This window comes from Lathamus discolor, chromosome 4 (genome assembly GCF_037157495.1).
Source record: "Lathamus discolor isolate bLatDis1 chromosome 4, bLatDis1.hap1, whole genome shotgun sequence".
Classification (NCBI taxonomy): Eukaryota; Metazoa; Chordata; class Aves; order Psittaciformes; family Psittacidae; genus Lathamus; species Lathamus discolor.
This window is the reverse complement of record NC_088887.1, coordinates 125,434,824-125,579,002: the sequence shown is the minus strand read 5'-3', so window position 1 is coordinate 125,579,002 and position 144,179 is coordinate 125,434,824. Positions and strand designations below refer to the sequence as shown.

General features: G+C 47.2%; 1 protein-coding gene and 1 long non-coding RNA gene across 3 annotated transcripts; one reads left to right on the top strand and one right to left on the bottom strand.

Annotated features, from left to right (window-relative positions):
• Positions 1 to 99,830: 99,830 nt before the first annotated feature.
• On the bottom strand, positions 99,831 to 129,288 carry WNT11 (Wnt family member 11). 2 transcript variants are annotated; one of them, XM_065675898.1, is made up of 6 exons: positions 129,186 to 129,288; positions 125,806 to 126,030; positions 116,454 to 116,689; positions 115,481 to 115,758; positions 113,727 to 114,019; positions 99,831 to 101,172 (listed from the first exon to the last, which is right to left on the bottom strand). In XM_065675898.1, the coding sequence occupies exons 2-6, from the start codon at positions 125,886 to 125,888 to the stop codon at positions 100,998 to 101,000; spliced, it is 1,065 nt and encodes a 354-aa protein (XP_065531970.1). In that variant the 5' UTR covers positions 125,889 to 126,030; positions 129,186 to 129,288; the 3' UTR covers positions 99,831 to 100,997. The 2 variants fall into 2 exon arrangements, with proteins under 2 accessions (XP_065531970.1, XP_065531969.1); XM_065675897.1 differs by lacking the exon at positions 129,186 to 129,288 and adding an exon at positions 126,558 to 126,709.
• Positions 102,411 to 112,098, top strand: LOC136012860 (uncharacterized). Its single transcript, XR_010611994.1, has 2 exons — positions 102,411 to 102,564; positions 111,488 to 112,098. It is a non-coding gene; the product is annotated as an uncharacterized LOC136012860 (long non-coding RNA).
• Positions 129,289 to 144,179: the final 14,891 nt, after the last annotated feature.

Below are 144,179 nucleotides of genomic sequence, written 5' to 3'. Positions count from 1 at the left end.
TTTGTACTTAGTGTTAGGCAGGTTATGGCCCCCAAACCATGCGTTGGGGTATCAGAAAGTGTGGAATAGAATGGGATTGCTATGAGTTGGGGGTGCAATTGTATATTTGCCTTATTCTCTGCTTTGGCCACTGCTGCATACCAAGTTAGATGGATCTTTGACCCAGACCAACATGGCTCTGCTTGATTTCTTAGGACAGACTGAGCTGGTTGAGATGCTGTTACTCCTCTTGTTTTCACATCTTTTCTCATGGGAAAGATCAAAAACCGTCATTTTCAGAGGTGACGATTTGGAGTTTTTGTCTCGAAGGCCTTATAAGGATGCATTTTTTAACGACGTTTATGCTGGGTTGGTTTAAGAATCATAGAATCCCAGACTGGTTTGGTTTGAAGGGACCCTAAAGCTCATGCAGTTCCAACCCGCTGCCACAGGCAGAGACACCTTCCACTAGAGCAGCTTGCTCAAAGTCCCATCCATGCTGGTTAAGCATCCATCTAACTTGGTACCCACAGTACTTTCCAAGATGCAACATGTGGAGATGCTTTGCTGCTTACAAATATCTCTACCAGTAGTGATCTTTCCAGTTGGAAAAGGACTCGACTGATCCAGCATAGTCAATGTAAGGCATTCAAATGTGAAGTGCAATCAGCTGGCATTCAGAACCACTGCGTTGCTCACTTTGCTACCTGGTACAATGCAATCCCCTGCCTTGATGCTGCTTATTACATTCTCAGAGCATTATTTCAAATGATGTGTGAAACAGGTTGCTCCAGACACCAGGGCTGCTGCTTGCCTTGGTGTTATCAGCCCCGCATTTCATTTGGGAGGGGAATCACCTTTGTGGTGATCTATGCATGGTTCTGCAAAGCTTTTTTAATGTCCTTCAGTTGCAGTTTGAGGCAGAGACTTGACCTTCTGTAATGTGCTCTATATTATTTTGTGGGCTGCCACCACGTGAGAGGGTTTTTTTTCCAGTGCAGGGCATTTGCACCACCCCTTGCGGTTTTTGCTTGCCTGTCGATGTGCTTATCTTTCCATTCTATGTAATTAGAAACACTGGTTTTGACCATGCCCCTCCTCAGAGACTGAACACACCAGGCCAGTCTCCATACAGCTCAGGTGGTAGAAGTACATTGGCTGCCCTGAAATCACCTGATGGAGGGGAAACAAAGAAGAGGAAAAGCTCGCTATCTCCCTATGATGGATTACTAACCCATCCCTGCGATATTCCAGAGAGAGCAGACACACAGCCCATGCTGAGGATGAATTGCTGGATCCTATTATAACAGGAGGAATTAAAGAAAGAAGGAGAACTTCTCCAGATAATCAGCACCAGCTGCCATGTGCGGGGTACCCCCATCCTCCAGGCGAGCCGCAGCTGTGATTCATGCCACATCCCACGTTGCTGCCTGCCCTTAACATCTAAACAATAAGACATGTTCTGCTTTAGGACATGCATATTTCTTCCTTACGTGCGCGTTTCCGGCTGCTCACCAAAGAAGGCAGGCAGGGAAGATGTAACTCATCCGTGAGGAGGACAATGGATGAGGGCATAGAGAGGGGGAAGAGTCCCATGAGTCTCTGGATGGGAGACATGGATCTGCTTCAGCTCCGTGTCAGGGTAATTGGAAGCAACAAGGCAGAGCTGGAAAACGCCTTTGTGGGAGTCACTTCTCACAATATATGAAGTGCTCACAAGAAGCTGTGACAACCCCAGTGCACGGCTGAGAGGCTGAGTTCTTCACCTAAGGCAGGAAAAGAAGCTTCATGCAGTTCTAGGGTTGCTTTAGAGGAGAAGAGGGCACAGGGGTAACGGAGTCACAGCAGTTTCTATCTGGGGAGGCCGAAATTCGTTCATGAAACTTAGCTTTTGCTGGCTAAGATAGCTGCAGATGGACCGTAGAGGTCTTTAGGAGGTCCTGTGTGCCTGAGGCACTCTCCATAGGATGCCTCATATCCTCACAGGCTGCCTCTGTTTCCTCTGCAACATCCCACAGCTCAATGCTAACCTTACCAGGTATTGGTGTTTTCCTTCCTTTTTGGAAGTTTTCCTCCTTGGAAGGGAAGTCCCTTTTCCTTCTTGGCTGCTGCATGGTTTTCCTATGTTTCTGGCACTAGCCATCAGCCCAGACTCTACTGCAGCCTGCTCCACACGCAGAAATCTCATGAAACCCCAGATGTGTAATCGTCACCTTTCAGGACAAGATGGACCTATGAAAAGTGGGTTTTTTTTCTGCTGAGAAACCTCATTTTCAGACTCAGAGCCTTAGAACCAGTCTATGGATTCACCTCTTTACACTCAGTACAGGGACAGCAAAGGAGGACCAGTGCCTGGCACTCAGGACCACCTGACAAGAATAAGATCATAGAATCCCAGCCTGGTTTGGGTTGAAGGGACCTTAAAGCTCCTCCAGCTCCAACCCGTGCCACGGGCAGGGACCCCTTCCACTGGAGCAGCTTGCTCCAAGCCCCTGTGTCCAACCTGGCCTTGAGCACTGCCAGGGATGGGGCAGCCACAGCTTCTTTGTGCTTGTGTTAATCACTCTCCATGGAATCTTTCTGCTTTAAACCTTATTTAGAGTTTATCACCTTAACATTTCGTCTGATGTATGTTTGTTCCTGTGTAGCTGCTGCAGAGGGTGAGCCCTAAGTACCACCAGCTTACTACAGGCTTTTGGGCTGGAAGTTGCATTGTGTCTTCATCCAAAACCATCCTTACTGCACCTCCTATGAGTTCTGGTTGCTGAGTACAGCAGGAGGGGAGTTAAAATGAATCCACTCCAAAGGGATGAAAAGGGGGATCTCTCGGTGTCGCATGCTCTGGCTGGGCTGTAATCCCATCCAGGAAAGCTTATGCCGTTCCCAATTTCACCCTTTGATCACTCCTGGAGAGGCAGTGGATCTGGGGCCTCCACTGATGACCTGCCGCCAGGGCTCAGCAGGGTGGATGGACAGTGATGGATTGGTCTGAGGTAAGATGTCCTACAGCAAAACACATGTGTTACACATCTTCCCTCCCTCCCGCTCACTGAAAGCCCATGCAGGAACTGGGGTTTGTCTCTTTTTTGGCTTGGAACCAGTAAAGAAATACTTCTTCAGGGAAGGGTGTGATTGTGCTGGTGTGCGGAGCGGTGCGCAGCAGACCTGGTCCCCTTATGGGTGTGCAGCAGTTAAGTTGTGTTTGGGAATTGCAGCTTCACTCCTGTCCAGGACTAACTCTTGGCCACTGCCATAAAAGGGGATTTCTTTCCCACTGCTGCTAAATGCCTTCATTTTTTGCAAGGGAAAAGGAGTATTTGCAGCTTTGCTCTTTTACCTCCTTGCTATGGTACCCAAATACTCCAAGGAGTTCAACTCATGGTCAGAGGTAGAGATGTGAGAAGTCCATACCTCAAGGCTCTGTGTAAACCTGCTTCTTTCTGACTGGAGTGACTCTATTTTACTGCAATGAAGCCTGTAATGTATAAACAAGGTCTGTGTGTCACTGTATTAAGCATTAGACATGTAGGCTGAGACCTACCAAACCTGTTATTTAGGTAGATATGACAGACAACAGTGAGGAAAGGAGGTATTACCATGGGAAAATGATGCCCAGAGAAACTGGAGTTCTTGAAGAAAAGCTTCAAGATTTAAGCAGTTTAAGTCTCCAGTGCCATGATCCCAGCACTTCTCTCTGGTACTCATTGTCCTGAAATGATTTCTTTGTATTGATGGGTTTCCATAATCCCACGTGTTATTGAAGATCTCCGTGCCTGCAGAAGACTCCAGCAAGACCTTATTGATGCACTTCAGTTCTTAAAAAGAGCCTATAAGGAAGACTGGGAGAGACATAAAAGTCTGTTGTGATAGGATGAGGGGTGATGGGTTTAAACTAAAAGAGGGAGATTCCGGCTGGATGTGAGGAAGGAATTCTTTGCAATGAGGGTGGTAAAACCCTGGCACAGGTTGCTCAGAGAGGTGGGGGATGCCCCGTCCCTGGAGACATTGAAGGCCAGGCTGGATGCGGTTCTGGGCATCCTGCTCTAGTTGAGGATGTCCCTGCTCATTACAGGGTTGGAACTGGATGAGCTTTGGAGGTCTCTTCCTACCCAAACCATTGTATAATTCTATGATTCAGTTCTCCCACCGTGGTGCACGGAAGCTTTTGAGCCATGAAAATGAGAAAGGGAGACAGGAAACAGAGAGAGGAGATAAAGAAATGCTCCCACGTGTGAAGATTGGGCTGATGCCAACCTTATGAAGTTCAACCATGCCAAGTGCAAGGTCCTACACCTGGGTCGGAGCAATCCCAGGCACAGCTACAGGTTGGGCAGAGAAGAGATTCAGAGCAGCCCTGCGGAGAAGGACTTGGGGGTGCTGGTCGATGAGAAAATGAACATGAGCCGGCTGCAGTGTGCGCTCGCAGCCCAGAAACCAACCGTATCCTGGGCTGCATCCAAAGGAGCGTGACCAGCAGGGCGAAGGAGGTGATCCTGCCCCTCTGCTCTGCTCTGGTGAGACCTCACCTGGAGCACTGTGTGCAGTTCTGGGGTCCTCAACATAAAAAGGACATGGAACTGCTGGAACAAGTCCAGAGGAGGCCACGAGGATGAGCAGGGGCTGGAGCAGCTCCTGTATGGAGCCAGGCTGAGAACATTGGGGCTGTTCAGCCTGGAGAAGAGAAGCTGCGTGGGGGCCTCAGAGCAGCTTCCAGTGTCTGAAGGAGGCCTATAGGGATGCTGGGGAGGGACTCTTCATCAGGGACTGCAGTGACAGGACAAGGGGTAACGGGTTAAAACTTAAACAGGGGAAGTTTAGATTGGATATAAGGAGGAAATTCTTTCCTGTTAGGGTGCTGAGGCACTGGAATGGGTTGCCCAGGGAGGTTGTGAGTGCTCCATCCCCGGTGGTGTTCAAGCCCAGGTTGGACGAAGCCTTGTGTGGGATGGTTTAGTGTGAGGTGTCCCTGCCTATGGCAGGGGGGTTGGAACTGGATGATCCTGAGGTCCTTTCCAACCCAAACTGTTCTATGATTCTAAGATCTATGATTCTAAGATGTGGGCTCCGTCCGAGGTTACGCAGGAGTCTGGAAACAATGGGAAAGTGCTGTGGCCATGGAGGACTGTGCAGACCTTGGGTCTGCAGATGAAGGAGTGAGCAGCGAGGAGCTGGGCACCCCTTCCAAGCCCCAAGGGCTGCCAGCTCTCATGGAGCAGAAGCAGCAGCAGACCCCACGCAGGTGCCTTTCTGGCAGGCAGATGTTCCTATCGCGTGTTTGGCAACCATCGAGCGCGCTGATTCTGGCACAGGGATGAGTGGAGAGAAAGAGGCTGAGTCAGAGCAGAAGATGCAGCCAAAGCCTGGTGAGGCTCAAGTGTCCGTGTGCACTTCGGAGACGTGAATCCCACCTTGGATTCACGCAACTGGCATGCAGACGCACACATAGACACACACACCAGCTCCCATGGCATCTTCAGAAGAGTTGCCCTAAAGTGATGGGTAATGCAACTAATAATAGTGTTAGGCAATTATTCCCTTCCACATATCCTCCACCAGCTTCAAAACCTTTGCAAAACCTCTTCAGGGTAAGGGCTGTCACTGTATTATGTGCCTGTGCCTTGTCAAGTATGGTGGGAGCTTCAGTCATGACCTGGGACATTTACATCATGGGATTTGAACAAAAATCCTTTGAAAAAGCAGGGATAAGCCAGAAAATCCCAGCCATTGATGTGGTTTGTGCTCTCATGGAAGGAAACTCACAACTCCGGCTCAAAATGGAGATAAGGTTGGCATCAGAAGAGCAATGTTTCAGGTTTTGGGAGGTATATTTAATCACCTAAAGGTTACTAGACAGCTGCATTGATACAAACGGGAAGGCAGACACCAGGTTTACTATTATGCATTCAAAGCAAAGCTAAATAGCATTAACTTATACGCTGATGTTAAGCTTAAAGTGAGAATCGAAAGTAAGAAGCCGGATTGGACAGGGCTTGGAGCAAGCTGCTCTATGGAAGGTGTCCCTGCCCGTGGCAGGGGTTGGAACTGGATGAGCTTTATGGTCTTTCCAAACCAAGTCATTCTATGATTCCATGAGTGTAAGAAGATCTGCATTGAAGTTTTTTGTGATCCCTTCCCTCTGTAACTGTTCCTTATGGTTTTGCTTCTTCACACACTAATTCTTTTCTAGCAAAAGACTCAGGACTGATAAGGAGTTCACAGAGGTCCTTACAAGTCAACCCCTCTCTTTATGGAAGCATTGGGCTCTTGAGCTCAATGTATTTCTAAGGAAGACTGCATGAAATGGTGCCTGAAACAGCAAGGTCTCAACTCAATGGTTGTGTCTGTGCAAATAAATCAAACGTGCCCAAGACTGTCCTGTGACTCTGAGGCCATCTGGCATGGAAGAGCTTGCACCCATGCTTTTAAATCTGAGTAGGTACCTTCGTCTGGACTGCTCACTGGGAATGGCTCTTGGCCTCTACTAGATCCCAAACCACAAATGAATGTGTTTCCATGTCCATAAATCATAGAATCATAGAATCATAGAATCATAGAATCATAGAATCATAGAATCATAGAATCATAGAATCATAGAATCATAGAATCATCGAATCATAGAATCATCGAATCATAGAATCATAGAATCATAGAATGGTTTGAGCTGGAAAGGACCTTAAGATCATCCAGTTCCAATGCAGGCACCTCACTCTAGACCATGTCACCCAAGACTCTGTCCAACCTGGCCTTGAAATGTCTCCAGCACTCTTCATGAACTGATATAGAAAACAGTGTTGATTCCAGAAGCCCCTTAATGATTCACATTCTCTTTAAGGTCCAGTGTGGTTGAACCCTTGGACATCGCTCACTAGCATGGTGACCAGTTTTTTGGCTGGGTAGAGTTCCTGCTGCTTATAGCACAAGGCACCACATGTGCCATGTCTTGGTGCACAGGGTGGTGTGTCAACCCAGCACAAAGCATCAGTGGTAACATTTATTAACCCAGCTCTATGGAGTGGGCACCATGGGGATTCCATGGGGTTTCAGTAAGAGCAAGGACAAAAACCTTCACCCACTACAAACCAGAAGGAAGCATGAGAAAGCTAATGGCAGTGGGAAAGTGGCTGTAATGGAATGGAGCAATGACTTCACTTCCCTTCTCATTACAGTTTGTTTTGACAAAATCAGCTGTGGCACCTCTGTTCTTCCCCACAAGTTAATGCTGGACCTGTTAAACGAATCCCAGTGGCACCAGCTGGACTATAAAAGCAGGCAATCAGAAAGCACTGCCTCCCTCAGCTCTGAGCTCAAGAAGCACAGATGCCTGACAGACAGCACGGCCTTTGTCCTTGCATGAGAGGCAGAAAGCTTTGGTACCTTCATTGCATGTTATTCATAGTGATCCTTCTTGAATTGCTGTGAATAAAGCAATGTGGTTCCAGCTCCATTGACTGAGCTGCGATCACACTGGATTTTATTAGAGGAGTCTCAGAAACTAGAACAGGCTGCCCAAAGAAGTGGTAAATGCCCCATCAATGGCAGTGTTCAAGGCCAGGTTGGACAGAGCCTTGGGTGCCATGGTTTAGTGTGAGGTCTCCCTGCCCATGGCAGGGGTTGGAACTGGGTGATCTTGAGGTCCTTTCCAACCCAAACCACTCTATGATGCTGCAGTTATCCGAGGGGTGCCTTTTTGTCCCGGGTTTGCATTTTGGTCTCATATCAGAGCCTTTTGAATTCCCCATTCCCAGCACTTAGCAAGAACACTAGCTTTTGTTCTCTCGTTCCACGCGCAGTGATGAGTTGCAGTACAAACGTAAGGGTAAATGGCACAGGCTTTTAACTCGTACTAGAGAAGCAAGCTAAAGCCTACATCACTTAGGAGGTGATGCTGACCTTTCCTGGGTACAAGCTCTTGTTTTCTCTTCTGGAGTCACTTTATATGCCCAAGTGCAAGATGAGGTCTTGGAGGGGGCTGCGAGTACCCCTGGCAGGGAAAACAGAGTGTGGCAACCTGGCTGCAAGGCAAATAGATAGCAGGAATGTGGCCTCTGCTGTGCTTCCTACTCCCTGCTGGCCTTTGAAGTGAAGAAGCAGTCTGAGAGCAGGAGGGAAGCCTCCTGCCTGGCAGCGTGAGCTGATAGCAAAAGGCTACCAACCTCTTGAGAGGAGAGGAGCAGGGGAGGAAGGGGATTATATTCACTGTGGGGCAATACTCTATGGCTGCTCTGAAAGACGAGAGCCACAGCAAGTCATTTATAATGTGTCGGAAATGTCTCCTTCTGAGTGCCATCGCAGAGAGAAGGAACAGGAGCAGCTGTTGGCCTCAATCCATCTCATGTATTATTGTCTGTCTTTGGGACCTGATAGCAAGGCTTGGTTGCTTTTTCCAGCATGAAATGTAATGGGATTCCTCAAGGTCTTGCTAACTCAGCCTTTCATCACAGAAGGACATGTGGCTACGGGCACATGCGCTGCAGTGTCGTCTAGGGAATATGGAGGTGCTCATAGAGACAGATCACGAGGATGCTCAGGGGCTGCAGCACCTCCCATATGGAGCCAGGCTGAGAACATTGGGGCTGTTGAGCCTGGAGAAGAGAAGCTGCGTGGAGACCTCAGAGCAGCTCCCAGTGCCTGAAGGGGGCTACAAGGGTGCTGGGACTTGTAGGTCTCTGGGGAGGATATAGGCGATGTTAGCACTCTCGGGACACGTAGGGCTAAGAGCAAACATCACCACCCCAAGGGGCCCACTGCCTGTACACTTGCCGAGCCTTTCACAGCGCCGCATTGTCACAAGCCATCAGGCAGCAAAGCTTCCCTGCCACCCTCATGCTGCTGAGCAGAGACCCGACAGCTTTTGTGGCACTGTTACTGGCCAGGAGTGGGACAGCAGAAGAACTGAACTTAGCCATCCCATAAGGGAGCATAAACCCCACAGGAATGCATGAGCTCCCCTGAGGCTGGTCAACAACGTGTACATCAAATACACAGTAGGAGGGGGTTACTCAGGGGTCCCCTCAGCAACCTTTGACTATATAAAAAGGGCTGTAAAGAGGAAGGGAATAAGGTCTTCTCTGTATCCTCAGGGAACAAGACATGAAGTCATGGTCTTAAATGGAGCCCTGGGAGTGTTCTGTTAAACTTGAGAGGCAAGTTGCTAACAGTAAAGCCAGTTAAGCACCAGCATAGATTGTCTGGGGAGGCTGTGATTCTTGAACCAATTGAGGTCTTTAAAAACAGATTAGACAAACATCTGTCAGGAATGGCTTAGGAACAAACTGATCCTGCCCTGAGGCAAAGAAAAGGCCTTGATGACCTCTCCTCATCCTTCCAGCCCTCTTTGTTTTATGGTTCTGTGACTCGGCTTTCCTGCTAATCCGCACAATATTTCATGCTCAAGAAGTACAACCCTCTCTTAGGACTGAAGAGATGAGCGTTGTACAGCACAGGTGGGCAGCAGAGGCATCCAGCAAAAACCTTCTACAGAAACTTCTTCACCACTAACAGGCTCTTCTTAGCATAGTCCACAAGAAGCATCTTCATACTTCGGCATTGCTGGCATGATGTTTTGATAAAGCCAGTTGTGTGCTATCAGCATCCATTTATGAAGGCAAGATTATGGCCCAAACTGATCCACTTCTTTCCAGTTCCATGGGACCACATCCTCCTTAGTAGGAACAGTTAAAGATGAACCCAAATGCTCCTCACTGAACAGTAGCTTGAGGTTAGAGACACTACACCCCCTTTTCAGTCACTGTTGGGTCAAACCAACTTCGTGATTTGAACCTGGATGAAGGCAGGCCAAGGTGTCGATATGAATCATAAGGCATGGCTTCCACCGTCGTTGGTTTTGGAGAGAAATGGACTTAGAGGAGAAGCTGGTAACCTGAATGAAGGTTAAGGCTGTGGTATACAAGGAACTATATCTGAATAAAACCAGAATCTCTAGCACTGATCGACAGGGCAAGCATGGAAGGGGAGAAGTGTTACCAGCCTTATTTTACAAATGGGGTTCTCCTGCACAACAGGTTTTCTTGTTACTTGGCCTTCTTTTGGGATATCAGGAAGAGCTTGGGCAGGGACTAAATAAGGGTAATATTACTGACATCCACGTTTCAATGTGTAGAGGATGTGTTTGAGGTCTGAACTACTCACAGTAAACTCCCTTCATTGTCCATGTTGACAAAGAGGCAATTCCAGAGTTCAAGTTGTCTGACTGGTTTCATACACTTATATTAGCAAACTGATGGTAGACCATTTTAATCATCTACCTGAAGACGATATAGTCTTCAAGCACCTATTTGTGACAATGGACATCCACAGGTCAGCTACATACGCAAAGAGATTATATATACTATTAAGGCATAGGTTGTTTCCCCCATAGTTTCTATTTCTCCAGACTGAGGAACCCTTTATATTACTTATGTAGGGATGCTTGGTGTGTAAAATCTGAAGGGAATAGAAGAGGGAAGATCATGTGCTGAAACATGGTTGCTATCAGTCATTTTACTGCTGGTGGGTCCCACAAATGGGGAATTCATGGTTCTCCTGTAGACAGTCAAGCAGAGGTTGTTCCCAGCTATCCAAAGCCCACTGACGAAGCAAAAACCTGTCCTTTCTTTTCCTTCTTTCTCTTCCTGGTGAAACTTTTCAGGTTAGGAATTAGAAGAAAACCCAGATGTTTTCAGGAACAGAATTGGTACCAAAGGACACTGCAAGCAGAAGGTCTCTAGTTCCAGACCACCCCACAACAGAGCTGTACTCCAGCAAGTCTGTTGTATCTCTGCCCATGATCAGTACCAGATGCCATGAAAATAGCTACAAGAAGCCAGGATATGATGAAAGTAGGAGACATCTGAAGGAAGTTACTGAACCACCCTGCTATGGAGGTATTAAAAGAAAAGGAAACTGAAACAAGGTGAAACAGAGATAGAATCTATGGGATCTTCAAGTGCCCAACCTGAGACGTAACACAGCAATGGCGTTAATAATGTGGAGGTTAAACCACCTTCAAGTTAGTCAGGATGGGCACCCCAAAACTCTGAGGTACCCAAAATTGACCCGCACTCTTACCAACTGTGGCCAGTGCTTTTTAACCCCCAATGTCTCATTTTCTTTCTGCTTCTTTTACACATACTTACAGTTCAACAAAGGGAGGAAGAGCTAGGCAGGCGCATCAGACCAAAAGCCGATCTCCAGCTTGGGAAGGCAACCTAATTTTTGGTGTATTCAGCTCTGTCTGCTAGGTAATTTTTTCCCTGTTTTACTTTCTTCTTTTCTTTTAATTGGGTTGGGCCAATATGAAAGAAAATGTTACTACCCCCCCCCCCCCCACTGATCTATGTCTCCGTGAATTCGAAATGGCAGCTCCCATTTCCTATGTTTACTGGTGCTTTTGATGTTACCTAATGAATGTAGATCCTCTAAAAGATTCTCTTTAGGGGCTTTAAATCTGGAAACCATTTGACAATGAAGCCAGAAGACACAAAGGAATGTGTTTTATGGGCCCCATTATTATGTGCCTTGGAGGGGGTGTGCTGAGGTGTGGCCTCTGCCTTCACCCACCTATGCTGTGCATTAATGGCCTGATAAAACTCACTCCAGAATGCTTTATTGCTGTGTTATTGTTAAAGTAATTAAATAAATGGGAAGGGGAAATTGTTCTAAGGGAAAGCCTGGCCAAGATTAGAAGAGAAAACCAAATTACAACAAATAGGCTTCCATCTGATCACTCCCCTAACATGCATTGGGAATATCAAGCCTGCCACTTTTGGATGGACACCATGTTTGACAGCATGAGCTATCTGCAAGGTGGCAGCAAGGATGTGTAAGTTAGATATAAGGAAGAAGTTCTTTACTGTGAAGGTGCTGAGGCACTGGAATGGATTGCCCAAAGAAGTGGTAAATGCTCCATCCCTTGCAGTATTCAAGGCCAGGTTGGACAGAGCCTTGGGTGACATGGTCTATTATGAGGTGTCCTTGCCCGTGGCAGGGGATCGGAACTGGATGATCTTAAGGTCCTTTCCAACCCTAACTATTCTATGGTACAATGATTGTATGTCTCTGCTTGCACTGCAGGTAAAACATGTTCAAAATCCATCAGCGTCAAGGGTATGCTCAATGTCCCTGAGTATTTGCATTGTGTTTTCTCTGTGTGTCACTTCAATCTGACATGGACCACGGCAGGAAAGTGTTTTCAAGGGCTTCAGATTGGTGGGCTTAGGACTAATCTGCTGCAAGGTCTTGAGTAGTCTGTTTCTGCTTCAGCCATGTGCTGAGGACATGAGCACCAAAAAGACCTGAGGTCTGTTGCCATGGACCATGGCCATGCCATGCCACTTGATGCCATGGACCAAAGGACACATCGACCAGCAGCAGCCCACATAGGAAACCTGTGAAGGTCATGCAGTGTTTCTAAGAGCTGTCCTAATGATAAGGACAAGGTGGGTGATGTGAGCAGGTCCAGCACTTGTTGCTATACTACCCTCTTCTTTAGGGAGCCTAGCTCTCCAGGTCAAATCAATGTACTGGTCCTGCATACATTGTGGACCCAGCTCCTGATGTGGGCAGTGAGGTGGTAACAAAAATAACAAGATCAGGCTTAAACTGCTAAATTTGGAGATGTGGGGACTTGGCTCTCCAGGGCCTTTCTGCTGGCATCGCTTTCAAGCCCTCTTTTCCTCCAGAATATCATTCCCATGAAGAAAAAACGCAGTGGAAAGGGGTACATGAGCTTTTCCAATCTCTTCCACTCTGCTTTATGGCTCCTAAGGTACATGGCTGCAGACTGTTACTCATCTCAGAGCTGAGGACATGAATGAGCTTTCTGTTTGGAAAGCTTTCAGAGACGTGCTGAAGCTGGTTCTTATATATATAGCCAGCAAAGGGAACCATCAGGGCAAAACATGCCTGAAAGGAGAAATTGAAAACAGCCTTGGAAGCAAATGTGTATACATGTGGCATGACATTTATTTATTATCCCGTGCTGCAGAGCTCTTGCCCAAGCAGAGTTGAAAGCTTAGTGAAAACGGTGGATTTTTCTAAGCTCTACCAGGATTTAGACCCTCCAGCAAATGTATAAACAAGGAACATGTTCAAAGTCTTCTCCTACTAATGGTTATTCATAACTATTTCAGGGACCTGCTGTTTCATCTGACTGACAGCACTGAAAAGCAAAAAAGATCCCAAATGTGGTCTTTTCTATTCCATGATTTGCCTAACAGCTGGACATAATGCAAAGCCCATTTTCAGCTCCTACCGCAGCTGGTTTGACATCTGTGTAATGGAGAAGCAATGGGGATTGATTGGGCTTGGGAGATTAAAAGCAATTGCTTTTGTTTCCCATGGTTTTGAGGAAGAGGGTGATGGAGCGGGTCTTGCTATAGGAGACAAACCCATTTCAGTGCTCCCGTCGGCATGAATGAAACTAGGAGACTGACTTGAGAGAAGAACAGATGTAAGGAGACACCGAATGCAGGACCTGGCATCCAAACACTTGGATAAGTGAATGTCTCTGGGGAAAACCTCTTACTTTTCCTGATTTCCCTACATCTCCATCTGCCCCATCACCTACAGATGATCATTCTTCATCACCCTCAGAGGAAGGCTGTACTTCCTAGGTCATTGGTATCAGCAGCCTGGCATGAGTCTTGCTGGTCTTGCTTCCATACAGTGGGATGGACTGGACAAAACTTGATGTTTCCTCCATCTTTATCTTTTGTGATACCTTGAAAATATCTGGAAGTGGAAGGTTTTCAAGATGTGGCCTTCTAGGGCAGCCCTAAGACACACTGAAAGGCACCCATGGGTTTTCTTTTCACTCTCTGTGGGCACTTCAGCCTCCCAAACTCAAAGCCCGTCATGTTCTGAGTTGTTCAGTAGTTACTCAGAGCCAAGAGCTGAATTTTGTAAGCATAATGAGTCTGGTTTAGAGAATGGCCTCTAAACAGCTCTCCAAAGCAGCCTTCCGTGGTACAGCTGGGTGATGTACCATGACGTCTAACCAAGGTGCTAGGACCTAGCTGCTCACCTGTGTATAATCAGAACCTCAGCATACTGGTTCCAGCAGTCTCTTTGTGAGAACCTTGTTCCCTACCAGTTTTTGCTTTCCCCAGCCAAACCCAATGGCAGGAACATGAAGGCAGGATCTGCAGGTAGCTCTTAAGGCATCACACCCAATATTATCAGACTATGGTAGGCCCGTGAGCAATGACTGTTTTGTGCCCTGATGTTCAGCCATCTCTGCTCCATTGCACTTGTATGTGGTTAATGCCTTCTAGTTAATTCCTGCAGCATGTGTGAAGTCTGTGATACAGAAGATCCATGCCCTTTTCTTTACATGGCTCCTTACTAACAGCAAGAAGCTCGGGTAGCCACCTTGCTGGCCTTATATTTGCAGCTGAGGAACTTCTGCTATGACCAAGGGTTTAACATTGACTGGCAAGATGAACCATCCTCATGTGATGTACCCCAAATGCCTACAAACAAACCTGATTTCAGACCCCTTAAAGTCCCCAAAGCCCCCTTTTTTCCACATCCTTTTCCCCATTCTCTCCCAGTTGTTGTCCCACCCACTATTCCAAATATTATCACCACTGAGGAGGAAGAAGTTGATCCTTCTAGTGATCTTAAACCATCTTTGGATCCCAAATGTACACGCTGGCACCCGTTACCAGCTCTCAGTATGGGTACCACTGCGCGCCAAGCACATCCCAGGGCGACAGCGCTGAGAACAAGGAAAACCAATGCAAGCATTTATTAGCCTCTTGCCTGCCGGTCTTTTTGTCAAAAGCAGTTAATGGGCATCTTGCATTTACTTATTTATTGATTTATAAGAGGGAAAAAAGAGAAATAAAACCCCTGCACGAGGGAGGGAGTACATTCGAAATGCATTTCGCAGAGGTTTCCTTCCTTGCCCTCGGCTCCTCCCCAGGAGAATGCTTGGCTGAGAGGATGTGAATGCAAGATTGTATTAAAAGTAAACCAGCATTATAGGAAAGGAAGCCACGAGTTGTTGTTAATGCCAACCAAACAAACCTGAGCATTAGGCAATATAAATATAATCTACATGATGATTCACATATGTTTTCTGTCTCTCTGCTATAAACTGCGACACCCCACTCGGCGTATAAAACAAAGCAACTTTTTCTGTTTATATGCAGCAAACGTTTGGGTTTTTTTAGTTCTTTTTCCTTATTTTTTTGTGATTATTATTGCCAAATCAGATGTGCTCAATTGGCTTTCAGTGGATATTTCCATGACCCAATCAAACCTGCTGGCTTGTCAGGCCTAATCCATCAGCCCCATGAATTGTGAGGTTTTAGATCAGCACAGCCTTTCCTCTGGTTTTCCGTTAGAAAGGTATGAATATGAAATAATGCAGCCATGGCTTAAGAAGGAATGTCCTGTGGCCTATGACTTTGTGCTGAAACAGCTCCAATCTGATCTTCAAACCTCTGGCATCTGTGTCTTGGAGATATACACGCTCCGTGCCGGGCTCCCCATCAAATGTGCTTTCAGATGGGACTTCACAGAGTGTCTGGAAGTGGAAAAAACACGTTCAGCTCGATCCAGCTGTCTGACCACAGCTGTTTCAAGTGACTCAGGAGCATGTGCCTGCCCAGCCGGTGGCTGTGGAGGTGATGGAGCCAGAAGTAGGAGTGATGCTATCGTAACGCCTTGCTTGATTCAAGTTCTGGATGTCCAAGAACCTTCAGTCATGAGATCCAGCCATGGCTGTGTGTGCTGCTTGCCCTTCCCAGCACAAAGTAGAAGTGGCTTGAGTCACAGCAGTCCAAAATGAAGCTTGTAATTTCATAATTCACCCCCCTGAAACAAGCATTTACCATGTCTTAGCTAAGGCCGTGCTAATTAATACAGTAAAGATGCTCTGAAGCCATTGTCTGGCCATCAGGACTGTTGCCAAAGCCTGTGGACTTTCTAAACATCCCTTACTCTTCTGGGGCCAGATTTTCTGACATCAGCCTTAGTACATCAAATCTCTAAGGAAATCTGAAACTCCATAAGAACTTGGATCTATTTCCCATCAGCTGCATCCCAGTGTGATGCTCCGGGGGTTCGTACTGTGAGAGATGCCAGTTTTACCTCCTCTGAGTTAGGAGGTAAAAACAGTGCGTGGACCAAGCTTGATCATTAAAACGTGGTATAGGATGTAGTAAATGTTTGTGTGCCCTAAGGGAAAAACACCATCTCATTGTGGGAATCCATCTCACCTAACTTCAGCAATGGGATTAATCTTAAATAACTGCAAATGTTTTCAGTGTAGGTATTCATCCCTCCATTGAACATGCAGGCTTCTATGACAGTGAATGGAGATCTAGTCAGTACTGAGAATAAAGAGCAATAAGAGACTAAGTAAATTAAGTAAATGATAAACAATATGTACAAAATCCGTATCTGCTTGGCTGGGTTGCCCCCTAAAACTCTATTGACTCAAAATGCAGCTCAAAACTCCATTGGACCCCTAAAAGTCCATCGATGCAAAAAAACAGATTTTGCACCATTGACTTGACTGGAGACCTAGATTTCTGTCTCAGAAGAAAACATGTACTTTGTATATGTAAAATACATGTTATAAATCCCACCCTATATATTTCTGGAGCAGTAATTACATGTTTGGACTCTTTGCAGCCAATGGAGGGAAGCAGGCACTTGAAGGATATGACTCAAGTAGATATCTACAACAGATTAAACGATCTCTGTGCTATACATGGCCATGTCTCTCCTTCAGCTAGAATGAGAGCTCAGGACTTACAGCTGGGATGGAGACTTCTCCACTGCAGACACTGAATGAGATGAATCCCATCTAATCTGCCTCCTCAAGGTTGGGTTGATTTCATTCTGTACTTGCATTCCTTCCTGAAAACTGCTGTGTTACAGACAGGGCTTGGCTACTGCCCTCTTCCCCAGCTGCATTGTGAGAGCAAATCAGCAACCACAGTCTGAGCCTGAAAGCACTTCAGGATGTATAACTCTGCATGAATTTATGCTATTTGACGGCATTTCCAGGAGCCACCTTACTTTGACTTGACGCATCTTTCTGCCTTTCAACATTGACATTTCTTGGATTGTGTCTCCTCAACCCCATGATCCAAAGGAATTTTCCAGCTTCCTTTACTCATTCTTTTGGCATTGGGGGAGACTCATAAAGTACTGTTAAAATAGGCATTCCTGTGTGGGTGTGGGTGTTTGTATGTGAAATACTTAATAATCCATTGAAAGACATGGTAAGTGAAGATGGTTTGCGTGCCAGATTTGACTTCTTTAGAGTTGTTTGGGCTTGGTGGTAGTAATTACAGAAACCTTTGCTTTCACCTTAGAGAGGGTGCGAACAGGAAGGAAGGAAACGGAACTGTTACGATTATACTAATAAGAAAATGAGCTACTTTTATATGACATTATGTTAATGTCAGTTTTGTCAACAATGACCTGTTGTCTTATCTATTTTATTGGGTTTTTTCAGTTTTAGGCACCAAACCTGAGTTTTTCAAATAATATGACAACTAAAGTCCTTGTAAGGGATGAATGGGAGAGGGAAGCTTTGGATGCTGCGCATGATGCAAGAGGGAGAAAGTGGTATTTAAATTGCAGGTCTCTGTTGGCACAAATACAAATGAATGTAAATTGGGCCACGGCTAGTTTTGAAGTGGAAAAATTAGCAATTGGCTTTGAAACATCGGAGGAATTCAATTCTGGAAAAGCTTTTTAGTAGCATTAAAGATGTGGATGGGAATATGTGGCAGAGTACCTGAGACAGCAACATTTTGACCAGATGACTCAAGAGGTCCTTCAGTCTCCATGGTCTTCACTCATGCATTGAGTGGGATGATTTTCTTTCCCTCCTGGCTCCTCCATTAACAATTCCAAAAGGGCATAATGTTGGAACCTCAGTTCTTTCCCTCTGCTGGGATTTGAGGCTAAAGACCCTTAGCATTGGAAGGCAGAATTTGGCTGTTGGAGTAGTACAGTGCAACCATTGGCACACTAAGCTTTTGAGCATCATTGCCCTTGAGCTCAACACTGAGGCCTCTGCACACACAAAGGTTGTTCTTGCACCATGGCCATCTCTACGGCTCACACATCTGGTCTTGAAGATGGCCTAGAGATGCTCTTCAGAAAACAAGATATACAGTTCCCATTTTCTCAAGTTCATCCAGACTTCCCAAAAGAGCAGCATATGTTCATGCACTATTTGATGGAAGAAGCCAAGGCCATGTGCTAGCCCCTAAGGCAATTTGTGAAACTATACAGGAATAAAACCGAAAAGCATCTCGAAACATTACTTGGCTTGTCTTTCTGGACCAAGAAAGGATCAACTATAACCGTGCCACTCCCAACAGAGACTTGCCTTAAATATCTAGTTAAAGAGATGGTGCTTAACAGCCTGCAGTCTTGAAGACCACAGAGACCTCATAATCCAGAGTCCTGCTCTCTGCTAGCAAGTTTTTCTTTGTATCTAAACTAAATTATACTTGCTCATGAACCTCATGATTTCTTGCCAGATCTGCTCAGTATCTTCACTATACAATGCTAAATGGAAGATATTGTTCTTTTTTGCAATAAAAAAAGCCTTTATTGGTTTATTTGGGCCAGAGTAGAACATAATAGAAACCCTGGGCCAAGATTTCATGTTGAGAAGTCATTATAAACAACCATGAATAATCAGGGAACAAATTACAGCTGTGTGGAAGACAGAGCAGGGAAAAGAAGAGTGTCAGTGTAGGGTACCAAGGATCTGACTGTGGTGGCCTTATTCCTATAGATGGGCCGCAGCTCTTGCCCTCTACAGATGACACAGATAACGCTGTTGATAAACCCAGCAGCCCATGATGGATGTTTTCCCTGGAATTGCTTCTCTTTATGCCTCAGCTAGGAGGAAACTAGGGAGTCATTTTTGAGCACCCATTTACTCTGTGGTCATTCCAGAGGTCCTGAGATGTATAAGTCAAGCCAAGGATGGCTGGTTAAAGAAAGAGACACCCCATTTTTTTCCTACTTACTGGTATTTGTGAATGCTGAAACTCACCCAACCAGGGCTCGAGTAAATTGTAAAGTATTTTTAAAAGCAATGTATCTGTTCTCAGATTGATCATTTGAATGTGTTAAAAAACATCATGGAGGGGAAAATGGGGCAGATTTGCACTGGGGTTTGTGCAGAATTTAGGCCCATCTTCTTCATGAATAGATGCAGACTGGGTGTCAGACCTACCATTCCTTCCTGCTGGGCCAGAACTTTTGTTCACTTGTTACTGAGGAAGAGGTCTTAGAAAGAAACCTGCTTCACCTTCAGAGAAGGATTGGGTTTCAATAGCAACCTATTGACCTCACTGTGCTCTGCACTAATCCTCAGGGTCTAGTGAAACTGCAGATAGGATGGATGCAAATGCTGAATCCCAGCCCTTGGTCACAGTGAACAAGGTACAACAGCAAGAATGTGCTGGGACTTCATACACAGCTTTTGAGCTGGCCTTCTTCTGTCTCCCTCCCACCCTGAGTTCCTTCACCATCCCCTGTAGAAGCAGGGTCCTTTTCATGATCCTTTTCTTTCCTCCCCTTCTTGCTTCACTTGCTTTGGAGCTTTGGAGAGTGCCTCTCCTCACTCCAATGACACGGAGGAGTATGTCCTTAATCAAGCCCAAACCTGTCTGCTCGGATGAAAGCATAGCACGATGAGCATGCAAATCCTTCTTCTTGGCTGGTGCAAATCCATACTTCTGGTTTCCCAGAAAGTGCCCAGAGAGGCTGTGTATGCGTGAAAGAAAAGCCAAAAGTCGACACTAGGAGCTTGCTGAGGAATTTCTGGATGGAGTGCAAACAATCTGGCTCACATCAGTCCTCAAGCTTATTCATTCCCCTATCAACAACCAGATGTTCAATGTGCAAAGGCTGGTGAGTGACTCCGTCTTCCTGGCTTACAGGAGCTGCTGTCTGTTTGTCCTGTGGTAGTGAGTGAAGTGGTGTAGGTCAATGGGGAGGCAACCAGCGTAATGGTGTTTTCAGGGACCCCTTTGCAAAAGCTAGCTTGGCAGGTATCTTATGGGCTGTATCTATCATGCATCACTGAAGAGTTCAGTTGCATTCCAGAAGGGCCATGTCCATGTGAGAGAAGGGAGTTTCAAGCTCCAGGGCAGTCTAATCAGTAGATTTGTAAGGATATGGAAGAAATCTTGGCCATAACTCCCAAGCCAATAAGAAGTTTCAGGCTCTGGAGACTGGCCCAGCAAGTTGGGACCCAACACCAAGCTACCTGGGAAGGAAGGTAAGGAAGTTCAGCTCTATGGACATGAAACACATTGTGCCAATGGTGTTCAGGGCTGGAAAACTGTCCCTAGCTTACTTCATGGAGCCAAACAGCTGTAGCTATTGGATTGTTCAGTGTGGAGCTGTAAATCCCGCAGCATGTAGGCTGTGGAAATGGGAAGTTGCTATGGAGCATCTATCCCATAGCCAGCACTTTGGGTTATGACACTCCCCAGGGAACATTCAGAAGCAGGTTTCCTCATTTTATTTGGTTTAACTTTCAATCCCCTCTTCCTCCTCTCCCCCCAGAGGTCTTTTGAGTGATCTATTTAACCCCTTATCTCCAATTCTCTTCTGTCTCCTTCTTATCCCTATTACTGCCTTCCAAATTCAGGACCTGTGCTTCATGTTTCCTTGTCTTCTTCCCTTCACCACTCTTCCAAATCCTTGCATATGCTGGCTCCGGCATGGGTATTTGTGCATTGTCTTAGCTCAAAGTTGGAACTGGATGATCTTGAGGTCCTTTCCAACCCAAACCATTCTGTGATTCTATGATTATATGACTTAGTCATGCTCCAGCATGGTCATCCCTGTAGGTCTCATCACTAGGACTTCAGGAATGCAGAACAGCCTACCTGCATTAAACAAGCTTCTGAAATAGGGACTCGCCCTAAAATACAGAAAAGGAATAATATTCCTAAGGACGGGGAGGTAAACCTGTATCTTGGTGACTTTTTGGAGAGCATCAGATGATAGCTTATGTCATGATACCTATTTTACCGTTTCCTCAGCTCTCTAGCCAGCACTGTACAATCTCAGCATAGTGTCTTGGCCCAGGCTTTGAAAGCTTCATCTCAGCTTTCTGGGCTTGTCAGCAGCCATATATTGTGGCAATGATGCACTTGGCACTGGGCTTCTTGCTCCACTGCTGGAGTAGCCAAATATGAAGGTGGCTTTCTCAAGGTACAGTGGAAGCACCAAGTCTGTTTGTGTTGTCCAAACTCCTGTGATCAATAATCACAGATTCTTACTTGGGTTTACGTGTGGTGAACATGAACAAAAGGAAGGGACACCCAGGAAGTGAGAGACACAAATCTTGTTTCCAGATAAGCTGGAGAAACCTTACCTTAGTGGAAAGTCTGAATACATTGAGGCTTCTCCTTGTCATGCACAGTAGCCCTGAAGACACCTTAAGAAGACACCCAAGCGCCATTGTGTCAGTCCTATTCTCAGGTGCTTTGGAAAGGCTTTCAGCTACCAGGGCCATGCAAATTGCCCCACTAGTCAGAGACTTTGCTTTCACAGCCTCAGGGCCTGTTGGCTTCCCACAGTTGAAGGGATGTGAAGAGCAGCTTTTGAAGTTTCATGGTAACACGTTGTCTAGAAAACCCAAATCCAGATGCTAAAGGATTCTCATTGCATTGAAGGATACTAAGACTCCAGGATGACTGGCCCGAGACAGGTCTTGGGAATTGCTGTCAAGGGCCTTCCAACCTCCCTTCCGTGCATCTACAAATAGAAGACTTATCCCATCTTACCTCAGTATGAAGGCCATCAGCTTTTACAAAGTCCCTTTTACACGGTTCTTGAAGCCTGGAGGAATCAGAAACCTTGACATGCAGGACAGCAATGAGCTAACTTTAGCTGTGGTTTTCTTTGTCCCACAGAAGTCATGCTGTGGATCAGCTCCAGAGCCTGGAAATGAAACTGCTTGTCTTCAGGCAGCCTGTATGGGTGTATTACCTCAAAGCAAAACGATGACATTGAGCAGTTCATATGGTAGGGTTTGGAAACCCTACCTCTCAAGCAACATTGGCAAATGCAGGAAAGCAAAATAAACCCAAAACTAAAATTATCAAAGCTCAGAAGAATGAAACTGTAGTGCAGAAAGAGATGAAGCACATGCAGCACTAAGAAGGTGAGTCACCAAACGCACCGTCCCTGCTCTTTCCTGCAGTGGGGCACTTGGTGCATGTGCTAACCATGGACAGCATTGTCTCTTTTCTCTTCCCCATTCTCTAATTATAAACTGGGAACACTTGTGAAAAAGAGTCAATCTGCTGGCTGAAGCTAAGGGATAGGTCTGAAAAGCAAGATGTTGCATGGCTGAAATGAGAAGGAAACAGCACTGGAAAGCAAGACGGACCACTGTGCTGTGCAGCTTGGAAATGAGCACATTTACTAATGTTCTTGCTTCCCCCAGTCTTGTAAGGCAAGGATTTTATGTGTTTGTCATCAGAGCTTGACTGCAGTTAAACTGAGTGCAGCTGAGGCTGGATAGCTCTAACAAAAGCAAGCAGGATGATCAAAGGGTACACATGTATGTGCTATGTCTGTAACCCCTGCAGTTATATATAAATGCATACATAGGGAGAAGTTGCGTGTGTGTCTGTGCATTACCTACTACAGTGGCTCCCCAGTTCTGTCTTGCACCTTTAAGCACGGCTGCAGTGCAATTATTTATGATTCAGGAAGCAGTCTCCCATGGAAATCTTGGTCTGAGTCTCTCATCTCTGCATGTTGTGATTTAACCCCACACCCTCCACAGCCTGCAGTAGGAAGTGGAGGTTCAATTATCTAGTGGCTCAAACATCCCGGAAGAGCTAGATGGTCATAGAATAACAGAAACACAGAATCATTCAGGTTGGAAAAGACTCTTAAGATCATTGAGTCCAACCATTAATCCAGCGCTGCCAAGTCTACCACTAAACCGTGTCCCCAGGCGTCACATCTACATGTCTTAAATGCTACCATGGACGGTGACTCCATCACTTCCCTGGGCAGCCTGTTCCAATGCCTGAAAACCTTTTCTGTGGAGGCGTTTTTCCTAATTTCCAATCTAAACATCCCCTTGAGGCAATTTCTTCTATTGCTTGCTCCTTGGGAGCAGAGACCAGTCACCTACTATCTCCATCCTCCATTCAGCTAGCTGTAGAGAGTGATGTCCTTCCTGAGCCTTCTCCAGACTAAACCCCCCCAGTTCCTAGTACAGACATACACATCCAAATACAGGGGAACAAATCCCCATCTTTTAATTTCTACCCAAAAGCTGCTCATGCCTATAGCTGAGATATTTTACAATTGCCATTGTTCTTCTTAATGTCCTCAACATAAAAAGGACATGCAGCTGTTGGAACAAGTCCAGAGGAGGCCACGAGGATGAGCAGGGGCTGGAGCAGCTCCTGTATGGAGCCAGGCTGAGAAAGTTGGGGCTGTTGAGCCTGGAGAAGAGAAGCTGCGTGGAGACCTCAGAGCAGCTGCCAGTGTCTGAAGGGGTCTACAATGATGCTGGAGAGAGACTCTTCATCTGGAGTGATAGGACAAGGGGTGATGGGCTCAAACTGAAAAAGGGGAAGTTTAGGTTGGATGTAAAGAAGAAGTTCTTTACTGTGAGGGTGCTGAGGCGCTGGAATGGGTTGCTCAAGGCTCCGTCCCTGACAGTGTTCAAGGACAGGTTGGACAGAGCCTTGTGTGGGATGGTTTAGTGTGAGGTGTCCCTGCCCATGGCAGGGGGTTGGAACTGGATGATCTTAAGGTCCTTTCCAACCCAAACTATTCTATGATTCTGTGAGTCTTAAGGTCACTGTGGTCAGACAAATTCAGTTCCTTTTTCCTCTATTGTTACCTCAAACCAACAAGCTTCCACCTCAGTCTCTAAGTGCAATCTCTTACCATTTCTTACTGTTAAAAATTCACCCATTTCTCTCACTCAGCCTTCCTTCAATGTCACCCAGCTCTTCCCATATGATGCTTTTCTGCAACAGCAACACAGTCGCTCAAGTCTGTGTCACCAGCAGATCTCATGACCAGACACCTCCTGTTTTCTGCCAAGTTCATTAAGGAAAATATTTAAAAAGATTGGTCCCAGGACTGATTATTAAGGAACACGATGGAGTTTCTCTGGATTTACTCAGAAGTAACAGACAGCAAATGCTGGCCCCAGATGGTATTTTGTTCAAAACCAAATAATGACTTCCATCTGCCTCATCGCTTTCCAAGCTGAGGTGTGTGGAGCACTTGCTGGTGGTCTGTGCAGTGCTGGCTCTTTGCAAGGTGCTGGCTCCTCCTTGTTATTTCCAGCTGCTAAATTCTGCTAAATTAAGCTAAAGCTTTCAGTAAATGTTTTCCTAATATTATATTCACGTGGAAATAACACTGGGACTTGTTGGCAGGACCATATGTGATTGGAAGGGGAGCTCACCTGTGAGATAATTCCTCAACCGGGATATAGTGCAAGCAAATGAAGACCGAGGGAACTTCTTATCTGCCTATCAATAAAGAGTGTATTATGCATGTCACAGTAGTACCAAATAGTCCAGAGCAGGGATATGACTACAAATAGGCTGAACCTTGCACAGACTCCTGCTAAAGGCAGTGCTCATCTCAGAAGGATTACAAGCTGGTTTACCAAAGTGAAGAAAAGCAGACGACAGGTGAACAGAGGAGGAAGATGCATCCATCCAGGCACAGTTTTCTTGTCACCATGAGAATTGTTGTTTATTCTACACTCAGCTATCATGCCATCAAAATGCAGGTTGTCCAAATACGCTTGTCACAGTGCCACAGTAACAAGCATCAGAGATTTCACATTGTTCACAGCCACTTTGAGAGTTCAGTTTGCCAACGCCCATGAATTCACTCACTAGAGCTCATCCAAGCACGTGCTGCTGTGAGGATAACAACTGGCTTGCATGAAGTAGATGTAATCTCTTGATCAGAACTTGTAATACCAGGTTTAAATGCAAGTGACAGGATACAAGTAATGCAGCTGAGTTTAGGGCAAAGAACTGTGATGAAGTCTTCTGTCCCTTTTGCTTCTTTGACTGTGAGGCTGTAGATTAAGCACTGAGTTAGTACATTATCTATCACAGTGCTTGTAAGGTGAAAAAGGAGTCCAACCTCATGGCTGGGATGAAAGGATTGACTTCAGTAGCTGAACCATCTCAACAACGCAGTGAGAAGCTCCATTTGTGTGGATCTGGCCCTAATCTACACGTGCAATAGCATTTCTTGAACTAGATTCTCTCACAGTGGTTGTTCCAGTGGAACCTGGTGTAAGATCAGCACTAGGATAGCCCGCTTCTTGTTGCAATATGGATTTCTTCGGTAGTGTCAATGAGTATTCAGCTAATGGGTCAGGACTTAAACTCAGCTTACTGCCACCACATCCACTGTGAGAACAGCACAGTGACAAAGGAAATACGTTGTCATTACTACTAGTCCACCTTGCAACTCCAGCAATGTCATCCATAATGTCAAAATAATGGGAAGAGAGATGTAATAGCCAGCAAATCTTCTCTATCCATCCTGAAGGATTTAATCTGGAGTCCTCAAACAGACTGATCAAATTGCTGTCAGTGGATTTGAATGGATGAAAGGTCTGTCTGTCCCACGGCTTCGTTGGCAGCAAAAGACTTTCTGCTACAGAAAAAGGAGGTCAACTGTTATCTGAGCTGCCATGGAGTGGTTTTGTCAGGACCACTTTAATGCAGACTGGTTCTGCGATGTCTTTAGCTGATGTCTTTGTCTGTAACACTTCAGACTATGATCCATGCAGGACAGTCAGCATCACACTAGGGCATACTCCATGGTTAAACTTGGATAAGCAAGCATGCTTAATTTTGGGTGGCTGAGCCGAAGTGACAGTGCACCCCACCAGTTCTACATGACCTGCACCACAGTTCATGAAGATGTGCATGCATCAGAGATCTAGGTCAGAATGGTGTATATCACAGAGGCTGGAACACCTTTTCTGTGGAGCCAGGCTGAGAGAGCTGGGCTGAGGCAGCCTGGACAAGAGAAGGCTCCTGAAGGGGAGACCTGAGAGCAGCTCCAGTGCCTGAAGGGGCTGCAGGAAAGCTGGAGAGGGGCTTGGGACAAGGGCCTGTAGGGCCAGGCCAAGGGGAATGGCTTGAACCTGCCCGAGGGGAGACTGAGCTGAGCTCTTAGGCAGAAGCTCTTCCCTGTGAGGGTGCTGAGGCGCTGGCACAGGGTGCCCAGAGAAGCTGTGGCTGCCCCATCCCTGGCAGTGCTCAAGGCCAGGTTGGACACAGGGGCTTGGAGCAAGCTGCTCCAGTGGAAGGGGTCCCTGCCCGTGGCAGGGATTGGAACTGGATGAGCTTTGAGGTCCCTTCCAACACAAACCACTCTGTGATTCAATAATATGCATTAAATACCCTTTCATGTTCATTTCACCACCAGAAGGAGATGAGATGCTTTACTACACCAGTCAGACCTGCTGGATGAGCAGCACAGTGAATACCGGTGTCCTCCATAGCTACCCAGTGACTGTGAGTCCCTCATTTTGTGAATATCAACCAAGTTCAAAAGAGCTGGATGTCATCCACATTCCCACTCATTCCCTGGACATATTTGAAGCTAGACTTCCTCGCTTAATTTCCGCGAGCCAAATTGTTTGCACTGAACTGGCAAAAGATGAATCCCAGAGCTCACACTTTGTTTTGACATCTGCATTAGCAGCGTGGTGGTGCTTTGGTTTAGAGCTGTGTGTCTGTGGATTTCATGCTGCCTGCGTCTTCTCATCATTCTTCCGTTTGGTTTGTGCAGGCCACTGGAGCTACATTAAGGCACTCAGAGCTTTGTGTCAAGGTTGCCAGCATTTGCATCTTGTCATTATCAAACTGATGATGGGTCATGCTCAGCAAAGGACATTGAGTCGCCAGCATGTATGTACTCAAAGCAGAGTCTGCCCATGGCCTGCTCTTTGCTTGATCTACGTGGCATCTTTCTGCAACAAAGCTTTTCCTTGACCCAACAGGGCTCCCACACTTGCTGCAAGTCATAGAAACATAGAGTAGGCTGGTTTGGGTTGGGAGGGATCTTTAGATGTCCAAGAAGGATGTTCCAACCTTCTTGTAATGAGCAGGGACATCTCCAACTGGATCACATTGCTCAGGGCCCCATTCAGCCTGGCTGTGAATGTTTCCAGGGATGGGGCAAAGTTCCCAGGCTGAGTTGCCAAAGAAGATATCAACAGGGTCTGATGCTATGAAGACAGGCTGAGGAAGTTGGGGCTTTTCAGCCTGGAGAAGAGAAGCTGCGTGGAGACCTCAGAGCAGCTTCCAGTGTCTGAAGGGGGCCTATAGGGATGCTGGGGAGGGACTCTTCATCAGGGACTGTAGTGACAGGACAAGGGGTAACGGGTTAAAACTTAAACAGGGGAAGTTTAAATTGGATCTAAGGAGGAAATTCTTTCCTGTGAGGGTGCTGAGGCACTGGAATGGGTTGCCCAGGGAGGTTGTGAGTGCTCCATCCCTGGCAGTGTTCAAGGCCAGGTTGGATGAAGCCTTGTGTGGGATGGTTTAGTGAGAGGTGTCCCTGTCCATGGCAGGGGGGTTGGAACTGGATGATCTTGAGGTCTTTTCCAACCCTAGCTATTCTATGATTCTATGATTCTATGATTCTATCCAGGTTTGTCAAAACTACAGCAGGTTGATCAACCTCTATCAGAGCCCTTCTGCAGGTGATGCGAGAGAGGGACAAAGAAGTAGGTTTGCAAGTAATGCTCCAAAATCAAAGCTCTGACATAAAACTGGGTGCTGTACTTCCATACAAACAAAGACCTAATCTCACCTAACATAGGCATCTACGAAAGAGGCCTCCATGCAAGCTAGTCACCCCAGGCTCCCTTTATAGTCAGTGAAGAGAAACAGAGCATGGTTCTGACCTCATAGAAATGTCTACACGAGGCTGAGATGAATTGTACCACAGAAGTGCCTGTTTTCCTCTCTTGACTCTAACATCTGAGGAGCGTGGGATATGCAGCTCAGATGGAGATGTCTTCAGGTGCGGGACTGGAAAACCAAGTAAGATGGATTTCACCACCAGGAATCCCACTGGAGTGACAGTGCGAAGCATGCCAGGTCATAGCTCTAACGGGAGTTAAGTGCGTTCTGTGCACTGAATGGGAAGGAAAGACTGAGCAGAGAGGGGGAAGCACACAGAAAACCAAACTCACTGTACTCAGAAGCAAAGGAAGGCAAATACTGTCCACACATAAAGTACTTCTATGATGTATACATCTATTCTATTCTGTTCTATTCTATTCACTTCTACACATCTATTCTATGATTCTACTTTGGGTTAACCCAGCCTGACCTTTCTGGGGACAGAGGCTGGAGAAGCATTGCTCCCCCCAACTCAGGGCATATAGAACCTGGGACATTCAATGAACTGGAGGAAGGAGATGCTTTAATGGGGTAGTCTGGTCACGCGGTGTCTTGCGATAACTCACTAACACGGTGTATTGCCAACGGCATTTAGAAGAATGAAACTCTTCCCATTTGCAGCTCCCCTTGGACATTTTTAATCAGTTAATTTCTCCCCAGGCTACCCCAGGCAGGCCAGAGTTCAGGCAGGATTCCCATTAGAAATAGGAAAGACCTGTCTGATCATTGAGTTTATCCAGCTGTGTAGTTTTCAGTGAGTAATGACCACTGGGGCTTCAGCAAATTGTGGGGGCAGTAGGGCAAGGGAGGGAATTGATGGCTTTTAATCATCACAGACCTGATGGCTGCAGAGATTTGTTATGCTGCTTCTTATTGACGTGGTTTCTCTCTATATATGTTTATGCACATGTACATGATTGTGGCATCTTTCTGCTCAATTCCCTTGGTATACTTTTCCTTCATGTAATAAGCCCATGATCTGGGGGGGGGGAGAAGATACTTTTTAGGACCAAAGTGCAACTCTTTTTAGGATAATTGTTTTGTGTCTGGGCTTAAACCAGGTTAATTTCTCCTTTTCATGGAGTCTTGGCCAGTTGTCCCAGTCAAGGCCCTTTCAAAGGATCTCTTTTCTCAGCAGCTCCATAAGAAGCCTCAAGTAGGTACCTACCTTCCTCAAACAACCCTGTGAAGATGGATGAATCCCATATGAGAAGTTCTGGTTCATGTCTCACTTCAGGGCTGCCCTGTGAATTCACATTTAAAGCTCTGCATGGTGTAACCATCACCTTATCCTTTCTCTTATGCTGTCCTGCAGAACAAGGATAATAGAGTCCTTCATATCCTGGAAGGTTTTAAGGCCACATTTCAATGAACATGATGAGCTGTCAGAAGCTGTCACCACTGTGGGGTGTCACCTCACCACCTCCTGCCCCACAACAGGCAGTTCTGGGTGTTGCACCAGGTCAGGCAACCAGGCTCTGTTTAAATGGAGACTTCCTAAGCTGTTTTGCAGGAATATCAATCCCTGTCATGACATAAATGGTTGTGGTGGCCCCAGAGAGCCGATGGGGAAGGAGTAAGGGGAAAGATCCATGGCAAGAGGAGCAAAGGACTGCTGCTCTCTAGGGCAGTGCCGGCAAAATGTGTTCACTGAATGGCTATCCACACCATATAAAGTCACTATAGCCCTAGGAAACTCAGGCATGTATAATTTTGCTATTATTTTTTCCTGTATCTCAGTGGTTCTTTCTTCACTTGCAATTTCAGGGGTTATTTTGTGGCCTCGCTTAAACCAGCCTATGAGAAACCATAGAAAACATGGAAATTGAATATAACTGAAAGTGAAGGCAACTGGAAACCAGCCAGCAGAAAAGTAGTGGTGATCAGCCTCCATTCCCCTTGTGAGCTGAAAACGAGTGCTGCAAAGTGACACAGGGAATATTCCCCTTTAAACACTCATTATTTCTGTGCTGTAATTGATAGTTTAGGATAGTTTAGGAGGTATCTGCTTAAAAAACACTTTTGTCAAGAGATTTGCCCTTTGAAAAGATTCAAAACTCGGCTAAATTAGTCTCAAAACTGCTAATGAAAGAGCACCCCAGGTGCAGAGGAGCAAAAGCCGAGTGCAGAAACAAAGCGCAGTCAATCGTCCCAGAACAAATGCATCTGCTATAGATGGGAACAGGATCTTAAAAGCCAAATAATAGGCTCATGTCACTTCTCTTGTCATGTTGTAATTAAAGAATGAGGTATTCGGTGTGAGGGGGGTCCTTGTGTCGCCTTTAATAGCCTGTGAGCGCTCGCCGCTGGTTCTCATGTGTTACGTTGCTGTATCGCAGGGCACAGCTCAGGCTGCTGAGTGTAAATCAGTGGCCCTGGCTGGTTGCTCACAGTTAATCCCCTGCCATCCTCCGGCTCTCCTGGTACTTGTGTGGTCTGTTCACATGTTGTTTGAAAGCAAAAGAACACAGCATCGGGTGGGACAGACCCTCGGCTAACATCAAGGAGCCTGTCTCTGCCAACCTTGCTTTGTTCCAACTAAGCTATTTATAAGGGTCAACGCCGATTTAGCTGGTGTCTTTTGAACTTGTTTGCTCAGTGTGGCTTCCAGGCCAAATGAAATCATTTGGGTCCATCAATTACATTCCAAAGGATTTCTGTGGGGCTTTTTTTTTTTTTTTGTTTGTTTGCTTGCTAGTGTTTGCCTCCAAAATAAAACATGAAAGGAACAGAAAAAGGTGTAAAAGGAAGAAATTGCCATTAGACATGAACGGGGCTGGAAGAATGCCTGATATTACAAGCAAAGATAGAAAAAAACCCCTATCCTTGAAGGCCAAACCCAGCTGCCAGAGAATTTATTGGATTTCCCCTTCCAAACAAAAGGATTGACTTCAATGACATTCCTCCAGCCCTGATTTGTGTCAGCAACGTTACATGTGAAGTGCATTTGACAGAGGATAGTTTGATGGGAAACCTCCACACATCCACCTTTTCTGTGTTACAGCCTGAGAAAGGAGGGGCATAAAGGAAACGCTGGGATGGATTCTCCAAGGGCAGCTTAATGTAGGTCTGGAAGAAAGGCTCAGCTATGGGAGACCAAGGGCAGGGTGAGACAGCACCTTTAATTGCAAGATAAGGGCATGAAAAAGAAACTTGGAGGGGTTCTCCAGGGAGATTTCAGTTTTCATCAGCCATCCTGCTCTGGACAATGTTATTCCTGTGGGACAGGTTTGCCTTTGGTGGAAGCAGGTTTATGGCCTAGCCAGGCTGAACTTGGTTCCTCCTTTCCTTTGTGCTTGTTTGGAGCAAGGGGAAATTGTCGGCAGATCAATTGCAAATACGGGAAGTCATCAGTAATTCTGGGGGATGCAGAGGTCCGGTGGGTGATGGGGAAGGTTTGAGCACAAGCCTTGCAGGGGCAGTGTCAGCAGCAGATAACCTCCTGGCACGGACCTCGTGCTGCGTCTCTTCAATCAACGCCTCTGGCCATCACTTGTAAGATGTGACCCCCATAGCAGCAACCCTGTTAGACAAAAATGCCCCTTTGGCAGGCAGTGGATGCGTAGATAAGACAAAGAAAAGTTCAAAGTCAAGTGGGATATCCTCAGTGTTCAATCAATTAATCAGTTGTGAATACGGACAGAAGGTGATGCACCCTTCTCCCCACACTGAGATATTTTGGGTCTCAGTTTCCCTGCATGAACTTATAGCTGGAAATGGCTCCTTCCATTCCCTACAACTTGTTATTGACTAAAGACTTCCTGATGTAATGATTTTCAACCCAGGCTTTAACCTGAGTCTATCATGACCCTACCCAAGCAAGCTGGTAAAATGCAGTGCCCAAGGGCACTGAGGCATCCTCTGCTCTGCACGTAATACAGTCATTCCCCATCTGCAGCTTGAACTGGTCTGGATGGCTGCTTCTTGGAAGTGTAGGACTGGTCCTAGTGAACCTCCTCTTTTTCACAATGCCATACCCCCCCCCCCAACCCAAGTGATTGCATGGCTAGGGTGCTCCCTGTACTTTAACCAGAACTCCAGAGCTTCCAAAGATGGCACGCATCATAGAATCACTGCATCATATAATTGTATGGGTTGGAAGGGACCTTGAAGCTCATCCAGCTCCAACCCCCTGCCATGGGCAAGGCCACCTTCCACTAGAGCAGGTTTCTAACATCCAATCTAAATCTCCCCTGTTTAAGTTTAAAGCCATTCCCCTTGGCCTGGCCCTACAGGCCCTTGTCCAAAGCCCCTCTCCAGGTTCCCTGCAGCCCCTTTAGGCACTGGAGCTGCTCTCAGGTCTCCCCTTCAGGAGCCTTCTCTTGTCCAGGCTGCCCCAGCCCAGCTCTCTCAGCCTGGCTCCAGAGCAGAGCTGCTCCAGCCCTCGCAGCAGCTCCATGGCCTCCTCTGGCCTCGCTCCAACAGCTCCACGTCCCTCTTGTGCTGCTGCCCCAGGGCTGGATCCGGACTGCAGGGGGGGTCTCCCTATAGGGCAGCAAAGGGGCAGGATCCCCTCCCTAAGCTGCTGGCTAAATCCCAAAGATCGCACTCTTTGGGGAGAGGAAAGATATTTCCCTCCCTCTTTATATTAGGATGGTTTGGACCAGAGAATGGTACCAAGACTTTTGAAATCAGGCTTGAAAGCATGAGGCAAAGCACAAGGTTTGAGATGACTGGAGACACCGCAGACCCAGGTGACGGGATGCCAGGCTGCCCAGCTTCAACTAGGAAACTCCTAGCATCTCAGCATCTACTGCCAAGGGACCAGAGCCCAGTGACCTAGCTGGGCATGATAACAAGATGGTCTAAGAGGCTGCATATGTGATGCGCTTCATTAAATGCTATCCTTACGCCTGCTTCGGTCTGCATGAAAAGTTGATTGCATGAATATCCCTGCCGAAAGCGAGGTGTGAGGTCACACGTGTCTTCCGGGTGTTTTGCTGTATGAAAAGAAATCTTTGCTGTGGTGTGAGATGTTTATGAGGTGATATCTATGCCTGGGAGACATGAAGAGAGGAAGAAAGCCAAAGTTCAAGAGCACAGGTAAATAGCCTTCAAAAACTCGCCAAATTCACCTTAAAGACATTAAGTCACTAATGTAACACCCCAAATGCCCCATGTATTTGCTATGTAAGTTTCTAAACTCACTTCTGTATTTTAATCATGGTGGTTGCAGGGGCAAGAGCATCATTATTGCCACAATGGTATAAGGAGATCAGAAAATGCAGTAGCCAAAGTGCAAGCAAGAAGGAGGAGAGGGAAAAGGTGAGGATGGAAATACACATTTTCTGTCTGAAGCCAGGTAACTGGCTTCTATCTAAGAGAAAACAGGGATAAGACATGGTTATTGATCTACAGGGAAAAAGAAGGAAAGGAGAAGAACACCGGAGCATCACCAACAAATAAAAGCTACTGGCTGTGAGATGAGATAATATCATCTGGGGGATTTGGTTATGAACAGCATCTGCTTTGTATTGAGTTTCACTTTCACCGGTGTCCTCACTGGACATGGTTAGGAAAGCTGTCTTTCCAGCCGTAAGAGTGTGTGTTGGAGTCAGCACTCCAGTTCGATGGGTGTCAGGCCAAATGCAAGGCTCAGATTTACAAGCGATTCCCATTGCCTTGCAGCGGGTGGACAGCTGGGAAGGAGGTGCTGCTTTGGCTGCAGAATGGATGCAGGATGCTCTGATCTGCACACCATGATGTGGGAGTCAGGAGCTCCTGCTTGCTCTGACAGTTCCCCGTTCGGCCATGGATGTGTCAATGAAGCAAGAATGTTCAAAGCTGGCAGCTTAAGAGGTAGGACCCCCCCAAAGACATAGCTTAAACTTCAAAGGAGCTGAGTAACCAGCAGGTTTCATTTGTATTGGCACCTCTCTAATGAAATAAAAGGAACCAAGTACCCCAGAGCGTTTCCAGGGATTTGTTTATCTTTCTTTGCCTTTTCTGCCTTAGTTTCACAGAATTCCAGACTGGTTTGGGCTGGAAGGGACCTTGAAGCTTCCATTAGAGCAGGTTGCTCCAAGCCCCTGTGTCCAACCTGGCCTTGAGCACTGCCAGGGATGGGGCAGCCACAGCTTCTCTGGGCACCCTGTGCCAGCGCCTCAGCACCCTCACAGGGAAGAGCTTCTGCCTAAGAGCTCAGCTCAGTCTCCCCTCGGGCAGGTTCAAGCCATTCCCCTTGGCCTGGCCCTACAGGCCCTTGTCCCAAGCCCCTCTCCAGGTTCCCTGCAGCCCCTTTAGGCACTGGAGCTGCTCTCAGGTCTCCCCTTCAGGAGCCTTCTCTTGTCCAGGCTGCCCCAGCCCAGCTCTCTCAGCCTGGCTCCAGAGCAGAGCTGCTCCAGCCCTTGCAGCATCTCCGTGGCCTCGTCTGGCCTTGCTCCAACAGCTCCACGTCCTTCTTCTGTTTGGGGCCCCAGAGCTGAATGCAGGACAATTACGCTTGTCTCTCTATGGGGTCACAGTGAGGAGTTACTGAGGAGATCTTAAGAAAGGGACAAGTCACATTTTTGGCTTGGATTTATGGACCAAAAGGGAAACTTCTAGTTCAGGCAGTGATGACCTAAAGCTCATGACTGCAAAGATAAGCAATCCTGCCTGGAGTGATGCAAGCCATGATGAGAAGGAGCTCCCAAAGGGGTGTCTCATGCAGGGTGAGGGCCATGAAGGTTTGTGGCTTGAAACACATGATTTGTCACACTTCATTTTGCAGCTGGGACAGATGAAAAGTGACATGAACACTTCAGAAAGATGAAAGGTAACTTGGTTTGCTGCCGCAAACTCAGAGTGTAATTCAGTAGAAGTAGTAGTAGTAATAGTAGTAGCAGTAGTAGTAGCAGTAGTAGTAGCAGTAGTAGTAGTAGCAGTGGTAGTAGTAGTAGTAGTATGGAAGGGCTAACCCTGAGACATGGATGGCCACTACCTTAAGACTCTTGGGTCCTGATGTATTAGGGCTTTGAGGTGTTTAACAATGTCTAAGGTTAACCTATGGCTCTTGCTGTACTAAGAGCCTTTCCAGCAGTGGAAGAAGCAGCCCTTTGGCTGACTGTCAGCTTGAGAAGCCCTGCGTTTCGTCTGCCGCTGACTGGAGGGAGAAAATGAAGGCATAGCAAGACAGTAGCTGTGCTGCATCCTCTGGGGCTGTTGACGCCCAGCCAGCCCGACAGAACACTGCAGAGGTTTGTCCATTGATCATCTCTGGCTTTTCCTGCCGAGAAATGGAGAGGAATGATTTTTCTCCCTGACTTTTGCCTCTCCAGAAAGCCATTTGCAAAGAGCTCAGTGGGCAAAATGCCACAAACAATCACTCAGGCCCCAGAATAAGCCACCAGGTTAAGTGAGAAATCCCCTTGCAGATGAATGGCTGAGGAGCAATGCAATTAACCAAAGTCCCTTCTTCAGTTTAAGGACTGAGCTATTTGGTCGTGGGTCGGGTTAAAATCTCCCTCTGCCTGCTTCTAGCTCTCGGTACCTTTATGGGATGGTGTTTGATGGGAGGGTGAAAGGTTTTGCTCACAAAAAATGGCATGAAGGAGTGGCTTTCCCATGTTAGAAAACCTGGTTGTGTGAAGTGGGAGAGAGGCTACACCATGTCCCCTTTGGCCTCCTGCTGTGTGACATGGAGAGCTGAGTTGAGAGGTTGATGGACATGTTCCTTTCCCTTTCCTTCTTGGGAAGGAATTCCCTTCTGCCGTGTGTTCCTATATCCTAAAACTCCATGTCCAGCATGTAGCGATAGGACAAGAGGGAATGGGTTCAAACTGAAACAGGGGAAGTTCAGGTTGGAGATAAGGAAGAAGTTGTTCCCTGATGATGCCAAGGCTCTGGCACAGGGTGCCCAAAGAAGTGGTGAATGCTGCATCCCTGGCATTGTTCAAGGCCAAGTTGGACAGAGCCTTGGGTGCCATGGTTTAGTGTGAGGTGTCCCTGCCCATGACAGGGGGTTGGAACTGGATGATCTTCAGGTCCTTCCCAACCCAAACTATTCTATGATTCTATGTGAGACAGAAATGTCTCAGGCTGTGGGTTGGGAAACATGGTGGGACAGCATCTTCTTACTGGGGGATACAGTATGTCTGGACGGGGACCCTCAAGGCAGCACATCAGTGTCACTGTTCTTCACGCAGCCCAGGTCTTTGGTGGTCTATACAAGAACTGGATACCTCTGGGCTCAGCTTTTCTGTGATTTCAACTTCACCCTGACAGCAGAGTGTTGAGTGTTTGGGGTACCTTTAGGGTAAGAGAGGACAGGGCCCTGTCTGAATGTCTGCTGTTACTTTCACCACCCAGAGAAAGCTCTGCGTTATGGTAGGGAGAAGGCCAAGTCTCCTTCAAATCACAAGAGGGAAAATTTGGCAGCCTCTTCCCTTCGTGCTCTCCCAGATGTTTGTCATCATCACAGAGACACCATCCTGGTTTGGCAGCTCTTGCTCAGGGAATTCCCTGTGGAGCTGGGAAAAGCGGGGTGGAAGGATGTGAAGTAGTATAGGGTAGAGCTCAAAAAGGCTTAGGGGGAAGGAGTATGGCTTACAAATGCACTGCAACTCCTGCGTAGTGATCTGAGCCTTCCTGCTCTGAGCAATGAATATGAGTCCTGGAGTTCACCAGCTGCATGGCTCACCTTGTACTGACTCTGTGGGAGCTTTGGGGTAAATGGGCAAAGACAATAGAATAGCACCCACTTGTCCAAACAGGGACACGCATCCTTCTGGGTGACACTTGAGGTGTTCATTCCTGGGAAAACAGAGGGTAAGAGTTGCTTCCAGGATGGACTGTAGTGATAGGAAAAGGGGTAACGGGTTAAAACTGAAACAGGGGTAGTTTAGATTGGATATAAGGAAGAAGTTCTTTACTGTGAGGGTGCTGAGGCACTGGAATGGGTTGCCCAGGGAGGTTGTGAGTGCTCCATCCCTGGCAGTGTTCAAGGCCAGGTTGGACAGAGCCTTGGGTGCCATGGTTTAGTGTGATGTGTCCCTGCCCCATGGCAGGGGGTTAGAACTGGATGATCTTAAGGTCCTTTCCAACCCAAACTATTCTATGATTCTATGACTCTATGGGTGAAAGCAGGTCCTGTTATGGGACCTTATAGATTGTATAGGGGGACCTGTATGTCCAACAAGGAGATGGTCAGCAGATGGCAGAGTGGGCTGGGAGCGGGGTTTGAAACCTGGGATCACCATGAATGAGAAGCGCGGATGCCATTCTCCCAGTGCATCAGAAGAGGACACAGGTGTGGAGGGAGGAAGATGGGAGTCAATGCCAGATTTAGAGCCTGGCTGTACTCTAGGAGGTGCAGAGGTGCTTTGTGAAGACAGCTTTGGGTGACGACCTTATGTCCATTGTGGGAAGGGACTGGTAATGTCCTGTTCAAAGATCGTGCTTTTGAAAGTGGGGACCGCTAATACAGGAAACTTCTTTTTTCCCATTTAACTCTCATCTGCACAAAGAATCACTTTCCAGAGCAATGATGCTGAAGAACCTACCACAAGAAGGGAGGCAGAGCTTTAATTTATTTCTTTGTCTAATGTTGGAAATCCATTTGGTCTGCATCTGAGGGCTCTCAGCTGACCACACTTCCATGATCACAACACTGGGCTCAAAACAGGTCACAGGCATTTGGGCCGTGTTGAGAAAACATTTAGCCATGCGCTATGGTCCTTCCTTGGTCAAGGGCATGCTCTAATATAGGTTTATGTACATCTCTGTCTCAGATTGGTGCTTTATGTACTATGTGTTGGTAAATGCAAGTGGGGAGCAGAGTTAATGCCAGAATCTATTAGACCTTTCCTTTTTATTTCCTTTGCAATGCTGTTTCTCTCTTTCATAAAAGCCCATTTTGCTTTGCTCTATGTGATTAAATTCACCCAGGTCAAGAAAATGGTGACTACCAAGATGACAGTTGCTGAAACCATCCATCCTATCGCACCTCATCCCATCCCATCCTATCCCATCCCATCCCATCCCATCCCATCCCATCCCATCCCATCCCATCCCATCCCATCCCATCCCATCCCACCCCACCTCATCCCAAATATACATGCACAAGCTGACATAAGGCCACCCCAGTCCATCTGGGAGATTTAGTAATGTAACAAGGGGATGGAATGCAATCACCCCCTCATCCAAACAAGCAGCAAGAAGGGAGATGGGGCTTTGGGGGGTGTGTGTTGGGTTTGGAGGGTTTTAATGATCTTTTCCTCCTTACTGCAACAATTCAAAAGCTGGGACAAAGATTTCAAGCAAACCACCAAACCAAACCCAACCCAACAACTGAACCCACCGGTTTCAAGGTGGGTTAACAACGTGCAAAGCTCCAGCCAGAACATGTGTTATTAGCAATAAAAAAGTCCTTTATTTGTCTCTCTGGGGAATTTCTTTCACACTCGCTTTTAAAAAAAACCTATCTTTATTTGTTTCCCTTCTCTCTCTCTCTCTCTCACAACCAGATCACTTAAATAAAACAAGGTTTTATATTCATTCCAGGCAGGGATTCCTGCCAAAGTCTGTGCCTCCTTTTTCTCCCCCCGTTCCTTTTCTTATATACAGACCAGCGCTGAAAACACAGCAAAACCTGAAGCCTATGAGGTGACAGATGAACAAGATGTAGAGGCAAATTATCCAAATGGTGCTGCAAAGGAATGGCTTTTACTGGCAAAAGGGAACATATTTTTGCAAAGGTTAAAGGAATTTTTCTGTTTCTGTTGGATTTTTCCGAGGTTGGAAATTTCAGTTTCAGGACAAAGCTGAGATCCTGCTTTTTTGCTGTTCCAGAAAATTCTTTCCCTTGATTTGTTGCTTTATTTGTTTGGGGGGTTTATCAAGAGAGAGAATCTCTGGCTGGCTTGGTTTATTTTATGTGCAGAAACCTCATTTGTGTGACTGTGGTTGCCAGACTTGAGATAGAGATTGGCACCACTGACAGGAGGGTGAGGGCACTGTTGGCTGCAAAGTCTACCCAGAGCTCTGCTTCCCAGGGCCACCTTGCAGCCCTGGTTGTTTTAAACTGTCCCACTTAGAATCATGGAATGGTTTGGGGTGGAAAGGACCTTGCGATCATCCAGTTCCAACTCCCTGCCATGGGCAGGGACACCTCACACTAGACCATAGGTAGGTTTTCCTGCTTCTGTCCACATACGTGAATTTCTCTATGGTCCAACAGTGACCAACATGCCTGCCACATCCATTTCTTAGGCTGTACAATTAAAAGCTCATCTTTTCAGGCTCAGAGAAGCAGATGAACCATCACAGGGGGAGGAGATGCAGGACCACCTTTGTTACTGCTATAAAGAGGAGGATCAGCCCATGCTCCTTCTGCGACACTCATGATCCTGATGTGAAACCCATAGTCTTTATGTGAAACCATCCAAGAAAGGAGACACGAGGTCTTCTGGCAGACTGAGGGGGATCACAGCCTACAGTGTGTGAGACTCATGAGATGCTGAGGAAAAAAGCCTTTGGGGTTGTGCAAGTTTAACATTATGTTTAAGGGAAAAGACCAAAGGTGGAGAGAGGGAGGAGAAGCTTGGAAGCCAAGTATTAGAGTGGCCATAATGCTGGACCGGATACTGGAGAGACCAAGGCAAGTTGGGAATCCAAGCCAACTACAGGGCAGACCGTCAGATCTGGTGGTCAGCTGCTGGTCAGACCATAGGTTTTACTGAGCCCAGGTAGACAACCTCTTCCTCTCATCTACTAAGTGGGTCACCTTGGATGGAGATCAGGTTAGTCAAGCAGGACCCATCTTCCATAAACTCATGGTGACTGGGCTTGATCACCTGGTTGTCTTGTACATGCCACATGATGGCACTCAAGATGTTCTGCTCCATAACTTCAAGGTCAACTGTGAGGGCTGTAGTTCCCAAGGGAAAGACAGAAATGTGTATGTAGGTACACCCATACGTACTGTGTATATATGGCACTGGTGGATGTGGGGACCGTGGGGACCATGGGGACATGGAGTTACAGCAGTCTCACCCCTATCAGGCTACCAGATTCAGCAGCTCTTACTCTAAACCAGTACTGCAATGTTCATAGCTGAATGAAGGCTTAAGACTGGCAACTTTGAAGAGCAAAGTACCATGTTGGGTGAGATGCTATTAGCCATAAGTTTGTTCTCTTGTGTAAATGAAAGGGACCGGTGAATGAAAAGGCACCTATACCTGTGCATATCTCCCCCCCCCCCGGATCTGTTATTGTGCTTTTTAACATCTGTGGAACTGGCACTGGATGTCACTGGAAGACTCTGATTTCAACACGCTTCATATCAGCTCAAGTTTGCAAAACATCCGTATGGATGGGTCTTAGCAGGGACTTCAGGCCAATGCAGCGATATAAATATTAAATGGTACAGATAACTTCTGCCAGCTCCTGTCACAGCATGTAGGATTGAAATATCCACAGCAGAAAGGTAGTTCATGTTGCAGCAAACTCTATTTGATGTAAGTGGACTAGACATTCATGCTGAAGCTTGAATTATATTGTTTGCCAAGGACTTGGACCGAAGGAAGTACCAAAGTGCCAAAAATGACGGTTTATGGGCTATTTCTGGTCTCCGCTGAGACTGTAGTCGTAAAAGAAAATGGCACTCAGATGACAGGAAGTATAAGAGAAGACTGAAAGTTGAATGACTTAAATCCGTTTAAACTCAGAGGAGAGCAAGAGAGGGCGCTGATTGCTAGCAAGGGTGTGTTGACGTAGAAGCAGTTGTGCGTGGTGCCCCTTGGGTAATAGCCAAGGTCTGGTCTAAAGCCATAGATAAGAGCAAAAGGGATGATCTGAAGGCAGACCATCTCAGACAAAGAATCACAACTCTGCTGGATTCGCAAAGCATGGGAGGAATGAAACGCTGGAAGAGGCAATACTAAATGCTCTTGACCTCTGCTCAGCTGACTCGGAGGGAATGTAAAACGCCCAAAGGAATCGTGATTGTGATCTTAAAATGCATGGAGAATTTTACTGCAGAAAACTAGGAAGAGTTGGAAGAGTTTGCAATTTCAATTCATCGTTGTTAAGCCTCAGTAGGCTTAAAGGGCAGCACAGGCCAGCGTGGGGCCTGAAAGGAAGGTGAAGATTAGCATAGGAAGAATAATTTGGAGGTCTCTGAAAAGAAGCAGAAGCAAGTTCAAACAATAATTCAATAAACAAATAAAGGGATACACCAGGGAAGGAGCAGAAACACACGAAGAAGGAAGTAATACTGTGTTACACAGACCACGAAGGCAAACACATTGCTTAAGAGTACTTTAAGATGAGTGAAGGCAGATGGATAGGTCCTCTCAGTGTAGGGGGAACCTGAGCTGCTTTCAGGGGTCTCCTTACAAAGGGCTGAGTTTGCAAAGGAAAGACTGAAGAATGATACCCCTTCAGGGTCGTGTACTAGGGATACCCCAGAAGGCATGTTTGTCAGGATCATGAGTTTGGGAAGCCCCATCTCTTCCCATTGCTTATATATAGGCTGTTAGATGTCAGCAGGTGACCTTTGTGGATGCACCAAAACCACTGGGTAGCTCTCAGCACACAGTGTTAGGGCCATAAGTACTGCAGAAGGCCACTGGGAGCTGTGGTGCTCCAATGCTTCCCTTCACAAAGCCTTCCCTGTCAAGAAGTCACCACTTTATGCTTATGTCAGGTGTCCGCAATAGCTACTCTATCACTCCCCTTCTCAACTGGACAGGGGAGAGAAGAGACAACGAAAGGCCTGTGGGTCAAAATAAAGGTCAGGGAGAGATCATTCACTAATTTCCATCATGGAAAATTGGGGAATTTAGGGGAAATGAGTTTTGTTTGCTGCTAATCAAATCAGAATAGGATAACGACAAGTAAAGCTTTTAACCAAAGCTTTAAATGCTTTCCTCCACCCCTCCCTTCTTCCCGGGCTCAGCTTCACTCCTGAATTCTACACCTCCTCCCACCCAATAGCAATGGGGATTGTGGTCAGTTCATCACACATCTCTGCTGCTCCTTCCTCCTCAAGGGAGGACTCCTCACACTCTTCCTCTGCTTCAGTGTGGGGTCATTCCCACAGGAGACAGTCCTCCACTTTCTTCCCTTCCTAAACATGTTCTCCCATGGGCGCTGCCTTGGCATTGGCCAGTTGTAGGTCCATCTTGCATTGGCTCTATTGGACATGGGGAAAGCTTCTAGCAGCTTCTTACAGAACCAACCCTTGTAACCCCTTCCTACCAAAAGCTCACTACACAAACCCAACACAACTTGTCCTCAGACAATACCTCATCTCAAAGCTGCCTTGTTCATGAGGAAAGATCTGCCTAGGCAAGAGTGAGGCACTTCTGGGGCTTGCAGTTCTGATTATATTCTGTTCAGGACTGATTTTGGTTGTCTGAAGATCTGGGGTTTTCAACAAAGGCAGTGTGAAGCCTTTGTGATAGTGTCTGTCAAATCTGTTGTCTGTCAAGCAAATCGGAAAAGGGTGCAGAGAAGAAAGAGGATGTGAAGGGTAGGTGTCAGGATGATGGAGCTAGGCTTTTTTCAGTGATATCCAGTGATAGGACAAGGGGCAATGGGTGTAAACTGGAACATAGGAAGTTCCGCGTTAACATCAGGAAGAACTTCTTTACTGTAAGAGTGACAGAGCACTGGAACAGGCTGCCCAGGGGGGTTGTGGAGTCTCCTACACTGGAGATATTCAAGGCCCGCCTGGACAAGTTCCTGTGTGATGTACTGTAGGTTACCCTGCTCTTGCAGGGGGGTTGGACTAGATGATCTTTTGAGGTCCCTTCCAACCCTTGGGATTCTGTGATTCTGTGATTCTGTGAGTGAAGAACTGGAAGAGAGGAGAAATTATTTCCTCTTTCTTCGGGCATTATTCTGATAATCACTTTTGAAGTAGCTCAAACTGGAAGAGAAAGGTTTCATATCTCGTTCAGCTTTCCTCCTTTTCATCTGAGGAACAGGAAAAGTGCTGGTGAGCAAGAATGGGGAGATGATTTGTTTGAGCTGTGCAGGCTTTTCTTTACTGAACAGCAAATATGTAGGATCATCACGAGACCAGGTTTAAACCTCTCACTACAAAGCATTTTCTTCATTACCTGTTCTTTTCAGGCCTGCAGGGCATTTCTCCAAGCCTCAGGAGTGAGGTTTTATATCCCAACAGACTTTAGTCATATAGCAGGCAAATGTGTTGACTTGCACTACTAAACATAGCCACAGCAGACAAAAATCATCCCATTTGGAGATGACCCCATCACCCGAAAAGGACCTGGAAAACTTATGTAGTGTAGATGTCCAACTTCTAGAGGTGGTTGGAGTTAGCAGAGAGTTTATGTTTATGATGCTGAAAAACCAAGAGAAAATGGAAATATCATATAGTGAGAAATTCAGCTACTCAATCTGCTTAGCCATCAGGAGACTAACTGAAGTGTGACTTGATTTCCATGTAAGGCATCTTATAGAGTAGAACAGAAGTGGGCTCTCATGCAGTGGAGAAAGAGCAAAGCTAATGTGAGCACATGTCTCATAGACAAGGCATGACAGATTGAGATTTTAAAGCATGGACGTGTGGAAGTAAGTGCAATCAGTGCCGGAAAAAGACACCAAAGGAAGTGGAGGATGTCTCTTGTGTCTTTGAAAACAGACAGGTTTCTTTACTCAGGATGAGCTGCAGTCAAACACAAATTGCTGGGCTTAATACACAGATAACTGGGTACCATTAAAAAGCCTACAATACACAGGTCAGATGAGCTAATATTCCCTCCTGGAGTTACACAATGATCTAAAACTGTTTATTAATTGAAAACTGGTTTGTCTGCAGGCTTTTGGGCATGTTTCTGGATTCAGATTGTAGTCAAAAGCGTGTGGATTTGATTACAACTGCTGAAAGGATCCAGAACCAGAGATAGAAGCTTCTTTTTTTAATTTCTAAGAGCATGCATCACACAACAGAAAAGCCTTCTCCTTTTGGTCCAAAATATAGAATATCCTACACCCTCCAAACATTCTTTTTTGTTTTCAAATCTACCAAGCACAGTGCTCAACCTGGAAAATGATTTTAGCTGTTCTCAGTATGTTTTTATGTGTGAATTCAGTGCTATTCTGTAGTATTCCAAAAGCCCATGATGTGCAAGTGGAGAGATGTCCTGAAATGCAATCTTGCATTTAAAGAGAATAAAGAGCTTAATTTCTGGAGAAATGAGCCTTAAATGAGAAGCAAGGAGTGATTTAAAAGATTCTCTGTCAATAGTAGTATCTCCTGGAGGCATCATCAATGCAACCAGTTGTAGGAATCACTCATCACAAATGGAAATGGATGTCTAAGCAGTTCAAATGCCAGAGGTACAAAATCAGTCTGGAGTCAGTTGGTGCTCCGTAGAAACCAGAAGACAAAGCAAAAGCAAGATGTGTCTTGTCCCAGAAACACCTCCTGCATCTCGTGTTGATTTCATTACTTCCTAGGGTGGGCTCATGGTTTTTTGGATGGCTGTGCTGGACAGTACTGGCAGGTGATGACACACACAAGCACCTTAAAATACAGGAGGAACGAGAAGAGGAAGGAAATGTGTGCTGTCCCTGGATACAAAACATTGTCTTTTGTCTCAAGTCTTCAAAAGCTCTAGGATGTTGGTCCTTGATGTACATGAGTGCTATAGCAGTTACTTGTGGATGTTAAGGAAATATATTAGCTGTAAAGACGGTTTGGACTAAGAGTGGTGAAGGGAGAGGCATCTTTTCAAACATTTAGGAGTGTGTAGATCCCTAATGCTTTCAAGTTCAGTCCCTCACTTCCCATCACTTCAGAGCCACAGATGAAAGAGCAGTGCTTGGCTGTATGTGAGATTTGCTTTACAAAAACAGAGAAAAAGGGCTTCAAACTGAATTTTGACTGGTGGAGGGGGCAGGCAATGAGTGATCTTCTTCTAACATGGGTTATTCAATACCTACCGAAACAAGGTCCCCAGAAAGGCTTCTGATCTAGATACCCAGAGCCAGCTTGATGCTTTGCAAATATGAGATTTGCAGGGTAAAAATCAGTCCTCAGCTCTACCTGTTGACATGGTGTTGCTTTAACGCTTTAATGAACACTTGGAGGACACCAGCTGTAGATGAATTGAGGGGGATTTAGCAACTCCTGTCATGTCCCTCAACATCCATCCAGCTAACCCCATCCTTTCAAGTAAAAGGAATCATTTTCACTCCATCAGGCTAGCAACAAGAAAAACAAGGTAACAAAAGAGAACAGCTCCATCCATCCTTTGGCAGCATCAGTAGTTTAGGACACTTCCAAAGCTGTTTTGATGCAGCGTTTTCCACTCACAGTGCCACCAATAGTTTTCCATGCAGGGAGGCTTCATTCTTTACCATTTTAAACAGATCATTTCAGATCTCACCTGAAACAGCTTTGCAGATAGTTTTTGAGTTAAAGCTTCACAAAATACCCAGGGCACCCACTGTTGGTCATCAAAATCACTGAGCACCCCTAACACCAGGTGAAAGCAGGCAGAGCATTTAGCGTTCAGTCCTTTGGAAAAGCACAATTTTAAAGTCATTTGCTTGTGTTGGGGCTATAAAAACACACACACAAACCCCCTCCAAGGCCACGTGAGGCAATCCTTTCCCCACCTCAAAAAGGGCTGTAGGTGCTGAACAATTTTGGCCCAAGCCTGGGGTCATTTAGCTTAGTTGGTAGACATCTGGCTCCCAACCAGAAAACACAAAGTGGATGTAAATGGTACTTCCTGTAGCCAAGGCAATTTTCAGATGGGGAGAGGAAAAAGGCATGAATAGAGTGAGGTATAGTGTCAGCTGAGATGGAGAATGAACTCAGATAAGTTAAACTTCCAACTGACCTTCCTGTGCTAGTGATTCGTTGTGATCTTTTTGAGCCACCCCCATCACGCCAGAAGCTTTTCAAGTGGTTTCTTAGCACACGGCGCATTCTGCTTCTCTTTCATCTTAAAAAATCCAGTCATTATTCCAATGAATTCCAAGGAAACCTCTTAACTAATTAACGTTCAGCTCTGGTAGGTGAAAGACGAGCAGGGGCTGGGGATCAGGCCGGCCACTTTGCGGTGGTCCCAGTGGTTTGGGGTTTGTGCAGTTTGTTTTCCTTGCCCAAGATCTTGCGTTTTGACATATTGCTTCAATCCAGCACATTTTATGACACCTTTGCTGGAGGGCCAAAGGCCACATTCCTTCTATCTATCCTGCATGCAATTTTCATTCTCTTGTCTTCAATGCGTTATAGGAATTTTTCTTTCTCTCTTTTCCTTTCTTTGTTATTTTCCACCCTCCTCCAGGATATTGTGGGTTATTACCTCAATCCATTTTCAGCTGAGGAAGGTTTGAGGTAATGACCTGAAACTTCCTGGAAAAGATCCCAAAAAGCCCCAAATGGAAACCACATGCAACATATTAGGGACCCTCATTGCATAAAGAAACATTAGTTCAAGTAACGAGAATGTACATTGATCAGCTACTTATGTACCAGCTGGTAAAAGGCATGTATGCACAGTGATGCACAAGAACTGGGTGGGGGAATTAGTTGATCTGCTAAGTTATAGCAAAAAAGGTGTAAAATATATATTCTCTTTTAGGAAATACTTCCCTTAATCACCATCCCTTGAAGCTGGGTCGGGAATCTGACTCTTTGTGGTAGCAAAAACCTGGAAGAGATCCATAGAACCTGCATGACGCCAAATGCTGTTGGGTTATGAACCCGCGGAGCCCCACTGATGCTTGCTTGATGCTGCAGTGTCAATGAGGAAATGCCTGAGAACATTTTATTGTTACCACAGGGAGAAAAGAGTTTTCTTTTTCTCTGTGCCCAGTTAAAACAATTTCCTTTTTCATCAGTGACAAGAAAATGCGTTGTCTCCCCCTTCGCCCCCCGGCAATTCAATAGTTCTACAGGGACAAGCAAGAGGGGATCGTGATAAAATAGCAATCTTGGCCCACCTCCAGGAAGGCATTTCAGCTCTTGATTTCCACTGAAGTCAAATGCACTCATGGAAGCAAAGGCGAGTTAATACTGAGTGGCTCTGGGCCTTTGGCGTTGCAGAGCCATCTCGTCATCTGATGTAAATCTCACCCTGCTCTATCATGGGAACACGACGAGTGCTTTTTTGGAGTATTGTTTTAGTTAACCCAGATGATGTAATTCAGCTCAGAGCCCAGTGGTATCCATTCTTCTTCCAAAGTAGGGACAACATCCTGCCACAGAAAGGTGCAAAGTATCAAGAGACCTGGAGGAGTAAGAGCAATTTGGGTGCTTTAGCCCAGTATCACCCATCACACCTGAAAGGGTGAGCTATGCCAACTGATCTACTATGTTCTAAACAATGATCCAGAGCCCTCCAGCATCCCAAAGCAAGGTAGAAGAAGTAGCCACCATCAAAACTGTCAAGGAGCATAGCAAGAAGGATGCTTATGGTGGAGGAAAGGACCTTCCTTTCCTCTCTTTCCCTTCCAATGAAGCCAAACTAGATAATGAAAGAAGAACTAGGACTTTTGAAACAGCTCTTATGACTTCATTGTGCAGGTCAAGATGTTTATGGCTTTTTCTTCAAGCTCCAGTTCCAGGAGCTGAGCATCTGGGCTTCCATTTCTCTGTCCCTTGGGAAACAACATGAAAAAAAAAGGGAAAAAGAGTTTATTTTAGTCCTCATGAGTATTGAAACACCTAGGCTGTATGTCCTGAGTGTGCCTAAGTGTGCCAAAACCAGGGAGTCAAAGGAAAAGAATACCGAGTCCATTAATTCTCATGATTTCTAAGCCTCCTCAGAATTTATGAGCTTCAAATTCATCATTTCTACATGATCGGCAGGGATGCAATGGAATATAAGGAGCAGCTGAGAGGAAGAAGAGGAAAAGGCTAGGTGTTTGACCTGGCTGTCCATGGTAGGATGGGCTGGGCAATGATTCATAGTGATTCTCCTGCACCTCAGTGTAATATCCAAATTTGCCCGCCAAAGGTATAATGCCAAGCTTGAAATTGAAAGAGTTTGATAACACTTTCAGGACATTTTGGAATATCATTCCACTTCTATTTCATTCAGTCTGCAATTTCCATCTCATTTTATTCGCCTGCTGCCCGCCAGAGGTTTTGCAACAGGTCTTTGCCCCAAGCATGGCCTTTTTGCACATGAAGAAGCGCAAAAGAAATGGAGAACAAAAAGAGACCTCATTTCTTCTTGTTTTCACAGGTTTCCAAAGAGAAGAGGTTTGCCATCTGGGTGGAAACCTGACCAAACATCACAGGAGGTGTTGGGCCCATCAGCCAAGCTGAACAGCTGTGGGGAAGCTACAGGAAAACCAAATCACTCCACTGCAATAATTTATAGTGGCTGGCTGCAGGGATAATAACAGAAAGAAACTCAGCTCTTTCATCTGCTGTTGCAGCATGAGGTCCTGTGCCAGGCATTTGCAAAGCACCGTTTTCAAGCTGTGATGGGAGCTTCACCTGGGATGCTGTGTAAGAATCAGCTACGAGGACAAATGGCACCTCTGCGGTGTCGTGATGTGGTGTCTCAGGGCTTCACAGTCCATCCCTTCACCATGTCCTGTTGGTGAAGTCCTGTTAATCATCCTGTGTAAGTCCCAGATGGTCAGTGCCAACTAGAGGCATTTTTGGCTGGTCCTTGACTTGTGGTGGTCATGTTTTTGTTGGGTGAAAGTCACACAGCCAAAAGCACTGTCCTGATATACTGCCATAGGGATCTGGGACAGGGAGATTCCAGACCATCTCACCTCCGCTCTATCACCAGGAATGTAATCCATAGGACTTAGATCTTTCAACACTCGGGTCCTCCTGAATCTGAATGCCTATAGGTTACCATTTGGGTGCCAGACCGCCTCCACCTGAATGTAACCTGCCAGATCATGACCTGCTTGCATTTGGTTCTCAAGGATAGAGCAATACCTCCCCTGTCTCTTAGCTAGGTGCAAGCTCAGATGATTGCACTGATATTTCTATTAATCAGTGGTAATTTAGCTCTGTAGGACTGAGGTATCTGTAAATGCTGGCAATTAGCAGTAAAAGCACTTCAATCAAATCAATCAAAGAAATAAATAGCAGGGAAAATAGAGATAAATCAGGTCTGCTGAGAAACCACTTCCAATTTGACAGGGTTATTCTCAGGCATGTTCAATAAAAGCCCACTTAACTTTCAAAACAAAACAAAATCAGACCAGTATTATTCATGCAGTCCAAGAAGTGCTGGTAGAAAGGACCCTGTGGAGGTTTCTCATCCATACAACTATGAAAGCAACAAAGAAATCTATTGCCTGTTGTATTGGCCACTATGGAAAATGATTTGGCTTTACTCATCTTTATCAGCCTGGAGAAGAGAAGCTGCGTGGAGACCTTGTAGCATCCTTCCAATATCTGAAGGGGGCCTACAAGGATGGTGGAGAGGGACTCTTCATCAGGGACTGGAGTGGTAGGACAAGGAGTGATGGGTTCAAACTGAAACACAGGCAATTTAGGTTGGATATGAGGAAGAAATTCTTCTGTGTGAGAGTGGTAAGACACTGGCACAGGGTGCCCAGAGAAGCTGTGGCTGCCCCATCCCTGGCAGTGCTCAAGGCCAGGTTGGACACAGGGGCTTGGAGCAAGCTGCTCCAGTGGAAGGGGTCCCTGCCCGTGGCAGGGGTTGGAGCTGGATGAGCTTTAAGGTCCCTTCCAACCCAAACCAGGCTGGGATTCTGTGATCTTTATAATTATTGCTCAAGTAGCTGGAGGCTGCTTGTAGATCCCCCTTGAAGAAGCCCACCTTCCTCAAGCTCTCCTTGTAGGTCTTGCATTGACCATGTTGGTAGCTTCACAGAGCTTTGTGGCTCTGGTTTAAATCTCATCTGGAAGGAAGGTGGGCCAAGATAGGGGCAATGCAAGGAAATCAGAAAGAGCTGTCCCTTGCAGGAGTGTTAGCCCAGCTTTCGGGCCTCAAGGAATTTGCACGTCTCCGAAAAGATGCTGGTTAAGTGCAAGAGCGGATTTACTGGGTAGGCTGGGAAAATCCATCATCTTTTCCCTCTTAGCACCACTCCATCTATCACACATGCAATGGTACAAGATGAGGAGTCAGACTGCTGCCCTTCTTTATATTACAGCTCCCCATAGCCCTGGAGCACTTGAACCCGAATTCAGAGGTCTCTCAGACTGTTCCTTGGCAATGGAGCGTAACACACAGCATGTAGTTTGTTCTGCCTTTCCATTACAAACCTCTTTTAAGCTGTGTGTGACTTTGCCATTCATCTTGACATTTCCTATGCCTCGGGCTCGTTTCTTGGTGTGAAGCTTTCACAAAACCCGTCCTTCAGCTTGGGAACATTAAGTGGCTTTGCCAACATCTCTTTGTTTAACCTTGGTTTTACTTGAACAGGGTCAGATTCTCAGTTGGTATCTGCAGTTCATGACTGCTATGTACCCAGCCAGCTGCTGCTGCTGTCTATGCAAACTGCAAACTGTGCAGAAAGCATTATTTCTTCTTACTGTTCATTCTTATTTAGGCATAAGCCCTTTGTTTCTTTTGTGGGTCAAGGCTTGCCTGGGCCATGGTTGCAGAAAGCTCAGGTCCATGTCGTGTGATGCCAAGCCTGAGACCTGGGGAGCATCATGTGCCATTGTCTGACCCAGGTTTGGCACAAATAGTGCCAAGATAATGCTGATGCTTGGATGTGCCTGCATGATGCTCCACCACGCGTGTCAGAGGCAGCAAAGAGCCTGATCTGAATGACTTCAGCACAAGCGCACCTGTGGTTTTAGGGCTTTGATTTGCAATTTTCGTTTAAAGAAGTGCCTTGCTTTTTTCTCCCAGAAGTAACATCTTTGTGTAATGTCTTTGCCAAGAGCTGAGCCCTCATCCCGGGTACCATGCACTCCCAGACACCAGACGAGATGGTCATTGCAAGAGAAGACCTGGCTCACTCCCCAAACCCAGACCTCTACATGGTTCCCCTGATGCCGGGATTAGGACTTGCACATGGGTAACAGAAGTGTCTAAATGACAGTATGTCAGTTAACTTTCCAGTTTGCCTTTCCCAAGCAGCTTTCCCTTTCCTTTTCTTCCCCCCCATCACCCCAAATGAGATATTTCTGCTCTGGTTTGCTCAGCCAAAACCCCATTCATCTTCTTTTCAACTAGCTGTGTGTCATCTGTTAAAAATAATCTTGTCAAGGCCTGTGCAGGGCTTGAAAAATGTGCTAATATTAAGCAGATTTCCCTATTAAAATCCCTGTATCCCATGCAAGGTCAGGAAGTTCAGTTCACACACTCCAGGAAAGACAAATAACAGCATTAATGACTGGACCTGGTAAAGAATTAACTGCAGTTGAGTAAGTTTCTAAGGCAGTCGTGGGGTCAGGGCTGTAAATGTGTTCATTACCCACATGGGGTAGTCACCCGGCTAAGCCCTACTCGCTGAGTGGTTGTATCATTGTGATGTGCACTGTAGGTCTGTGAACCTGAAAGGAAATCAGGTTTCTGCTGCCTACGGTGGCTTCTTGTAGGCTCTCACAACACAGGGCTCAGGGAATTTGTGTGTTTGGAGACGCATTTTGGGTAACCCAGTGGCGAGGCAGAGATTGAGGAGCCTCAACTGAGCATCCTCATGGAGGGTCTGAGCACTCCTGTGCAAACCCTTCGTGTTCATGAAGGTGGCTCATTACTTTCCTCTTAAGTTCTCTAAAATGCTGGTTGCATCTTGGGGTACAGCTGGAAAGCACAGGAAACCTGGAACTATCATAGAATGGTTTGTGTTGGAAGGGACGTTAAAGCTCATCCGGTTCCAACCCACTGCCATGGCTCCAAGCCCCATCTAACCTGGTCTTGATGCCCCGTCTAACCTGGCCTTGAAGTATCCCCAGTTTGCCACACATAGGTGTCTCTTGGTGCTTGTTTCTTATCTTCTTTTTGCACCTCTCTTTTCTGCTTGTGGGGACTCTGGACCTGCCTCTTGCTTTGTGTCAGTGTTGGAGAGTCCCATGTGCTGGCATCTGTCCATATGGGTTCTGCTTATGGAGGAGATGCTCTGGGAGGGATTGAGTACCATGAAGTCTATCCCATCTGTATCACAGAGATGTGCAATGCTCAGTGTCCTCAGTTTCCCCTCTTTTCCCTTCTATTTCTCCACTGTTCCAAGACTTCCCAGTGCTTCCTGGGATCAGTGACCATAGAAACACATCCCAGTCCCCCTGAAGAGGGCTTGGGCACCCAGCCCCACCGCTGGCAGCACCACACAAGCCATCATTGTAGCTGCCTATTGCTACAGCTAGGTGCTGTCAAGAGCCATCTGCAGGATTGGCTCTGTCTCAAGTACCAGATTCACCTAGAAAGTCCTGCCAAGACTTCAGAGGGTTTTCTGGTGGAAGGGGTGGTGCATTCATGGGTTTTGGTTAGAAAATGAGGTCTGTGCCATAGTTGGAGCATGTTCTGGTTTTGATGCTATCTTAGCTGATGCTATCCAGTATCTGAAGAGGGCCTATAAGGATGCTGGGGAGGGACTTTTCATTAGGGACTGTAGTGATAGGACAGAGGGTAACAGGTTAAAACTGAAACAGGGGAAGTTTAGATTGGATATAAGGCAGAAGTTCTTTACTGTGAGGGTGGTGAGGCACTGGAATGGGTTGCCCAGGGAAGCTGTGAATGCTCCATCCCTGGCAGTGTTCAAGGCCAGGTTGGACAGAGCCTTGGGTGCCATGGTTTAGTGTGAGGTGTCCCTGCCCATGGCAGGGGGTTGGAACTGGATGAGCTTAAGGTCCCTTCCAACCCAAACCATTCTGTGATTCTATGGTTCTATCCTGCTTCATAGTGCAATTTTTCAGGTGCTCCAGTAGTTAGTGTACACCCTGGGTAGCCCTATTAGAAGTCCTTGCTTTGGAATTCTTTATACTCCAAGAATGCCAAAGAAAAATCATTTGGAGAAAGCAAGGTGTAGGAATGTGCCGCCAAATTCTCTTCCTCATCCTCAAAATCCCTCTAAATAAAACACCAAAACAACAGAGAGCTTTGTGATTTCTACCGAAAGACCACAACCATGCTACAGGAAAGGGATTTAGTCCTTTACTAATCCACGTTTACAGACTGGTTTGATCTTTTCCCCTACCTACATCAACCTATTCAATAATCAGATGCCTACTAAGGATCACAGCACCATCTGGCTAACATCTATTCTTAGAAAGGCACTCGATCTTGATTTAGGGACTTCACACAATAAAGGACTCAGCACATCTTTAGATAAGCCACCCAAAGGGTTCTTTATGTTTCTCGTGAGAAGAGAAATATGTCTTATCACCCGTCTGAATTGGTCTGGTCTCTGCTTCCAGTTGTGGCACCTGGTGACACTTCTGCTAGCTTTGCAGCTTCCACTGGAACATGCAGAGGTTACAATGGAGCCGAGCACTGGTTTTGGTAATTCTTTTTCATGCAGAAAAAGCACACAGAGGGATTTTGGGTCCTTATGTATGCTGAAACCTTATCAAGCCTCATTGGAAGCAAGAATCATAGAATGGTTTGAATTAAAAAACACCTTAAGGTCATCCAGTTCCAACCTCCTGCCATGGGCAGGGACACCTTCCACTAGAGCAGGTTGCCCCAAGCCCTGTCCAGCCTGGCCTTGACATGGTTGTCTCTCCTCCACTGCATCAGCGCTATGGTCAAGTGGATGCACTGGGAGATTTCCCCCACCTTGTCTCCTGTGTGTTGCAAGATGGGGACAAAAAGTCCTGTTCATCCTGAAGCAAGGTCCTAAGCATGGCTGATGGGTGAGGAAAGGCACTTCCCATCCCTCCAGCATCAGGAGTTTGGTCATGGAGCGGAGAAACATCTTGCCACTGCCCTACCTGCACCAGGGTCTCAGCTCTGGCTGCTGGGCTGCAAAGCAAGTGCCAAATAAGTGTCTCATGAGGTGATGGTTTCCCAGCCCATTCCCATCCTGATCTAGACCTCAGTTTCCGTGCAAGGATCATGACCCTGTGATCAGGCCTTTGGGGGTTATTTTTGCTGATAAGCACTTAGGACACACAGAACCTTTTAAGAACACCCTGATAAACAGGAGGAAAACCAAAACCAAAGTACAACTTAAACAGAAAGTATTGCAATGAAATCAGCAGGGAGAGCTGGGCTGAGAGCAGGCTGCAAGATTCGAATCTCTGGAGAGTGCAGCCAAGGCACTGAATCTACCAGCAACTTAAAGAGAAAAGGAAAACCCCCTATGCGTTCGATGTGTTTTAGTTATTTCTAGAGGAGGTGGGCAAATCCGCACATGTGTATCGCCAAGTGTAAGCAGAGAGAAAAGCTTAACAGCAAAAGTACACACACAGCAGGTTAATCCATCTGCGATGGGTTTACCAGTGAAAAAGATGATGATAACTTCACCAGAGAGGCCATGGCAAGGTTGCTGTGCACTAATGCTCTCCCTTATCCCCCCAGTCTCTGCTTCTGCTCCCTTGGGGCTCACGCTCCAGAGAGCCTCTGGGCTCTGCCTTGAAAACTAAAGCTGTTAAATCCCTCCCTGGAGGAGCCTGGATGCTTGCAGGCACTTTCAGCCTGGGATGGACGTGTAACACTAACCAGAGCAGAGCTCTTGATACCGAACTGGCTGCTGCTTTTCCAGCCTCTCACTCTTAATCTGTATCAGGAGCATTTGTCCTCACTTGTGGGACCATTTGTTGCCACCAAAATTCCTTTATCAGTGCAGCAGGGGCTGAAAGCATCTCTACTGCATGTGCAGAGCCTCATGGAAACCAGCTGATGCTGCATTTGATAGCTAAGTTTAGACTCCACTGCAGCTGATTTGGGTTAAAGGGAATTTGTGATTTAGAGCCAGGCACTTCAGATTGCAGATGGGAGGTCTGCTCATCTTCCTACATGAGGATCATAGGATCAGAGATTCAGGTTTGGGTTGGAAGGGATCATAAAGCCCATCCACTTCCAGCCCCTTGCCACGGGCAGGGACCCCTTCCACTGGAGCAGCTTGCTCCAAGCCCCTGTGTCCAACCTGGCCTTGAGCACTGCCAGGGATGGGGCAGCCACAGCTTCTCTGGGCACCCTGTGCCAGCGCCTCAGCACCCTCACAGGGAAGAGCTTCTGCCTAAGAGCTCAGCTCAGTCTCCCCTCGGACAGGTTAAAGCCATTATCTCTTGTCCTATCGCAACAGGCCCTGCTAAAAGAATCTGTCCCTAAAAGCTGTGTATCTTAGGTGCTCAGTCTTGGGGTGAGTTCAAATCCATCTTTTGCCGCACCAGTGCTTTCTTGCTTAATGTAAATTACATCCTTCCTGTAGCATTTTGAGATCTGTCCATGGAGGTCATCATGCTTTCTCTTTCCGTGGGATCAAGGATCTGCAAAGGCATAGGATGAAGCAAAGAGAGAAGAAAAGAGAAGAAAAGCTCCTGCGCAGCATCAACAAATGGGGCAAACTTCCAACAGTGGAAATACAAACAGCTCCTATAAAAACAGGAACTAAGAGAGCAAGTGAGAAGAATAACTCCTGAAGTTTCGTCTCTGCTGAGAGAGAGGGGCAATAAATGATTTTGGACCCATTCTGCAGAATGAGCCATTATGTCTGTTCTGTCAGGTCTCACCTGTTGTTATTCCTTATATTTCCCCTTCCCAAGACTGGGCAGGGGTTTGCATCGAGGTAATATAGTGGCTTTTGTTCAAGAACCAGACGAGTTACCCCGTCTTGTAAGCAGGACGTTGTCGTAAGTGAGCAAACATCTGCTAAATTGAGCTGTGCTGAGTGAGAGGGTGGTGGGGTTTTTCCTTTTAAAGGCAAAAAACACAACGGAAAATGGTTTTCTCAAGTGGTGTAAGTGGTGGGATAGACTCGGCTGAAGGCAGGGAACTGTTTGGGTGATCATCATGGTTTCACCCCAGCTGGCAACTAAGCCCCACACAATGCTCGCCCTGCATCAGGCTAGGGAAGAGAACTGGAAGAGGAAATGTGAGGGAAGTTGTGGGCTGAGATAAAGATAGTTTAATGGGTAATGCAAACCAAGGGATTCATCAAACACTTCCCACCTCAGGCGGGTGTTCAGCCATCTCCAGGATAGGCTCTATCACACATAACAGTGACTTGGGAAGACAAACACCATCACTCCCAAAATCCCCCTTCCTTCTTCTTCCCCCACTTCTGTATGCTCTGTGTGATATCCTATGGTGTGGAATATCCCTTGGGTCTGCTGGGGTCATTTGTCCTGGCTGTGCCCCCTCCCACCTACTTGTGCATCCTCAGCTTCCTCACTGGTGGGATGAGGAGCACAGAAGGCCTTGATTCCGTGTAAGCACCACGCAGCAATAACTAAACCATCCCTGTGTGACCAAGAGTGTTTCTACCACAAACCCGAAAAACATCCCTGTAATAGCTACTGTGAAGAAAATTAACTCTACCCCAGCCAAAACCAGCACAGGGATTTACAATTTGCAATGCACTTCAGTTGAGAACAGGGGGGAAAAAGTGTTTAAGCGATCTGTTCTTGTACCGGGTCATACTTTGCTCTTGGAGAAACACCCTCATTATAGGTCAGCTCTTTACGCCACAGACAACAAGAGTGCTTGGAAAGAGATGTTTTTCAGGCCAGCTCAATGAGTGCTGGTTGCTCGGAGAGGTAATGCTCTGCTGATGGTTCTGAGTTTTTCAGCTATAAAGTCCCTAAAGCTCTCGGTTAGGTTCTTAGCTGGTGAAGCTCAATAGAGCCCTCAGGATTACAGCACACCTTTCCATGCTTTGCACCAACGGAAAAGTGCTCACCCCTGAATGCTTAAAAAGAGCAATTCTGAATCATGGAATCCTGGAATGGTTTGGGTTGGAAAGGACCTCAAAGCTCATCCAGCTCCAACCCCTGCCACGGGCAGGGACCCCTTCCACTGGAGCAGCTTGCTCCAAGCCCCTGTGTCCAACCTGGCCTTGAGCACTGCCAGGGATGGGGCAGCCACAGCTTCTCTGGGCACCCTGTGCCAGCGCCTCAGCACCCTCACAGGGAAGAGCTTCTGCCTAAGAGCTCAGCAAGGTCTCCCCTCAGGCCGGTTCAAGCCATTCCCCTCGGCCTGTCCCTACGGGCCCTTGTAAAATTATATGTATCCTATATGTGTGTGTGCATATTTATACATATATGTATATATAAAATTAAATCTCTGCAATGCATTCCTATGGACCTCAATAGCAAAGCTACTGATATCATAGGCAGCCTAGTAGTGTGAACGGTCGACATCTGCTTTAGTGCTATTCCCAGAAAGCTGTTCTGTATTTTCCGTAGCTAAACCTCGGTCAGGTCTTCCCTGGGTTCCTGGTGCAGCATCAAGCAGTGGAACCGCAATTCAACAACCAGCTTGTGCTACAGAAAACCTTGCACAAACTTGGCCCTGCAAAAAAACCCTCCAACCCTTTCTCATCTTATCTTGCCAAAATCTAAAGTTTCCTAACACCGCTTTAGGAGCAAGAAATCTGGTCGATACGGCTCGAATCTCACCTACAGGAAAGGGGGCGGTGGGGAGGGGTGATAGCTTTGACCTCGTTTCTTGTCCAAGTCTTTGCTTCCATTCTGCAATGAGGAAGTCCCATTGGACAGCAGAACCCACCCAGCCCCCAGGCCCTGGCAGAAAATAATTAGAGAGAGGCCTGAAAGTGTAATGAGAACTGATGTAAACCATTTGCTGGAGGTTATGCCACGGCAGAGGCTGTGCCTTCTCCCCAAAGGAGTATGAGGAGATATCCGACATGCAGCCGTGCTCGTTGTGTTCGGTCAGGAACAGACCTGAGGGCAGCTAATAAACTTATCTGCATCTGATTAAGTTGCCAATCCCACCCTCCCTCTCCCTGCCCTCTCTCCTTCCCCAGATCAGTTACACGCATCAAGCCAAATAAAGATAAATGCACGACAGAGTTCATTCGAGTGACTGGAAATCAAGATGGAGCAGCGTATTTTTCATCAATGCTATCCCAGGAAATAAAGATAAATTCCCCCACTTCATATTTTAACTTAGCTTATCATAATCACCGGTAATAGCAACCAAATGGTTTTCATTCGTTACGTTTTAAAGGGGGCTGGGGGAACAGTTTCCTGGTTGTAGGCTCATCGAGTCTAATTTGAAGCTGGTGTCAGGGGTCACTTCCACTTTATGTTGCATTGCTGATGAGTGGTTTTTGCTGGTATACCTGGCTTGACTAAGTGACTACAAGTAAGAGCAGGGCTATGGAGGGAAAAGGGGTGGAGGTGAGGGAGGAGACTTGGCCACTGGGCTGGGGTTCATCACCAGCAATGCAAACCTTGGTCCGTATTGGCTCTTTACAAGTATTTTCCGCAAAGAGACAGAGGACTTGTGGAGATCCCTTGTCTCTGACATTACCCAAAGCGTGCTTCCAGCTACTATGAACTCCATGGAGTTCCTTTCTCTTTTTGAAATGGCAGCATGCAACACTGGAGCGTGCCCTCCAGTACCTTCCATATGTAAGCCAGAGGTTTCGGAGAATCACAGAACCCCAGATTGGTTTGGGTTGGAAGAGACCTTGAAGCTCCTCCAGCTCCAACCCCTGCCACGGGCAGGGGCCCCTTCCACTGGAGCAGCTTGCTCCAAGCCCCTGTGTCCAACCTGGCCTTGAGCACTGCCAGGGATGGGGCAGCCACAGCTTCTCTGGGCACCCTGTGCCAGCGCCTCAGCACCCTCACAGGGAAGAGCTTCTGCCTAAGAGCTCAGCTCAGTCTCCCCTCAGGCAGGTTCAAGCCATTCCCCTTGGCCTGGCCCTACAGGCCCTTGTCCCAAGCCCCTCTCCAGCTTTCCTGCAGCCCCTTTAGGCACTGGAGCTGCTCTCAGGTCTCCCCTTCAGGAGCCTTCTCTTGTCCAGGCTGCCCCAGCCCAGCTCTCTCAGCCTGGCTCCAGAGCAGAGCTGCTCCAGCCCTCGCAGCAGCTCCATGGCCCCCTCTGGATGTGCTCCAGCAGCTCCACGTCCCTCTTGTGTTGAGGGCTTCGGATTCGAATGCATTTAATGAATGCCATTAGAGAACATTCACTAACTGATCCCCAAGAATCCATCAGGGCTGTTCTTCTCCTCTCCCTTTCCCTGTTCCCTGGGTGCTTGAGGCTCCTGGTGGGATGCTGGTGAACGTGATAAAAGGTAGAAAGAGAAACCCTTCCTCACCCCAAGTAATGTGAACCTGGGTAACACTGGCTTATGATATAACAAATGTCACACATAGCCATATTGAAACTCCTTGTTAAGGGAGCAACAGATCATCACACTGATGGAAACCTTACCTTTTCATGCCAAAGTGAACACTCCTCCCTACAAGACACGTGGGATAAAGCAGTGGTAGAAAACTCATTGAAGAGGTGGGATGAGGGTGTGAAGAAACACATCTCCAGGTCTGGCAAGTAGATGACTGGGGTGTATCAGAAGTGAAGCTAGAACAGGAATGGGCATCCCTGTAAAGCAGGGAGCTGGGGCACAGGATGCCTTCTGCATTCTTTTGCAGGAATCTCCATTTCTTCAGATATAGCCTTCTCCATTGGAGTTTATGGCAATTTTGCTGTTGACTCTAAGGAAAACGCTTTCAGACTCGACCTACAAGCTGGCAAATGGTTTGCTCATTAGTTCTTTCGTTTCCTCCTCTGTCTTCAAATGTATCCCTGATTTTTTAAGCCAAAAAGCCTCAGAAGAGGGGAGGCTAAATTTGGGGAGCCTGCTGACCTGTCAGGCCCCCAAACCCATAAATTTTGGTAGTTTCTAATATACTCATAATAGCAACAAAAAGTGGCTTTGGAGCAGAATGTCTCAATTGCAACAACATCTGGCGCGTTTGTGTCCTAGTGGTGGATTGGCAGCTCTGTCCCATATGGGACAAGAAAGGTCACAGCTGGCCATGGGAGGAGAGCTCTTTCCTAAGGCCTGAGCAGGGGATGTTGAAAGGTAACATCATCTGGTGATAAGCTACCATTGCCTTACCCTCTGGCAAACATGCTCCATACAAAACAAAGGAGGGAGGAGAATAATTACATCTCAGGAATGCAGCTGGAGGGTGATGGGGGAACCCAGGTGGCTTAAGGAAGATTTAAGTTTGAAACCTTGGGTTTTTCTAGACTTGTGTTTCGATGTTGTGTGGAAAGAGGGGGAATGAGAGGGAAAGCAAAACATTTCCTGCTGAACAGAGCAAGTTAAAGACACGAGCTGGGCTGGTCCATGCACCCTGTTGATGGAGATGAGAATGTGGAAGAGGCAGAGATGCACAGGGGTCACACTTCAGGATTACAAAGCAAGTTTGAGCCCATTCCTCCACCCTGCTCTCTGAAGTGACCCTGGGTTCTCCAGTCTTGATGTAGCCTCAACAAGGACACAAGGTTAAATCCAGGGTTAATCTCTTATAGTTAATGGAGTGATTTCCATCCTAAGCTATTGCAAAACTATATAGCTGCAAAAGTCAAATGGTTCTGATGAAATACGTTTCATGAAGCAGGGATGATTCTGAGGCAGGAGCATCTCTGCATGCTCAGGGCATGATAAAAAAGGTTTGTCAGTACACTCGCAAGGATTAGGAAGAGGTACCATGAGAAGAAAGATAGAAAGCAAAGGCTGAAGGTGAGAGCATCTTCAGCTACCACTGATACCATTAGATTATCTGTTCATGTCCCCTGTACATATCAAAGCTGGAGTTTCCCCCGAACACTCATGACACTGAAAGTCATCAAAGAAAAGGGGCACAGACTCTGCAAACCTCAGAGAACAAGACTTCAGCTTTGTATGTGCTCCAAAAGAGAACACTGCTCATACAGCAGCAATCCTCCCTGGGAGCTGAGAGCATTGCTTCAGTCGTATTTATTCAAGAGAAAAGCACTCCCTATTGTAACCCTATTGCAACTTCCTGACATCCAAACAAGCCTGACAGAGCTTCAGGTGGCCCTCCTGACTTCAGAGCAAAATGCAAACCATCAGAAACCCCCACAGCTGCGGACAGAAAACAAGCAATCCCCCCTGCTTGCTTTTCCCTCGCCGGATAAAATTTACTGCAGAGCTTGCTGTGCCTTGTGGACATTGCAACAGGGTTGAAAACGTACATGAAATAGCAACAAACCCACAAATCATAAGGAGAGGACAGATAATCTCTCTGTATCTTGTTAAGCAGCAGATTTATGGGTCGTGCTCCTTGCCCTGATACCCAGACCCTGCTGTTGCAGGCAGTAGCGTTACCGAGGGCTCGGAGACGCAAAGTGTGAGCAGACTCTCAACAGGGGATGGGACATTTCAGATATTTATTGGCCAGACTCGCCTGGCCAAATCCACAGAGGCATTGCTGTGTCCAACTTCTGGTTTAGGTGCCTGATTTCTTACTCGTTTCAGTAGTAAATTTAGGGCTGAAACAGGAGCTGTGCATTGACGTCTGTAAATCTGAGACCCACTGGCTCCAGTGGAGCAGTGAAGGGTTTTATGGTGGAGGTAATGAGCTGGGCAGAGACCAGCCACCACGCTGTACCTCTGGGTGTTGTTACGGCCATTGTCCTACTTTTAATTTCTCTATCTGCTCCAGCACTGAAGTGATAAGCACAGAACAGATGTCCAGGTTGGTATGGGTTAGAGAAGTCTGGTGTTAATGGAAGACATCACAGCAGACTCTGCTTTCCTCCCGAAATCTCTTTCTCCACCAACCTGTTGTCTATGGGCTCTTGCATTCCCTTGAAGCCAGAGCTTGACTCAATTAATACTGCACTGCAAGGGTGAGCTTGCACTTTGAAACGTGGTGTTCCTGGTATTGGCTATCTAGCATGGAATGGGTTGGATTGGAAGAGACCTTAAAGCTCATCCAGTTCCAACCCCCTGCCAAAGGCAAGGACACCTTCCACTAGAGCAGCTTGCTCCAAGCCCTGTCCAATGTAGCCGTGTGCATCCTTTTCCAGATTCCAAGTTCCCATTTCCTGCAGAAATCCAATTGTTGCTGTGGGTCTGAGCCCTCTGTTGCTCTACCAGAGCTGCTCACTGAAGTAACCCCCTGGAAGACCCCCTTTATCCAACCTCACTCGTCCCAGGGCCACGCCACTGTAATGGCCTTGGCCAAGTTCTCATCTGGGGGAAACAGGAACAAACTTGACCTCTAAAAGGCTGTGGCTGAGCAGCTGAGGTTTTGTGATCCTTGATGGCTTAAACCATATTCAGGTCTGGCAAAGGTGCAGCAGTGTAACACTGATGCAAAGAAAGAACTCAATGAAGCTATCTGAAAAAAAAAACCCAAGCTGTGTGAAAAGCAATTCTGTTGTATGGCATCCTCATCTGCAATAAAATATCCCGTCATACAAAACTCACTGTGTGTAAAAGCAGCTTAAAGTCACTGGTACCTCTAGAAACACACCTCTTTTTGGCCTGTTTTATCCAGTATTGATGCTACACGGAACCCAAACACTCACATGGTGCAATGAAATACCGCATTTTTCACCTTCCTTTCTGCAGTATGGCTCAGGGTGTACTCTTCTTCTGTGGACAAGTAGGTAAGGGAACCCCAAAGAGCACTGCAGACAGAATGCGTCTGGAAGAGAAACCTGCTATTGTTGTTATCCAAACAGCTCAGTAACACTGAAAGAAATCACTTCATGAAGCAAGGAACCTGTAATGGTTTCTACAACCGGACAGTAGGGGAAGCATCTTATTCCCTCCCAGAACTCGGTGGAGCACATACACCAAGTTTACAGCAGCCATCCTGACCCAGTGTTGGGTTGATACCTGGGGAGAACCACACATGTACTTCATGTTGTACCAGAGGGATCTTCTCTGGGCAGACCTTCCTGGAGGGAGGCACAGGTTTGCCCAGTTGGAAAGGAGAATGCAGTTTACGGGTGAGGGGATTTTGCTTGGAAGAGAAGTCATGGAAGGAATGTCAAGGAAGTGGGGAACCTGGGCACCACTGGGGAAGGATCCCAAAATCCATGGTTTTGAGGGGGGCAGTGTGGAAGATTCTTCCTATCTGCTTCTGAAGGTGATGGTTTGAATGGATGATGGTTGAGTTGTGATCTTAAACAGAGGACAGCACAGGCTCTGCCCCATTTTCCAGGCTTCTGGTAGAATATACAGGAATTGTGTAGGGAGGGAAGCTCACATTGCTTCCTAGACATTGCAACCCTGATGTTGCATATGATACACAAAGCAGAGTTTTAATAGGGTCAACCAAAGAAACCTCAATAATGTACCGACCTTTTGCGGTCTGTCTGGGGCTTGCCAGGATCACCAGTGCTTGGTGGGGTCATACACAGGACATCCCCATCCCTCTCTCAGCTCTGATGCCGAGTGATTAGTCTTCGAGGCAGATGGATAATTCAGTCCTCATGCCAGAGGAGGCCCAGTCTCAGTGAGCAGAAAGACACACCAGTGATGACTGTGATTAGCCTTGAATCCCAAGCTGTAATTTTTGGGATCCCGAGCTCAGAGCAGCTGACCTGTCATTCTGCAGCAAGACCTTGAGCCAGGGCCATGGAGGTCAGAGAAAATAAGAGAGCAAGAGAACAGCAAATGATTCATTCTTTCAGTCACTGAATCCTCGGGAGCAATAGCTATCTCAATCTTCAGCATGGAGGCTGATGATGAATGGTTTTATTACCAATGATAATTCAAACCATGTGCAATGTTCACCATATTACCTGTTTGCCTGCTTGCCCTTGGCTATGGGAGTTCTGCTTTAAGGATACTTTCCCCATTCACCTCCTGTGTTGGGATGGATGAAGCACTACAGCATGATGGACTTTCCTCATCCCCTTTCCAAAAGCATCGCACTGATTTCGGGTACATTTCTCTCCACTTAAATTGTTTTTCCCCTCCCCTCTTTTGCTTCTTAAGAAACTGCCAGACATCTTAAACACATTTAGAGATATATGTCCTCCACTGTAATCCATTATCTAAGGTTCCCATGTGGGCTCCATCATCAGAGACTGCCAGATTGATAGCGTGGTTTGCATGGGGCCCCCAGCATGAGATGGGCTGGAAACAGAATGAGTGCACACAAGCACATCCTCTGTGTTTCTGCCTTTATTGGAAAGGGGGAATGGGCTATGTCAGGTGAAGGGCATGAGCAAGATACAAAGCAATGATCCAGCTATGTGGGATAACAGATGGCAAGATGGTGACCGGGGAGGTGGAAAGTAAGGGGGAGTGTAAAGGTTCCTCCAGAAGAGATGAAATGGCACTATCCTTGCTGATGGTTTTCATCTGTTTGGGTGCATCTGGAGATTTCTGCTTTATTAAAAAGGGTTCACGTTTGACATAGGCACAGGCTGAAATCTGAACTCTCACACACCTTAGAGGGGTTTGGATTTAGACCTGGATGCAAACCACATCTTGTATAGCCAGGGGCTGAGAGCAGAGAAAGGTGTCATGTCAAGAGGTAAATGACAACGCTTCGGAAAGGCAAGTTGTACTCCTCTTGTTACCATGGGTCAGCTAAACCAAGGAGAGGTGTTCCCTTGCTGGGCTGATCCTCACCATGTGTTTGTGGGGGAAATACACACGTCCAAGTGTAAAGTATGTGTGTTCCGTGCATGGCCTGATGTTAAGCTGTTTGATGCAGAGTGTGCTGTGCTGTTAAAGTAACACAGTGAAACCACCGTGGCCGTGTTCAACAATGACTCCAATAGAAACTGTTGCCCCTTTCTCAGGGACATCTAACTCTGAGAGCATCAAGTCATATTTTTCCAAAGCTTATTGTCCTTGTGGTTGCTAAGAAAAAAACTTCAGACCAACCATAATGGCTCGAAACTAAGAAGTCAGGTGAAAAATTAATCAAATGTGTTATATTACAGATTTTGGAGTCAAAGTCTTGTTTTTAAGAGGGGAGGACAGACAGTTCATAGAATCATAGAATCATAGAATGGTTTGGGTTGGAAAGGACCTTAAGATCATCCAGTTCCAACCCCCCTGCCATGGGCAGGGACACCTCACACTAAACCATGGCACCCAAGGCTCTGCCCAACCTGGCCTTGAACACTGCCAGGGATGGGGCAGACACAGCTTCTCTGGGCAACCCATTCCAGTGCCTCAGCACCCTCGCAGTAAAGAACTTCTGCCTTAGATCCAATCTAAACTTCCTCTGTTTAAGTTTGAACCCGTTACCCCTTGTCCTGTCACTACAGTCCCTGATGAAGAGTCCCTCCCCAGCATCCCTATAGGCCCCCTTCAGACACTGGAAGCTGCTCTGAGGTCCCCACGCAGCTTCTCTTCTCCAGGCTGAACAGCCCCAACTTCCTCAGCCTGTCTTCATACGGGAGGTGCTCCAGTCCCCTGATCATCCTCGTGGCCTCCTCTGGACTTGTTCCAACAGTTCCATGTCCTTTTTATGTTGAGGACACCAGAACTGTACTTCAGGCACTTTCAGAATCTGAAAATGGTTTTAAAGAAAGCAAATTTCTCTAACAATTTCAGGCTATATGCAGGTAGGATGACTACACTGACCCGAGAAAGACCTCTGGAAACTTCTCATTGAGCTCTTTCCATTCTTTTCTAGCGAGTCCCAGAAGTATTTGAAGATCATCTACCATTTATTACTTGCCTCTTCATTCTTTACCAGATCATTTATCACTCAGTATCAGCCCCAAGGAACTTCACCAACAGGTTTAAAATTGATCTTTCTCTCCTAATCCTAGTTTTCTGTCTCTTACATGGGCCCATTCCTGAACAGAGCTATCACACACCCATCATGACTGTATCGTTTCCATAAGAGTCTCTAGTGATGAACTTCATAACAGTTAAATTCTACTCTTTATCAATCACACCCCTGCCTTTTTTCAGTAACATGTACCAAGAACTCTACTAGACCTGGGGTGGCTTCTGAGGGCAAGTTATGCCAGTTTGCTCCCTTGGGTTTCCTACCAATTTTAAATACCAGTTCTCGAAGTCTGATTATGTTTAACACTTCCTTGAAGAGCCCTATTCAAGCAATGAATACTGTCTGGTGGAGGACTTAAAATCATGGACTCATAGAAAGGGACCTCAAAGCTCATCCAGTTCCAACCCCTGCCACGGGCAGGGACCCCTTCCACTGGAGCAGCTTGCTCCAAGCCCCTGTGTCCAACCTGGCCTTGAGCACTGCCAGGGATGGGGCAGCCACAGCTCCTCTGGGCACCCTGTGCCAGCGCCTCAGCACCCTCACAGGGAAGAGCTTCTGCCTAAGAGCTCATCTCAGTCTCCCCTGGGGCAGGTTCAAGCCATTCCCCTCGGCCTGGCCCTACAGGCCCTTGTCCCAAGCCCCTCTCCAGTTCTCCTGCAGCCCCTTTAGGCACTGGAGCTGCTCTCAGGTCTCCCCTTCAGGAGCCTTCTCTTGTCCAGGCTGCCCCAGCCCAGCTCTCTCAGCCTGGCTCCAGAGCAGAGCTGCTCCAGCCCTCGCAGCAGCTCCATGGCCTCCTCTGGACTCGCTCCAACAGCTCCATGTCTTTCCTGTACTAAGGACTTGTTCCCTCATAACTTTCCAGGTCCCAAGAAAAGGAGCAGACTCATTTCTCATTGTGCCTGTCTATGATGTGAGTATCTGCAGGTCTTACTGAAACAGCAGAGAAGTGGCAGAGCTGTATATGGGGCAGTGTTTAGCACTCAGTTTCTAGCAAGAGATTGTGTTTTACCCATGTCATCACAGAAAAGCTTTTGACTCCAGACTGCATAAGTCAAACTCATGCTGAAGCAGCTCAATGCATCCTATGGGCAATACCTACAACCCCAGTTGAGGTGTGATGAAGATAGCTCACAGGCCACTTCTAGCCTAATAGCAAGCAGATGCAAGTCCAGTGGGACCCAAACCATCACGGCCATTTGCCTTCGGTCTGGTTTTCCAGCAGAACAGGGTCATGCTTGCTTCATTTAACTCTCTTGGGTTTCATCCATGTAGTGAACCATGGAAAGAAAAAGCCCACCAAGGCACTGAAGTGGGATGCAGGAGGACTTTGGTACATCCCATGCCTGAAGTACAGGCTGCCTTTGTGACCTTGGGAAGTCATTAAGTTTATGTAGTTCCCCCATCAATGTTACAGCAGCGCTGTTTCCTTATTGCACAGCGTCGTTAACAGCACTTAATGGCTGTACATAAACAGCACAGGGAGGAGAGACTGAAGGAGGGTGAAGATGGAAGACAACAACCTGTACAAAATTGTCTTCTCCTCCTAAGTTACCATCTCACAAGAGGCAAAGTTGTCAAGAGAGACGGCCACATCAGCCATTTCTGCAATTCATTCTCCCAGCCTTTTCATTTAAACAGTGGGGAGAGGTTTCTCATTCCCAGTATTCTCCAGTGTGTGTTTTATAGCCCCAATGGGAGGCTGGTGGCCTTAGTGCTGGGATGTGTGTCAGCCATGTGGCGAGCATCATTTGTTTATCTATCTTACTGGACTTCTGTTGGGTCTGGAGGGGGTCAGGTTCCTGCTCCAAGTTCTCAGCTCTGGAGCATTTGATGCCCTTCCAGGTCTCCCCAAAGCCCCGAGTTCAGGGAGGTCTCTGTCTTGAGAGCTTATCTGTTAGGGCAGGAAGCAGGATTAATCAGGCTGCCTTGTTTGCAAGCAAGCTGAGGCTCTTTGTGGTGAATGTGCTCCATAATCCTCTCTTGAGGTCCTGCATGCAACCAAACACATTTGGCTACCCCTAGTGGTTCATTAATGGAGTTTGTAATGAAACACTTGGAAAGAAAGCAATAAAGTATGATCCCATAAAGAGAGGTATTGCAAAGAATGAGAAAAAGGGATTCGACCCCAATGCAAGCTGTTGATCAGACCTTTGAAGGTGATGAGGAACGCAAGCTTAGCCCCAGGCATCGGGTAATGGTTCCTCTAATTTCCTTTGTATTTAAGCACTGTTTGGAAGTGGAGAGTATGAGCCCCCAGTGCACTGTGGATACACATAGAGAGAGATAATCTCTAAATGGAAAAGACATGCTATCAGAGAGTTGGAGGAAAAGGGAGGAAGAGATTTGCTTGCTCTCGTCTTTTGTTTCTGCCTTAGATCATGCAATAAGCTGAGGTCTCTGGAGTCCAGTTCAGCAACCCACTCCATCTCATGGCCTTTGGCTAGACAGAGGGGTGCAATTGCATTCCCACATCACCTCCAAAGAGCTACAAGGAAATCTATAGACTGGCTTTCCAACCAAAACCCAGCTCTGGTCCCTTGGAAATCTCTTGTGGGGTATTTCCAACCCCTCCAACACACTCCCAGGCCTCAGGAGCCACTGCAATCCCTGCTGTGCATAAGGGAGAAGTGATGTCAGGATGTAGGAAGGCCAGACAAGGAAAATTTACTTCTGGAGGGTTATGGCATGTGTTTTTCCCTGTGGGACCTTTGCAGCACACTGATGCTCAGACAACATCTGGGTATGCAGGCGGCTCTGCTTGGGGGAAGTGTTTCAGGAGATAGGTCTGTGTTCGAGGCAGAAAGAGTAAAATAGGACGGTATCAGTTTTGGGGATTGTTGGTTTTCTACTTAGATTATGGCCACAATCCCAACATCAAATCTAGGAAATCATAGTGGAAATCCAAATCTAGGAAATCCAAAATGAAGATTAATGGAAAGAGGAGCAAAAGCCAGAGAGAAATCACATCCCTGGCACTGAATTACAGCCCTGACTCCCACCAAACCCTGCTTAGCAGATTGGTGCTTGCTGCCTGTTATTGCAATGGTTAAGAAATAAAGCTAAATACAAGCTGCTGCACTATGAGCTGTAGTAGGCAACGGTTGTCACATGGTCAGCCCTCATCTGGATGCATCCACAACTCACCAGAGGACCCAATACATTCTAATTGTACTCTGAAATCACTGTCAGACCACAGCAAATGTCCTGAACGAAAGAGTCATGACAGAGGTCAAAAATCTGGAGAAACAACAGGTCAGACCACAGCCAAATTACACAGAATTTGTAACAGCAATGAGAGATGCGGGAGTCGGAATGAGGAGACTCAAAAGAACTTCCCAATTTTCATGTTTTCCTCTGGACTGTGCATGTAAAAATTGGAAAGAAGGGGGTTTCTCCACCTGCTATTTCTACAAATAGCAGGTAAAGTGTCCCAGAGACAGTGAATGAAGTTACACTGAGCATCAAGGAGCAAGCTATTTGACATGCCCTCTGAAGCTGTCTCCATTAGTTGCAACTTGTCAGGGGTGCTCCTGACCTCAGCTGCCTACCTGAGGTTGGGTAAAATGAGGTCTAAAATCTATAGACTGAAATATCAGCACATTAAGAGGCTAGAGGAGGAGTGGAGGTAAAGCAGGAGATGTGGAGGTGATGGAGGTCCTAAACAGAATGATATGGTAGAAGCTAAAGGCAGGAAGATGATGGGGCTGGGGAGTGAAGGAGGCAGGAAGCAAAGCTCCTTTAGTGAGTTCTTGGATAAAGAGGACAGCCATTCTTCACAGCCATCCCCAGCTGTCCAAACCTCTGGATTGTCAACCCTCATGCTGAGGTCTGTCAAGTTCTCTTGAACTTGGTAGAGTTCTCTTTAGAACTCGACCAAGAGCTGAGAGCAGAGGAAAGTGAATTCCTGCCTATGTAACAGTGCAGAACAGACATAAAGTTCACCAGATATCAACAGGATGCACAAAAAGCCATGGAAAAGAAGACAGAGAGACACTACTAGCTGGAAATAGAGAGATGAGGAGCCCCATGGGAGAGACGGCTCAGACACAAACGCAGCTGGATCACAGCAACCAGATTTTTGTGAGCAGATGCACTCCCAGGAACGCACCAGAACACGAGAGGTGCCTCATACTGGCCAAATGCGGTCAAGGATATCTGGGGTCTGGTGAGCAGATGTTAGGCAGGCAAGGAAATGCTGGCCAAGCAACAAACAGAGACAAGGAAAATATACAGCATCCCCAGCAGGTTTTGGAACAAACTAGGAAAGGACCTTTTTATCGCAAACCACACAAACTACCTCATCGTTACAGACAACAGTTCAGGCCAAGGGGAGGCAGACGAACTGTCAGAGGAAATGCAATAAAGCAAAGAGGCATTTCAGAAGGCATCCGTGTTTGACTTGCAGTACCTTTGCATGATTTACCCAGGAAGAGAAATCCTGTCCCAGCATGTCGCCCTCTGACCGTGACCAAACAGCAAAGCTGAAACAGCAGTTCTTATTTGCTAAAACCATAATGAAGGAAGCAAAGGCAATGCCTGGTGAGTCTTTCTTTAGGGAAGAAATCCTCTCATTGAAGACCAGCATGATGCTCCGATTCAAGCACCAAAGTCCAAATACTTGCACAGCATGAAAGATCCAAGAGGAGTGGAAAACAAGACAAGATGAGAAAGAAGACAGCCAAAGACCAGACCTTACCTTTCTCACAAGCTGGAGAACTTGTAGGATGCCTTTCTGGGGTCTTTTCCAGCACCAGGCTGCTTTCTTGGAACAAAACACGAATGTGTGAGAGCACCATGTACCGAGAAGTAAAGGGCGTATAAGAGAAAACAGTTCTTTGAATCCACAAGGATGTTGCACATATGAGATACAGATGCAGATGTAAGAGATTACAGATCCGCGGAGACTTGACCAGAGGGACAGAGAAGGAATATGGGCCATGAGCTAGCAGCAGATACAGAAATATATGCAAAATATCACATACCCCCAGAAGAAATACATCCTGGAGAGTTTCCTGTTCTAAAAACAAAGGTCAGCCCCAGTTCATTGTACAACATACTTGAGGCTTAGAAAATAGTCTAGGTCTTTGCATCAAGGGGCAACATAGAATCATAGAATCATAGAATGGTCTGGGTTGGAAAGGACCTCAAGATCACCAAGTTCCAACTCCCTGCCATAGACAGGGACACCTCACACTAAACCATGGCACCCAAGGCTCTGTCCAACCTGGCCTTGAACACTGCCAGGGATGGAGCACTCACAACCTCCCTGGGCAACCCATTCCAGTGCCTCACCACCCTCACAGTAAAGAATTTCCTCCTTATATCAAGTCTAAACTTCCCTTGTTTAAGTTTTAACCCGTTACCCCTTGTCCTGTCACTACAGTCCCTGATGACTCTCTTGGTACAGCCCACTGATAGACCTTATCTCTATCTTTTCTTATACTGTGGGCCAGATATAGGCCCTACATTGCCTATATATACCATAGGTAAGCTATAGACTAAGATCAGACAGAGAAACCTGTTTGAACTCCACATTTAGTCTTGGAATTCTGCAAAACCAATAAATATTTGGCTGATCTTCCTCCAAAAGGTGTTGTGAAATGGTGCTAAGCATGGTGCATAAATGGTGCATAACAGATACATTATTATATATATAAACAGATATATTACAGGGGCATGGTGGAATGTGAAACATGGACAGAGATTTATTGCTATTACTACTTGTATCTGCAATTTTCCTCTTTGAGAAAAAAGAAAAGAAAAAAGACATGGAAAAGAAGACTTTACCGAAGGTAGCATCTGCCCAAGGGAAGGTAACATGATAGCACGCTTATACTTAAAGCAGTTTTGGGAATGGAGGGACCCCTAATTGTGGGAAACAGTCAATAGGGAAGGACCGTAATGGGAAAGGAAGGAATCAGGTTTGAGCCTTGAAACCCCTTGTTTATGCTTGAACTCTGTCCTCTGGTACGGCAGATTTGCTGGAGGGTAAGTGAAGAAGGTTACGGCACAAAAGCAGAGGGAAAATGTAAGGGCTGGGAGTAATTTCTTGCTGGTGTTTTAAGATTGAGGAGATTGGACAGATTCCTTCCCTGAGTTCCTTTATGCCGAGTGCAGGTTTTTGGAGGTTGGTGTAGAGAAACAGTCCGACTATCTGTCTGGCTTTTGTTACTAGAAAATGCATCTGTCTGCCTGACTGTCAATCACAGCCTTTATATCTAAACATTATTTCCTTATCCAGTCAGAGGACGGGGTGCACCACGGAAGGGATCATCTGCAAAGCACCAAAAGCTCTCATGGAATTGAAAAACAACCCTTTTCCCTTCCAATCTGTCAGACCGATGGACCAGAAAGGGTATCAAAACCACCAGGCCTGGCTTTGTGTGTTGAAAGAGTAAAGTAAAACACATTTGGGGCTCACCTGTTGAGGAATTCAGATGCAAGCTTCCCTCCAAGACATCTCATTTTCACAAACACCCAACCCCTGTGTGGTGAGGAGGCCTGAAGAAACTCCTGTTGCTCCTCAGCATGAGGATTGCAAGGCTGGGATGGGCTCCAGTAATAAAGACCGTGCCCTGTAAATCCTCCTCCATAGGACTGTGTATACTGTACCAGGAAAGCAAAGAGGCTAAGGGCTGCAAAACTTAGGATTTTACACGTTCGTTTGAGACAGTTTGTTTTTCACAAGGTGCAAAGTGGAAGTCTCGACCTCCGAAACTTGATACACACTAAACCAGCAGCGTTTTCTGTTTCTCCAGTTTGCCCCTGTCTCATTCACCTAAAGCCACATAATTCAGCAACCCTGAACCTAAAACCAGTCTTCTGAAAATGTCCTTCTTGCTTCAGACAGGCAGATATGCCCAAAGGCAGCAAGCACTGATGAAGCCCTGGTCATGCAGCAGATATAGCTGCAAAACCTGGTTTGACTTCAGTGGAAAGAGGACCAAAACTGTTTCCTGTCTGTTAGGCATTCAGTGATTTTGGGTAAAATGGTGTCCTTCAAATGCCACTTTGTCAGTTGTTCTCGGTCTCTTTGTTGTTTGTTGTCCTGACCTGAGAGATTTTCCTGCCCTTATTTGAAGAAAACCCATAACTGCAGTGTGGAAAAAGGAAGGAGGTGAGAACAGGACCCGTCCCACAACCAACACGGTGCTGGCGTTGTGCATCTGCTGACATGACTCTCTTCACTTGAATGTTCATGTGGGGCTCTGCAGTCCCCGTCCCTTCATTTCCAAACAAGTCCTCGCTTGTCCACGGCTCTTGGTGCAAGCATTACCCGTAACCATATTAGGACCAAGGGCCAGGGTGAAGCTAGCAATAACACGGCTGAGTGATGACGCCCTGTCTTCTGTGACTCAGGCTCCTTCCCCCATTTCAGATAATGACAGTGGGGTTTTATTTATGAATAAGCAGATTTCCACGGGATGAGAAGCAATGAAATCAGCCCAAGCTCATCTTTCTGGGGATGCAGGAATTCACATTAAATGGGATCCATCCCATGACTGCTAGTGTAAATTAAGCAGTTTCTGGTTTTAGAGCCTAGGGATGTGCATGCTTGTCAGATACTAATAGTTCTGAGTAAGTGACGACCCTTGTGTGACTTGGGTAAGCCCTGTCCAAACCCTTGCATGTTTCAGCTTCATTTAAGCCTTGATCTGACATCCACTGATTGGAACAGTCTTCCTGGCAGACTAAATATTTGCAGATTCCCTTTCCCTGGTGGTGCAGGCAAAGTGCTGGAGTCTCGGCACTGACATCCTCCTGGCGCTGCATCCTGGGTACCGTCCCCAGGGAAGGCGATATTGGATGTGGACATTATCTGGATCTGATTAGCATCAGATCTTCTGGCATCTGTCCCAGTCTTCCTCGCCATCTATTTTATGTTCTCCCTCTTTCCATTATCCTTATATTCGAATAAAAGGAATATTTTTTACTAGCATAGGTTTTGAGGGAGACAGCACATTGGGAGTCACTTAAAAGATTCAAGGCAATGCTGAGCTTGTTAAGTTCCTCAAGGCTAGCTCTTTTCCTAGAGGGAAGTTATTGTGACTTGACTGTGACAAAGACTCCAGGGTAACACCACTGCCAGCCACAGTTATGGGTTGAGGTGGTCAACTCCATGGGAAGGTGCTACTGGAATGACACAGGTGTAGTTAGATTCAAAAGAATTGCTTTATTCCCTTTAAAGTTTTTGCTGCCTCAGCTTCCTGGATGAAACCCAGAATTATTCCATCCTTTTTTTCCGCCCTTTCATCTGCACTTCTTGCTGCATGTCTACGAGTTTTCCCCCATATAATAATATAGGAAAGGCTGCGCTGGGTTAGACTCTGTCCTGCCTCTAAGAAGATGCAGGAGCTCAGGAAAGAATGTGCGAGCCTGGATACAGCAAGACCTATTTTGGTTCTTCCCTCATTTTGTTCCAGACATTTATTTTCCATCCTCCTTTAGTTGCTGGCAGTTCTACGGAGGCAGTAGACTCAACATCAAAGGGAATGTCAGTGCTGGTCTCTGCTCTGAAAAAAGTAATGGAGGATACACTTGGAGTAGTGTGCACAGTTCTGGTATCCTCAACATAAGGACATGGAGCTGCTGGAGCAAGTCCAGAGGAGGCCGCAAGGATGAGCAGGGGCTGAAGCAGCTCCTGTATGGAGCCAGGCTGAGAACACTGGGGCTGTTGAGCCTGGAGAAGAGAAGCTGCGTGGAGACCTCAGAGCAGCTTCCAGTGTCTGAAGGGGGCTACAAGGATGCTGGAGAGGGACTCTTCATCAGGGACTGCAGTGACAGGACAAGGGGTGATGGGTTCAAACTGAAACAGGGGAAGTTGAGGCTGGATATAAGGAAGAAGCTCTTTATTGTGAGGGTGCTGGGGCGCTGGCACAGGGTGCCCAGAGAAGCTGTGGCTGCCCCATCCCTGGCAGTGCGCAAGGCCAGGTTGGACACAGGGGCTTGGAGCAAGCTGCTCCAGTGGAAAGGGTCCCTGCCCGTGGCAGGGGTTGGAGCTGGATGAGCTTTAAAGTCCCTTCCAATCCAAACCATTCTGTGGTTCTATGATGTTAAAGGAACTTTCACATAGCAGTGAGTCGAGGCAGTTGCTTTCTGCCCCTATCAAGCCAGACACACAGCACAGATCATTCCTTATCTCTTCACCACTGCAAAATTGTGTCTGAACTATTTCACAGGTTGCTGGGGGCAAAGTGCAAATGCACAATAGCGCTGACAATCCAAGATGCAAAGTGAGATGGCTTCATCTCCATTTCCTCCATCAGCTTAGGAAGTCCACAAGTGATTCCTGGCATTTCTCTGTTCAGAGACATTGAGGGTGGCAGAAACCATCGAACGCCTCACTTGATCTCCCACGTAGCACAGCACAGGCACTTTCACCTCGAAGCTGGACTGAGCCCAGTGACCTGCATTTGTTTAAAGTATCTTTTCCTAAAGGCACCCTAGCGATTGGCCAACCCTTCAACCACTCCTTGATAGCTCGCCCCAGGCTGTCAACCTCCCCCTTCAATTTACAAGGCTCGCTTGCTCATAACCCATGTTTTTCTGGCTTCAGCTCCCCGCTGTTGGCTCTTGCTATTTTCTTCTCTGAGTAGAGCCCTTCATTATTCCCTTGTGTCAAGCTAATATGATTGTAGCTTTTGCTGGAAGCGTGGATGGTTTTCCCCTCTGAACTTACAGCAGCTCTTACTCCGTATCTATGCTCAATTAACAGAGCTCTTGGTAACCAACCACAGGGGTAGGCTTGAACCAGCACAGCCCAGGATTTGGTGGAAGAGATCTCTTTCCCCAGTGCTATTGCCCAGCAATGAAATCACACTCAGGTTTCTTTCTCAAAAGACAACAGCACAAATTCAGGATGCCTACTCAGGAACTTATTTCAACGTGTACCTAAGAAGGACTCTAAGGAGAGGTTGGAACTGGGTGATCTTAAGGTCCTTTGCAACACAAACCATTCTGTGATTCTATGATTCCACGATTTTACCAAAACAATAGGTACTTAAACAAGTCCTTAAGTACTCTTTCTGACGGCAGCAGGACTAGGGCAGTCTAAATCCCCGTTGTATCAGAGTAATGCTACAAAGAAAGCATGGCGGTGGGAGAAGACAACCCAGTGCCTCTCTGCAGTGAGGTTCTAATTCATCAGATCGCTCTGTGCTTTAGTAATGTCCCAAAGACCCTCACAGTCAGTTGATGGTCAGACAGGGGTGGGACACTTATGATGGGGTTTCTGAACACCAGGCACCCCACTGTTCCCCCCATAGACTGCCCGATACCCCTGTACAGGGAAGACTTTGCTCCGTCCTTTTCCCCATCCTCCCTCTCAGCTGCACCTCCAATGTCATCCAAAGTCTACTGAAGTGAAAAACCTTTTCCTGTCGACTTCAGCAGGCTCCCAGCATGTGCATTTGTCTCTCGCTTCCAAGCGCAGCCTCCCCAGTTCAGACACGCTGTGTCTGAAGGCTCCTGGCATCCCCATCCTGCGCTTTCCTACTCAATTCCGAGCCCATGGCCAAGGGCTTCACAACTTGAGTAAGGGCCATCTCATGGCTGGAAGTGTGGCTCCTTCCAAACTGCCAGCGTTAGCACCTTGTCTGTGAGCAGCTTCAGCCCTCACCAGTGCTTGGTGTTTCTGTGATGCTAAAGGGTGCATGGACAAGGTTTCTGCGGGCCCACCTACAGCTCTGCACTGTCATGCACACGTTATACACACATAGACACACATACACGTACGCAGAGCCATGTGCATTGCCTGGCTTTGTTTCAACAAGCAGAGGATGAAGAAGTGGGAACCTCTGCTCTAATCTGCAGGGACAGGATTCCTGAATTAATAAGTCACCAACATCTAATTCACCTCCCTGTCCTCAGCACAAGCATAATGATTCCCTCTTTGCCTCTAACAAAAGCAGTAAAAAGGGAAAAAAATTAAAATAGAAAATTCCTGAACAATGCTTTTATTTTCCTCTTTCTTTTTTTTTTCCTCCTCTCCTAACATCAATAAATGGGGGTATTCCATGATCCTGAAATTAAAACAATCCAGACAAACAATATGTCGAGCTCTGTCCTGCTTCCTGCTGCAGTTATTCCTAATGTTTGGCCCCAGATCAGAGGCAGCAGCAATCTCTATAAATACGACAGCGGAGCAGAGAGCTATTTCCAACAGGAACGCCTCCCGAATCATGTCAGGAATTTATGAGGTTGAGAACGGGCCAAGATTGAAATATGTTCTGGATCAAATGGCATTGCATAGGTGGCTCTGATCAGCTTGGCAGTGGTGGGATGAAGGAGGAATCCTCCAGATGGAGGAGTGGAGGGATATTTATTGATTCAAAAAAAGAATAAATTAAAGCTGAGAATGACATGAAAAAGCATTGGTATTTTAAAACTCAGGCTCTGCCAGACAGAGCCAGCAAGGAAAAGGCTTTAAGTCTAGACTCCTCTGCATCTCTTTCTCTGGCTGTGCACGTCTGATTCTTACTGCTAAAGCTCCCTGGACCACTTTGTGCCTGGTACATAGGAAGAAGCAACCCCTATACCTCCACCTTTCCTCCTCTAAATCTCACTTCCTGGGAGTATGTTTGCAGATTCACCCCCCCTCCCACTGCAGACTATTTGCAGAAGGTGTCACCTGGTGGGTTTTGTTCAGTGCCTGCCTCTCATCACATGTAAAGTGTTCTGCCTATCTGTGTTACTGCTGAGACCACGTCAGGTTACACAGAGTCCTTTTCAGAGCCAGATCAGCCTCCTGCGCCTTAATAAACACGATAAAGAAGGGAAGAAAGAGCCGTGGGGATGTGGGCTGGCATGTTGTCTGCCCTCACCAGCTCTGCAACATTGGAAGTTGCAGAAGAAGCACCAGCATAAGAACAAGGTGCCCAGAGAAGCTGTGGATGCCCCATCCCTGGCCAGGTTGGACACAGGGGCTTGGAGCAAGCTGCTCTAGTGGAAGGTGTCCCTGCCAGTGGCAGGGGATTGGAATTGGAAGAGCTTGATGGTCCTTTCCAACCCAAACCAGTCTGGGATTCTGTGATTCTATGGTGTTTGAAATGATGATGTTTGTCTTCCCAAGCCACTGTTACACATGATATAGTCCTGCTGTCCTGGAGATGGCTAAACACCTGCCTGCAATGAGAAGTGGTGAATGAATTCCTTGTTTTGCTTGCATGCACAGCCTTTTCTTTACTGATTAAACTGTTTTTACTGCAATCCATGAGTTTTCTCACTTTTCCATTTCTCTTCCCCATCCCATTGTGGAGGGAGTGAGCAAGTGGCTGTGTAGGGGTTAGTTGCTGGCTGGAGTTAATCCACAGCACAGGCTGCTTTTGAAGGACCTCTGACGCTCCCAAAGGTCTCAATTAACATCTTGCCCTGAAAACACTCCCAGATGTCAAACCTAAAGAGCAATATCTTATGCAGATCAAGGTAGCATCACATGGTTGAACAAGCATTCACTTAACACTCCCTACGCACACATAGGGAGTAAGGGGGTCATGGAAAGCTCATGCCCTCTGTGAACTTTTGGATCAGTCTGCTAATGGTCATGGCAAATTAGTATTTGGTGTGGTGCAACTACACTGTCTCTGTAGTCAATGAAAGGAGATGGGCAATGCAAGAGGATGGTTTATTCACCGTGGTTCAGATATGGAAGATGACGTATTGAGGGAACGTGGACAACAATTTCTGGCTAGATGCCTAGAAGCAATGTGTGTCCTCGACTTCTGATTCATATGCCAGCTCAGGGATGGGGTGTAAAGTCTATATTTCACACTGTCAATGCTGCTGATAATATACCCGATGAGGGGAGCTTGAAAGGAAAAGGAAAAGACCTATTTTGAATAAATGAATATATCCTATAGAAGCATTGGGAAGTGCTTATATATAGCTGTGAACATGGCTTAGAGTTGGCATGTCTAACAGAAGGAGATACACAGCAGAAAAGAGAATAACAGTTAAAGAATCCCTTACCTCAGGGCCAAATTCAGCTTTAGTAGGAATTCCTGAGGATGAAATGTGTGTCTGGTATATTCATAGAGTCATAGAATAAAGAATCATAGAATGGTTAGGGTTGGAAAGGACCTTACGATCATTCAGTTCCAACCCCCTGCTATGGGCAAGGACCCCTCAAACTAAACCATGGCACCCAAGGCTCTGTCCAACCTGGCCTTGAACACTGCCAGTGAACTGTACCCTAGAGTCACCCATGCCAGAAGCCAGGTGGGTATTGCAAAGGAAAGAGGAGCTATTACTTTATTTAATACTTCTTCAAACGTTTGTTTCTGACTGCAGCTGAGTAGGACACCATCTGTGTATATATGGTCTAATGCGGTCATTCTTCTATCATTACTTCCGTAAGGACAATTCTCTCTGCACAGAGATGACTGTTTAAAGTGTGCCTCCCCAGCTTGTGAAGGTTTAATTCAGTTCTGCTGTGGAGGCAGATGAAGCCATTCTAAAGGCAAGATGTTGCCCCAACTCACACCTACACAGCCTGCGGTGTTGTGCTGTATCCTTATATCTTCTCTAGCTCCTTCACACATAAGCTGCAAATATTCAGACTCCTCACCAATGTGTAACTTAAACCCTCATCTCTGTGATCCCTGACTTTTGCCTCAAACCTTACAACTTGTATATCATTACTGAGTTCCTCCCCCATCATTCCAGGGCCTCCTTTGGACTTTTCCATCAGCTTCACTGGAGGTGGAGTTCCCATCTTTTTCCAATATTCTTCTAACCCAGGGCCTTCATTCCTGGGGCCGGTCCATAACACATAATGTTCCTCTTCATGTTCCTGCCAGGTAGGTCTTTATTAGTTTTGGTCTCCGTGTTGGATTATTGTTTGGATCCTTGCGCAGTCCTGGACAATAACAGGATTCTGTGCATTCGCTGGTGTTTCCGTCATCATTTCCAGGCCTAGAATTTCTCCAATTAAAATGAAGTAATAAGAAAAGAAAAAGAAGAAACACAACCCATCCAGTGCTACCCCCTCCTTGCAATAACCATCTCATCAGTGAAACGATGCTCCCCAAGTTTGCCTTCAGGCGTTACAGCCCAAGCGCGATAGCTTTTGTCACCTTCGACAGTCTTCTATTGCTGTTTCCTTCAACACTGGTCAATATTTGCATGACGAAGCTTCTTTGATGCTGGAATGCAGCCGTATCTTTGGAAATAAGCCCTGGTTCTGTTGGGAATGCCTCTGGGAATGAAAGAAATCATTGAATTTCCTTAATTTGTGCAGGGATTTCCCTTTCAGTAGCTTGGTTGGCCCTCGTAGAATAAAGGCTACAGGAGACATTGTGCCCTGTTAGTTTCTTCTTTCTCTTTGTGGTTCAGAAGGTTGTATAAGCTGCAGCTCTGCTGTAGTGGAGGAAAACCTCATAATCACTGTAAAGGCACAATAGAAGATGCAGCTGGATTTCTGCAGGGGAAGCAGCTGTGGGATCTGTTTTGAATAGGTAGGATTTGGGGAAATTCCTAAAGGCTGGGAATACGTGTGGCATTTCTAAAGTGAAACATACCTGGCAGATAGAGAGCTAACATCGATGTTTATTATAGTAATAACACCCATGGCCTCTAAGGGCTGAGTACTGTACAGAAAGGAGACATTCAGGGGCTTGTAAGCCTGCTGGGATATGTTTTGGATGCTAGTTCGAATACAGCCCGGTTTGATAAGGGTGAAAACCATCTCCTCACTGCCTGGAGTCAATAAGTAGACCTATATCCATCTTACAAAAGCCATGGTTGCCCCCTGTGATCGCTTTGTCAGCAGAGAGGTGGGTGCTGAAGGAGCTGCTTCTTTCTCCAGGCTCACAGCAAGAGAGACCTTTTCTCTTCTACGTTATCTCTGAAGATGTGTCAAGCCTCTCTGCCTTTTGACCGAGGCACGCTATTTCCACGCTTGCAGAGGAACTGGTATCTCAGCTGGGAAACCTGCCCTGTTTGCCCTACCTGACCCAGGAGCCCCAGAGCAACTTCACACATGGATGCCTGAAGATAAAACAATGGAGACAGCTATCTCCTTTGAGGTGGGCCAGGCGCAAGGTTTGAGGAATCTTGTCCCAACACCTATAGAAATGGGACAGCAGTGTCCTTATACTCCCGGGGTGAAGGAAAAGGCTGGCTGGGAGATGAGTTGTTGACTTTCACACTTCCACAGGCTGGCTCTTGCAGGCCAACAGCAAGGCCATTGTATCAAGAGATGCAAATTCCTCAGGTCAAAGCCAGAGTGGCTTTTTCAGTGGTGACCTTTCAGTCATTTGTTCATTAAGCAAACAGAGCCCAGAGTGTGCCCATGATTCTATACTAAGGTGTTGCCTGAGGCATCTACCTACCTACCTACCTACCCACCCTTCCTACAAAGTCAACGCACTCATGTTCCTGTAGATCACATCCAAGCTATTGAACAAATTTAGACCACAAGTGCTTTGGTGCAAGGTCCTTTTGCATATATAGCAACATAGGCATGCTCATGCTGCATGGGGGACCTAGAGGTTTGCTCTAACATCTGCATCAATGTCAGGATGTGCCTGGAATGTCAAACCCATGCATTCTGGATTAAAGACAAGCTGGGTTTGCTTTCTCAAAGAGCAGTCCACATCTGCCATCCCTTTGTGGAGATGCAACCCATCATGTGTGAACAGCTGGATGTCGGGGTTCAAACACACAACCCAGTTGTGGCAGCCCATATGGCATTGCCACATGTTGGCTGAGATGTAGTGACTATCCCAGCGCATATTCTCCATGCAAGGCAAGCAGAAGTTGGACGCTTCTGCACGGTAAGCTGAGTTGATGTGAATGACCTCACACTTGGCTTCCATGGCTTAGCTTGGATTTGATAACCCTATTAAACAACTCTTTTGTGCTGGGGGCTTCACCAGGGGTATTTATGGAGATACACTGGGGTTTGAGTGTTGCCACATGTCTTAGCATGTCTCTAAGCCATAAGTTTCATCACATGAAAGTGAGCTGGGAAGTCAGATGAATGTGCATCTCACAAACTATTTCCAACGTCCGCACTGGCAAAAGCCTTCCTTGCCTTCTAAGGGCACAGTTCCCCCCAAATCCACAATCATCTCCTCTGTAGTGCTAAAGCAAAGAGAGTTGTGATCCCATCTTGAAGTCCAGTCCCACAGCCTGGTTTGTATCTCCACACACAGCTCGGGGTTGCCAGCAGACTGCCTGGTCCACAGCACATGGCATTTGGCCTTCAGCCTCCTCTGGGTCGTGTGTGATGCCCCATGGCCCTAGTTCATAGTAATTATTGGAGGAGGGATGGAAAGGGGGGGGTCAGTTCAAAGTGTCTGAAATATTAAGTGGGCTGCGCTGCAGCCTGCCAGAGTAATGTTTTTACAGCAAGAAACAGAGGGTAGGTGTTACGAGCTCTGAGATGTGGCAAGAAGACTTGTGGGGGTGTTTGAAGGTGCAAAGCTTGCCGGGCCAGTATTGAAGGACTGAGCAGGGCAAAGGGAGCCAAAAGCGGTTCAGTCTCATCAGCAACACCTACTCTACTAAATAAAGCCGGTCGGGGCCGATCCTCTGGCCCTGAGGCCAAGTGTCACAGCATGGCTTGTGTCCAAACACCTCGGCTCTCCTCTGCTTAAGAGCAGGGTTTGGGAGTGAGCTAATGGCAAAGCACGTGGACAACCGGTGCTCCAAGACCTGAGCTTGTGCTCTGGACTGCTCTTAGCAGTGAGGGTAACCCCTGAGATCCCAGGAATGATTTCAGGGGTATTTAAACCAGTTTCCCTATGGCTTAGAAGCAGTAAGGACCTTCTTATGGGGAGGGTTAAGGACTTCAGATTGTAATCTATAATACAATCTGAAATTAGATGGTTGCCCAGGAAACACAACAGCAGCAGCACAGTCCACCTTCAAGTACAAGGTCACTCCAGATGAGAAGACCACTATGGGTCTTTCACATAAATAGCCCCATTACTAAACAAGGCTTATTATTAAAAAGTATAATTTCACATGGAAGTAGCAGTGCTTCCCAAACAGCGAGAAAACACTCACTGATCTGCTACTACTAAAATGAAGTGGCCCCACTCTTTTGGAGGTAAGTGTCTATCTCTCGTTATTGTCCTATCTGAATGATCCTCAAGCCGATAGGAAAGTGAAAACCTTATCTTGCAGATGGGGCAGGGGGAAAAGGGGAATAGAGATGAAATATCATAAGAAAATGTCACACCAAAAAATCTCAGCCTTTCACATGAACCATGTCCACACCAATGACAGGGGTCACCTCGTTAAAGAAACTCATGTTTTATACCATAAAACTCAGTAGCTGAGTACATCGTAACATACCAGGTCTGTCTTCTCAGCATCTTCCTGCATATGTTATGCAAAAGTTGGCTAATACACCCCAAATGTCCCAGCTGGTTTATGACCACATACACATTACCCTGGCTAGCAATCACTCAGAAAAAGGCTTGTTAGGCAGCTCTTTGCCATTAGTTTCCTTTTGCTCAGACATTAAACAGCCTCATCCACCTAGATCATAAAACGTCTTCCTAACCCTTGCAGACTGTTAAAAACTGTGCCTGCAGACATTTACTGTCACATCTGGAAAAGCCCGCTCTATCGTAATGACTTCAGTACAGATTTCATCACAAGACACGTGGAAATTAAACTGGATTCACCAAATCCCTTGCAAGCCGTTCCACACCAAGCACGTAAGAGCTGACTCCCTCTGCTTTGGGGTCTGCACAAGCTGGTGCGGTTCAGCTTGGTTTGCAGGTGAGTCTCCAGGACTAATGCTGGATCAAGCTGCCAGGGTAGAGTTATGCAATTTTCCCTGTTCCAGCAATCCTGTCCCTGCCTCTGGCTTTACACATTTTGGATTCCTGAATGCCCCGGGACTTTAGTGCATGATTCCTTCTCTGCTGCTTGCTAGCATGATGAAGTCATATTTCCTCCTCTTGAAAAGAAACCTTTGTAGAAGCCCCAGCTTGGCTATGACTTCTTGAACAAGTGCTTTAGGTCAAGGCACAGTCCCAGTGCCTGTTGCAGTGCTAGTAAGGGACTGGGTGCTCTCTACTTACTCTATGTGTGCTTCCATCCTGCTGTTTTCTAGTTGTCTCTGCCCTCTGGTGTGATGTAAAGGCTGCAGAGAACTACCCATGGTCTGATATAACCAATATATATCATTATATGGATTAATGTGGGCTCCAGAACCCCATTACTGCACATCTTGCAGGTTGCACTGACCCTAGATGTGGCTGGAGAAGAGCAGACCCAGAAGAACCCTTGGTAGTGGTTGCATTGCTCCAGCTGACAGCGCTCAGATCAATTGTAAGACATCCATACACTTTGCAATGCTATCTTCAAATGACTGAGGTGGAAGCATTGTATCTTCATTGTTAATGTCTCAATTCCCCCCTGGGGCTGGAATCCTGTGGCTATGTGGACTCTGCCTACAAAAAGGCTGTTTCCACACAGACAAGTGAAATCCTGCAAAACAGGCACAGAAAAATGTTTCTTCCTAAAAAAAAAAAAAAAAAAAAAAAAAAAAGAACACTTCCAATTTTGCAAATCCAAGTATTGGAAATCTTGCTGAGAAAAAGCCTTTTCTCTTGGTTAGCACAGACAGGTTTTTACTCCCAAGTTTGATTCCAAGCCAGGAAGGACAAAAGTCCTTTTCATGAAACTTTAAGAAACTGGGACAGAAATACAAGGTTTACAAATTCCTTTCAGTGCTCCTCCTTACTTTACCATCGTTACTGGAAACCCACTGGACCTGAAACCTTTCTGGCTTGAAAACCAATCCGGTGACATTTTAAAATACAGCCTTGAGAAGCAATCAGTGACTTCATTCCCTTCTTTTCCTCGATTGTTACGCTTCCTTTACTCCACGGTTCCCAACACTCTGCCTTCCAGCCCACCCTTAAACCTGCTTACTACCTGCCTTTTCCTGCACACAAAGGACCCAGGCTTCCCACCCATTCCTACAACCAGGTCACAATTGACTACATATGCTTAAAACAACCCCACACAAGCTGTGCTGGGAACTCCGCCTTGAGCCAGCCAACACTCCTGATTCTCTTTGCAGATCCTTTCCCATGGATGCAAAGCCGTGATGAAGAGGGTGTCAGTGCCCCTATACATGCTCTTTTGCACCCTCTTTGCAGGCCAGTGGGGCTGCAGACTGTGATATTGGGCCAAGAAGAGGTCTGTATCCCTTAATCTTCCTTCTCCTGGCAGGGAGCTTGGCCAGCTCTTGGAGAAGAGGGCACGTTTCTCCAGCCTGCTCTAGAATAGGGTACAACATCTGCTTGCCAAGGAGGAAGAAAGCCACAGTACAAGGATCCCATCTGTTTTCCATCTTGACATGAAGCCAGTTGGCTTTTCATTTCCGCAGATGCTTGTGGAGCTCAGCTCCTCACCCTCCTGCCAGTGCACCAGGATGGAGGATGCTGGACACTGGTGAGGGTTGGTGGTATCATGAAGATCTTGCGGCCTGATTCATCAGCTCCTGCCTAGTTTCTTGAGGCAAGGAGTCCTTTGCTTTCCCTGCAGACCTCACCTTGTGATACCTGAACATGACTCTAGTCTCAGGGATGATGCTAAAACCTCCTTCTGAGGCACAGATTTGTGTGGTCCAGGTGAAGCCCATGCAATGAACCTCTCAGGAGCCTGTTCTTGAACACCCAATGCTTAAAATTAACTGAGCTGAGGAGACAGGGAAGCTACTCACTCTTGAAGCATTTTGGGATCAATCTCTGGTCCTCATTGTGTGCTCCTCTCTCTGAGCAGTATATAAAGGGGCCTTATGGAGGAGGACCAAGTATAATAGAGGTACAGAGGGTATTGGCCAAATCTGAGCAATGCAGAAAAGAGCAGTTTGCTCCAGGTTAGCTGTTCTGTTCTCCTGTCCCATTGGGAGGTATGGAAGGAAGGGGTTTTGTGACCTCTGTTAGTACCTCCCAGGGTGATACACACTGGTTTTGCTCCAGAAGAACATTTGGCTGGGCAGCCGTTCCAACTACATCTCATCTACCTGCAGGCAAAGCACTGACTGCTGTTCCCAACCTGCTGCAGGTGCTTGGGGCTTGCCAGCACCTCCATCCTCTTTGCTTGTCTGCAAAGGGCTATGGAGAAAAAGCAGTAGCTCAGGAGAGCCAGTAAAGGATTCATCACTTCCTTCTCAGCCCCCTTCCTCAGCCTCCAGTGTATTAAGCAAGAAGGTAAATGACTAAACCAAAACCTGACCTGATACCACCAGTAAGGATGATGTGGTCCATACCTTTCTCCTGGCCTTTCATCAGCTTGTGGCCCATAGCACTGTTTAAGATCTGACCTTTAGGTATGACATCTCCTGGGAGGCACTGGGACAAGAAAAATAAGCGAATGTGCCCCAACCCGGGTACTGGCTATAGCAGGATATCCCACTTATGTCTGTGTTACACATCCTTGAGGATTATGAGGGTGATAGCTACATGAAAATGAGAGGATATCCTGGAATGACATCCGAGAGGGATTAAAAGTTTAAAAAGATTAGAAGATTTTAAAAGAGGGATTATTCTTTCCGTACAGGATCCTTCTGTTGTAGAAGGAGGACAAGTGGACACCAAATGAAGGCGTTGGGAGCCAGGTTCATGACAAACAAAGGAGTTAGCTCTTCTTTGGACTGCAGGACTGCTGGGATATGAAAAGGTGACAGTTCTTGCCCATGGCAGGGGGTTGAAACTAGATAACTTTAAGGTCCTTTCCAACCCAAACCATTCTATGATTCTGTGACAGCAGCTCAAGGGGAGAATGTACGATTTCAGGAAAGGGAAACAAAACGGTTATGAAATGCTTTGTGTCTCCAAGGCTGTGTCTGTATTAAAGAACCAGGGAGAGCTAGAGCAATGGCTCCAGCTCTGTTCCATGATTATGCAGGTTGCTTAAACCTTAGCTTACACCCCACCATGTCTGAAGCCCGCATCAGCTAGTGAAACCAGACAACATCCACACATGCTCATGCTAGCAAAAAGCAAGGATCGTGGACAAAACTCAGCAGGGGTGAAGTCATCTCTTTGGGTGATAAAAGCCATCTGGTTCTCCAGTGCCACTTGCCATGGGCAGCTAGTCAACAGGCTTCAACCCGGTTCATTTACTAGTCAAACACAGCCAAAGGCACAGGTATCTTGGGGCTGTACACAGGCGCTTGAGTCCAAGGAAGAAGTGTGATTTCCAACACGTCTCTGTTTGGCAATGCAAGTTGGCTGGGCTGAGACAATCCCCTGTGAAGCACTTCAGGCTGCTGTGATGCCGAGATGCCAGTGGTCCTCTGGCCTTGCCCCATCTGCTAGCCAGGCTGTATCTCCACTAGACCTTTTCCAGTTCCTCTAATCTAGGTAAGTTAACAAGCCAAGTAAGATGCAAGATGAGATGGGTACCAGAAGGAGCAGCAACGCAATATCTCATTAGCACCTCTCACCTTCCATGAGCAGGAGGCCTTTTCTGATCGAAACAATTTGTCTGATGGGGTTCCTGCAAGTGAGAATAATGCGGTCCACCTGGTAGCTCCAGAGCTGGGATTTAAGCCCAGCAGCTTGGTTAAAGTCCAAACAGAAAGTTCAACCATAGCTGGGACACCATATTTAGAGGATTATTAAGTTTTCCACTCTCAAGCACACTCGAGAAATCCTGGTTATAACTGAGCACAAAGGAAAGCAGGAAAATTAATTGTTTCAAAGAGAAATGCCTTTCTTTGACTTATTATGCCCATAGATCTAACATGTTTCGAAGGATGTTTAGCCGGAACAGACACAGGAGCTCAGCTCCAAGAGTTTGGGATTATTATGGCTGAATTAATTTACTTAGCTCTACAAGGAGTACAGTTGGTTTGGGTTTTTAATTCCAAGTATAATTGATCATTTAATAGACTGATGTTGAACTACCCTGGCAATGTGATAACTTAAGAGAACTTCAAGGTTATTTTGCACACAGATAAAGCATGTCCCTAATGCCAATTTCTTATCACTGCTTATAGAAGGAGTCTAGAATGAACTCGCTCAACGACAGAGCTAGCGTATCTATACAGACAGGACATTGTCCACCTTGGATGTTCTTGAAACCTCAGCCCCTTTCCAGTTTGCTGGAACCAGCCACTGAGAGCAGAAGTGGAGGACAGACACATGAAGGCAGAAGAAGAATATTGCTAAAGGCTTAAACCCTTAGCAAATCAGCATCCTAACCACAGTCCCTGCACCTTATCAGAACTTGCCACCTCTCCTACAGCTCTGATAGGCAACTCTGGCCAAATTAGCTAGGAAATGTAGGATATTCCCACTCTCAAGTGTCCATTGCTTTCCTAACCCTCTCTCAGGCCTAGCTAGCCCTGCGAGAGGAGTAGATGTTCACAACGTTCTCAGGTGCCCCGAATCAGAGGTCCATATATTGATTGCCACCCTGTGAGTTCACTTGCCCCAGGCACAGCTCCATCAGCCTTTCTGAGAAACTTAAATGCATTTCAGAGATCACCCCAAATGCTTCTTATTTTCCCTCCTGCTGCACTGTTCTTCCCATCCATCACCATCGTTGGTAGACATCTATTCCCACCTTGTTCCCTCCTGAGTATCCAACCTGCAGGCTGCATCCACCACAGCTCCAAATGCCTCTGGAGGCCTTTTAGATCCCTGTAAAGCACCGTGGGCTCCAGCAAGGCTTGCAAGCTGTCAATACCTCGTATGGGATATTCAGCACCTCACCTTCAAGTGACTTGCCCATGATGTAAGAGGGAGCTTAGACCATTATCACCCAGCTCCTGCTCTGTACTGCAACGACGAGTCCATCCTTCCTCTTGTTTAATCACGCAGACAACGTGGGAATATAAAGGATATGAATAAAAGATGGCATAAAATACAACTGTACTTTTACAAAATGTTTTTGTTGCTAATATAATACACAGTCCAATGCACTTTACAAGGCAGGGCCTCTAAAACCTGCTACCAAATACCACAATTCATATGTTCAGCTGGTATAAATCACTGCTGCTGATTGACACCAGCTGAGAACCAGGTCACAACTGCCTAATTAAATAGCTTCTCTTTGAGGAAAAAGCTACGCTTTTAGAAGTGTAACTGTTCATTTCTTTGTGTAGCCCATAAAAAGATAAAGAAAATGAGAAAGCAAGCATAGAATAGAAAGAGCAAGAGAGAGCAGAAGAAAGAAAAAGAAAGGGAAGCAAAAAAAAAAAAAAAAGAAGGAAAAGGAGAAAGAAATAAACATAATCTTTATTTATTTTGGGAGTTCAATTCCTTTCATTGGGAAAGAATGGGAAAGTTTGGGAAGCCCAGACTAAATCATTCACAATGATAACAGGGTGATACCGAGAGCAGTAAAACTAATTTATTGGCCTGAGTTTATCTGATTCCAGGGAAAGTGAGTACTGCTGAGTGCAGCTCTGACTGTGCTTGTGCCTGACAAGACACACAGTTGAGATGCAAAATTACATTAAGCAGACGTAGCCCATTAAGAAGCCGAGTCTGAAAATGTGCTTTATCCTGTCAAGGCAAATCCTAGTTGAAAACTTTGGGCCTTTAAAGAAAAGCCATGCTGCACGAAGATGTTCTATTTTGGGTTTTATTGCTTTAATCTTTTTTGTGTCAGTCCTAGTTACAGGGTGATGATAAATACAAACCCACCTCCACTGGATCTCTAACATAACATAACTCCATTACTTACCTTCAGCTCACTGAAGAGTCCCTTAGCATGGAACACAGTAGACTCAGTCCTGGATTCAATTACAATCCAGAATTAGGTGAGGCCAGACCTCAGAGGCAAACCAGGTAAAACTCAAATCATATGTTCCTACCCCAAACTAGGCTGAAAAGCAGAATAAGAGAGGGAGCACAGCCATTTCACCCCTTCTACACACCCATCCATCACAAAGAAAGTGCTGGGTTAGCTCAGATATAGGTGCCTTCATCACTGTCACCTGAAGCTGTATGAGATGATTTTCACCTCTCTGCATGAGAGCACCTGGAAAGAGGTGGGATAGGGAGTAGAAGGAAAACTTGAATGGGATTCGAGATCTGTGGAATTGCTTTTGGTTGTGCTAAAACAAGGTGAGAGTTTTATTTCAGAATGTATTTGGTGAATTCCTTAACCCAATTCCTTTATATCCATTTTACATATAAGAATTCTTCCACTCTGAAAGAAACTCTTCCCTGTGAGGGTGGTGAGGCCCTGGTATAGGTTGCCCAGAGAAACGGTAAATGGAACTAGATGGTCTTAAGGTCCTTTCCAACCCTAACCATTCTATGATTCTATAAACCTACATCAGTTGTCAAGCGGGGAAGGAACAATTGGTCTGGACTAAAGAAAGACAAAATATAGTAATGTCTTAGTCACTGCGGCACCCAATTCTCACTGGTTTTGGTGTCTAAAAGGCCCTTTGGAGCATCTTCTCCCTGAGTGTTTGTTTGTTTGCGTTGGAGTATATAAGCTCATTCTCCATGATTCCTTTATTCTCCTGTATTCCATCCAGTACACCATTGAGAGTTCAACAGTACCATCAGGATATCAGCGACAAGAAAGAAGGCCAATCTCATTAGACTGGCCAAGATCATTTTGAGCAGAAAAAGGATGATGTTGAAAGGATGATCAGGGTATTCCTATGCAGGAAGATCTCTCAGCTTATCTAAGTCTCCTAAAGGTAAGGAGCACTTAGGCTGTTAAACAGCCTACACAGAGCAATGGAAAATACTTTGCAAGGAGAAATCTTCTACCAGCAATTCACTGCTCATGTAAAACACACTTACTGCATGGCATTCATTTTGCTCTTTGAAGTTCCTTTGTTTATACTTCATTATCTGGAACACCCCTGTTAATGGTTGGGAAAAGAAAGTTACTTTGTACCAGGGCAATTAACAATACGAGGCAAGTTCAGGGGCCTCGAGCCTGACATTTGATTGCAAGCACCGCGGACAATGCACTTGAATGGTTTCATTTCTTTATTAACTCCACAAAAAGAAACACTTTTGGGTTTCCATAGAACTCTGTGCTAATCCCAAGATGAAAATGTTCCCTCTAATGGAGAGAAGAGGAAAAGTTAAATCTAACCAGCTATATTTTCATGTTTACAATGCTTGATTTCATCTATCGTGTTTCATTGTTTTATTTGGAAGCGTCTTTAAGCAATGTATGTAAAATAATAGATGGCAGCTGCAATCATTTGGGGCATAGGAGTTATTTAGGATCATGCTCTAATAGTCCAGCTATGCTTAACAACTAATTAGCTTGGTTTGTAACAAGACCAAACGTCAAAACAGAAGGACCTATATTACAAGCATCAGGTTAAGGATAAATCTCAGCCGACTTCTGACATCTGCTCTATCCTGTCTACATGAAAAGGGTCACGCTGACTCCCAATGGACACAATTCATCTTATCCTGACCCTCTCTTTGGAGGCACGCCAGGATTCAGGCACTCTGGAAATATCTTCATTGACAGCGCAGGGAGCTGAGGACAACGCAACCTTTGCATTGTCAGAGCAGGCATATCCCTCCTGCGGGAATTCATTCAACAACTTGGGAATGTTTCACCAAGATCCTGTTTAACTCAGCATCCCTCTTGGTGAATTGGGGCTGTAAGGACCAGGTCTGGCCTGGCACAGAGAAGCTGTGGCTGCCCCATCCCTGGCAGTGCTCAAGGCCAGGTTGGACACAGGGGCTTGGAGCAAGCTGCTCCAGTGGAAGGGGTCCCTGCCCGTGGCAGGGGTTGGAACTGGATGAGCTTTAAGCTCCTTTCCAACCCAAACCAGTCTGGGATTCAATGTGTGTCAGTGGCAATGACGAGACAGGATTAGCCTGATGGCTTTGCAAAGCTCATTTTTGAGTGTCACCCAGTTTATTGGTCATCGGTGGACCTGGAATAGCCCTTGGGATCAGCGCTGTAGAGGGTAAAAAGCATCCTTGAGTCCTTGCATCACTGGATGCCTGGGTGCAATTTATTTACTTAAGGTTAATGCTATCTGAAATGCCTTTGGGTGCCTCCTTGACGTTGCTCTTCCAGCCATTGTGCGCAGGGGACTCCTGTGGGACCAAAGTCCCCCCAAAGTCCTGAGGAAAGCCTCAAAGTGCACCAGATGCTTCATTACAGACTGCTGAGAGGAGCCCTATGTCCAGTGGAAGAAGAGTTATTACAGGGGTCAGGGTGAGCAGGGAAGTTGTGGATGCCTTAAATCAGCCAATTCTTTGCAACCGTCAGCTTGACACATTTATATCACACCGAGGGCTGCTCATCAAGCATGGATACAGAGGGAATTACTAAACATCACTTCCCACTTTTCCCGATGCAAAGGTCCTTCCAGCTCGCCCTCCCTGCAGCTTGCATGCTGCCTGCAGCAAAGGAAGGAAGCACCTGCAGAGGTGAGCGCCGAGGTGGTATTTCAATCTGTGCAAACCAGACGAGGGAAGCAGCCCTGGATAGAGCAGGAGTTGAGGAAAGGAAACGGTTTTCCTGCCTCAGCCTTGCCCTGGTCAACACGTGCAGCACTGGGTAAAATTAACTGCACATTGAGCAGGTAGAGGAGGGGGAAGTAGCTGCGGGTGGTTGGGTGTTCAGTGTCTGCATGCAGCAGAGAAAGGTCTGGATCCTCCTTTGCATGATGAACCTCCTGGACCTGGAGGATGTTTGGCTTGAGATACGCCAACAGGTTGGTTTCCATTGGTGATGCAGTTGCTGCTATTACTGCCTTTGATAATGGCCCAAATTATAGCCTCTTATCCTAAATTTCAAGCTAATTTAGGATAACCCTCAATAGAACCACAGAATCCCAGACTGGTTTGTGCTGGAAGGGACCTTAAAGCTCCTCCAGCTCCAACCCCTGCCACGGGCAGGGACCCCTTCCACTGGAGCAGCTTGCTCCAAGCCCCTGTGTCCAACCTGGCCTTGAGCACTGCCAGGGATGGGGCAGCCACAGCTTCTCTGGGCACCCTGTGCCAGTGCCTCAGCACCCTCTCAGCCTGGCTCCAGAGCAGAGCTGCTCCAGCCCTCGCAGCAGCTCCATGGCCTCCTCTGGGCTTGCTCCAAATTGCTTGAAATATAGGATGAGAAAGAACGGGGTCAGAAGGAAACCCCAAAGATTGATGGACTTACTTGAAATCTCTCTTTTCTCTGAAATTCAGTACGAATTTCAATAAAACAGCCAATCCTCAAGCGTGTTGAAGTCAAGCTCTCACACATCCTTAGAGCTTCAAACATGGGGGTGTAAGCACTCAACTTTACCTGTTTCTATTCTATAGCCCCATCTTTGGTCCAGCCTAGTTTCATCATCCATCACCACCCAGCAATGCTGCAGACCTGATCCCAGACTGAGTGAATTTGGGGCCCAGCATTAGAAAATGCCAAAGAAATCCGGGTCTCCATTTAAACAAGCCCATGTTTGTCAGCAGTTACCACTTAGATCTGAGATATCCATAACTGGCATTTATAGGATTCAATTCTCTGTGGTTTTCAGTGCTTTGGCCCTTATCCAGAAAAACACTTATACACATGTTTAGCCTTAACGTAGGAGCCATCCCAGTTCAAGCTGTCGCTCTGCTGTACTGGTGGGCAGATGCCCAAATTAACTCAACCCATGACAATTTGGGGGTCTCAAGCTCGTCCCTGATGGCAGCACAAGAGCCCCAGCGTTCTGGATCCGATGCGTTTCCCATTAGCTCCGCAGCCTTAGAAGCGCGTTCCTTCACATTCCAGCTTCTCGGAGTTGTGCACTTGTGTTATATCCTCTCTGCCTTTCTGTTTTCTTAGGAGAAATCTCGAGGCCATGTGGTTCTGGTGAATACCTTGAGTAAATTCCATTTAAAAGAGCAAAAAAAAAACCCCTTCCACACGGCCCAGAAAGGATCTTTAGAATAACTCATTTCATCTTTACAATGCAGACCAAACCCAGCCTGCCTATTCTGAGCAAGAAGCAAATAAAACCCATCCACAATGCATGCTATTGTTATTGTTTTTATTATTATAGTTGCTCTTACAGTCAGAACACAAAGCTAATGCTGCTCCCCTAACAGGGGTAACTTTTGCTCTGGATGCATAAACCATGGCTCTGCTGAGATATTTAATCAACCTCTGCCTGACTCATGAAACGGGTCCTGAGGGGAAAACAAAGCGCAACACAACACGGTGTACATGTTAAAGTCATTAATCTCAGGTGGATTTTAAGTTTCCTGTTCCTTCTCCCCCTCTCCCAGATCTTGGTTTCTGCTCTGTCTCCCATGCACCGAGGACAAAGTCGCCTCTGTGGTTGCTCTGAGCAGCTCTTGGGTGCAAAGGCCCAAGAGATGGTGTTTGCCGACCATTCCTGATGCAGGGAAGGCAAATCCTTCGTGGTGGGGCGAGGGTGTTAAGGACAAGTCATCCCAGGGCTCAATTCTCCTCTTGCTCCCCATGCCCCCAAGTACCTCTAGAGCTTCTTTCCACATCTTCCCTGAGCAGGTAGACAACACAGGCTCAGCTCACTTGGAGGATGCTAATGGTTGTCTACAGGGATCTGTTTTCTAGCAGGAAAAGGAATGGTCCCTTAGGGACATGTTTATCACTTTCCTGACAAAGGCACTGTTAATTGTATTGGGGCTTGGAGCAAGCTGCTCTAGGGGAAGGTGTCCCTGCCTATAGCAGGGGATTGGAACTGGGTGAGCTTTAAGATCCCTTCCAATCCAAATCAGTCTGTGATGCCATGATTCCATTCCATTCCATTCCATTCCATTCCATTCCATTCCATTCCATTCCGTTCTGTTCTGTTCTATTCTATTCTGATGTTTGCCTCCTTTCCTCACCCCCCTTCCCCTGAGCAAGAGCTTTTGTAGCTGCTTATGAAACACTCATGGGCTGCTGCTTTAGTGTGATTAAGATACTTTCCATTTTGCGGACTAAAGCATCCAATGGGAGTTTTCTATGATGAATATCATTTGCCTACCTTGGGAGAAACCTAAACGATATAAAACTGGAAGGGGGTGAGGATTGGAAGAGGAATTCATCAAAACATATAAATCCAGCTGGATGCACGCAAGGTCTAAATCCTCAGATGTGGAAACAGAATCAAGTCCAAACTGGTTTATTAAATCATGGTTATTTTTTCAAGTGAGTAGATGCTACAAAGCCACTGATACAATACTTTTTGAGATAGCTTGTCTTCTTCCCTCAGGGCTAATATTGTAATAGTTGGAAATAATAGTATTTATGGGAACATACCAGCTGTATTTTCCCAACTAATGTAAATCAACAGGGCTGTGTAGCAGGACATGGACCTTGGCCAAATTATACCAGCTATTAGGATCTGATAGGGCAATGTTATAAGAGAGAGAACTACAGCATCACCTGAGACATTCACAATAATTAAAGCCATTTCATTCAGGAGCTGAAAGACCTCAGTGTTTCGGAGCAAAGCCTTGAAAACTGGTTGCTGAGGGGCTGGGGGAGTGAAGGAGAGTGGTACATGAAGGTCTTGCCCTGCTGTTAGGGATGTATTTTCCTTGCAAAACTGGGTTGTGACAAATGTTCTCCCAAATATCTTTCAGACCACACAGGAAATAACTTGGCAGCTACGGTCTGGAGTCCTGTTGAAGTGAGAATTGCAATTGAGAGCAAGGGCACCTCTCTTCTGGTCTCTCTGTACTTTGCTGCTGATGCCAGGAGGAAAGTATCAGAGCCGGGTTGCAAGGAACAAGATGCACCATTAGACCTTCCAGAGTATGGTCCCATGTTATTGACTCTTTGTTATAGGCTCTCTTTTTATGCCTAGTTTCTATTTAAAAGAAAAGAAAACAGAAAGCCCTTGTCTCCCTCTTATACAAAGCTATTTTCTGGGCAAAATAGAAGATGCCAGAGCATCAGGAGGGAGATGACCCTAGTTGCAGGATGAAGCAGGGCTGAGTAACAAGGGAAGCGGCAGTTTATCATCAGACCTTGCTCTGTGCATTACTCTTGTCTTGGTAAAGCACATTGTCAGTGCAGGGTGCAGCTGCTCCAAAGAAGACAAGGTCTCTGAAAGTTAGGATTTATGGGAAAAGGGGTGTAACAATGTTAGTTCATAGACCAACAGCTTAGGGTATGGGCTGGGGACACACAGCGTCAGCTCAAAGAAGCAAAATTCAGATGAAGCCTACTATTAGCTATCTAGAGGAGCAGGTAGATTTTGAGCCTGGGTGCCCCAAACTGCAAACCCCCAAAGAGAACAGCATTTCAGTTCAGCATAGAATCATAGAATGGTTTAGGTTGAGAACGACCTGAAGGTCATCCAGTTCCAACCCCCTGCCATGGGCAGGGACACCTCACACTAACCCATGGCACCCAAGGCTCTGTCCAACCTGGCCTTGAACACTGCCAGGGATGGAGCATTCACAGCTTCCCTGGGCAACCCATTCCAGTGCCTCAGCACCCTAACAGGGAAAACTTTTTCCTTATCTCCAACTTGCACTTCCCCTGTTTCGGTCTGAACCCATCACCCCTTGTCCTGTCACTACAGTCCCTAATGAAGAGTCCCTCCCCAGCATCCTTATAGCCCCCTTCAGATACTGGGAGGCTGCTGTCTTCAGTAACAGTTATGGGCCCAGGCAGATACAAAGAGTGAGGTACCACCACGGCTTAAGGTCTGCTGAAGGGTCATGTCCCACCGGATGGACCGGCAGATGCCTGGTAGGCTTCCTCACATCTTCCCATTCTCTGCAAAGTTTCTTCTGACATGAGAAAACCAGCTGAGGAGCACAGCTCTAACACAGGAGGAGTGAAACACAGCTGAAAACAATGTGCATGTAGAGCATTTCTTCCACCTCACTGCTTTTTTCGCCAAGCAGAAAGACTCAGGACATCAGCGAGGGAGCAAGAAAAGGAGTCGTTACGGAATAGCACTGAAACGCTCAGATTTTTCTTCGCTCAGAACATCCCTGCCTTGCTGGCTCCATCAGCAACTGGAAATAAAAATTCCTTAAAAGAATGAAAGTGGACCGTTTCTTTACATCTCAACCGAAGCCAAGTCCTGGCTTTGGAGAGCAGTGGGATTTGTGCCACCAGCCTGTCTGCATGTCAGCCTAAAGACACCCACCGCTCATCACACCACACTGCAGAGACGTTTTAGTCCACCAGCTTTTATGGGGTGACAATAACACAAACCACTGACAAACTACCAAAGGCCTCTTTTTTGCCTGCTCGTGGCTGGGGGAGGGAAGGAGGCGAGGAGACCAAACCCATTACAGCAAAGCAAAGTAGCTGAGGAGAGCAAAATATCTCTCATGTTGCTCTATAGCCAGCGATGCTTTTCTCCCCCAGGTCTCAGGACTGCTCAGGTTGATGTCAGAGGCAGTTGCCTCCCAGAAAGCAGCTGGGTGAAGGGGGAAAAGGGGATTTGGATGAAGACTGCGGTGTTACGGACATATTTCCCCATAGAAAAGAGCCACTGTTTCCCCTCATTTCTGTAGGAGTGATTTTCCGGCTGTGTACAGCACTTCCTTAGGGAATGGGGTTCCCAGAATGATCTGAAGAACCTCAAAGGCTCCACTGCCTTCTACTCCTACAGCAGACACCCTCCTCCAACATCCCGTTTCCTAACAGGGACACAGAGCTTGCTGCCTATTGCAAGAGTAAAAGAGCAAGGAATGGAACCTAACCCAACCTAAAACCTCCCCTGCACAGCAGCTTCTCCTCACACACAGGAGCAAACCACCGTGAGAGGTATTAGTCACGTTTGTTATCAAGCTCCTTTGGGGGCACTGAGATGTTTTACCGATGAGAATGATGGCTGATACAACACAAGAATCACAGAATCACAGAATCACAGAATCCCAAGGGTTGGAAGGGACCTCAAAAGATCATCTAGTCCAACCCCCCTGCAAGAGCAGGGTAACCTACAGTACATCACACAGGAACTTGTCCAGGCGGGCCTTGAATATCTCCAGTGTAGGAGACTCCACAACCCCCCTGGGCAACCTGTTCCAGTGCTCTGTCACTCTTACAGTAAAGAAGTTCTTCCTGATGTTAACGTGGAACTTCCTATGCTCCAGTTTACACCCATTGCCCCTTGTCCTATCACTGGATATCACTGAAAAAAGCCTAGCTCCATCATCCTGACACCTACCCTTTACATATTTGTAAACATTGATGAGGTCACCCCTCAGTCTCCTCTTCTCCAAGCTAAAGAGACCCAGCTCCCTCAGCCTCTCCTCATAAGGGAGATGTTCCACTCCCTTAATCATCTTTGTGGCTCTGCGCTGGACTCCTTCAAGCAATTCCCTGTCCTTCTTGAACAGAGGGGCCCAGAACTGGACGCAATATTCCAGATGCGGCCTCACCAAGGCTGAGTAGAGGGGGAGGAGAACCTCTCTTGACCTACTAACCACTCCCTTTCTAATGCACCCTAAGATGCCATTTGCCTTCTTGGCCACAAGAGCACATTGCTGGCTCATGGTCATCCTCCTATCCACCAGGACCCCCAGGTCCCTTTCCCGTTCACTACTTTCCAGCAGGTCAACCCCCAACCTGTACTGGTACATGGGGTTGTTCTTCCCCAGATGCAAGACTCTACACTTGCCCTTGTTAAATTTCATCAAGTTTCTCCCCGCCCAACTCTCCAGCCTGTCCAGGTCTCGCTGAATGGCAGCACAGTCCTCTGGTGTGTCAGCCACTCCTCCCAGTTTTGTGTCATCAGCAAACTTGCTGAGGGTGCACTCAGTTCCCTCATCCAGGTCATTGATGAAAATATTAAACAGCACCGGTCCCAGCACCGACCCCTGAGGAACTCCACTAGTCACAGACCTCCAGCTAGATTCTGCGCCATTGACCACAACTCTCTGCCTTCTTCCTTTCAACCAGTTCTCGATCCACCTCACTACTTGATCGTCAAGCCCACACTTCCTTAGCTTATCTATGAGGATGCTGTGGGAGACAGTATCAAATGCCTTACTGAAATCAAGAAAAACTACATCTACCGCTCTACCATCATCCCTCCACCTAGTCACTTCCTCATAGAAGGCTATAAGGTTGGTCATACATGACTTCCCCCTCATAAAACCATGTTGGCTGTTCTTAATGACCCCCTCATCCTTGATATGCCTAGTGATGGAGTCAAGAATAAGTTGTTCCATCACCTTTCCAGGGATGGAGGTAAGGCTGACCGGTCTATAATTACCCGGGTCCTCCTTCTTGCCCTTCTTATAGACTGGTGTGACCTTTGCCATCCGCCAATCCTCAGGCACCTCGCCCGTCTCCCACGACTTACCAAAGATGATGGAAAGTGGCCTAGCAATGACCTCCGCCAGCTCCCTCAGCACCCGTGGGTGCATTCCATCCGGACCCATCGATTTACAGATGTCCAGTTTGCATAGCTGATCCCTAACCCAATCCTCATCTACCAAAGCAAACTCCTCCTTTGTCCTGACTCCTTCTGGGGCTATAGAAATCCGGGGCCCTCGGGGAGAGTCTGCAGGAGTAAAGACAGAGGCAAAGAAGGCATTCAGCACCTCTGCCTTCTTTATATCCTCTGTCTCCAGGGTACCCACTTCGTTCAGCAGTGGGCCTATATTGCCTCTTGTTTTAGTTTTATTTGCTATGTATTTGAAGAAGCCCTTTCTATTGTCTTTAACCCGACTAGCAAGATTGAGTTCCAAGGAGGCCTTAGCTGTCCTAATTGCCTCCCTACATCCTCTAACAACTGTCCTATATTCCTCCCAAGCGGCCAGCCCCTCCTTCCATAATCCATAGATTCTCCTTTTCCACTTGAGTTTGCCCAGCAGCTCCTTGTTTAACCACGCCGGTCTCCTAGATCCCTTACTTGACTTCCTCCTCATTGGGACGCTCCGATCCTGAGCTTGGAAGAAGCGGTCCTTGAATGCTAACCAACTATCTTGAGCCCCTTTACCGCCTAGTACACTTTCCCATGAGACTTCCCTTAGCAGTTGACTGAAGAGGCCAAAGTTGGCCCTTCGGAAATCCAGAACTGTGGCTTTGCTAGGTATTCTATTCCTCCCACACAGGATCCTAAACTCCACCATCTCATGGTCACTGCAGCCAAGGCTGCCATTGACCGTCACCACTTCGACCAAACCCTCCTTGTTGGCGAGTACTAAATCTAGCAGCGCTGCTCCCCTAGTTGGTACGTCCACCATTTGCATTAAGAAATTATCATCAATGCACTCGAGGAACCTCCTAGACTGTGAATGACTGGCTGTGTGAGTCAGAACTGTGACTCTTCCTTTCTCCAAGTGCTGTGTTTCCTTCTCTTGACTGTATCTTGGCTAATCCTGCTCCGAATGAAGAGGCTGGGGAGACAGGGAATAAAGGAACTTCTCTATCCCACGCCAGCGAGTGCCTTGAGCCATGCTCTTCTCCCATCCTTGGGAGGAGAACCAGGGTTGCTTTCCAAGTAGGAGAGAGAAACATAATAAGCTAACATTTTGCTGTTGCACCAGTAACTTCAGCATTTATTTCATACTATTGTTAATGCTTGTTTATAACATATCGATATATTTATGTAGGAAGCAGAGTAGACAAAAGCAGGAGATATAAATATTTCTGTATGTTCTCATACAAAATATGTACAGCCACAGATAGTGGTTCTCTGCTGCCTCAAGGCAGGGCCATGTGAAGGACTGACACGTTCCCATTCCTTCCTGCTGGGAATAGCTGCTGCCCTGCTCCCTGCAGCCGGGACCAGACTTGCTCCCCTCTCTGTAGTTTCTTGGGGCTGGGTCAATAGTTTGTATAGGAAAAAATGAGGCGGCGGCATATTTCCCTAAGGATTTGATAGCCCAATGTGGCCCAATGTGACTAAGGGCATCGTACCCAAAGGGCAAGACAGAAAGAGAGCAGGAGCTGGGGTTTTTTTCCACTTTCCCACTGGATTATGCCTTCGCTTTGATATTTTATCCTAACGTCCCCACTACTATCTCATAGACCCAACAAAGTTCTATTCTGCCTCAGTGATCCCAAGGGATTTTTTGCATGGCTGAATTCAAAACCCCATCCAGCCTGGATAAAGCAAGGAGAGCTTTTCCTGCAGCAATGAATTCAAAGTCTCAGACCTGTGTAAAAGAAAGGTTAAAATTAACTGTTCATTTCAGGGGATTGACCTGAAATCTTTCCACCTTTATCATCCGGGATGGATGCTTCCCTGCTTAAAGTCTTTGGCAACAAAGGCAGTTATTGCTGAGAAGTCGTAGCTTTATCCCTTTTGGGGTGGTCCTAATGCAGACTGAGTACCTGTGCTGGAAGGTAAATGTGAGCCTTAGTTGTTTTCAAACAAGAGTTGCTTTCTACTTTTGTTTCTCAGAATACTAAGGCACTTGAGGGCTGAACATCATTGGCGACCATAGGAAATATTCGGGAAGAAGATAACATCCCGAATGAGTTTTTGTCTTCTCTGAGAGCATTTTATTGGCTGGGGAAACATTTGGTTTGGGGTTTTAAGGGTCTTCCTTTTACTGGTGTGAATGCTTGTTGTTCTCCTCCTACCATCTTCCTTCAAGTCTGTGTCTTTACAAGATAAACGATGTCTAGTCGAGGAAATGATTTCTCTTCTCTGTATAGTGCCGGGCTGCCGCTGGCGTCTCAGCTCCCGGGTGGAGACAGGAGGGATCTCACTTGCACACGTATCTCTCGACAGTCCTCTCGCACTTTTTACAGGTCACGTAGCAGCACCAGTGGTACTTGCAGTGGCATCGCTCCACCACTTTGTCCATGTAGGGGTTGTAGCCTCTGCCGCAGCACATCAAGTCACAGCTGTCACTCCCATTGGAGGTCTTGTTGCATTGCCTGCAAGAAAGAATACGGAGTAAACAAGTGCAAATCACAGAATGGTTTGGGTTGAAGGGACTTTAAAGCTCCTCCAGGCCCAACCCCTGCCACAGGCAGGGACCCCTTCCACTAGAGCAGCTTGCTCCAAGCCCCTGTGTCCAGCCTGGCCTTGAACACTGCCAGGGATGGAGTATTCACAATTTCCAGTGCCTCACCACTCTCACAGTAAAGAACTTCTTCCTTATATCTAACCTAAATCTCCTCTGTTTAAGCTTGAACCCATCACCCCTTGTCCTATCACTGCAGTCCCTGATGAAAAGCCCCTTTCCAGCATCCTTTTAGCCCCCTTCAGACACTGGAAGCTGCTCTGAGGTCTCCACGCAGCTTCTCTTCTCCAGGCTCAACAGCCCCAATGCTCTCAGCCTGGCTCCATACAGGAGCTGCTCCAGCCCCTGATCATCCTCATGGCCTCCTCTGGCTTTGCTCCAACAGCTCCATGTCCTCCTTATGTAGAGGACACCAGCGCTGCACCCAGTGCTGCAAGTGGGGTCTCACGAGAGTAAAGGGGCAGGATCACCTCCTCCAACCTGCTGCTCACACTCCTTTCCCCGCAGGGCTTTCCAAAGCACTGCCTCGTGGTGGTGCTGGGACCTGACAGCTCTGCAAGGCGCTGGGTGATGGCAGCACGGTTGCATCTCAGCTGCAGCCAGCGCATGGCAGGGGTGAGCACCCAGCCAAGCAGCCCTCGACACCTTCAAGGGAGGCAGGGAGAGCCCCAGGGCTCCACTCACATCACCAGCTCTGACACCCAAACTAGCATTAAACTCCTGTTCTGACCCTCAGTTCGGGCTCAGCAGCATTCAGGCTCCCTGTCAGGCAAGGCAGGACCCAGCTCATGTACAGACAGACAAGCAAACCATGATACCTCCACCAAATCAAAACCTCATAGTCCCTGCAATCTGCACCCCCAGGCAGGCTCCAAAGCCGTTTGAAAGAAGCTAGAAAGGAGATGATACCTTAAAAACCAAACACCGATGTTTGTCCAACACTACCTAACCTGCAAAGGATGGAGGAGAAACCCTGCAGGCACAGAGTATTTGCACAGGCTCCACGCCAATGATTCAGGGCTGGGAAAGCTCCCAAACAGGCTGTTACAGCCACTATCCAGCCCTGACACTATCAGGGAAATCACAACCGATACTGGCAGGGCTGGACTCTGCACTTTCTCCCCTCAAAGCGGCTCCCAGCACGGTAGAGCAGCCGGGGAGCTGGCACTGTAACACCCCGAGTGCTGACCCAGGAGCAGGCGGCGCAGCGGGGGCCCGGTGTAGGATGACAAGTCGCCAAATATCACACGGACTTCCACTGCTTGTTTTGCTTCTGCTTTTAATTAAAGCCAGACTCGTCAGGGTAAGTCGGCCCTTGTGTTGGGTTGCCTCGCTTTGTTCACTTGCAAGTGGCTGGGGTGAGGGTTTCAGATGTAACTTGTGGATTGGGGATTCTCTTTCACTGATCCATTGGTCATGGATCCACAGCCATTCCCAGAACTGATGCATTGGCCATGGATCCCCAGCCATTCCCAGAACTGATGCATTGATCATGGATCCACAGCCGTTCTCAAAAACCAGCTATTTCTTTCTCCTAAAATATGGCAGGTTGGGTCATTTGGACCCAGCTTGGCATATTTTGACCCAGCCGTACTCAGCTGGGTCATTTGGATCACAGTTGACATGAAAGCCCACGTCAATCCATCCAACCCATTTCGGATGCAATGAAGCATGTCCTAGAGATGCTGTTTCTCCATGGGCTGTAAAAACAGCCCATGGTGGAAGTGTTCTTGTTTGGTCAGGTGCTTGGCTGGACAGTAGCACTGTAGGGTAACAGATCTCACTATGCACCCAAGACCATGGAGCTGTGAAATCAGTGGAGTCTGGAAGCTACTGTGAGAAAGGTGGGATGGAGAATGGAGCAATTGCTGGCATAGGATCATAGGATGGTTTGGGTTGGAAAGGACCTTAAAGCTCATCCAGTTCCAACCCCCTGCCATGGGCAGGGACACCTTCCACTAGAGCAGCTTGCTCCAAGCCCGTTCAGCCTGGCCTTAAACACTTCTAAGGATGGAGAAATCTTGTTCTGCATGGCTATTTGTCTAGAAACATTCTAAGGCTGGTTCAGGGGCAAAGAAAAGAGAGAGAAGCATGAGCTGAGCACTCCATTAATAGACGAAAACAAATCCATGAGATTTATAGGAATTCCTCATGAGGTAATGCTTTAGGAGAAGTTGCGGGATTAATGAGGTGTTGAGATTTTGTCCTCGTTCTTCCTTTCTTTTCTCCTGACTCAGGCGGGCCTCCTGTTTGTTATTCCTGACTCGCATTCCTCTCCAGGTTCAGTGTGTAAAGGCCCTCCCCTTTTATGCTCCCCATCTTTTCGGACTTGTGTAAATATTTACCAGCCTTTGAAAGCCTCTGCCGAAGCCGAGGTCTGCAGCCACACTGAGCGTGTTTGCCGAACGCTGAACCAAAGGCGTTGTTACCGCCCCTGCGAGCCAGGGCCCCTCCGCCAGGAAACCTCCAAATGACTCCTCATAAATGTATTAGTAAATGCATTAAATATTCGGAGCAAAGGTTCACATATAGGCCTGTTGACATTAGGAGAGGGGAGGGTATTTGACATCCTTACTCAGCTTTACCGGCAGATGGAAAGGTGGATGCCAGGCTGTTCACCTAAGGAGGATGGGGAGTCTGCAGAGGTGTGGTGATGGATGCGCAGTGCATCCCTGCCACCTCCTGCTGACAGCTCATTAAAATGGCCAAGAAAAGGAATAGATTGGAGCACCTCTTGTATGAGGATAGGCTGAGGAAGTTGGGGCTGTTCAGCCTGGAGAAGAGAAGCTGCGTGGGGACCTCACAGCAGCTTCCAGTGTCTGAAGGGGGCTATAAGGATGCTGGAGAGGGACTCTTCATTAGGGACTGTAGTGACAGGACAAGGGGTAACGGATTCAAACTTAAACAGAGGAAGTTTAGATTGGATATAAGGAAGAAGTTCTTTACTGTGAGGGTGCTGAGGCACTGGAATGGGTTGCCCAGGGAGGTTGTGAGTGCTCCATCCCTGTCAATGCTCAAGGCCAGGTTGGACAGAGCCTTGGGTGCCATGGTTTACTGTGAGGTGTCCCTGCCCATGGCCGGGGGTCGGAACTGGATGAGCTTAAGGTCCTTTCCAACCCTAACTATTCTATGATTCTATGGGTCCATTCTGGCTCCAGTTCACCACTGAGGACATTCATTCCTCAAATGTACAAAGCACCCAACAGCCAATTTTACCCTATTCACAGAGCAAAACTCTTCTACCTGCTCTGTTGGGACCTGAGAATCTCCCTTTCCTTGTACCCACTCCTGCAGTTTGTAGAAAATGAGTGGATCTACTATGAGATATTCCTTTCCATACATGTCCCCATCCTACCCAGTCTGAAATAAAAAGGAAAAAAAAACCCAAATCTCATTTAAAAATCCACGATCTTCCCTCACTCCTGGATAAAAGCACAGGGACATTCTGGATGGATGGGTTGAATAGCCAAAACAAAGCATTTGACCCCATCCTGAACTTAAATGGGCTTCTAGAAGACTTTTCCTACAATGCCACTCACCAGAGATTGTGTTTTCTATTTTAAAGTATAGGCCTGGATGAATTATCTTTATTTTTTCTTTAAACAAGCTGAAGCAGAGTTACTTTCTCAGCTGTATCTATACATACAAAAAGCAAGTGGGAGAAGACAAAGGAGCCCAAAGACCAGAGTTTACCCACAGAAGCTGCCCTCGAGCATCTGCTTTCAGAGCCCGCGGCTGCGGTCTCACCAAGCTCCCTGCTGATGGGTTAAGTTCAATCTCATTTGTTTTGGGCTTGGTCCAGCACGATTCCAGCAACTCAGAGAAATGCCCTCCTCCTGAGCCCCAGAGAGAAAACACGAAGGCAGGCGATTGCATCTTAACACAACACCGTAACCTCTACAAGCACTTGGAAGACCGGTGAAAAATGATGCTTCAGGCGTAATCCCAGCCAAGGTCCTGGCTCAGGAACAGGCTTTCACATTGTCACAGTGCGTTTTCCTTCTTTATGTAAATTTAACAAGGGCAAGTGTAGAGTCTTGCATCTGGGGAAGAACAACCCCATGTACCAGTACAGGTTGGGGGTTGACCTGCTGGAAAGTAGTGAAGGGGAAAGGGACCTGGGGGTCCTGGTGGATAGGAGGATGACCATGAGCCAGCAATGTGCTCTTGTGGCCAAGAAGGCAAATGGCATCTTAGGGTGCATTAGAAAGGGAGTGGTTAGTAGGTCAAGAGAGGTTCTCCTCCCCCTCTACTCAGCCTTGGTGAGGCCGCATCTGGAATATTGCGTCCAGTTCTGGGCCCCTCTGTTCAAGAAGGACAGGGAATTGCTTGAAGGAGTCCAGCGCAGAGCCACAAAGATGATTAAGGGGGTGGAACATCTCCCTTATGAGGAGAGGCTGAGGGAGCTGGGTCTCTTTAGCTTGCAAAAGAGGAGACTGAGGGGTGACCTCATCAATGTTTACAAATATGTAAAGGGTAGGTGTCAGGATGATGGAGCTAGGCTTTTTTCAGTGATATCCAGTGATAGGACAAGGGGCAATGGGTGTAAACTGGAGCATAGGAAGTTCCACGTTAACATCAGGAAGAACTTCTTTACTGTAAGAGTGACAGAGCACTGGAACAGGTTGCCCAGGGGGGTTGTGGAGTCTCCTACACTGGAGATATTCAAGGCCCGCCTGGACAAGTTCCTGTGTGATGTACTGTAGGTTACCCTGCTCTTGCAGGGGGTTTGGACTAGATGATCTTTTGAGGTCCCTTCCAACCCTTGGGATTCTGTGATTCTGTGATTCTGTGTAAGAAGGGAGGAGGTCAGCCCTGCTGACTGGACAAATCTCACTCAATACGCCTGTCCAAAATCAGCCCCTTCCAGCCCTCATTTGGAGAAACATCATAGAGCATCATCATGGGGTGGCTCCTCAGCAGAGATGGTGAAGGACATCACAGCACTTCTAAGAGTCTTTCTCCAGCTGGAGAAGCTAATGCATCTCATAGTTACCTCCTGGGGGATTTTCATTTTAAAAGCTATGGGGAGATCATGGAATCAAAGAATGGTTTGGGCTGGAAGGGACCTTAAAGCTCATCCAGTTCCAACCCCTGCCACGGGCAAGGACACCTTCACTCGAGCAGGTTGCTCCAAGCCCCTTCCAGCCTGGCCCTGAACACTGCCAGGGATGGGGCAGCCACACTTAGTTTTGCTGGGGATGCCAGTTCATTTCTGTCCCACCAGCAGATATAAGAATAGAGTTTTTGGTTGCCCATCTGGCATCTGAGAGACACACTGAGACCAGGTCTGTAATGTTTCACCCTAAGTAATGGGTCAGATGTCCACTGGGACCTCATCCCACCAGTCCTATTGCTAAGTGGAAGCTGCTTATGCATATATATATATATATATGCATATGTATATCTAAAACTCATTCTGGGTCACAACTGCCTGCCTGGCCCAATACATCTCCCAGTGGCCGTGGGAGATGATTTTTTAGGGAGGAAAACACAAATCCAGCCACTTTCTATAGTCCTTTTCCTCATACATCACCAGCACCTGGGCTGTTACATTAAGGATGATAGAAGGTATATTCCTGACTAGACATCTCAGTATCCCCTTGTGGACATCTTGGCCATGGGCTTGTTTCATCCCTTTCCGACCTCAGGGAAACCATCTGCCTCCATGAACTCCAGCAGCCACAAGTCCCAAAAGACAGTACTGCTGCGTAAAGAAGTAATTCGCTTTCTCTCTTTTAAATCAAATCCCTATTCGTTCCTTTGGTGCCCCTTGCTCTGGGAATGTCAAGCCTTACAGCAGTAAATAAAAGAAAGAAAGAGAAAAATAACTCAAATGCCCCTGGAGATGTGTAGCACAATGGACAACGCTAAAAATACATCAAAGTGTACAGCTTTAGGGAAGATTTTGAGGGCAGAATCTTAACTACTTTTAAATTGCTTTCTCATCGACGAGGAATGACTAGAGACCGATGCTGAACAACCGTACCAAAGAGAGTTATCAATAGTACATGTCAGCGAGGAGATGTCGAGGGAGATCCTGGAACCAGCCTGTATTTTCATTAATGAGGAGTAGAGAAGGAGCTTCCAAACTTGTGGATAAGGCTGGGGCAAAAGGAGCTGAGAGCATGGATTAAAATGCAAAGTAAGCAGCACAGTTTGAGAAAGATACAGACAAATGTGGGAGTGTTCCCAGGAGGACCAGAGGAGCAGCTGAGAAAGAGGAAAAGGACAAAGGAACTGATGTAGGGAAGTTTGTAAGGTGCCTCTTCCCATCTATAAAAGATCATTGCAAAAAATGAGAGAGAACGAATGCTCTTTATATGCAGAGGAAAGAATTGAGTTTGATTTCCGATTAGTTTGAAGTCAGATTAAGAAAAACATAACTCTGAGGATAATAAAACCCTAAAACAAGTTGTTTAGGGAAACTTTAAAACCAGCATACACAAATACCTTCAGTAACTAGGTAATCTCAGCTCCGTCTTGCTCCTAAATAAGATCAGGCTTTGTGGAAAGCCATTCCTAACCCTGATATTCCTTAACTCTAACACTGGTTTGATGCAGAGGGATTAAACACATTTAGGAGAGCTGGCTGCAGTATTTTGTTCCCTAATTCACTGCCCACTGTAATTTTACTGTGTGAAATTACTCTTTCCACCGTTAAATTTATGATTCACAAATCTGGTCAGGAAACTTTCTGGTCAAATCCAGGTCTCTCAAAGTGGGAAGGGCTCAGACTTCCCTAGGGATTAACTAGAAAAAGCCGCCCCAAAACACAGCTGGCCCAAATACTGAAACGGGCACTGGCTATGAGCGCATTGCCCCGGGAAAGCAGAAATAGCACTGCAGGTGGGAGGAACGGAAAGCTGCCTATTTCTGACTTCCCCCTTCTTACGCTTCCAGGACACTCACAGAAGAGGTATTTGCTGTTTGTTATTCATCACTTGTTGGGTCCCATGAAAAAAAGGTGGCACACGTGGAAACAGCTCCCAAAATTGCTAAATCATCACACACATTATGAGCTACTCAAAGGCAAAGTTCGCTGTATCACTTCTTGTGCCCGTACTGAGGGACAGAAACTGAAAGAGGTTGTAACAAAAACCAAACACCAAATGCTGTTATCTACCCGTAACTACCACTCTATCACCTAAATATGAGTGCTTCTGCTAAGAAGTTCCATCACCCGTGCAATGCAAAGCATACCTTTGAGGTGGCAGCGAACAAGTAGTAGCAAGGGCTGCCATTGAACACTGAAAACCACTGTTCTCTGCAGCGTTTGACCAGTCCCACTGCTGGGACCACCAAGATGCCAAAGAGGTACCAGCCATGTAGTCTTTGCAGTCATCATCAAGCACTAGTTGCATGCTCATGTGTGTTCCTATGCAAGAAAATATACCAGCCTAAGACAGCTTGGGAGCCACTTAAGACTAATAATGCTGCAGAAAAGGACTGCAGTGACAGGACAAGGGGTAACGGGTTAAAACTTAAACAGGGGAAGTTTAGATTGGATCTAAGGAGGAAATTCTTTCCTGTGAGGGTGCTGAGGCACTGGAATGGGTTGCCCAGGGAGGTTGTGAGTGCTCCATCCCTGGCAGTGTTCAAGGCCAGGTTGGATGAAGCCTTGTGTGGGATGGTTTAGTGTGAGGTGTCCCTGCCCATGGCAGGGGGGTTGGAACTGGATGATCTTGAGGTCCTTTCCAACCCTAACTATTCTATGATTCTATGAATACATAAGCAAGGAGCAATCACCAAAGAGCAGCCACATCCATTGCCAGAGTGAATCACCTAAGGAGTGGTGGCTAACTAACCCAGATGAGCTGCAGCAAGACATTACAGCCCCAGTTCTGCAGTGTAAGAAAGAGAGCTCCTTCCCATCTTCAGCAGGGAGGAAACAGCATTCACTTGGCTCCAAAACTGCTCTAGGAAAGATCAGTAATAAGCAGCTTGGTTATCTCTGCAAGGCTTTTGCATGCATGGCAGCATTTCCCTTGCCTTGGATCCCTTAAGGGACCTTAAACAGCCTTTGAAACGTGATACATTGCACCCAACTGATAAAGAAGGTTAATACTTTTGCTTCTTTTCTCACACAAGAGATCTCAAGTTTATAATCTGCTATTATTTAGGGCAATAAATTATTATTCCCCATTTACTCAAAGCCAGCAGCAAAATTTCCCGGCAGGAGAAACTGAATTACCCTGTTAAAAGATGAGCTATAGGGAGCTTCTATCCGAGAAAGCTCTGAAATGGGAACATCGAATCATAGAATAGTCAGGGTTGGAAAGGACCTTAAGATCATCCAGTTCCAACCCCAGTGGCTAATTTGTTGTATGGAAATCTGTACAATCCACTTGCTGCTCTGCACATCAGCTCCTTCAGGTTTTAATCCAGACTATTCTTTCTTTGGCTATGAAACCCTGATGGTGGCACAAAAGCACATGGGGTTTGGCTGGAGTCGATGAGGGCTGTGGTTGCAACAAGCCTGTTTGCAGGAGCCTTGGACACCGGTTGCAAAACTCAGCTCCTTAATCAGATTTTGAGCACTTCAAAGAGGCTTCAAATCTCAGGTTTGGGTCGAGCTCCCTGACTTTGGAATCTGGATGCACCCCAAGTGCTTGGAGGCAAGCGGGTTTCCAAACCATTACTTATTTCAACTGACTAAGAAAGGGAAAGGCATCTCAGAAAACATTTCAGGCTTGTTCCGAAGAAGACTGAAATCCTTTCAGCAAAGAGCTCTGAAAGGGTTTTGAGCACCCAAGTGAACCTTTTCCGAGTGGATTTTCATGCGATTCCACTACAAGGTCACTCAATTCCCTTTCCTGCCTGGAAACCACACAAGTCCACATCATGCAAGGGATACTTACGGAGATGGAAGCCACCAATTAGATTATCCCTTCCACCCACCTGCCAGTGCAGGGTTGTTCCCTGCAGTATGTACTGAAACACAATATGTCTGAGGTGTTGCAACTGAGCCATCAACCACTGTCTTCCTTCCAGCATGCTTCGAGCAAGCACCAGGCCTGGGGGAAAGGGTGGAGGGAAAGGACTTTTTCTCTATATGATGCAAAACTATCCATTTTTGAGGACAAGAAACATGGAGAGGGGCTTGGGCCAAGGGCCTGTAGGGACAGGCCAAGGGGAATGGCTTGAACCTGCTCGAGGGGAGACTGAGCTGAGCTCTTAGGCAGAAGCTCTTCCCTGGGAGGGTGCTGAGGCGCTGGCACAGGGTGCCCAGAGAAGCTGTGGCTGCCCCATCCCTGGCAGTGCTCAAGGCCAGGTTGGACACAGGGGCTTGGAGCAAGCTGCTCCAGTGGAAGGGGTCCCTGTCCGTGGCAGGGGTTGGAGCTGGAGGAGCTTTAAGGTCCCTTCCAACACAAACAATTCTATGATGAACGACATTGCTAATGGTGTCTCCTCCTCTCTGCACCCCATTGAAGGCAGAAAGCAGGACTGGAAAGATGCTGGAGATGCCCAAATCAAAGTCTCTTGGACCACGGTGGTCAGGGTGTGCACTGTAACACACTGCGAGCTGATCCCTGCACGCACGCTCATGGCCAGAATAAGGCCAAAGAGGGAACAGGCAGATGGTGGAAGAAGAGAGAAAAGGAAGTGAGGGACCACTACTAAAAATCCCTTTTTGATTGCATTTGCCATAAAAGACCTTAACAATTAGCCTAGTAAGAAGCAGCAGGATCTCCCCCCAGAAGAAATTAATGTGCACAAGGATAAAGTGTTAAAACGCCTCCGGGATTTTACTTACACAATAAAAACCTGCTCGGGTTATTTCCATTCAAGTGTTTTACTTAGCAGAGTAAGCACGAGCCACATCTTCCCCTGCCCTCTCTAACAGCATCCCTTTTGTGTTCCTTCTTCCTCATCCCTGTCATTAGGCGCTATCTGCAGCCCCACGGCCAGCTGGAACAGAGCCACTGCATTTAAAATACATTTAGATGTCATCTTCATGAGAGAATAATTGTGAAGGGAAACAGGCATCCATGGGAGGAGAAGGTTAAGGAATCATAGAATGGCTTGGGTTGGAAGAGCCCTTAAAGCTTATCTAGTTCCAACCCCCCTGCAATGAGCAGGGGTACCTTCCACTAGGCCATATTGCTCAGATCCACATCCAGCTAGATCCCCTCCTTCTCCCTGCTCCCCTCAGAAAGCACGGATCTGATCCACAAACACATTGTGTGCATTTTACACTTATTTCCTCTGCTGTTTCAATGCAGAAAGGGGGATGCTATGGCTTGTGTTACTCGTGCCAATTCGGAGACACCAGGCATCAAGAGCCTGCAGATGGACTGTGATGAAAATGAGCGTAACTACACGTGACCTTAAAACTTGGCCTGAGAGATGCCTGCAGCTCAGCACAGGACTATCTCACCCTCCTCCCCTCCCACAGCCGTCATCGTCTTGAACATCAGGAGCATTTCTTGACAGGTTCCTTTTGAAAGCCATCCCCTCCTGCCTTAATATCTCGGGCCTCTAAATCCTCACTCAATCTCACTTCCTTTGGACCCTTGCCTGGCAGGCTCACAATCACTGCTGTCGCCCAGCTCAGGATAAACGGATGCCTGCAATACACATTTTCCTATCCTCAGAAGGGAAAAGAAAACAACACATCAGTCAAGGACTTGACATAGTTTTCATCCTTAGCTGGGATAAAAAGGCAGAAATCTGCGGTGAAATGAAATTAGATGAAGAAGCAGCCATGCCTCTCCCTTGAAAGGGTTTCAGCTCATGGAAAATGTTTAGCTTGGCAAATCTGGAATGGATTCGGTTTGGTTTTGACACAGTCTGTTGATTTCACACAATTCCTATAAAATTAATTTCCAAATGACCTCCAGAGTTCTTTTCATTGCAAAGCACACAACAAAGAGGCCTTTTTCGAGACACAAATTTGTCAAAATCCATACAAATCTACAAAAACACAGCTTCCACTCACATTACATTTTCCCTCAGAAAGCCCGGGTTGAACACACATAGTTTCCCTACAGTCCTCAGTGACTCATAAACATCTTCACTTGCTAATCACTGCTCCACCACTGGGCTGGCAATGAGCATCAGCCTGGTGTTCCCTCCACAATGCTGCCAGACAAGCGCTGTTGTAGAGCAGTCAAGCCAGTGGTTTTGGAGGATACAAAACTAAAAGTGGCCCGAAACATCAGACAACAAAACGGAAACACTCGTCTCACTCAACTGTCTTCATCTCCTGATCGGTTCCAGCAGTTAAATGGTGATGTATTGTCGACAGAGTTGCAGTTCCAGATTAAATGGCCATTGCCAAAACGATAGCTTATAAAGTCCCCCCACTAAACACTTCGTATGAATCAAAGATATCCAAAGAGTATCTTTTCTGCATTTGGGTCATTCACTTCATTTTCACTACAGCAAAGCCTTCCATCCACTGAACCAAAGCAGTCCAATTACATAGAAATCATAGAATAGAATCATAGAATAGTTAGGCTTGGAAAGGACCTCAAGATCATCCAGTTCCAACCCCCCTGCCATGGGCAGGGACACCTCACACTAAACCATCCCACCCAAGGCTTCATCCAACCTGGCCTTGAACACTATATTACCACTATATCCAACAAGAGTTAGAGTGAAAACACCCCACAAAAGGGCAGGCACATGCTCCTTGCAACTGGACTGTCCAAGTCTTCACCATAAAGTAACACTAAGAGCAAAGATGAATGATGATAACTACATAAAGAAAGCCCAGCCAGCAGATAGCAACTAATGAGACATCTTGAAAACCACAGCTATTTGGCTGTCAAAGGGTCTGCTACCCACTTAGAGATGATACTCAGACTGCTGAAACATGGAAATGGTTTGTCTTGGGTGGAATTAAACAGATCACGGAAGAGACAAGCATGTCTGCTGCCTGTGAAAGGGGACAGAACCATACCCACTGATGGCTGGGTAGGGTGACTTTAAATCACTAATATTAATGAGATGAAGAAATTCCTCTGCAGAGACACAAAAACCACAAACACACCTGGATTTTTTAAATGCAGTGGAAAAAAAAACCACCCTAAAACATAACCTTTGTGGCTATCAGGGCATTTTAATGCTGCCTAAGAGTGCTGGTCATAATGGAGTCAACACTTGCCTACTTACAGGAGCCTTACAGTAGAGTAACAACTCATCACATCAGCAGTGACTGCCGGAAATGACTTGGAGGGTATCAACACAGCATAAAGCATCTGTTTGATCATTATGAGCTGCTGTGGAGGTGTGGGGGATTTCCAAAGGTATCTTGTGCCTGCCTGTACAATGCAAGGGATTGCAGCCCCTTTTTTGACCACAGCCATCACTTAGGTATCCATAGACCACACCATGAGTTAGCGTTACCCTTGACCTGCATGCATATGGATATTTGCCTCTCATCCATACATGTTCCCCTCTTCCCCTTCCCTCTTTGGGGCTCAGAGCACAGTCAGCATCCACTGCAGAAACCCTCACCTGTCCTGGGTCCCGTGCGACCCCACTTTTTCATTCTTCATGCAGAAATCAGGTGAGCTCTGCAGGTAAATCAGCTCTGTCTCTTTAACCGGCCTGATATCAATATCCTTTGGCACGAGGTATTTGCGTGTGCCCATGGGCCGGTGAACGACCTTGGTGGCTGATAAATACTTGTTTTTGAGGTCCAATGCAATGTCTCGCAGCTCTTGAAGGCCTTTCCAACAGGTCTTGATAGAGCATGACCCAGAAACTCCATGGCACTTACATTTCATTTCAAGAGAGGCTTTCAAGACCTGCAAAAAGGAAGGCAGGAGTTAAGAAATGCCCTTCTCTTACCTCCAAACATCTCACAAGCTTGCTAAAGAAAGCACTTTCTTAGTAGGGTGTGCTATAGAAAAGGAATGCTGCTCTGATTTCTGCGCAGTCACTCTAGAGCAGCTCCCGTGCAAAGGGAATGAGACACCAAACAACTCCTTGGTGATCGCTATCATGGGATCACGGAATAGTTAGGGTTATCGCAATACTGCTTTCACCAAGGTACTTTTGCAGCCAGCAGACAGAAAAGCATTTTGCATTTTGATCAGATGCAAAAGAACAAAAGGGCTGCATTCCCCCCCCCCCCCCCCCCAAATTCCTAAGGAGCTGGAAATCAAAGCATTCCATTAAATAGGCCATTAACATCCATATCTGCCCTCAGCAGCTCTTTGGGCAAAAGATGTCAAGGCTCAGATGAATTCAGGGCATTCTCACCCTGCCTGGCTATGGGGCCAGAAGAGCCTTTTACTTTGGTTCTGCACTAGTTTAATTTTGGTGGGACGCCACTAAGAAGGGCTGAATCCAGCAGCCATGGCAACGCTGTGTCCCAAACGAAGATTTTTCCCATTGAAATTAAAACAAAAGCTTAAAACATCATGAAAAAATAAATCAGATAGAGTGGGAATGGTAGGGTAAAACACCCAGAGGAGGCAGGTTTGGCATGGTTGTGCTCTGCAAAGGTGAGTTCAGCCTGTAGCTACACAGGAAGCTGCCAATGAGCTTAACATGCTCCAAGGTTTACTCTCTCCAGTGGCCTGGAAAGGTCCAAGCTGTGTGGGAGGACCAGCCTTGGGAACCACACTGCATCCCCAGAGATGGGTGCAGGGCTCAGCTTTACAGCCCCCTACCCATTTCTCCACTGCGTGGAGGGCTGAGATAGGGATTTACACCTCGGTGCGCACCAAGCGCTGCACATGGGAAGCATTATCCCTCCGCTGGATGCAAGCTGTTAAAAGCGGCTTCTGCCAGATATGGGAATAATCACTAGGAAAACAGTTTGGAAAGGAGGACTCATCCCTCCTGGCTGCAGGGGATGATGGCTGGGAGGGAGGCAGCTGCTGTTGGATGCATCTGGCAGATGATAATCCTCCACGCTTACACAGCACTTTGCCTGTGCAACGCCCTTGGCAGAGCACGACGGGACCCATCCCCACCACACCTCCTGGGGTATAAGCAAGCCAGAGCCATCCTTGGCTGTGGAGAGGGTGGCAATGAAACATCCCACCCATGGGTCTATATCATAGGGCTGATAACAACATTCAGGACCTCCTGAGTCCCAGTGTGGGTTATAGCACCACAGACTTCAGCAGGCCAAAGGAGTTCAGAGCAATGTGGGAGAAGCCTGCTCCTTTGCTAGCTGATAGAGACACTGAACCTCACAGAGCGACCGACCACTACGGATGATTGTACAATTACAATAACTCTCGTGGATTTGTTACCTGTCTCCCTACTTCACTGTTGTGCAGATGCATCAGTTTATTGGCTTGTGATCCTGATTTTTTCATCTTCATGGGAGCATCTGAAAATTTGGACCCCATGATAAGACCATAGTTGAGGTTGTCTGCACATCCTCCCCATCGATACCCAGGTCCAGGTGTCTCACCTGGGATGGGACCACAGGAACAGCCAGGGAGGTCCCCGGTGGTGCAGGCTCTGGCAATGGTGTGGCTGATGGCAGCAGCAGAAAGGGCATACACAAATGCTGACTCCCTTGTGCCTGGAAGAGACAAGAACTCCAGCTCAGCATCCTGGGAAAGCTAAAAGTCCCTTAACAAGAGATCCACACAACCTGTGCCCCACAAAGCAGCAAACACACCAAGTCACTGCAGCTGAAACCTCCCATGGCATCATTAGCTTGAAGCATCACCTAAGTGAGCTCTTCAACATCACGCAACATCCCAACAGGACAAGGAGGCACATATAACTTGTCCGCCATGGTGTGATCTACTCTTGGAGTCCCTCCGTGGACTCTCCTGCCTCCTTTTGTCACTGTGATGGATGCTGCTTGCCAGCAGGTCATGAAGCTAGCATGAAGCTAGCATGGGAGGCCACAGAGCTGCAGCATGAATATGCAAGGATGCTCTGACCCATGAGATCTGACTGTGCAGCCTGCTGCTTGACAAGCCTGCATGCTCTGAGCAACAGCTCCATGGCTGTAGGCAAGTGCACCATGACTCCTAATGAGATGAGCAGACCAGGATGGGGCATGCTTTGTGGAAGACTGTGGACTGGAGACCACCTGGGCATGACTGGCCCCATAACAATGAACATGGTCTCAGAGAACAGGACAACGAAGCTATGTAGTTCCTCAACATCCCCTTGGTAGCAAGACCCTTCCGGCCCCAGCACACATACGCACACACTGACTGACTCTACTCACTCATGTCCCCGGCTGACAGCAGTGCTGTTTACCTCTCTCTAAGTCCAGCAGGTAGTTAGGAGCCAGCTCAATGGAAGAGCAGTTCCACCTCATGTCCGAGAAGGTTTTACGGCAGGTCTTTATCACTTCCCGTGCCGCCTGGATGATGGTCTGCATTAGCTCCAGGTTGCTGCGGCACAGTTGTACCTGGGATACCACCAAGCCTTCGAGCTGCTTGCAGTGCTGGGTTTGATTCAGGGCCAGAGCTGAAGGAGTCTTGGACAAGGCTCTGAGGAGGCAAACGCATGCAAAAAGGCATTAAAACCTGCAAGAAATCCCAGTTAATCTTCAGGTCAATGTGAATTTCTCCATCCCCTCCAGCCTATGCACACTTCTCCATCACCTCCAGTCTATGAACTTGTCTCCATCACCTCCAGTCTAGTGAATGCTTCTCCATCACCTCCAATCTAGTGAACTACAAATGAAGTTCATCTGGCTTCATTTTAGCTACCTGTAAATAGGTGTTTAGTTTAAGCTGGTGAGAAAGATAGGCAACTATGAAGAGTGATTTATCCCATCTAAAGTAGGTGTTTAAGGTAGGTGGGAAGAAACACCCTCTAGAAGTGCACTCTCCATCATCTCGGAGAGCCTGGACAAAGCTCCTGGCGCACATGCCAAGTTGATTGAACGTGTAAATCCTTATGGGGCGGGTTTTTGCTGAAGAATGAAGAGGACAGACCCCCCAACAGAGTGAAAAATGACCCATCATTCCCACGATAACAGAAAGCTGGGTCTTCCAAGACTGTGGTATTCGGAGGGGGGAGGGAAAGCAAAGTTGGTGTTATCAGGGTTTTGCGTTCAGCATCTGTCTCACTCACTCTCTGAGGATTATGCTAAATGTCATGTAATTAATTACGGAGGAAATCCCCTGCAAGGCCCAGGGAAAAGCCACCACGTTTGCAAAACAGATGCTTTCCCTTCGCATTAACGCCAAGGGCCTTCACCAAATCCATCACTGCTGCATGTAGATAAGTCTGTTTCTGTAGGCTCCAAAAATGTAGTGCGGAAGCACAATGAGAGTATGTGCAGGGAAAGCGCATACTGAGAAGGGATCCACTAGCACCAGGGAAGAAACCAACGGCACCCCAGAGACCTCACTGGTTCTTCTAGTGCGTAATTGCCAGCGTTTCCAAGGGAAAAAGAAAACAGCAAATGCTGCCATGCATAGAACCATAAAATCACAGAATGGTTTGGGTTGGAAAGGACCTTAAGATCATCCAGTTCCAACCCCCTGCCATGGGCAGGGACACCTCACCCTCGACCATGTCACCCAAGGCTCTGTCCAACCTGGCCTTGAACACTGCCAGGGATGGAGCATTTACCACTCGTGCTCTTCTTCCCCAAGCACCCACAGCGAGCAGCAGAAGCCTGGTGTGTAACTCTCTTTGTATCTTTATGACCTGCTTAGGGCAGTCATAAACGTTATTCATTCCCATAAAACAACTTTCTAGCTGGCTGCATCAGTAACTGGCATCTGATCCTGGCAACGCAAGTGCCTTAACACATATTTCCTTCTCTCCTTGTTAAATGTGTTGCCTTTCAGTTTCATCCTAAGCCATCTTGGTTAGTTTGGCTTATTAGCAGACCCATTTCTGGGTGCATTTCACTTTATTACTGTAACATCCACATCCTTCAGAAGTTAAATGAGATGGAAACGGAGCTAAAATTGAGCCCTAACCAAGACCGTGGGTATTAGCTCTGATCTCCGGTTTTCAGGAAAACACATCTATGTTCCACCAGCTCCCTCAAGCTTGGCTTGAACCAGCTGCTGTGTATGTTGGAGCTCTCTCTGGGCTGCACATAACTGCTAACCCCAACCACTATTCCAGCTGGGGAAAGCTATGATCCTTGCTAGGGCTGACTAGGTCTGCACTGACAAATTCCCAGGTGGATGGAGTTTGGCTTTGCTGGCACTAGATGATCAGGTACAAACTTGGAAGGGAAACCACCGCTCTGCTAGCTATGCAAATATATGCATCTTATATGTATTTAAAGAGGTCCATTAAATGTACAGCAAGCAGAAGTTTTGGCCAGTGAGTTTCAAGGGGAAGGGAAAGGGGAGTATTTAGTTGCCCTGTAGTTCATCTCATTCCCTTTCCCACTGTTGCCCACGCAATGCTTCCTTATCTGAAGAAGGGCACCTTCAGAAGGCAACTCATCCTGCCTTAGTTAGATGTGACCCAGTGCTGGACCTGAGCTCACGGAGATGAAACCCACTAGGGACATTCTGGATGCTCAGGTATCTCGGATATATCATATTCTTGAAGGTAGAGCCATGAGTCTTTGGACAATGTAAATATCACCTAGCTGCAAAACTCTATGGTTTGGACCTCACGGTAGTCCTTCAGGGTCCTCCTTCAGCCTATGGAAAGGAAAAGCCACATCTAGAGAGCAATTAGCTTGATGTGCTTTGAAGATCTACAATAGGATAACATCATGCCCTAGGAGTGCTCATTTCCGCACTATAAAGGGAACCCAGGCATTGAGCTCGGATGCAGACATCTGGACTGTATAAGCGCAGAGCTGGGTGAGATGTGTCCAACCCCTAGCACTTGGCACCAGCAACCTGTGAAAACTTATCCCAGAAAGCCTATCAGCGGCCCTCAGGAATGGGCTGAAACACACATCAGGCAAGAGGCCAAAGCAGCTCGTCACCAATAGGGTTAAAATGACAAATACTCCAGCCCAGCGTGTCCCGGCAGCAAAATAAGCAGGCAGGGTGAGGCAGCAAAATGAGAGAGCTTCACATTCTGAGCTTCAGGCGCATGAGGAATGCTCTGAGAGATGCTGCACTACAGGGCACAAGCTCAGTTTTCTAATCAGAGGTACTAAGTGATGCTTTAGAGGCCTTGGGATGTTTCTCCTAGGTCCTGCACTACATTTTCTAGTCCTGTATAGATGTCTTCAGCATCTTTAAAGGACCTGGAAGCCTACATTGAGGCACCTGCATCTCACCATTACAGACAAGTCGGGAACAGCAGAAATAACCACTGGCAGGATGGAATGACAGCTGAATACAGACTGAAACTCATCCCCATTGTGATAAAAGCGGATGCGATACAACAAGATCACGTTATTATAGATGGCCTGAAACGATCACCATTACAGAAGCAGATACATAATGCAACAAGAAAGAAATTCTTCATGGAAGAGGGAAAATATCTGCCAGACAGTAAAGAGAGGAAGGACCATGGCCCCATTGAGGAGAGCTCACTAAATGGCAGCAGTGGCTTTTTCCCATTGAACCAACTGAGCTCCAGGGAACCCACCAGGAACAAAGATCCAAGAGGCAGAAAGTGTTTTCCAGACCTCTCCCAGGCCTGACCTTTGTGCCTTTGCTTTTGAGAACCTATAACTGGAAACATCTCCAAGCGTCGGGAGGAAAAAGTAAAGGGTAATGGAGATGGAAAAGAAAACTCACAGTTACTGCAGTCGCTTGCGAGCCCGAAAAGTGCATCAATAAATCACAGATCAGGAATGCGAGAGGCCTATTAGGTCATCTAGTCCATGCCCTGACAGCACAGGTTTGCTCAGTCTCTGTCCTGCACTCAGAAATGTCTTCTCCACCCATTGCCGGTCCAAACCCTCCCAATGGAAAGGCATTCTGGTAGCACCATGGAGGGATGCCCACTGCCTGCAAAGGATATTGATGGGGAACAAAGTCCATTTGTGGAGCAGTGTAAAGGAAATCATCTTCCCCCAGAAAAGGCTTGTCCATGGTGGGATTTGATGGTTTCTATCCTATCTCTATCCAGTCTCCATTGACCACCATCAGTGGGAGGAGAGCTGGAGCCGATGGGGTACAGTCAGCCTGAATAAAGCAGCCCTCAAGGGCATAGTTTGCAGAATAGCCTTTAGTCCTCCATCTGGTGGCAAAAACCTGATAAACACCTTCATCCGGCCTCACACTTTTACCTGCCACCACCCAACTAATGCTGGTTTTCACTGTGCCCTCTTCCTAACGTCACGCTCTCCTCCCTTGATTCTCCTGCCCCATCTTCCATTCTTCAGAAAGCTGAGGACACCGGAGGGGATGACTGGGCTTTTTTATACACACATATTTGACCCATCCCTTTAAATAAACAGGCCCCAAGCCAAACATCTCCTGCTTTATATATAGCATAGCAGAGCTTTCGACTGAAGTTATGGGAACTGACAGCAAACCATAAACGTAATTAGAGAGGAAACATGATGCATGGATAGATCATGACTTTCATTTACTCTTTTAATTAGCCCAGGCAGTTAATAAATTCATTCCAAAACATGAATGCTCCACAGTGTTAGGTCCTTTGAGAGGTATGGGCCCAATCCTGCAGATCTGGGCTCTGTGAGGAGGCTGTTCATAGGAGCAGCACCTTGGGATAAGTACCATCCAATCTGAGCAGGTATCAGTAAAAGCCATACATTACTTGGTTTACAAGGACCACTGCTCCTGATCTAGCCAAAGGGAGGAAAAACTCCTTGAACTGAGCAGTGAAGCATTGATGCCCTTTAAAACACCCTTAAAGGGTGGAAGGACCTTCTCTCTTTCTGATGTGGGCTCTCTCTGGAGGGCATCTCGCTGTCCTCCCGTATGTGATGTGACCCAAGAAAGGCCTCACAGAAGGGCTGTTAGTGAAACCATGAACTTCTGCTCCAAATCGTCCACTTTGTTTTCTGCAAAGGCACTCTTTTATGCCTATTCTTAAACAGCTCGATCTTGCGGAGATTTGGGTGGGAAAAGAAAGATTTAAGCACAGTGAAGTGTGCGGTAAACTTTAATGGAGGCAGACATTGAGTCTGTGGGGTTTTTACATTCGATCTCATTGAGGGTTTTTAATCTGCAGAAGCCTCATTTCCCCGGGTTTTCAACTGGAAAAGCCTTGCAGAACTGCTACAATAACCTTGTCCTGGCAATCAGAGGAAGCCCATGCTCCTGCTGCCCTGCCCTGCATCAGTTCTGGTCTCGGAACCAACAAGCGCTGGAAAAGCCACCACATCCCACTGGTTCTGCAAAGAGTTTTTAAACAGAACAGCAAGATTTATATAGAAAAAGAGGGGAAAAAAAGAAATCAAGAAGGGGGGGGGGGGGGGGGGGGAACAACCAACCCAGAAGTAAAAGCTTCAAATAAGAGCTGCTTTCAGACACGGTGCCAAATCCAGCTCTGGCAGCAGCGGGCACAGGGCTGTTGACTTCCACCCAAGCTCGACTGAAGTGGATGCCAGCGGCGCGTTGGCTCCCTGAGCGCTGGGGAAGGCCATGGAGCTTTGTCAAGTTTTCCCGAGCGAAGAGCAAACTTCAAAGCCGTTGTGTGTGTCCCCCCCCCCTTCTCCTTCGCTCCCCATCCTGCAGTCCTTTCACAGCAGCTCATCTAGCAGCCCCTTTGCCAGGCAGACGGGCTCCTCGCAGGCGCCCGTGCCCCCATGTCCCGGCTCCCCCCTTCCCTGGTTAAAGGAGAGAAGCAGACGGTGCTGGGAAGCACAAACCCTTTCCATTCCCTCCCCACCACCCCTCCTTGCTTTCTGCTGGCTGCAGAGAGGTGCTGCTCGAGGCTGGGGAGCTGGGGGACATCCTGGGTTCACCAAAGCGCTCCTGAAGGGCAGTGATTTAACCATGCGCAGCAAAGCTGGGCTGGCTCCAGAGAGCACGGGGCACGTTCAGGCCAGCACAACAGGGGCTTCTCTCGAAGTGGCCAAGCTCCATGCATAAATGATGGGGTTCCTTACACCACCACTTGCTGTTGTGGGCTGACCCCAAAAGATGCACAACCACTTGCTGCAAAGGGCTTCTTTACAACCACTGTTGTATTGAAGGTGGGTGACACTCAATACAGGGGGACAGCCCAACCTGTGTCCTGAACAGAGGAGATGCCAGCCCCTAAGGAGACAGAAGTGCCTCTAAAACTACTTTGTGCTTGGATATTCTATGATTCTATGATTCTATATCCCAACATCTTCAGACCTCTGGCGTGCACATCTGGCTGCAGCTCCCTCTAGTGCTCATCTGTTTTTCAGCTCAACCCAAAAACGTTGCTTCAGCAACCTGCTTGGCCAAACTCAAGCCCCCCTAGGAAAGCTAAAGAGGGTGCAAAGGGAGGTGGGTAGTGTGATAAGAGTCCCTACAGGCACTGGCATTAAGACATCTCCCATTGAAACCAGTGGCTGCCTTGCCTCCCCATCCAAAACAAGCCTTGGGGACCACAAAGTGATGCAACAAAACCCTGCTGTAGGATGGGAAAGTGGTTGCAGAACGCAGCGTGCAAAAATAAGACTCAGGGTCTTATATGCATTGAATTGAAAGGCTGCTTCTCCATGGCAGCCCCGATCCTGCAAAGATCTGTCCATACTCTATTAGTTCCCTGGATTTCAGGCCAAAATGCAATCTCTCCAGCAGCAAGAACACGTTTATGAGCTGCTGATCATCCATGCACCACACTGGATGCTCAGCAGTGCATCCGTGGCAGGGAAGGGCACAGTGGTGATTTACAACCATGGGGGTCTGGACCATAGAACTCGTAAAACTAAGCCAACTAAAACAAAACAAATAACTCCCTTTTAGCTTCTCCCTGTTTCTACTGATTTATGGGGGGTAATTGTATTACAGGGAAACACTAAACAGCTGAAGAGGGTGTTTTTCTTCTCCCTGCAATTACATCACACCCTGCATCAAAATTGAGTTTCCTATCGCCTCTCATATCAGTCGCTCCCTCTTCCCCAGGCTGGCAAAACCCACCCCCTTATCTTCCCCTTTCCCTCCCAAACCCTCTTTGAAGCTCTCCCTGGCACCCTGCCTACAACAACATCGCAGCGGGCAGACCGCTGAGACAAGCTTAAGACTGAAAACATCTCATAGCACTTTCCTCCCTCTTCATCCCGTCCCTTTCCCCCCCTCCTTCTCTATCCACAAGCATTGGAAGGGGCAGGGTTTGATCGTGCAGCACCCAGCATGTGAGTCCAGGGCTGTGATTGCAGCTCTGAGGTATTACTTGGTATTCAGTAGCACCAATCTCTGTTCCATACGAGTTTACCCAGAGGGTTTCCAAGGATGGTACCCTAGCCCCAGTGATGGCAGGCAAAAGAAAGTGATGGGGAGGAGGGGAAAATTGGCCCATGTTTCCATAGAAAAACAAAGGTGGAGAAATGAGGAAAAACACCAAATGAAAGCAAAAAACCCCTGTAATTCTGTGAGATCCCAACTGGCAGCATCCCAGTGGTGAAGTGCCCTGGGACAGGGAGTGCAGGTCCCTGCCAGGCTTTAAACAGGTGTGAGGAGAGCACATCTGGATGCAGTTCGTGCTTCAAATGCCACTTTAATCCTGGCTTTCATCTTCCCCACTCGCTCTGCGATAGGGGGGATACGTCTGCTGGGAAGGGGAGGAGCAGCCACTGCAGCCTCTTTCCTCCAACTGCTTCTCCCCCATCCCCAAAAGCAGCTTTTGCACTTAACCGCTTCCCAGCCAAAAAGCTGCTTTTGCCAGCAAAGTAATGGGGACCTGGCGCTGCTTTCCAACCTGTTTTTCATGTCTATGGCTTGACACAATGCTATCAGGTTCCCTCTGAAGTTCATCTCACCTTTGCCCTTTGGGGAAACCCAGGCTCTTTGCTCAGGATTTAGCATCTTGCTTACGTGGGACCCTAATGGCAAGTGTTTGAGAGAGCACCTCCACTCATTTATGGGCCTCTACGTAAGTGCCCTGAGGAGTCAGGGTGCCACAAGCCAGCGTGATGTCTGTGCTGCATAGAAATAAAGGTTCTGAGTGAGTCCAGGCTCTGCCACCTCATGGGTATGGTGATAAATGCCCTGCAGAGAGGAGATGCCCACCCCGTGCAAGGTGCTGGATGTACATATATCTATCTCATACTTTAGATACATAGATAGATAGATAGATAGATAGATAGATAGATAGATAGATAGATAGATAGATAGATGCAGAGCTGAGAGCCTAAATACTTAAGGAAGCTGACAGAAAGAAACGGTTGGGCTGTGTAATTTAGCCATGGTCACTACTACAAGGTGTAAAGCTAAGACAGTGAAGAACAAATCAGATCCTGACTCTCCTCTGTTTCCAAGGTGGTCCTTAGAGGATGGAGACAGCAAGTGAAAGATGCCTTAAAGTAGGCTGCCTATTTCTCCCCCCAGCCATGTGCATTTAAACACTCTACAGAGGGATTCACCCTGCTTCTCTTTACACATGTAATTATGGTCTCAAGCAGCTCCCTGCATCTTTTGACAGTTGTGCTGGATGTCTCTCTTTGAAGAGGATGAATTGCCACCTGGAAGGTCATCTCTCCCCTGACTGCACGCAGGGCATTGAAAACACTGGTTCTAACAAGACCTTTTAATCTGCAGATATCCAGATTTAAGAGAGCCTTTATAAAAGGTGACTCCAGGAGAGCCTCAAATGACAATGATTGGAACAGTGAAATGGGACTGAGAGGTAGCACAGGGCCAGTGCTGTAAGGAGAACAAAGCAGGGACCTCTCATCTCGGTTTCTCTACCTAACCCAAAGATCCTTGCCTCAACACACTATAAAGTACACAACAGGCTCTTCCTGTCATTGCATCTGGGCTTTTTCTTGTACGGAAGATGCTCATTTAGGTCTAGCCCACATCCCCCCTTCTTTGTTCTGTGCACAGCTTCAAACCCGAGTAGAAAAGATAGATCACTCATCGAGGACACAAAACCAGATGGGTGCTGGAGGGGCTTTGTTTGTTTATTTTGCAGCAAGCAACTAATTGATTGCTTGCTTAAGCAAAGACATGAGATAGTGATGTTTTCACTTTGTTTGCAGTGACATTACCTCCGAGGAAACTCAATCCAGACTTGACCACACTCCCTGGTATTTCTTCACCCTCCTTCCTCCCCCCTGCCTCGTTTTTAACACCCTTCATGAAATCCAAAGGTTAAAAGGTCCACAAAAAACACCCATGTTATCTGTCAAGCATCCCCTGTGGTTGGAGATTGGCGGCATTATCTTAGCAGCCGTCCCTATTGCTCTCATCTCCTACTCAGCACGACCAGCGGTCCCAGTGGGAGAGTTCCCCAGCGTGGTAGGAGCTAACGCTAGAAACTCCATGAAGTGGCTCATGTGAGCACTCAAGTGTGTGCTTTTCCTTGGGTATCAATGAGGGGAAGATAAAAAGAGAGCCTAAATCATGCATATTTTGGAAAGAAGATGGAGACGTATTGTTAGCACAAGCCCCTAGTACACACACACTTGAAATCAATGAACGCCTGGAGAGACGCAGCGCTCGCTGCTCTTTAAACAGCTTCACAGCGTGCCTCAAATAGCAAAAGCTGGGGAGGAGAACAGCAATGCCTACAAAGGCTTTAAAAACGCAGAGAGAGATAGGCAGGTACTTACATCCATTTTATCCCATAGCAAAGCCCCGTCTGCAGAATCAAGGACAGAAAACCAGCTAAGAAAAACCGCGGATTCGGCTTCATTTTCTCCACTTTCCCCCACTTGATGAAGGAAATCGGCTTCTCCAAAGGAAAAAGAATAACACAGAAAAGGGGTTTTCCTAATTTTCTGCACAACGTATTTCCCTTCAGTTTGGGTGTTGCTCGTCCTTGGGGATTGAAGAACCTGAAAGGAGAGAGAAAGAGCACGAGCCACGGTTAGCTCCGAGGCTGAGTGAGCCGTCGCGGGAGAGAGCTCTATTATCCCAATTGCAAAGGAGTGGTTTATGAATCACGAAGAGTTTGGATTCTCCCCTCTCAGTCCCCTCCCTCGCCAAGTCTTGATAGAACCTTCCGAGTCAACAGACAGACAAACCGTATGGCTTGAATTACACCCTGAGTTATGGTCTGCTTGCATGTTTCCATTTAACCCTGCACATGGCAAGGCTTCACCCGCTGCTTCAGGTTTTCTATTCCCCCCCCCTCTCTCCAAAAGGTTTGTGTAACAAAAAGAAGATAAAACCCGAAACGAGCCCAAATTCATCCCTCCAGATTTCCCTCTTTATTCCTCTCCCTTCTTTTCCTGCAGAGAACACAAATGATGGAAGCCGCACGGCCCAACTCAACGCAGGTGCCCGTGCCCTGCAGACGTTTCGGTCTGATCTGTTACAACAAAATGCCTTTTGCTCTTTTCCCTTCTGCTTTCCTTCTCACCTCATTAACTCTGCCTCTCACTCCTTCCAAGTCCTGGGGCACCTGGAGCTCACGGAAAAGGCTGCAACTCCGTAAACATGAAATCACGTTCCTGTCCCTAGGGAGCATCCAGGAGGACACAAAAGCTCTCAAAGATCCTTCCTCCTTCCGCCTTTTACTGTTGCTGTTCTCTTCTTCAGCCCAAACACACAAACAAACCAGGTGCAGGGCTTAAATTCTTACAGAGGGGTTCCTCTGTGTCTCCAGGGCACTGCTTGCTTATTTTAGCAGCGGTATTAATAGCAGTAAATGGGTTTCCCTTCACTTATTCACTTCAGACACCGCTCCGGGCTGCTCTCTGTGGTCTTTGCGGTGATTTCCCACCCCAGCTGAAAGCCAATACTAAAATAAACAGAAAACCCTGCCTGCCACATTGCACCTCGGGAGTCGCACTGCGTGCCGGCATCCCCCCTCATTGCACCCTCAAAGGGGTTTGGGATAGGACTGGGAATGGCTGGAGCAGTCGGCATCACTTCAGCGAACCCCTTACCCTAGGAAAAGCACATCCCACCTGACCCCAAGCTTGGGATTTGCCCCATCTGCAGCTTTCTGCCCCGATAGCTCCATTTTGGGAGCAATTGGGTTGGGGGAAGGCATGTTTTGGGGCGGTTTCTCTGCTATCTGCAGTGTATTTTTCCATTCACGATGGGTTTTGGCTACTGCAACCCCAGCGCCTGGTGTAAAGGGTTACTAGAGAAGTGCTGTTATTACAAAGGATTTTAATAACCTCTAGGGGCAAGTTCCCTGTTCCCTTGAAGTCCGAGACAAAACTCCAACTGACTACAAGGGAGGCAGGATTCCATCACTATGGGTTGTTTTTCCATAATGCCTGCTCGGAGTCGGGTTCAATGTGTCCCTTGAAGGCAGTGCTCCTGCGAGCATCCAGGCAGACTCCTTGTTTCGGGGTATTTCTATATCTCTTAATCTCAGGAAGCTCTTTTCTTCCCACCCTTCCATGAGCACACTGGAAACCTTCAGCCCTTAATCCTGCCCATGCCTTTTAGTGTCCATTTAGATATTTCAGACCCCTTATCTCCCTCTGCTGAATTGCTGAACAACACAAGAGTCGGGTGTAAAATGTCTCAGACGCTCTAAAACCCTCTCGCTAACCCTGACCAGACAACATCACCCTCTGCTTTATCCCCTACCTTAAAGAAAACACACTGGAGGGAGGTGGGTTCTGACCCCCAGGGAAGAATAAAAGTGATGTACCCCCCTATGCCCACCCTGTGAGCTGCAAGCTTGGCCTGCAATCACACCCCTGTTACTCGGGGAGGTAATAACGCCTTTTTCCACTCAGCCCAGCACAGGTTACGTTTGCAAGAGGAATTTGTAAGGGGAGGGGAGGGAGACTCTTGGGGCAGACGTGATGTTTACAGCTCTGGAGAGCTCTGGGTCACTGATCAAACCAGCAGCAAGTGGCCTGTGGGCTCCTAAAAGCTATAACTGGTTTTAACTCAATGCTTGCTTTTCTCTTACCCGAGGCTGTCTGCAGCCAGCCCCACTCCTGTGCACTGAGAACGCTACCCATCCAACACCTCCAAGAGTCCGATCCCAAAGACAGGAATAGACAATATGAATTACATAGAAATGTGTGAATATCCATCCCATTTTTCCAGCTTTCCCACCCAAGAAGGAAAGATCCATCTGAACCTGGTGCCAGCCTCCGATTCTGCCCCAGGTGTAGCACATCCCCAGTTGACCTGCAGCGAGGATGGGGAGCAGGGACAAGGAATAATGGGTGGTCGGGCTGATTCCAGCCCCCAGGTCTCCCCTCTCTATGCAGCCTCTCCTTTGCAGCTCCAAGGTCTCCTCTTTCCACCTCCCTTCTCCACCACAACCCACATGTGCCCCTTGCAACCCGTGCATTTTAGGTATCCCCATACCCTTCTCCGTCTTCCACCTCTCAGGCTCCAGCTCTCTCACTTCAGCCCTCAGATGGGACCTTTGTAGCCCTTGGGTCTCCCCTCTGCTATACAGTGCATTCATCTCAGGTCTCTATACACATTGTGGGTCTCCTTCTCCCTTGCAGACCTTAGGTCCCCCCCTTTCTCCTGCACCCCACCAGATCCCAGGTTTCTGAGTCTCCTCCCTCCCTTCAACCCCTGGTGTCCTCTCTCCCTGTATCCCCCTGGGGTCTCCCTTCTCCCTTGCAGCCCCCAAACCTCCTCAATCCCTGCATGCCCCCGGGTCTCCCTTTTCCTTTGCAGCCTCCAAGAGCCAGCTTTCCCTGCATTCCCCTGGGTCTCCCTTCTCCCTGCATCCTCCCTCTGCACGGTCTCCCCTCTCCTTTGCAGCCTCCAAACCTCCTCTGCCCCTATATCCCCTTGGGTCTCCTCTTTCCTTTGCAGCCGCCAAGATTCACCTTTCCCCGCATCCCACCGGGTCTCCGCAATCCCTGCGCCTCCCTCCCGAGGTCTCCTATTGCAGCCTTCAAGCCACCCCTTCCCTTTGACACCCCCCCCCCCCCAAGTCTCTTTGCCCTCCTCTTGGCCACCCCTTCAGCGTTTCGGGGTGCTCCATCCGGTCACTCCCCTCTCCCCCATATCCCAGCAGCGGCTCGTACCCCCCATCCCGGTCCCCTCTTACCTGCACCCGTGCCGGGGCTGCGCTGGGTCCGGACCGGCTCTGGCGGGGCAGCCCGCGGAGCCTCCTTATATGCGGCCCCGTCGGCTTTGATATGCGGCGTGATGTCAGCCCGGATTAGCATAACAAAGGGCTCCGCGCCCCGCGCATCCCCCCGCGGGCAGGGCCGGGGCTCCGCGGGGCTTGAGTTATTCCCCCTTGGGGATCGATCTCCCCCCCCACGAGCCCCACCGAGGGGCCGGGAGCCGGTGCCGCAAGCGCTACGGGCGTTATTGTAATGAGCGGTTAATGATTAGCGGCAGAAATAGCTCGTTCGTGTGTTCACCGGAAACTTTCCGCCGTTAGCTCTCCCGAGGGCGCTCAGCGCTTTGCTGCGCTCCGCAATTAAAGGACAAAGATAGTTTTCATGCCGTCAGGTGGATTTCCTTCTCCGGGCATTGAGGAAATCAGTGCTGGGCATTAAGGAAATCAGTGCCCGGCACTGCCCCCGCCGGGTGCGGGTACGCGTCCTGCCGCGCCGGGTCCTGCCGCAGCCTTCGGGGTCCTCAGCCTCCTGCTCTTTGATCTGGCTTTAAGCGGTGGAAAGTTCAGATGTTGAGATTTGGGGTTTGATTTCACGGCGGTGTTGGGGATGGGGGTTGCATGGTGGAGGAAAAGGAAGAAAAAGATAAAATTGAAAAGAAGAGAAGGAAATAAAAAGGAGACAGAGGAAACGAGGAAGAGGAAAAAAATGAAAGGAAAAAAGGAGGCAATTCAAAGGAAAAGGGAAAAAAGGAAAAGGGAAAAAAGGAGGAAATAAAAAGGAAAAGAAAAAGAGATTAAAAAGGAAAAAATAAAAGGGAAAAGGAAAAAATGAGAAAAGTAAAAGAAAAAAGAGAAGATAAAAAAAGGAAAATGAAAAGGGAAAAAAAAAAGAAAATGAAAAGGAAAAAAAGGAAAAGAAAGAGAATAAAGAAAAAGGAAAGGGAAAATGAAATTAAAAAAGGAAAAGGAGAAATTAAAAAGGAAAAGGAAAAGAAAAATAGAAGAAAAGAAAAAACAAAAGTACAAAAGGGAACAGGAAAAGAAAAAATGGGAAAAGGAAATGGACAGGAGAAAAGTTGAAAATACAAAGGAAAAGGAGAAAGGAAAAAAGAGCAAAAGATAAAGAGAAAGGAAAAAGGAAAAAAGAAAGGTTAAGAAAAAATACCGTTAAGAAAGCAAAGCACAACTGGCTCCTCAGCCTCAAACCTCATGAGTCTGTGTCAGCTGTGGACTGAACTAACGGGTGCTGGTTGCGAAAGCACCGGTGTCATTTTGAACACTGAGTGTAACTGTGACTGTCAGGTGGAAAGAAAGAGCAGAATAAACGCTTTAGTCCCAGGACCAAGAGACCAAGAACGCATTTCCTAAAGGTCTATTTTGGGAACAGCTATTTATACAGCATCATATGTTTATGTGTGTGTCCCTGTGCCGGAAAGATCGCGTTCATATACACAGGTTGCTAATGGGCTTTCCTATGTGAACTGCAAAGAGCGCTGTACACACAACCCCAAGCTCCCCAAGGCACTATATTCCCTATTTAAAACCCGGCTTTGCCAGCAGCTTTGCACAGTGTGTCCATTTTTCTATGTGTGACAGCTGCCCATAAGTGCTCAGACTGCTATAGACTCCCATTTCCACCCCAGCGTGCCTACAAGGAGGAGGTTTTGTCAGGGTTCTCCAAGGAGGACTTATTTACACTGCCTGGAATATCGATTGCGGTCCAGCTCGCTGTGCGAATGCCCTGATTTCTGTACAAACAGCCTTTTTCCGTATTACCTTAATCTTTAAAGGGCTGCTGGGGAAATGTGGTTGTTATTAATCAATAGGAGCAGAAGCAGTGAGTAGCGGTAGTCATAATAGTCCTGATCTTGCAGGAGGCACCTGCTGTGCTTGGAGCTGTGCAGACACAACACACCAAGGCGAGTCCTACCACCAGCCCTCCATGGTCTAAATATTAGGGCTATGAGCTGAATGGCCCAAAATGATGGTGTGGAATAGGAATATGGAAAGGAGGAGATGGCTCTGCATGGTTGTCTTGAGCCCTAACAGTTTGTTAAGGTTGCTTTTGAGAGGACAACATGCTGGGGAACCATAAATAATGGCGCTAGGAGCAGAATTATCTGCTCCTTGCAGTGCTCATGAGAGCTGCTGGTCCACAATGTTCATCCGGACAGAAGGATGTAGGAGGTAGAAGCCAAAAGGTGGGATAAAGAGTAAGAAACCAGAAGGCTAGTGAGAAAGGATGTATACATGAAGGACAGTACCACAGAACCACAGAATGGTTAGGGTTAGGAAAGACCTTTAGATCATCTGTGCTCTGGACTAACCCCATGCATATAGTGGTTATTCAGGAAGAGCTTTAGGAACTGTAAAACCAACCAAAACCTTTAACCCGAGACATTTTGGGGCATAGAGAAGCCCCCAGGCGCTGTGCCATAAAACTTCAGCACGTTTAATTCCTTTTAATTTCTATGTGACACTGTGTGCTGTAAGTGCTTTGATGAATCAGGGCTGCCATAGCGGAAATGGTGCAGACCTTTGTCTCCTGCTCCTCATGCACACAGTAGCATCTGGTGGCAAAGCATGGATGCTTTTGGGGCACCTGGAAAGTGAGGAGGTACATATGGGGATACATATGGGGTTTCATTTCTAGCAACCATTACCTTTCCCACTGCTTCTATGAGTCAAAGCTATTACAGTTTTCACCGTTAGAAGATAACTTGATTCACCGTATTCCAGGCTTTCTCAGGAAAGAGAATTCACCGCATCAGTGTGACAATAAATGAATCAGAGCTGGGCTTTCCAAACCCTTTTAACCCAGGGGATACGAGTGGTTGCTGAGCAAAGAACCCTTTCTGGCTTTGCAGCTCCACGTCCCTCTTGTGCTGCTGCCCCAGAGCTGGATCAGGGCTGCAGGGGGGGTCTCCCCAGAGCACAGCAGAGGGGCAGGATCCCCTCCCTGAGCTGCTGCTCACGCTCTGGGGGTGCCCCCAGCACATGGTGGGGTTCTGGGCTCAAGCGCTCACTGAAGCCGGGTCATGGGGAGCTGCTCCTCACCCAACAGCCCAAGTCCTGCTCCTCAGGATGCCCCATCCAGGCTCCCCCAGCCTGTGTTCGTGCTGGGATTGCCCCAACCCAGGGGCAGGACCCTGCTGAACTCCATGGGGTTCACACGGTCCTATCTCTCCAACGTGACCCAGGTCCCTCTGGATCCCATCCCTTCGCTCCAGTGGGATGACAGCTTCATGCCATCAGCAAATATGCTGAGGGCTCATGTCGCATCCCTAGTCCCACAGGCCCACCCATGCTGTTTCAGTAGCATCATTTATCAGTCATTTCTATGCATGTGTCTCATCACCCTTTCTTCTTCTTCCATCCTGCCTATAGGAAAAGGCCCTCTATGGATGACTCGGGATGACATTAAACATATGCAGTACCGGGACCGAAGCATAAACTCTCCTGGAGCAGGCGGCTGTGCTCCTTTATTTAACAAATCTCTATAGAGCCATGCCAACTTGTGGCACTCTGCAAATATTTATCAATATGACATAGTTACGTGCACTTGGGGCTGTGGTATTAGGGTTTTATCGGTGAGTTTCAAGATGCTGTGAGCTATGAATGAGCTATGAAAGCCATCGCACCCGCAGAGGGGTTAGGATAGCACTTCACCCAGCATCAGGCTGTGCTCTGCATGTGAAGCTCAAAGGACCCATTGATAAATGTCCTGGAGGAGGGGGGGGATTAAATCATAGAGCTGGGAATGGTGGCTGGAAGGTGCCGTATGGCAGCACAGCCAGGGACAGGATGCCATTCCTCCCCTTTAAACAAGTGTTCTGGCCGTCTTCAGACATAGGCTTCAGCTATAAATATAAATAACTTCAGGCTAATGGTCATTTACCAGCCTGGTGCACAACTGGCATGGGAAACTAAGCTCTGGCACCCGAAACAGGGTGATCACATCCACACATTGGGAAATATCTATCTTAATTCCCCCAAGCCCTGCCAGATTTTACTGAGCAATGCCTGTTAATGATGAATTAGAGGTCAGCGACAGGTCTGTGCTCTTGACCCTATTCACTTACTGGTTGCACAGAATCCCAGACTGGTTTGGGTTGGAAGGGACCTTAAAACTCCTCCAGCTCCAACCCCTGCCACAGGCAGGGACCCCTTCCCCTGGAGCAGCTTGCTCCAAGCCCCTGTGTCCAACCTGGCCTTGAGCACTGCCAGGGATGGGGCAGCCACAGCTTCTCTGGGCACCCTGTGCCAGCGCCTCAGCACCCTCCCAGGGAAGAGCTTCTGCCTAAGAGCTCAGCTCAGTCTCCCCTCGGGCAGGTTCAAGCCATTCCCCTTGGCCTGGCCCTACAGGCCCTTGTCCCAAGCCCCTCTCCAGGTTCCCTGCAGCCCCTTTAGGCACTGGAGCTGCTCTCAGGTCTCCCCTTCAGGAGCCTTCTCTTGTCCAGGCTGCCCCAGCCCAGCTCTCTCAGCCTGGCTCCAGAGCAGAGCTGCTCCAGCCCTTGCAGCAGCTCCATGGCCTCCTCTGGCCTCATTCAAGCACTCTGGACTTAAGGAGTGCTTTCTCTAGACTGCCTTATAGGAAGCATTGATATTCCTGAGGGGTAAATACAAGACTGGGTACAGCCCTTCCTGCTCTGTGCAGCATCCAGGGGAAAATGCCACATGTCTGGGAAAGGAAAACAGCTCCTTGGAAATGAATTATTCATTTTTTAACATGAGGTTGCTCTGAGGCCAGCCAGGGAGTTAAAACAGGAGCACACCATGGCAGGTAACGGGGTGCAGAGGAAGAACGTGTGAGCATCTATCGCATCACTGCTATGCATGTGGAGGGGATGCAGCTCCAGTTACACCTCGGTGATACATGGCAACTCTGAGGCAAATGATGGAAATGGGGTTTTTGTCCCAAGAAAGTGCAGTCAGAGGGAGGTGAATGGTCCTTGGTTCTTGTAGAGCCCAAACCCTGGTGATGGAGGCCAAATCTTACAGAGCCCATAGACAAACTCCTTTGTAGCTATAGCATGGACAGCTTTAAAAGGGGACAAGGCCACAGTTTATCCTCCTCTGGCATGCAAAGCCATCCCTATAAAGCATCAAGATTGCAGCAACCTGACATTTCTCCCCCACCAGACACCTTACAGAAGATTATAGCATTTTCCAGGGTAAAACTCAAACCTGCAGCCTCACAGCTCTGCTTTATTCTGCCCCTTTTCTCCTCCTACCCTGCCATTAAGTAACAGAGGCTTTCGTGCACTAACACCCTGCTTACCTGCCTGTAAGGGGATTGCATTCAGACCCACAGCCACAGCTCATTTCCCCTATATTTCAGTGCTGTTTGTCTCCCTCACCTAGTCTTTAATACCATCACTCATCACCTATGCTGCAGGAGTGCCCAGTCCCTGCCCAGTCCAAGCCACAGCAGTGGCCAGCTCTTGTCCCACTGCACCGGCCCAGTTCCCATCACCATGCAGAGGAAAAATCAAAGCAGAGCTTCATGACTCTTGCACCATTTGGCTGCAGACCACGCAAGCCCGACCTTCCAGCCCTGGGACTGAGCAGAACACGCTTCTCTTCCGGACCAAAGGTCCCACCCCTACCCCAACACTGCCTTTAAAAGGCCTCTATCCTAATAAAAACCAGCTGTCAGCTCCTCTCTCCAAAGCTGAAGGATCCCTTCAGGGTGGGGTGGTGCTTTCTCTTCCCTATGAAGCCCAGTAACCCCTCCTTTGCTATGGTGCTGTGAGTCCTCCCCACACTGGGGCTTAGCAGTGGGTGCGTAATTAATAACAGTGATTTGCAAGAGTGAAGAGATGGAGACCGACTGGAAAGGATAAAATGCCTGAATAGCCTGTTTGGAATAGAGGGAATAGCGTTAAATATTCAGGGGAGCATCTGCCATTATGGTCCCGGCTTTGCAAATGCTGGCTGAGAGTAAAAACACCTCATCTGTGAGCAAGACATTTGTTAGACATCCCTATTTCTGCCCATTTTTAACCTAGTCCGTGATCCCAACATCCATTCTGACTCTGCAGTGGGAAGCAGGGACCAGGAGAGAGCTGCGCCAGGTTTTGCTCTGACTCAGTGGGTCTTGGGACCACCTCATGCAAGGCAGAATGAGGGCCAGGTTATCCAAAGGGCTTTTGGAGTGGTTTTCAGACAAGACTGCCTTGCAGGAAAGAAGGTGGACTTTATGCTGTCAAAGCTCCTGGGAAGGTATTCCAATGCTGTTTGTGTGCACATCCGTCAAACCCAGCTGTGACCAAAGGGGCTGAACGCTCCTAAAGCTCCAGTCATGACTTTGCTGATGGGACACGTTTTCAGACAAGGCTGAACAAAGCAAAACCAAGATGAGACACGGGTCACTTTGGTTCATTGCAATCCATGGACTGAATGGAGAACCTACAGCACCCACAATGGGAAGGATCTCAAAGCCCCATCTTAGCCAAGTATTTCTATTTACAACTGTGAAAAAAAGCGTCTTTTTCTGATGGAGATTGGGGACAGAAAGGGGATTAATGGCATAATCACATTGTGACCTAATTGACAAGGGCTGGCAAGGTACCAGGCAAAGTTCAATGCTTCAGAACTCAGCCGGAACCATTTGAACAAGGAAATTCTCTCCTAGATGACTCTGCTTTATGGATTCATAGAATCCCAGACTGGTTTGTGTTGGAAGGGACCTTAAAGCTCATCCAATTCCAACCCCCTGCCACAGGCAGGGATACCTTCCCCTAGAGCAGGTTGCTCCAGCCCAGCTCCCAAGAACCTGGTCTTTTATTTTCTTAGACATCCTTTAAGACATCTTTCAGACATTCTTAAGACATCCCAGCTTGAGCTGTCTTCCAAGTAGTTGTATTAAGGAATGATCTTCCAGGTACAAAATCCCTTCATTGTTTCCCAGAAACACCCAGACTTGGTTGTTTTGTTCTTAACTAAAACCACCAGGAAAACACTGGAGATGAATCCTTCTTGTTGAAAGCACTAATTTCTTTTCCTGAGTGATTTCTTCTTGATCTCGGTGTGATTTGACTCAGATTCCACCTTCTTGGTTCAGATAGGCTTTCCATTTACCTACAAACACCTGATTACAGGCTTTGGTTCATCTTCCATGATGGAGCATGTCAATCATGAAAAGTTTGTGAATTAAGTACTGATCAAGATAGAGCACTTGAGAATCATAGAATTATAGAATCATAGAATGGTTTGGGTTGGAAAGGACCTTAAGATCATCAAGTTCCAATCCCCTCACACTAAACCAGGTCACCCAAGGCTCTGTCCAACCTGGCCTTGAACATTGCCAAGGATGGAGCATTCACAGCTTCCCTGGGCAACCCATTCCAGTGCCTCAGCACCCTCACAGGAAAGAATTTCCTCCTTAGATCCAATCTAAACTTCCCCTGTTTCAGTTTGAACCCATCACCCCTTGTCCTGTCACTACAGTCCCTAATGAATAGTCCCTCCCCAGCACCCTTATAAACCTCCTTCAGACACTGGAAGCTGCTCTGAGGTCTCCACGCAGCTTCTCTTCTCCAGCCCCAACTTCCTCAGCCTGTCTTCATCTTCATACAGGAGCTGCTCCAGTCCCTGATCATCCTCGTGGCCTCCTCTGGACTTGTTCCAGCAGTTCCATGTCCTTTTTATGTTGAGGACACCAGAACTGCACACAATGCTCCAGGTGAGGTCTCACAAGAGCAGAGCAGAGGGGCAGGATCACCTCCTTCGCCCTGCTGGTCACGCTCCTTTGGATGCAGCCCAGGATACGGTTGCTTTCTGGGCTGCGAGCGCACACTGCAGCCGGCTCATGTTCATTTTCTCATCGACCAGCACCCCCAAGTCCTTCCCTGCAGGGCCGCTCTGAATCTCTTCTCTGCCCAACCTGTAGCTGTGCCTGGGATTGCTCTGACCCAGGTGTAGGACCTTGCACTCAGCTTCGTTAACCTTTTGAGGTTGTAGTATGGATTCAGGGCCTTACTTTTCACTGAGTTACTTGAATTTTATTCCATAGCTGTTGCAACAGTTAATTATAGGTTGGCATAAAAACACAGGCAGGCATTTGTTCCTTTTGCCATTGCTGCGCTATCACTTGGACATCATCCTGCTCTTGGAAAACACGGGCTGCTCCTTATCGCTTATTCACTTAATTGCATGGAATCTACAGAACAAATACTCTCCAAGCTATTTTAATTGAGGAAATCTGCAGGGTAAATATTCACAAAGCTCCTTCTCCCCTCAGCAAAATGCAAGGCAGATCTGAAAGCCATTTGTCACTTCGCTCAAAAAGTCAAGGGCTTGGCAGGAGGGTGGTTATAGGGAGCTCATTAAGGTGAGGTAATGGGAAAGAGAAATAGGGCCTTGTTTGAGCCACCTTAGCTGACCCTTCCCTGGCAGTGTTCAAGGCCAGGTTGGACACAGGGGCTTGGAGCGAGCTGCTCCAGTGGAAGGCATCCCTGCCCATGGCAGGGATTGGAACTGATCGTTCTATGATTCACTGATACCCGGGTACATACCCCTGTCTCACCAGTGCTGATGCGCATGAAATGGAAGGCAAAATACAAGCAGACTTTTCCCAGGCTGAGTTGCATGCCCAGCAGCCACAAAAGCCTGAAGACAGCATGCAAAATCCTCTCTTCTGATCCCACCTCTATCCCGGGTCCCCATCAGGCCCTGTGAGATGGGTCTAAGGAGGATTCTGGCTGCCTCCAAAAGGTGTGCCTGGTATTGTGTGGCCGCGCTTGTATGACCTAGTTGGGAGTATAGGTCTGTTTCTCCAGCTCACATAGGCTGTGTCCTATAGAGGACATCCCATTCCACCTGCCTAACACCCCATTTTCCCTGGAAGTCAGGGTTGTTATCCTAAATTCAGTAAGAAATAGTGCAACCAACCTGCAAGCAGTCCTCAGATCTGGTCTGTAGGCTGGACTGTAGTACTGTGATACACCAGAGGGTACAAAATCCCTGTTACTACATGCACGCAAGTTCCCTGGCACAAAGCAAGCCAGGGCTCCCAAACACCACTGCTGCAATATAAATAGTATTCTTTATTTTTAAACACGGATATAAAGGCACCAGGATGCCTTGAATTATCCCACTCTGTCAGACTGGCAGCTTCCTAATCCTGCAGAGCCACACGTACTATGCCTGGATGCCCACATGTTTTAACAGGCATGGCTGGGAAGGACCACGCTGTCTATAACCCCAACAAGTCTGGATGCCGTCCTAAAGGATATATTTGTGCTCACACAGAGGTTTAGGGCTGGATGCTTCCCTGTTTCTCACCATTCCGGAGGTCTAACCAAACACTTTCTTCTTGCCTTTTAGCTTCTGAATCCAGTCCCCACTTGACTCCATGTAAAGGCTCTATTGATACCAACAAGACACGATCAGATGTGAAAAGCCATAGCCTTAATAAACTATAATAATTCATATTCACCAAGGAGCTGATCCTCCTTCTCACTGCTCCTTTTATCCCTCCCACAGCTGTGATAACAATAAGTCTTTATGCTAAGAGAATAACCCCGAACTTGCTACTTCCATGTGAAAACACAACAGCTTCAACTACTGACTCATCTTAATCCGCTGTGGGACAACTCCTATATTTTTCCATGCTTTTTAACATGCTTCTTCCTTCTTCAGCACAAAAAGAGCACGCAACTCTTCTTTGGCTGTTGGGGTGTTGTTTTGTTTTCTTGCTTTTGTGGTGGTTTGGGGTTAGTTTGGGGGTTTTTTGAACTGGAGAAGGTAAAATATAGGGGCGAAGGGAAGAAGCATAAGAATGCATTCAGGCAGACACTGGAATGACAAGCCAGCGGTTATCCAAGCACATGTGGCAGAAAGCATCCTTGAATAAACAATAACAAGACAATACTAATAACGCTAATAAAAGCAGCAGAAAGCTCTCTCCCATCCAACCAGGCCAAAACAAATCAGGGTTTGGCAAGGAACGATCTGAGAAAGTGTCTGAAGAGCTGTAAGTAGGTTCCGTATCATCCAGAAGAGCCAAAAATGTGTTTGGCCACAAACAGCTCGTGATGCATTGCAAAATGCTTCATGAGGAGATATTTAGAGTGTGGGATGGTTGGCATGGAGAGGAGAAGGGGGAGAGGCATCGCTGCGGGAGGAATATCTTCAGCCTTCAAACAACAGCCACTAAAATATCCCGATGCTCGGCCTCCCCGGAGGTGCCAAAGGCTGGGAGTTTTGTGCAGAATGGCTTTTGTGGGATAATGTAATCGGGTTTAAAGTGAACTTTGAACTGCCCCTTTTATAGTGAGAAGGAAAAGCCCAAAGATAGGGCCTGATGAAGGGATGTCGGTAGGCTTCGGATTAATGGGTTTTGGATCGGACCCATGGTGTAAGAGGCTGTGCTCCACTCTAGCCATAAATAAAGAGCCTTCCATTAACGTTTATATTTGCTTGAATTTATTTAACCAAGAAAGTCAGCAGAGGCCCATAGGTCTCGGTATTAAGAATGAGCTGGCCAAGACAGAGGCAGATAAAGCTTGCACCAGTGTAAATCGAAGCTTCCATAAGTCATACTCAAGAAACCATGGGTGAGTAAGGCAATAACATGTGAGTATTTTGTTCTTTATTGTATCATTCTCTCTCCTGGAGCCTAACATCATTTCTGCTCCATAGAATCACAGAATGGTTTGAGTTGGAAAGGACCTTAAGATCAGTTCCAACCCCCCTGCCATGGGCAGGGATTCTTCACACTAGATCTTTAAGAGGTCCTGGAGAGGATGGACCAAACTTGTTGCAAACTCAGCATCTAAGGCAGGAGTTCAGAAGCTGGGATTTGCAAGCAACTCACAAATGCTTTGCCTCCCTTTATGGCCCAGATAATAATAAAGATGAGGTGCAGAAACTTTATTACTTTTTGCTTTTCTACTTTAATGTTGGAATGACCTTAAGGTCCTTTCCAACCCTAACTATTCTATGATTGTATGAAAAGGCTGAGCCTCCACCTTGTTAGACCGACATTATGAAAAATCATAGAATCATAGAATAGTTAGGGTTGGAAAGGACCTCAAGATCATCCAGTTCCAACCCCCCTGCCATGGGCAGGGACGCCTCACACTAAACCATCCCACACAAGGCTCTGTCCAACCTGGCCTTGAACACTGCCAGGGATGGAGCACTCACAACCTCCCTGGGCAACCCATTCCAGTGCCTCAGCACCCTCACAGGAAAGAATTTCCTCCTTAGATCCAATCTAAATTTCCCCTGTTTCAGTTTTAACCCGTTACCCCTTGTCCTGTCACTACAGTCCCTGATGAAGAGTCCCTCCCCAGCATCCCTATAGGCCCCTTTCAGACACTGGAAGCTGCTCTGAGGTCCCCACGCAGCTTCTCTTCTCCAGGCTGAACAGCCCCAACTTCCTCAGCCTGTCTTCATACAGGAGCTGCTCCAGTCCCTGATCATCCTCGTGGCCTCCTCTGGACTTGTTCCAGCAGTTCCATGTCCTTTTTATGTTGAGGACACCAGAACTGCACACAATGCTCCAGGTGAGGTCTCACAAGAGCAGAGTATCACTGCGGTCCAACACTGGTTAGCTCACTGTGATTTGAATTTACTCACGCATAGACAACCACCCATCCTGGAAAAGGACATGTTTCATTTTACCTGCCTCAACGGGGCAAAAATCCACCATGAGCCCTGCAAATGGACCAGTTCAGCATCTCACCTCCCTCATCACAGGGATACAGGGACACCATGGACGACACTTTACACCAGGGAGTGGATTTAATCCTTTAAAGTTCATCTTGGCAAGCAGCCCTTTTCCCATCCAGTCATGGCACCTACCCCCTAAGAGGTTTTGTGGGTACCAAGCGCACTTTAGACGCCTTTATTTCCTTTTACAATACCCCGCAGGACAGTACCAGTTTACGACTGTGCAAGAGTGATGCTGTTCCTGCTACTACAATCAGGGCTCTGTCATGATTTCCATTATAAACCTCAGGCTGGACTTTTTGGGGTATATTTTCTTCTTTTTCTGGGGTCTATAATTTGATCATAAAAAGTCTCATGCTGGGCTAAAATTCAGCTGCCAGGTCTTGGTTGGGTACCAAATCTGATTTAACCCTGAGAATGCTGAACTGCTTTTGGGTAGGTGAGGGTTTTGGGGTGCTAAGCATGCCAAGATGAGGGAGATGAGTGCTTAGGGGCAGCAAGGAGGGGTGGTCCACTTTGATTTGTGGTATCTGGAGGGCAAGATACAGGGAAAATCCAGATGGGCAATGCTACATCCCAACGACCATGGCCTCTCAGCAACTCTTGGACTACAGACTGATAAGCCTTATTCCTTTGATTGACATCTTTATCCCCCATCTTCATGGGTGCCTCATGTTTGATCTGTTCCTGAGCTCTTCACACTGAATTTCTTTATGCAGCTAATGCACGCTTTCATACAAAACCCCAGGCTTATGAAGTTTAACTTGATGTACAGCACTCAAAAGCACTTTGTGCCCCTTGCTCTACATCTTGTTCAATCAGGCCTTTGATCAGCCCTTGTTTTCCGAGCCCTCCTCAGAAAGACTGAGTATTCCCAAAAGGACCACTTCAGTTCAGGTGGTTTTCAGGTCTGACACCAGCTCCAGTACATCAGAAACTGCTGGTTTCAGAGGCCAAACTCATGCAGTCAGTGGCTCAGATGTACCAGCAGCTCAGAAAGCTCTTCAAGGAGGGGATTATAGAACCATAGAGTCATAGAAATAGTTGGGGTTGGAAAGGACCTTAAGATCACCCAGTTCCAACCCCTCTGCCATGGGCAGGGGCACCTCACACTAAACCATGGCACCCAGGACTGTATCCAACCTGGCCTTGAACACTGCCAGGGATGGAGCACTCACAACCTCCCTGGGCAACCCATTCCAGTGCCTCAGCACCCCCACAGTAAAGAACTTCTTCCTTATATCCAATCTAAACTTCCCCTGTTTAGGTTTTAACCAATTACCCTTGTTCTATCACTATAGTCCCTAATGAGGAGTCCCTCTCCAGAATCCTTGTAGCCCCCTTCAGATACTGGAAGGCTGCTCTGAGGTCTCCACGCAGCTTCTCTTCTCCAGGCTGAACAGCCCCAACTTCCTCAGCCTGTCTTCATACGGGAGGTGCTCCAGTCCCCTGCTCATCCTCGTGGCCTCCTCTGGACTTGTTCCAGCAGTTCCATGTCCTTTTTATGTTGAGGACACCAGAACTGCACACAATGCTCCAGGTGAGGTCTCACAAGAGCAGAGCAGAGGGGCAGGATCACCTTCTTCGCCCTGCTGGTCACGCTCCTTTTGATGCAGCCCAGGATACGGTTCCCCCTCTGCTCTGGGGCAATAACACAAGAGGAACGTGGAGCTGTTGAAGTGAGGCCAAAGGAGGCCACGGAGGTGCTGTGAGACATTGCATCAGGGAAGGCAGAACAGAAACTGCTGATGTATCAGCTGCTCACAGATGCCTCATCTCTGTAAATGCGAATAAATAAGTGCAATGAAAGGGATGACACCATCTTGCAGTTGCAGTGAGATGGAGCAAGACACTTCAGGGTCATCCCCCTTCTTTAGCTGCCTTCTTTAGGGGGGAAATAAACCCCTTCTGTCCTGGTGCCTCCCTCTTTCTCACTTTTGTAATCTCAGCACAATTCGCCATACTTAAGCACAGAGGTTTAAATAGAGCTAAAACAGTGTGAGGTGGATTCTGACAGCAGTGGGTGAGCTTTGCACACACAGATGCTGCTGCTCTGGCAAGGTCTGTAATACAGCAACTGCAATGATGCAGCTCTGGCCATAGCAGCTGGTGGTGTAGATGTGTTCAAGCTCCAAAATGCAGAGCAGATGGCTCACAGGCTGAGATGCTACGAGGCACCTCTAGAATCCAGATCCATCCCTGATCCAACCTGTAGAAAAGGCTGTTCCACTCTAGACCTGCATATCTCTCCCCACTGCCAGGGATGGAAGAGAAGGAGAAAACAGTCTATTTAAGCAGTGCATCAGAAACCTGGGACACCATGTCCTCATCTGGAAAGTGGGTGTAATAGCACTCTCTTAGCCCTCAGAGGCACAGTGGGATGCTGTTGAAGACTTTTACATTGATCAGATACTTCAGCCGTGAAGGCTCTTCTGGGAGCTTAAAATTGATGGGATGAGGCATCACGGCTGTACAAGCCCCTAATCTATCAAAGCAATAATCTATGGAAGAAAGATACTTTACAACGCACTTGCACAGCAGATGGTAAGTGACTTATGATGTATTCCACCTCTCGTCCGCAGGAAAAGAGTATTAATAAAATATGCTGACATGACAGATTAATAGCTCAGAACTGCAGGCCAGAAGAGGTTAGGACTAGCCTATTCTTCCTCTGGGGTTTTTAACAAGAAGGAATTAAGCAAATGTTACAAACCGAAGATTATGTGCAAGCAATATTGAAGCGAGGCTTTGGGCTGGATGGAGGCTGCAAAATGGGCATTGTGGGACTCGACGTTTATGGTTCTGTGGTGACACCACCATAACTTGGTGTGGTTTACAAGTAAAGCACAGCTCCTTCTTGTTGCTCGTGCTGCCAACCCATGGTCCCAGGATCTGAGAAGCCAGATGTGCTCCTCTCGCTACAGCAACACCTCTGGCAGCATCGGGGGCCTGATCCTCTCATCATTTACATCACTGCTGTGAACACTCTCATTCTGAAAACATGACAAAAATACACAAAAAATGTCACAAAAAGGTCTTTTTTTTTATTATTATTTATTTTTTTATTAAGCTTTTTTGGAAGTGAAACACAAAGTCCTGCTGAGCAACTCAGTGGGTTTGATCCTGGCTTAGGAATGGAGGTGCTGGGACTTTGGACAAGGGCCCGTAGGGACAGGCCGAGGGGAATGGCTTGAGCCTGCCTGAGGGGAGACTGAGCTGAGCTCTTAGGCAGAAGCTCTTCCCTGTGAGGGTGCTGAGGCGCTGGCCCAGGGTGCCCAGAGAAGCTGTGGC

Coding starts and splice junctions, on each gene's coding strand:
- WNT11 (XM_065675897.1), bottom strand. Junction 116,690..125,805: donor TGCTATGGGATAAAATGGAT/GTAAGTACCTGC, acceptor TTGCCTCCTCAG/AGCCTTGTCCAAGACTCCTT. Junction 101,173..113,726: donor TCGCACGGGACCCAGGACAG/GTGAGGGTTTCT, acceptor TCTTTCTTGCAG/GCAATGCAACAAGACCTCCA.